At 46.0% G+C, this 116,644-nt stretch overlaps 1 protein-coding gene across 2 annotated transcripts; it reads left to right on the plus strand.

The window, feature by feature from the left end:
• Positions 1-8,723: 8,723 nt before the first annotated feature.
• On the plus strand, positions 8,724-115,452 carry FBXO42 (F-box protein 42). 2 transcript variants are annotated; one of them, XM_029064589.2, is made up of 10 exons: positions 8,724-8,842; positions 47,135-47,401; positions 50,913-51,029; positions 62,600-62,734; positions 104,708-104,861; positions 105,802-105,912; positions 107,383-107,479; positions 108,594-108,650; positions 109,934-110,050; positions 110,299-115,452. In XM_029064589.2, exons 2-10 carry the CDS (start codon positions 47,152-47,154, stop codon positions 111,412-111,414), a joined length of 2,154 nt encoding a protein of 717 aa, XP_028920422.1. In that variant the 5' UTR covers positions 8,724-8,842; positions 47,135-47,151; the 3' UTR covers positions 111,415-115,452. The 2 variants fall into 2 exon arrangements, with proteins under 2 accessions (XP_028920422.1, XP_028920423.1); XM_029064590.2 differs by lacking the exon at positions 8,724-8,842 and adding an exon at positions 38,902-39,005.
• Positions 115,453-116,644: the final 1,192 nt, after the last annotated feature.

Below are 116,644 nucleotides of genomic sequence, written 5' to 3' on the forward strand. Positions count from 1 at the left end.
TCCAACCTGATAATCCCAGATTTACCCCAGTGTTGACACAGAGTAAGTGCTTAATAATAATAATAATAATGATAATATTGGTATTTGTTAAGTGTGCAGAGCACTGTTCTAAATGCTGGGGTAGATACAGGGTCACCAGGTTGTCCCACGTGAGGCGCACGGTTTTCATCCCCATTTTACAGATGAGGTAACTGAGGCCCAGAGAAGTGAAGTGACTTGTCCACAGTCATACAGCTGATAAGTGGCAGAGTCAGGATTCGAACCCATGACCTCTGACTTCTAGCCTGGCCTCTTCGAATTCTACCGTTATTATCACCATTATTATAGGCAGTCTGATATTGAACATAATAATAACAATAATGAATTTTGTTAAGCACTCACAATGTGCCAAGCACTGTTCTAAGCTCTGGGGAAGATACACGTAATCAGGTTGTCCCACGTGGGGCTCACAGTCTTAACCCCCTTTTACAGATGAGGGAAATGAGGCCCAGAGAAGTGAAGTGACTTGCCCCAAGTCACACAGCTGACAAGTGGTGTAGCCGGCATTAGAACCCACGACCTCTGACTCCCAAGCCGGGGCTCTTTCCCCTAAGCCATGCTGCTTCTCATGTCCTGCCTACTAGGTATAGTCGTAAAAGCAAAAAAAAATAATATTGTACTGGATGTGGGATGTGAGCTCTCCTCTTGAGGTAGGAGTATATACAGTACCCAGCAGATAGAGAAGCAGCGTGGCTCAGTGGGAAGAGCACGGGCTTGGGAGTCAGAGATCATGGGTTCGAATTCCCACTCTGCCACTTGTCAGGTGTGTGACTGTGGGCAAGTGACTTTGCTTCTCGGTGCCTCAGTTCCCTCATCTGTAAAATGGGGATTAAGACTGTGAGCCTCACATGGGACAACCTTCATTCATTCATTCATTCATTCAATAGTATTTATTGAGCGCTTACTATGTGCAGAGCACTGTACTAAGCACTTGGAATGAACAAGTCGGCAACAGATAGAGACAGTCCCTGCCCTTTGACGGGCTTACGGTCTAATCGGGGGAGACGGACAGACAAAAACGATGGCAATAAATAGAGTCGAGGGGAAGAACATCTCGTAAAAACAATGGCAACTAAATAGAATCGAGGCGATGTATATTTCATTGACAAAATAAATAGGGTGATGAAAATATATACAGTTGAGCGGACGAGTACAGTGCTGAGGGATGGGAAGGGAGAGGGGGAGGAGCAGAGGGAGATGGGGGGAAAAGAGGGTTTAGCTGCGGAGAGGTGAAGGGGGGGGGTGGTAGAGGGAGTAGAGGGAGAAGAGGAGCTCAGTCTAGGAAGGCCTCTTGGAGGAGGTGAGTTTTGAGTAGGGTTTTGAAGAGGGGAAGAGAATCAGTTTGGCGGAGGTGAGGAGGGAGGGCGTTCCGGGACCGCGGGAGGACGTGGCCCGGGGGTCGACGGCGGGATATATGACCCTGTATCTACCCCAGCGCTTAGAACAATGCTTGGCACATAGTGAGCGCTTAACAAATAGCAACAACATTATTATTATTATTAGTTTGGTGTGAAATTGTCAGAAATGATCAAAAAACCCAAAGCTTCTGGGCTTGCAAAGCAAGATGTCACCAGAAGAGGGAGGCTGTGGGCCGCTGATCCCATTTAATTGGGGGCAACTGCCCTGGAAAACCTTTTCCGTGAAGCCACTGGATGGAAATTCTCCCCCCAAAACTTCCGTTTTCAAGGTGATTAGAGAGGCAGAGATTTACTTAGAGGTTATCCTGAGATGGATCAGAGGAGATAGAATCCGTCTGATACATCTCCCAAGGGCTTAGCACAGTGGTCAGAGCTTAGGACAGTGCTTGGCACATAGCAAGTGATTAACGAATACCATCTTTTATAATAATAATAATAATGTTGGTATTTGTTAAGCGCTTACTATGTGCAGAGCTGTTCTAAGCGCTGGAGAAGCAGCGTGGCTCAGTGGAAAGAGCCCGGGCTTGGGAGTCAGAGGTCATGAGTTTGAATGCCGGCTCTGCCACTTGTCAGCTGTGTGACTGTGGGCAAGTCACTTCACTTCTCTGTGCCTCAGTTACCTCATCTGTAAAATGGGGATGAAGACTGTGAGCCTCATGTGGGACAACCTGATTACCCTGTATACCCCAGCGCTTAGAACAGTGCTCTGCACATAGTAAGCACTTAACAAATACCAACATTATTGTTATTATTATTAGATACAGGGTAATCAGGTTGTCCCATGTGAGGCTCACAGTCTTCATCCCCATTTTACAGATGAGATAACTGAGGCCCAGAGAAGTAAAGTGACTTGCCCAAGGTCACACAGCTAAGTGGCAGAGTCAGGATTCGAACCCATGACCTCTGACTCCCAAGCCTGGGCTCTTTCCACTGAGCCATGCTGCATCTCCCAAGGGCTTAGTACAGTTGTCAGGGCTTAGAAAAGTGCTTGGCACATAGTAAATGCTTAACAAATACCATCTTTAATAATAATAATGATAATGATGGTACTTGTTAAGCGCTTACTATGTGCCAAGCACTGTTCTAAACGCTGGGGTAGATACAAGGGAATTAGGTTGTCCCACATGGGACTCACAGTCTTCATCCCCTTTTTACAGATGAGGTCACTGAGGCAAAGAGAAGTTAAGTGACTTGCCCACAGTCATACAGCTGACAAGTGGCGGTGCCAAGTTTCGAACCCATGATCTCGGACTCCCAAGCCTGTGCTCTTTCCACTGAGCCGCCCTGCTTCTCTACTCCTCATCAGAGCAGTAACTGGGTTCAAGTCAAGTAACTGTTAGGATCAGGCTTCCCACATCAGCACTGCTCCCTAAAAACAAGCCAACCTTGCCTGCGTAAGACCTGTTCTGAGGTTCCTGCTGTTTTCCATTTCTGGCCTGTCTCGCTGCGTGGTAGAAAAATGTGCAATTTATTGTCGCTACTGTTGTTCCTTGTTTTATTGGTTGCTTCTTACTTTATGCTTTTCCCCAGACTTTTGCAAGAAAATGGAAAAGCTCCTCTCTCCCCCTAACCCCCTCTAGCCCCCTGACACTTTCTAAGCCACTCTGGTTATCCTACTCATCAGTGGCTTCCTGGGTGATGGCACAGAGTTGTTTGCTGTTGTTTAGGTTTCAGAGATTTTGTGACGTGATCCCAGACGGTATCCATTCTCCCCACCAGCGATCTGACCACGCGTCCTGGTCGACACAGTGGGGCTGGGAGAGGGAATGGGGGAGGATGTGGATGACACTGCAAAGCATCACCACTACTGCGAAAAACAACTTCGATTAATATCCTACTGGAGATAGGGCAGTATCTCTTTCCCCTCCTACCCGAATGATAATCAATCAATCAATCAGTCATATTTATTGAGTTCTTACTGTGTGCAAAGCACTGTACTAAACGCTTGAGAAAGTACAGTATAACAGGTGGAAGACACATTCCCTGCCCACAACGAGCTCGGAAACCAAAAGTTACTTTACTGCTTTTCAAGTGTGCAAAAGATGATCTCTGAAAGACACTCACACTATCAGATGCAATCTCATCTCAGCAACATTTACAGCTCCGTATTACTTTATTTTGGTCTGGAGCTATTTGTTTAACGCCAAACATAGTCAAAGTTTTCTTCTTCAAGTGCTTGGAATGTGTTCTTGGATTGGTGATCCTTAGCCAAAAACAGTGTCAACTCAGCCAGGAAGGAATTCTCAGGAAGAGCAGTTTCATGGAGGTAATGCGCATTGGATTTCGAAAGCTGCTCCAATTCATATGCAACCTTCGATTTCCTTGGCAACCTGCAAAACCAGTTTCTGATATGACAAGGTGTGAACTTATTCTTAGAAAAAGGAGGATTCTAGGTATTTTGAAAAGTGAGGCCATTTTGATTTGAAACTAGGATGGGGCTTAGATCCACACCGAGGTGGCCCCAAAGTGCTGCTTATTATTCATGCATTTATTCAATCATATTCATTGAGCACTTACCATGTGTGGAGCACTGTACTAAGCACTTGGGAGAGTACAGTACAACAATAGACACTTCCCTGCTCACAGCGAGCTTACGGTCTAGTTTGTTTATTAAAGGTCTAGTTTATAGGTGTGGTTTTTTTCAGTTGGCTTGCTCTCTGTCTGGTACAGATAAGGCAACAGATACTCTTATATCTAGTATTTTTAAGCACTCGGCTCTTGCTCCTGGGGCTTGGAAGTAGTGCCCATGTTTAGGGGCAGCAGGAAGGGGGAACATCATGGCTTCGAAGCTCGTGGGGTGGTTTGGGGTAGGGTGGCCAGGATGGCACTCAAAAAGCCCCAAGATCCATGTGGCATCACATGTCATATCAGCATATAGAGTAACGTGACGGTGTCACCGGGACACCATTCTGTGGGAGTTTACTCGCACCAGCTCCAACTTAGATCGTTTCTCTGAGGTACCTCATCTTCCCCAACTGCTCCAGAGACGTTGCATTCCCCTCTCGCGTCCCCCTGAACGTGACGGCTGCTTCTGGACTGTGAAACTCAGTTTCAGGAGGCAGAGCAGAGGAAGTCTCATCACTGAAAATCATAATAATACCGGAACTAAAGAGGTGAGGTGCCAAATCCACATCACACAGGAAGCAGACTGTTCAATATAAAACGGGGTAACTGGCCACCTCTGAAGAAACCCTCTAGATTGGGGTGCACATCCAGGAAGCATTTCACAGGATGTCATTATGTTATGCTGCTGGCCCAGCTTAACCCACGTGATATCCTGTAGGTCTCTGATGTATGCCAAGGGCCATCAATAGCCAACCTTTTGATGTGGTGGCCCCAGACGCTATTCAGGGTATCTACCTTATTCTGGAGGACCTGCTCACGTAAATCTTGGAGCACTGACTCAGAGCAAGGAATCGGGGTGCCCAGTGCCAAATTCACAGCCCCCTGAAGTAAGCCTGCATGGCCTGTTTCCCAGATGGATCTGGTTTAGGTTGAGAAATATTTTTTGTGGGGTGGTATTTGTTAAGTGCTAATTATCAACCAATCACTGGTGTCTTCTAGCCTGGTATAGGCAGGGATTAGACTGTAAACCCATCACTGGGCGGGGATTGTCTCTATCTGTTGCCGAATTGTACATTCCAAGCACTTAGTACAGTGCTCTGCACATAGTAAGAGCTCAATATATACTATTGAATGATTATCTCTCTTTATTGCTGAAATTTACTTTCCAAGCGCTTTGTACAGTGCTCTGTAAACAGTAAGTGCTTTATAAATACGATTGAATGAATGAATTTATTGAGTGCTTACTATGTGCACAGCACTGTACTAAGTGCTTGGGACAGTACAACAGAATTAGTAGACACATTTCCTAACCATAATGAGTTCACAATCTAGAGGGAGAGACAGATATTAATAAAAGTAATTCATACTACACAATTTAAAGATATATACATAACAGAGAGGTAGCATGGCCTAGTAGAGAGAGCACAGGCCTGGGAGTCAGAAGAACCTGGTTTCTAATCCTGACCCCGCCACTTATCTTCTGTGTGACCTTGGTCAAGTTCATTCATTCATTCAATCGTATTTATTGAGCGCTCACGGTGTGCAAAGCGCTATACTAAGCACTTGGAAGAGTACAATGTAACAACAAACAGACCAAGGCACTTCCCTTCTCTGCGCCTCAGTTACCTCATCTGCAAAACGAGGACCCTCTCAGCCCCATGCGGGACATGGACTGTGTCCAACCCCATTAGCTTGACTCTCCCCCAGCGCATAATACAGTGCCTGGCGCATAGTAAGCGCTTAAACAAATAATATAAAAAAGTGTTGTGGGGGTTGGGACGAATATCAAAGGTCCAAAGGTGACACCTCCAAGAGATTGCTATGGGCTTGGCACTGTGTTAAGCGCTGTTAACTTGGCAGGTGGGTATTCAGTTGCCGCTGAGGAAAAATGGTGGTTTCTCCTCAGGTCCCACTCTGCCCTCTCGCCGTCTCCATTCTTGCTCCTTCTCTCCTCCTATAGCCCATCCCGTACACTCTGCTCCTCTTCCGCTCACCTCTTCACTGGGCCTCGTTCACCCCCGTCCCGTCGTCGAAACCTGGCCCACATCTTCCCGCAGACCTGGAACGCCCTCCCTCCTTATCTCCGCCAAACTAAATCTCTTCCCCTCTTCAAAGCCCTACTGAGAGCTCACCTCCTCCAAGAGGTCTTCCCAGACTGAGCCCTCCCTTTCCCTCTTCCTCTCCACCCCTCTCCATTCCCCCATTCCCCCTTCCCCTCCCTATGGCACTTGTGCCTATTTGTGTATATTATTTATTACTCTATTTATTTTATTAATGATGTGCATTTATCTATTTATCTATTTTGACGGTAGTGTTGCCTGTCTACTTGTACCTGTCTACTTGTTTTGTTTCGTTGTCTGTCTCACCGCTTTTAGACTGGGAGCCCATTGTTGGGTAGGGATTGTCTCTTTTTCTGTTGCTGCACTGTACATTCCAAGTGCTTAGTAGAGTGCTCTGCACATAGAAAGCGCTCAAAAAATAGGTTATGAATGAATAAACATGATTGAATGAAAGAATGTTTTGTTTTGTTTTGTTGTCTGTCTCCTCCCTTCTAGACTGTGAGTCTGTAGTTGGGCAGGGATGGTCTCTATGTTGCCACATTGTCCATTCCAAGCGCTTAGTACAGTGCTCCATAAATATGATTGCATGAATGAATGTTTGCTTTTGTTGTCTGTCCCCCCACCACCTTCTAGACTGTCAGCCCGTTGTTGGGCAGGGATGGTCTCTCTCTGTTGCCGCATTGTCCATTCCAAGCGATTAGTCCAATGTGCTGCATGTAGTAAGTGCTCAATAAATACAATTGAATGAATTAATACAGTGCTCTGCACATAGTAAGCGCTCAATAAATACGATTGAATGAATTAATGTTTCGTTGTCTGCCTCCCCCCTTCTAGAGTGTGAGCCCATTGTTGGACAGGGATTGTCTCTACCTGTTGCCACACTGTCCATTCCAAGCACTTAGTTCAGTGCTCTGCACATAGTAAGCGCTCAATAAATACGATTGATTGAATACAGTGCTCTGCACATAGTAAGTGCTCAATTAATGCGATTGAATGAATAAATGTTTGGTTTTGTTGTCTGCCTCCCCCCTTCTGGACTGTTAGTCTGTCGTTGGGCGGGATGGTCTCTGTGTTGCCACATTGTCCATTCCAAGCGCTTAGTCCAGTGCTCTGCACATAGTAAGTGCTCAATAAATACGATTGAATAAAGTGCTCTGCACATAGGAAGCGCTCAATAAATCCAATTGAACGAATGAATATTTGGTTTAGTTGTCTGCCTCTCCCCTTCTAGACTGGGAGCCCATCGTTGGGTCGGGATGGTCTCTCTGTTGCTCCATTATCCATTCCAAGTGCTTAGTCCAGTGCTCTGCATATAGTAAGTGCTCAATAAATACGATTGAATGAATACAGTGCTCTGCACATAGTAAGCGCTCAATAATCCGATTGAATGAATGAATGTTTGGTTTAGTTGTCTGCCTCCCCCCTTCTTAGAGTGGGAGCCCATTGTTGGGCAGGGATGATCTCTCTGTTGCCCCATTATCCATTCCAAGCCCTTAGTCCAGTGCTCTGCAAGTAGTAAGCGCTCAATAAATCCGATTGAATAAATGTTTGGTTTAGTTGTCTGCTTCTCCCCTTCTAGACTGGAAGTCCATCGTTGAACAGGGATGGTCACTCTGTTGCCCTATTACCCATTCCAAGCGCTTAGTCCAGTTCTCGGCGCCCAGTAAGCGCTCAATCAATACGACTGCACGAAGAACGTTAAGCTTTACTAGGCACCGAGCCCTGTGCTAAGCACTGGAAGGGTCCACAGATCCTCTATTGATTCTATTTATTGCTATTGTTTTAATGAGATGTTCATCCCCTTGATTCTATTTATTGCTACTGTTTTTGTCCGTCTCCCCCGATTAGACTGGAAGCCAGGTCAAAGGGCAGGGACTGTCTCTGTTGCCGATTTGTCATTCATTCATTCAATAGTATTTATTTAGCGCTTACTATGTGCAGAGCACTGTACTAAGCGCTTGGAATGAACAACTCGGCAACAGATAGAGACAGTCCCTGTCGTTTGACGGGCTTACGGTCTAATCGGGGGAGACGGACAGACAAGAACAATGGCAATAAATAGAGTCGAGGGGAAGAACATCTCGTAAAAACAATGGCAACTAAATAGAATCAAGGCGATGTATATTTCATTGACAAAATAAATAGGGTAATGAAAATTTATACAGTTGAGCAGACGAGTACAGTGCTGAGGGGATGGGAAAGGAGAGGGGGAGGAGCGGAGGGAAATGGGGGGAAAAGAGGGTTAAGCTGCGGAGAGGTGAAGGGGGGCGGGAGAGGGAGTAGAGGAGCTCAGTCTGGGAAGGCCTCATGGAGGAGGTGAGTTTTAAGTAGGGTTTTGAAGAGGGGAAGAGAATCTGTCCATTCCAAGCGCTTAGTCCAGTGCTCTGCACAGAGTAAACGCTCAATAAATATGACTGGCTGAATCCAGTGCTCTGCACAGAGTAAGCGCGCAATAAATAGGATTGAATGAACGAAGGCAAGCGGGCTGAGGGAAGGACAGGTCCCTTCCCAACATGGCGGCGTAGGCCTTTGGGAGGCCGCCGAGGGGAGGGGAGGGGAGGGGAGGGGAGGACGACGTGCGCGCTCCCGGCGGCAGGCACGCACAGGCGCGCGCCCGCCGCGGGCCTCCCTCAGCCCGAGCGGCGGCGACGAGGAAGATGGCGGCGCCGGGCGGGTGGTTTCCCAGCCGGTCCTGAGGAGCCGCCGCCGGGGCCCACGGGCCGGCCCGGGGTCCGCACGCCGGCCCCGAACAACCGGCAGGTGAGGAAGGTGGCGACGGCGGCGATGACGATGATGATGGCGGTGGTGATGGTGGTGGCGGCGGTGGTGGTGGTGGCGGCAAGGACCGGCTCCCCCTGCCCTTTCTGGGCGGCCAACCTCCCCTTCTTCCCCTCCTCTTCCTCCCCTCCCTCTCCTCTTCCTCCCCTCCCTCCTCCCATCCAGGATGCGAAACGTTGGGGCGACTTGGGTGCCCCCCTTGGGCCTCCCTCCGAGCCTCCCGAGCGCTTAGGCCAGGGCTCAGCACCCAGCAGGCGCCGAAGAGACACGACTGAGCGAATGGAATGAATTTGGGAAGGAGAAGGAGGGGCGACCTCCCCCTCCCCGCAGCTGAGCCCCCTTTCCCTCTGCTCCTCCTCCTCTCTGCACGGTGCTCATTTGGATCGGTTATTTATTACCCTGTTTAGGTTGTTAATGAGGTGTCCAGCCCCTTGATTCTGTTTATCGTGATTATGTGGTCTCGTTTCGTTCTGCTCTCCCCCGATTAGACTGGGAGCCCGTCGTTGGGGCAGGGAGGGTCTCCATCTGTTGCCCAGTTGTCCATTCCAAGCGCTTAGTCCAGTGCTTTAAACAGAGTCAGTGCTCAAAAAATACGATTGAATGAGTGAATGTTTTGTTTTCTTGTCCGTCTCCCCCGATTAGACTGGGAGCCCGTCGTGGGGCAGGGATGATCTCCATCTGTTGTCCAGTTGTTCATTTCAAGCGCTTAGTCCAGTGCTCTGCACAGAGTCAGTGCTCAAAAAATACGATTGAATGAGTGAATGTTTTGTTTTCTTGTCTGTCTCCCCCGATTAGACTGGGAGCCCGTCGTGGGGCAGGGATGATCGCCATCTGTTGTCCAATTGTCCATTCCAAGCGCTTAGTCCAGTGCTCTGCACATAGCACTCAGTAAGTATGATTGAATGAGTGAATGTTTTGTTTTCTTGTCTGTCTCCCCCGATTAGACTGTAAGCCCGTCGTGGGACAGGGATGATCTCCATCTCTTGTCCAATTGTCCATTCCAAGCGCTTAGTCCAGTGCTCTGCACATAGTAAGCGCTCAGTAAGTATGATTGAATGAGTGAATGTTTTGTTTTCTTGTCTGTCTCCCCCGATTAGACTGGGAGCCCGTCGTGGGGCAGGGATGATCTCCATCTGTTGCCCAGTTGTCTTTTCCAAGTGCTTAGTCCAGTGCTCTGCACATAGTAAGCGCTCAGTAAGTATGATTGAATGAGTGAATGTTTTGTTTTCTTGTCTGTCTCCCACGATTAGACTGGGAGCCCGTCGTGGGGCAGAGATGATCTCCATCTGTTGCCCAGTTGTCCATTCCAAGCGCTTAGTCCAGGGCTCTGCACGTAGTAAGCGCTCAATAAATACGATTGAATGAATGAATGAATTTTACCCCACCCGGACCCTCTGAGCTGGGAAGGGAGAGCAAGCCCAAGGCAGCCTTCCCACGCCCCTTCAGCTCGTCCAGGGGGCTTGGGATGTGAGGATCGGGTCAGAAAAGGAAGGGCAAAGGTTTGGGAAGCAGTGGGATCCCTCCTTCCCGACCCTATTCCTGGGAAGAAAGCGGGACCGCATCCTCATCCACTTAAGAAGGAAGTCCAGTATGGAACTGGAAGCCTTCTCTGGGGAAGATCGGTTGGCCTGAAGAAGACCTGGGGGTGGAGAAATAAGGACGTGGCAAACATCTGTCGGGTCCCCATCGGATTTCAGCGCTCAGAGCAGTGTCTGACCCATCGGAAGGGCTTAACGAATATCCCAGTGTTGGTGATTGCAGATGCGGGGTTAAGGAAGCCCAGCTGTAGGATGACCTTTGCTACCAAAGGATTAGCCCCTTGATGGTTTTTATCCCCTGCTGTTGATTAATAATAATAATGATGGCATTTGATATGCGCTTACTAAGTGCCAAGCACTGATCTAAGCGCTGGGGGGATACAAGGTGATCAGGTTGTCCCACGTGGGGCTTACAGTCTTCATCCCCGTTTTACAGATGAGGTCACTGAGATGCAGAGAAGTGAAGTGACTTGCCCAAAGTCACACAGCTGACAAGTGGTGGAGCCAGGATTAGAACCCATGACCTCTGACTCCCAAGCCCATGCTCTTTCCATTGAGCCACGCACTCAGCGCAGAGCTCCACCAGAAATGAAGCTTTCCTTCCCTTTCGTTAAGATGGTTTGGCTTTTCTCCTGTCAATTAAAGGTGAACTCTTAAGTGTTGCAGGATCAAAATCATTCTCACTTATTGGTGGTGCATGTGCTTTTGGGGAACGTCTTGTTTGTTTAAGTGCTTTTTCAAACAGTGATTCAATGACATTTGTGAAACTGGAATGGCTTTAGAGTTCTCCCCTCTGAGAGAGACTCTCAATCAGTCAGTGGTATTTGTTGAACGCTTACTGTGTGCGGAACACTCCTCTCAGTTGGGCTTGTGTCCTGTTGACACCTACATATTGGATACCTTCTGAGGTTTACTTGTGGTGTTAGTTTGTACCATTTCGGAGATCAGACCAAGTATAATAAGGGTAGAGATCTTTGGATAAAAAATGCCCAATTCTGATAGTCCGTAGTGAAATTTACTACTTAGCAAAATTTTTACTTTAAGGGGCAGGCCATTAATGTTGATGAGATTTTCCAATTCTGTTTGAACTTCAGAATTTTATTGCATGCTTTACCAGATCTATAACTTACGACTGCCCCTTTAGTGATGATAATAATAATGGTATTTAAGTGTTTACTATGTGCCAAGCACTGTTCTAAGCCCTGGGGTAGATACAAGGGAGTGAGGTTGTCCCATTGGGGGTGCTCAGTCTTAATCCCTAATTTCCAGATGAAGGAACTGAGGCACAGAAAAGCAAAGTGACTTGTCCAAGGTCACACAGCAGACAAGTGGCGGAGCTGGGATTAGAACTCACGTCCTCAGACTCCCGAGTCCGTGCTCATGCCACTAAGCCACACTGCTTCACACTGCTTCAAGACCTTCCAACTTTAAGGGATGGCTGTTCAGGAGGTTTCATAATCCTTATTTATTGATAAGCTTTTCCTTTCTTTTAAAATATTTTTCATAGTCAAAATAAGAAATTTTGGAAATCAAGGCTAGAGAACATCAGGCCGTTTGGTCCCGAAAGTGGGCCGAGCCACGCCTCCTGGTATTGCTGGAGATATCAGAAGCCTTTTCTTGGAGGTTTGTGGCTCTGTATATATCGTCTGCTGATTGCCATTGCTACAGGGATACTTAAACTGGGAATTAAGGGTTCTCTGCTAGAGTTATTTGAAAAAATCACTTTGTTAGGCATTTGAGTTGTGGAGAGGTGTGTAGGAAGACCCAGTTTGACGGTTTCGTCAAATGATTGTTCTGTGCTGAAACATTACCAGGGATTGATGCAACATCATGACACCGATGACATCATTCCCTCCTTTTTCACCCTGGTTGCCCAGAGAAGGTGAAAATGTTTAGATTTCTGTCCTTTTTTTTTGTCTCCAGACAGAGGTAGCTTTCAGAAAAGGTAGTTTGGGGTGCATCTGTAATTGTCAAGCTTTCTTTCACTCGTTTGACTAGTTTATGAAATCCTGTATTTGCCGGTGTTATGTTCTGTCTCTTCCCTAGAGAAGCTTCCCTCACTGTTGTTTTGAAGCTATTAATCAACCCAGCTCTGATGTAGGTTAAAAAAACCAAACAAACCCAAACTCTTTTTGACTGTTTATTAGTGAAAAAATATTTTCATTGTGCTTTTTCTTTGATTCATTCACTGTCATGTTGCTTCCCACACTGTATGCCCTAGTTAGGGCTTTCAGCATTCTCAGAAGTCCAAGAGAGCAGAGAAGAATATTTTTCAGAGTGAGTCACAGGCAGAGTTAGCTAACGCAGTTGAAATATCTTGGATTGCCGAGTCCTGACAACCCGAGGCTGACAAGGATAATTTCTTCAGACTTTTTAAACATCCCACAGCAGTTTTATTTTTGAAGGCACAGATAGCCATTTAGGAGAGGAATAACGTAAGTGATCTAATATGCCCTGTTGTATTCATTGTACATGTATTATCTGTAACTTTGAGCAAACACCTTGGAGTTTGGAGCCATGTTTCTGACCTATAATTGAAAAATGTGAAATTTTTCCCTTTTGTTGCAGCTTGCTACAGGTAGAAGGATGTGTTGAAATGTACTATAGATGATTAGGCTGTATTTTAAAAATTACCCTTTGTTAGCTCACATTTCAACCTATTTTTAAAATTCTCTCCTGTGACATCCCTCCCTCAAGTCTTGTAAAATTCATGAGTTAAGGCCCTTGTGGCCTTATTTGGATTTCCTGACTCATGCATTTAATGGAAAGCTCTCAAATTTACCTCGAATTTAGATTCTCCTCATCTTAAATTTCCACTGCAGTTTCATTTGGAGAAGTTATTTCTCTCCTACGTTTCTCAAAGCCCTGCAGAGATGCTGCTGTGTTTCTGTTCCAGAGGTGAGTAAATACCTCTTTGTCATACAGCTTTTAAAGCAGTTTAAGATTTTTTGGAATGAGATACATTTTATGCAAAATTACTGCAGGGGAGCATAGGTAGATCCTTTATAAGCCTCTTTACTATACTGGGGAAGGCACTTGTGCATCATCTGTACTTGTACTTTTCTAGTTACGTAGTTTTAAAAAGCTATTCAAGTCCTTAAATTCTGACAGCTATATTTTCTGTAGCTAGACAATATGTAGCATGCCTTTAAGCGGGGTTTGTGAAGAAATTGATTAGAATGACAGGCAATTTGACCCCAGAATTTTCTTCAGACTTTTTGAACCTGGACCTCCCTGCAGTGGGAGAAAATGGGAATAAAGTTCCCTTCCCGTTAGTAATTGAGTTCCTTTTGCAGGAGCATTTTAACACTTTCCGTCCATGTGGGAACTTTTCTGTGAATTGCTACAGGGTCTAGACGTTTGGTGAGGGTAGCAACTGGCCTCCCCAGAGATTGGAAAGAGCTCACGCTCCCCGAAAAGGAGCTGATTGAGAACCAGGTAGTAACTGCAAGTAACGGGAGAATTGGGCTCCAGGTTTTGACCACCGCTCCGCTCTCATCCTCTTTAGATGTTTGGTCTCCGGTACTCGGCTAAATTATCCCCAAGCAAAGTGCCCCGAACATTGTCCCGCGATAGATTGATGTTCTCGTTAGCAGTATTCTGTTTAAGGCTTTTCTCCTCTGCAAGATTCCCAGGCTTGGGGGGAGGGGAGAATGTCATTTGTTCTTCATTTCAGCATCACTTTCTTTTTAAGTTGTTACCTGGTAATCTGTCAGTCTCCAGAAACATCTTTTCTCCTGGACAGTGCTATCTGCTGGACTGCCTCCCTGGCTTTTTCTTAAAATTACTTAGTATTTTTCCCCAAACAGTAGAATTTTCTATAGCCCTGCTCAAGGAGGTGGGCGTCTTGCCTATTCCTGACCCATCCACTTTCAATAATTCATTCTTTTCTTCTTCCTTCTAATTATTTTACCTGGTTTCCCTTTGCGTTTCAATTTTATTCCTTCAGTATTCCTTCACCTATGCATGTTTTGATCTTCAGAATTTGGTCTGGAAACTTTTTCCATCACTGTCATTTTTCTTCAGATTTTACTTACCATAATAATGATGGTATTTGTTAAGGACTTACTGTGTGCCAAGCACTGTTCTAAACGCTGGAGTGTTGATCAGGGTAGGTCAGCTTTGTATTTTGGCAAGTTTTGCTGTAAGATTTCATTCCAGGAAGTTCATTTTCACAGCCTGAACAATTTTTTGTTTTAATCAGTTCCAACTTTCACCAAATCTGAGGACAGTCAGCACTCCTTCCCACGCTCATTTTAGTGCTGGGCTAGTCCCCTTTGGAGACCTTACAGTCATCTTCTTTAAAGCAAATGTGATATTTTAATACTTTGAGGACTAGATCCTTTTAAAGATTTTGCGACTGGTTTAATACCTTAAATGCCATGTTATTCTTTTCAGAAAATTCACATTTTCCCACCTACTTAGACCGTGAGCCCCGTACGGGATAGTGACTCTGCCAACCTGATTGTCTTGTTTCTACCCCAGCGCTTACAGTGCATGGCATATAGTAAGCACTTAAAAATACCACTGTTGTTCTTATTGTTTAGTCTTTGGACGGCCCTACAGTGGATATGTATACATGGGATTATGTTGCTAGACAAAGAAAAGGAATTTAAAAGCTTTTCCTGGGCAGGGAATGTGTCCGCCTATTGTATTGTACTCTCCCAAGCGCTTAGTAGAGTGCTCTGCACACAATAAGCGCTCAACAAATGAGTGAATGAATGAAATCTTAAGTGGTCATTCTTCACTATTATGGATCCTTTGTCCCGAGGTCATTCTCATCATCATCAATGGTATTTATTGATAGCTTACTGTGTGCAGAACACTGTCCTAAGTGCTTGGGAGAGTACAGTAAAACAGAGTTGGTAGATACATTCCTTGTCCACAGTGAGCTTACGGTCTAGAGGAGCTGGGCTTCCCCGCAGCGATCTGGAATCAAGGCACAGAAGTGGACCTCTGCGAGCCCCTACCCATGTCCTACCATGTGTGTGGGGGGGATTATAATGTTTTGATTTGAATTATTTGTGATTAATATGACCTTCCATGGGGTAGATAGAAGGATTTATGGATTTTTTTTAAGATTTCACCAAATCACTAGTTGATTTTTAGTTTTCTTTTTAATGGTATTTGTTAAAGCACTTACTGTGTTCCAAATATTATACTAAGCCAATGAGGTTGGACCCAGTCTGTGCCCCACAGGGGGCTCACAGTCCTAATCCCCATTTTGCAGATGAGGTAACTGAGGGAGAGGGAGTTGAAGTGACTTACCCAAGGTCACAAAGCAGACATATGTCGGACAATCGATGTGAGCTTGCCGATAGCACAGCTGTCATTCAGTTGTATTGAGCGCTTACTGCGTGCAGAGCACCGGTAATACAAGGCACTTGGGAGAGTACAATAGAACAAGGAGCTTTCACTCTAGAGCTGTCTTCAAAATTGGTACTAGTCGGTTCTTTAGCCTGTGTTTGTGCTACTTACAGCCGTTAGACCACTCCTGCAGGATTAGAGAACGGTCTTTAAATGGCGCATGTCCATCCGCCAGGGCACAGTGCGTTGCGGTATTGGAAGGCATGGTTTTGCACCAGCCCATGGTGGTGATGTGAGTACTACAACGTGAGTTTTCTGTAATGCGAGCTTCTTCAGGAGCAAAACACCCACGTTCTAGATGAACCGCCTGTGTTTGTACATTTGGCGAGCTGTTTAGCTGGTGACTTTCCAAACAGTAGCTTCCTATTTTCTGTTTTCGTGTCTGGGAAAAGCAGTTATCTAGACTCTTCTGATGTGGTACTAATCTGCACTCTTGCTAATTATGGTTCTCCAAATGTGTAGCAGCATGGCTTAGTGGATAGAGCGTCGACCTGGGAGTCAGAAGGACCTGGGTTCTAGGCCCGGCTTTGCCACTTGTCTGCTGTGTGTCCTGGGGCAAGTCACCTCACTTCTCTGTGCCTCAATTCCCTCATCTGTAAAATGGGGATTAAGACTGAACCCCATGCGGGACATGGAGTGGGTCCAACCTGATTAGCTTGTATCTTACCCCAGCGCTTAGAACAGTGCCCGGCAGATAGTAAGCACTTAACAAATGCCATTAAAAAAGTGTAGCTACTAATATAAAAAACACACAATTGAAGTTACTCTGAAATGGAAATGACACTGAAGGGTAAAAATGGTAAGATGGAGTAGGATGCTATGGCTTCTCTCCGGCCTGGAAATCTATCCCTCCTTCATATCCAACAGACTACTTCTCTCGCCACCTTCAAAGCCCGACTAAAGTTAAATCTCCGTTAAAAGACCTTCTCTAAGCCCTCATTTCCCCTCTTCAGCTATGCCCTTTGATCTGTACCCTTTAAGCACATGTTGTTCACCCTACCCCCAGCCTCACAATACTTGGGTACTTTTAGTCCAGTTCCCCAATCTAATTAATTGAATGTCTGTCTCCCCCTCTAGACTGGAAGAGCCTTATGGACAGGGATCATGTCTTCCAACTCTGTTGTACTCTCCAAAACTTTTAGTACAATACTCTACACACAGGAATCACTCAGATAACGTGAAGCGGCATGGCCTTGTGGAAAGAGCACAGGTTTGGAAGTCAGAGGATCTGAGTTCTAATCCCAGCTTTGCCACTTGTCTGCTGTGTGACCATAGGCAAGCCACTTTACTTCTCTGTGCCTTACTTACTCCATCTGTAAAATAGGGATTAAATCCTTCTCCCTTCAGTTTAGATGGTGAGCCCATGTGGGACAGGGACTGTGTCCAACCTGAATTCCTTGTATCTACCCCAGTGCTTAGAACAGTGCTTGACACCTAGTTAAGTGCTTAACAAATACCATAAAAAAATTAATTGGATACCGGATGACCAAAAAGGCCATATAGAACATAATAATAATAATATCTGTTAAGCATTTACTATGTGCCAGGCACTGTTCTAAGTGCTTGGATAGCTTCATTCATTCATTCATATTTATTGAGTGCTTAGTATGTGCAGAGCACAGTACTAAGTGCTTGGGATGAAACTAATCAGGTTGGACAGTCCCTTTCCCACATGGAAAAGACTATCCCACAGTCGTAATCCCCATTTTACAGATGAGGTAACTGAGGCACAGAGAAGTGAAATGACTTGCCCAAGGTCACACAGTAGGTAAGTGGCAGAGCTGGAATTAGAACCCAGACCCTTTTGACTCCCAGCCCTGAGTTCTACCCACTAAGCCATACTGCAGCTTTGGTTTCCCCAAAAAATGAAGAAAGTACAATGTGACTATTTTTGTCTTTTAACTTCAGGATGTTTTCTAATTAGCAGCCATTACTATAAGCACAACCTCAATATGTATTTATTTTTTTTAAATGCAAACCCAGTAGTGCGAAAGTAAAGGATCCAGACTGGTCTTTGCTCTCTGCACTTCAGATATGTGTTTTTATGACAGTGCCTTCCTGAAAATTTCTTCTGTTATTACAATAAAGCATTTGATTACAGTGAACTACGTAATGGGCCTATTGCTATAAAAGTAGCATTTCGATCTATTACTGGCCCAGGAAACATCACCAAGCCATTAGTACTAACTAGAACCAATTTAGGTAGCGGCCAAAATAAGACCGTCAGAACCTGTTTGGGTTAAGAAGAACAGTGGAAAGTAGTGATTTGAGTGAAATCCCTTTCTTGGGAATTTCACTGCAGTGTGAGATTACTGAAAGGAGCACGGGCTTGGAAATCAGAGGTTGTGGGTTCTAATCCCGCCTTTGCCACTTGTCAGCAGTGTGACTTTGGGCGAGTCACTTAACGTCTCTGTGCCTAAGTGACCTCATCTGTAAAATGGGGATTAAGGCTGTGAGCCCACGTGGGACAACTCGATAACCTTGTATCTACCCCAGCGCTTCGAAAAGTGCTTGGTACGTAGTAAGTGCTTAAATGCCATTATTATTATTATAATATGTGTGGATACACACATATTACCCAAATACCTGGGGTTTGGTTCTGTTTGTTGAGAGAAGACAAGCCTGCTAACTGCAAAATAAAAGTGCATGCATATTTTCTTATGTGAAATTTCTGTGTTTTATCTGAATGTAGGAGGGCAGACAGGAGGAGGCAGAGAGGCAGACCAAAGCCAGGAAGGCCCAAAACTAGCAGGGGAATACAGCTGAACAGAGACAGATAAGACAGAGATCCCCTTAGATAGAGAGGGGGAAAAACTGGGATCACTAATGGGCTACAAATTATTTTCCTGTTTTCCATTAAAACTGTCACCAAGCTGCCATATTAAAGATGCGTTGGCACATTGTGAGTTCTGCTTGTGGTTTAATCATAGCTAGATGATAATTTATCCTTTTTGATAGCATACTGTGCTCTTTGTATTTTGATCTCATTTACTTTTTTTGCTTTATAAACTTTGTCTTTAGTAGCAAGATCTTTTTTGGGAAAATTTGATTGTCCACCTCAAAGTCAATGCCATGATGAATCATCAAGAAGTGCTTGCTTTCCAAGTCCTTATCAATTCAGTACCGGCTGGCCTTGACCTTGTGGGTTTGACCCTAATTGTTCTTGAGTTTTGGATCATGTCTTCATGAAATTATACGATAGTTTGAATTCTATGTATTTTTTTAAGGGTCCAAATGTAAGCACCCTTACATTTTTTAACCTGTTGAAAGGGACCATAAGAAACAGTATTTTCAAAGGAAAGTACCAGCTCCCCAAAACACCCTTGCATACATAGAAAAGTCTGGTCTCCAGCTCTCCCTCAAATGTGTAACCAAAATAGTCATAATTTTAAAGAAATCTGATCATTTTTAGGACCGGGATTTGGGTCCTCCAGGTTTCTCATTGTCAGTAGATTTTTTTTTCCAGCAGCGAAAAGTTAATGATAGTGAGAGGATACGATTTTGATTAAGTAGATAAAGGTCAATCAAGCAGTGGTGTTTGAGTGTTTACCAGGTGCAGAGCACTGTACTAAGCATTTGGGAGAGAACAGTATAACAGAATTGGTAAACATGTTCCCTACCCACAACTATGCTTTGTAATAGGTCAGTCCCCTGATTTGACATCTGAACTCTTAGGAGAAATATAAAATGATCTCAGACTAAGCTGTATTATCTTTAGTTTTTCACAGAATAGCTTTTTTAAAATTTCTGTCCTTGTTGGAATAGTAGAGTAGGAAAGTGACCTTTGCAAACGTGATCAATTCATGCCTAATAGGACTAAAAATTAACTGGTATATAGTTTTTTCCATTCCGTAGTCTAATTTCCTCTTTGAGTTTTATACCCAGTGGTGATCGTTTAAAATATAGCAATCAGTTTTAAGAAATATTTAACTCTGTTCAATCAAGTATCAAAGCAAAATAGTGGAACTCTTGCTGGTAAGAGTTTCTGCCAGATAAAAAGGCAAAATTGAGAATAAATCGAGGCTAACTTGAAAATATTGTACAGACAAAATTTATTCATTTTCGTTTGTGTTTATTGAGCACTTACTGTGTGCAGAGCACTGTAGTAAGCGCTTGGAAAGTACAATTCGGCAACAAAGGGAGACAATACCTACCCAACAACGGGCAAAATGTTATTGCATTTTATAAAAATTATGGTATTTGCGAAGTGCTTTCTGTATCAAGCACTTGTCCAAGCTCTGCCATAGATACAAGTCAGTCAGGTTGGAAGCAATCCCTGTCCCACGTGGGGCTCACAGTCTTAATCCCCCCTTTTACAGATGAGGTAACTGAGGCACAGGGAAGTAAGTGACTTAGAGTAATGTTTTGGATTTCAAATGAAAAGTGAAATTTTTCAAAGATAATATTTCTATTCTAGCAGTATGGTTTTGCAGCAAGTTTGCTTTTGTGATGACCAATTTCTTTCGCTTTGGGTTGAGCCGCTCTTGAAATGTGTCAATATCCTTGGCATCTAGAACTCTGTTTTTACAGTGGTTTGAGTGTCCCATGGAGAGATTTACTACTTAGATGATCCCTGCGTTGTGATTTTTTTTCTTTCCCCTTCTGACCAAGCAGGAGTCCCATAAGAAGTAGTTTTAGTGGTTACCTTGTGTTTTGTTACAATTATGTAACTGAATAATATGAACATGGGATCTGTATGACTAAGAGCAGAATTAAGGGCAGAAATGATCGCAGCAATTCACGCGAGTCAGTCGTATTTATTGAGTACTTACTGTATACAGAGCAGTGTACTAAGCACTTGGGCCGACTGCAGCCCACTGCAGCCGAGTTGATAGAAACGTGGACTCACTATGAACAAGTATTTGAGATCCCCACGGGGTGGGGTTGGGGGTGGGTCTCCAGAAGTTTTTAGGCATAATGAATGCTTTCAGAGCTAGCATCAGCTAGATTTACAGTCCCGTCCCTCTCCCCGCACCAATGGATGAGCAAGGAAAGCTCTGCAATGGCCAGGACTTCATTTGACCATTTGGCAATGTTAGGTACTGTCGTATTTAAGAGCTCACCTTGTAATAATAATAATAGTAATGTTGGTATTTGTTAAGCGCTTACTATGTGCCAGGCACTGTTCTAAGCACTGGGGTAGATAATCAGGTTGTTCCATGTAGGGCTCACAGTCTTGTACTAAACGCTTGGGGAGATATGGTGTACAGTACGATCAGACACAGTCTCCACCTTCCCATGGGGTTCCCAGTTGAAGAGGGCAGGAGAACAGGTGAGCTAATCTCTATTTTACAGATGGAAACAGGGGAACAGAGAAATGAAGTGACTTGCCCGTGGTCCCACAGCAGAGAAGTGGTGGAGCCAGGAATAGAATCCAGTTCCTCTCACTGCCAGGCTCGTGCTCTTTCCACTAGGCCACACTGCTTCTCACGATTAAATAAAATACTGACTATTAAATTCTGGATGCAGAATTCCCCAATTCTTGGAGGGTCCTTACTTGTACATTGTGTCCTGTTTTAGGAGATCAAGTCTGTGGCCTGGAATCCATACAGCACTCAGGGCTATTATTGTTTGAGCTCTGGGTCACAAGATGTTCTAATTTGATTGTACATTTCACCATCAGCATTTCAATTCTCAGGATTCTTTAACTGAAAAAAAATCTCAGGCCATCAAACCTTTTAGCCTTTACAAATGTTTTTTGTGTGTGTTGAATTAAGAAAATGCCGAAGTTGGGTTTGGTGTGACGAGTTGCCTTGCCAACAACTCCGGACCTTGACGTGAAGTCGTGGAATTTGACTTAAATATGTCTTCCTGTTTAAGAGTCTCAACCTCGTTTTGAGGACAGGAAACATCCGTGCTAAATGAGATAGGGAATTCTCTGTTAAATAATTGTTCTCATTGAAATTTGGTGCTTATTTCTCATGAGATATTATGGCAACATCACCACAGACTTGTCTGATTTTTTTTCTCTCCTTTCATCAATAACACGTCTTTTGAGTCAGATTAGTTGGTGCAGAATCTTGGCTTTTAGTCTTCTGTTGCAGCTGTCATTAACAGAAGTAATTTATATTAGAGCCCACATTCTTTATCCTTGTATGCAAATATCACTTTCTTTAGGTTTGTGATGCCCTGCCTGCCTTATTATGCATTTTTTGGTTATTTCTCATCTTCCTCAAGTTGACCTCATTACTGGCATTTGCTGCAGCCCTTGCTTTCTTTCCTTACATCTTTCCCACATGCAAAAACTCTTCTGTTTGTCCAGTCCCTTTGTAGGACAAAGCTATTCTCCCTTCCTTCTGTGAACTACCTAATAATGATTCAAATTAGTGGTACACTGGCTAATATATTTCTCAGTTCACTTGGTTATTTCACCCTGTACTCTGAAAATACCTGAATTTTAAGACTCCTTGAAGGAAGACTCATCATGGAATGGCCTCTCAAGCAGACCTTTTTACTGTGATTCATTCTTTTTTTTAATGGCTTCCCCATTTTATAGTTGAGGAAACTGAGGCACGGAGAAGTTAAGTGACTTGGCAGAGCTGGACTTAGATGTCAGGTCCTACTGACTCCCGGGAGTGCACTCTACCTCTGGCCTGGAATGCCCTCCCTCCTCAAATCCGCCCGACAATGACTCTCCCCACCTTCAAAGCCTTACTTTAGGCACATCTCCTCCAGATTCAAATGGAATCCCAGACTAAGCTCCACTTTTCCGCCTCTCCCATACCCTTCCTGGTCACCCTGACTTGCTCCTTTTGCTCTTCCCCCACAGCCCCACAGCACCTCTGTATATATATGTAATTATATTGATGTCTGTTTATTTGTATTGATGTCTGTCCATCCCCCCTTTGAGCCTATTTTGGGCAGGGATTGTCTCTTTATTGCCGCATTGTACTCTCCCAAGTGCTTAGTACAGTGCTCTTCACACAGTAAACTCTCAATAAATACAAATGAATGAATGACTAGGCCACGCTGCTTTTCCATGCTTTTGCTTCTGCTTGTCTTCCCCTCCACCAATGTCTTAATTTACAATCTCCTACTTAGACTGTGAGCCCCATGCGGCACAGGGACTGTGTGTAATGTAATTAATTTGTAAATACCCAGCACTTAGAACACTGTTTGACACATAGTAAGCACTTAATGAATACCACAATTATTATTATAGTGTAAGTACCTCATGTGTAGAAAATGTCTCTTTTTACTGTTGTATTTTGCCAAGTGCCTAGTAGGACATGGTTTCATTTTTGTGTGTTAGCCTGTTGGAAGTCTATTTTGTATATTAGGACTGACTTCCCTAATTTCTGGAAGTTTGTATGTGGTAGGGGTGAGGCGGCAATGTGCTAAAGGGTTGGAATAATTCAATGTTTTTATCTGCAGTCAGTTAAGAATTTCTGTTGGCATTAATAGCTTTTTGAACTATGCACTTAAAAATAAAACTCAGACTTCTTCAGTTACATTCATTCTAAGGAAGAAGAAAACTCCCTGATTTATATACAACTATCTTTGGTGTTCTTAGGGACATATTTGTTCCCTGTGGCAGATGTTTTATCTTAGAAATTCGATAGGCAGATTTGGAAAAAATGGGAACTATGGAGAAGTTTCTTTTTATGAAATACTGCAAAACATGAGCTAATGAACTATATCTGAGTTTGTAAAAGTTGAAAAATTTGCAGTTGCCTGCATTTACTTTTATATCTGTAATTACAATTTCCAGACCAAATCTTTGAGAAGCGAGACCTTGTCTAGAAAAGTCCTGTAAGGAAAATTTTATCGAAAAGAAATGATGTAGAAAATTTTTTAATTCAGTCGGAAAAGATGAGAAAATCATTTTCAGAAAGCAGTGGAGCAGCATCCACGTGCAGAAGCAGCATACCTAGAGTGTAGAGCACAGACCTGGGAGTCAGAGGACCTGGGTTCTCATCACCCCGGCTTTGCCACCTGCCTTCGGGTGACCTTGGGCAAGTCATTTGATTTATCTGTGTTACCTCATCTGCCAAATGGGGATTAAGACTGTGAGCCCCTTGTGGGACGGGAACTGTGTCCAACCTGATTAGCTTGTACCTACCCCAATGCTTAGACCAGTGTTGGACACATAGTAAGTGCTTAACAAATGCCAACGTCATTATTGTTATGCCAGTTCCCGCATCTGCCGAGGTGGACAGCTCAGGACAGTATCAGCCTTGTCAGTCAGTTGTATTTATTGAGCACTTACTATGTGCAGAGCACTGTACTAAGCACTTGAGAGAGTACAGTATAACAGACACATTCCCTCCCCACAATGAGCTTACAGTCTAGCAGCTGGGCTAAGCAATTCTAAGCATTTCATGGGGAAATAATGCCTCAGGTCGCAGTGTCCCCCGCAACCCCCCAAATAAGTTCAGGGACACTTCCATTTTGGTAGTGCCACGTCTTGGATTTAAAACAGAACTAAAACTATTTAAATCGGACCTGAGCCCAACTTTGGCTTTGTGCCCAAGAGGCCCTGGAAGCTTGAGCTTGAATTTCCTGAGATCTGTGAGCAGAACTCGGGTAGGATTCTAATGCACTGGGTTTCTTCTCAATGTTGAAACCAGTATGAGAAGCAGCATGGCTTAGTGGAAAGACCAGGGGCCTAGGAATCAGAGGACCTGGGTTCTAATCCCGGCCCTGCCACTCGTCTGCTGCACAACCTTTTGTGCCTCAGTCTCCTTGTCTGTAAAATGGGGATTAAGACCATGAGGCCTTTGTGGGACAGGGACTGTGTCCAACCCGATTATCTTATAACTGCCCCATTGCTCAGTATAGTGCTTGGCACATAGTAAATGCTTAACAAATACCACAATTATTATTATTATTGCCATTTCCAGCTTCCTCATGCCTACCGTTGCCACATTGCTGGGTGCTTCCCTGGCATCCCTGGAATATGAGTATTGATGGGGGTGCTGGGACCAAAGAACAGTGGTGTTGGTTGATTGGAGTAGCTGGGGGTGACCCGGAAGCCCAGGCACAGGGGGTGGGGCTCAAAAGGCAGCTCATCATTCAGTCGGCTGTTTTTACTGAGTGCTCACTGTATATGAAGCACTGTACTAAGCGCTTAGGAGAGTAAAGTATAACAATAAACAGACACATTCCCTGCCCACAATGAGCTTGCAGTCTACAGGGGGAGACAAATGTTAATATAAATAAATTACAGATATGTTCATAAGTGCTGTGGGGCTGAGATAATAATAATAATGGCATTTGTTTAGCACTTACTATGTGTAAAACACTGGGATACAAGGTGATCAGGTTGTCCCTACATCTTAACCCCATTTTACAGATGAGGTACCTGAGGCCCAGAGAAGTGAAGTCACTTGCTCAAAGTCACATAGCTGACATGTGGCAGAGCTGGGATTCGAACCCATGACCTCTGACACCCAAGCCTGGGCTCTTTCCACTGAGCCACGAGATGGGCGGTGAATAAAGGGAGCAAGTCAGGTTGACGCAGAAGGGAATGGGAGAGGAAGAAAGGAGGGTTTAGTCAGGGAAGGCCTCTTGGAGGAGATGTACCTTCAGTAAAGCTTTAAACCGGGGACCTGGAGGGGAATTGTCTGTCGGATATGAGGAGGGAGGATGTTCCAGGCCAGAGGCAGATATGGGAGAGAAAGATCGGCAGTGAGAGAGACGGGACCAAGGTACAGTGAGAAGGTTGGCATTAGAGGAACGAAGTGTGCAGGCTGGGCCTTAGGAGTAGAGTAGTGAGGTGAGGTAGGAGGGGGCAACGGGTTTGAGTGCTTTAAAGCCAAGTGAGGAGTTTTTAGCTGATGCATGAGGGTTGCTGACCCGTAATCTACATTTTGCTTCCTATCCTTTGTGTATATTTTACAGACTATTTTAGCAGGCGCATGTGCTTCCTACATCTTAGGTAAGGGATCTGTGCATTTATAAAAAGAAGAGGGAGACTGCTGGATTGCCTATATGCCTTTGCCTCTGGAAGTCTGGAAGCAGTAGCTGGAAGACTTTAAAATGACACAGGAGGATTTGGACTTTGCAATATATTGTGATTTGAAACCTTGGTAGATGTGGAATATTTTAGTAGATTGATCTGGAATAGCTAATTTGCAGTCTAGGCAGCTTTTTTTTTTTTTTACTTACAGGAAAAGATGGGAAATTTTAAATGTGACTATTTAAGGCATTTGCAAATGGTTCTGAAGATCTCCAGCAATTTTCTGTGGCATTTCTTACAGAGCTGTACTCAAGGCCCCTTTTTACATGTAACTCAGGTTACTTGCATTTTTTGGAAATGGTATTTAAGTGCTAACTATGTACTGGGAACTGTACAAAGTGCTGGGGTAGATAGAAGTTAATCAGGTTGGACTCGGTCCATGTCCCACATGGGGCTTACCGTCTTAATCCCCATTTTACAGAAGAATTTGCCCTTTGAAATTTCCTGTTGAAATCCATGCATCTTTCTGCCATTCTTTTTTTCAGGAATGACTACTGTAGTTATGGTACCATTGAATAAGCCTGAATCCTTTTCTTTTTCCACATCTTCATATATTTCTGTTTTTGACTTGCCGGGGCCCTGAGAAATTTGTTTTGTCGAAAGAATTACGTTATTTAGAAGAAAATGGAGAGGGGATGTGCACAACAGCCTTTAGGCAAGTAGCCTACTTGGCTGAGTTCTAAGTATCCCACTGTTATACTTAGTTGCTTAGAAATTTTGTGTTTTACCACTTTTCCCTGTAGCTTGATAGAAATAACAGAGGTAGTTTGCTCCCAGAGACTTACATATGATCTTTTTTATGCATTGCTATTAAGCTTCACTGATGAGGAGTTTGCTGAGTATAAATATCAGTTTTGTGGCAGGGTAGCAATCCAAATTTAATTGGAGTTTATAAGCCATCAGCTCTTAGAACAATTGATAATTTGTAGCAGTACATTTTCAGGGTGTTTATGCTCTTTTCTTACTTGTGAGTTGGTATACGTTATAAAATTAGAAACGTAATTTATAAAATTACGTTTGCTCAGAATGGATCTAGAAGGAGGGGAGTGGTCCGTCTCCGATTCTGGGGGGCAGAGTTTCTGGATCGGGCTAACCTAGGCCAGTATGGACAAGTAACGTTGCTTAGTGGATAGAACCTGGACCTGGGAGTTAAAAGGACCTGGGTTCTAATTTTGACTCTGCCTCTAGTCTGCTGTGTGACCTTGGACGAGTCACTTCCCGCATCTGTAGAAAGGGGATTAAGATTGTGAGACCTGTGCGGGATAGGGACTGTGTCTAACCTGGTTACTTTGTATCTACCCCAGTGCATAAAGCAGTGCTAGACACACAATACGCGCTTAACAAATGCCATTATTATTATTAATAGGCCTCACCAGTGGGCCCTCATTTACTCTACCAACAAAATATTTTAAAATGCCATTGATAACTAAAGAATAATTTGGGATTTATAGGGATTTTATTTGTCTCCCAGGTTTGTGTATCTCTGCTGTAAAGAGTTAATTTGCCCTTCTTTCTCCTAGAGTAATTTCAGCTAAACTGATTAATTTTCATCTTTGCGCCAGAATTCTTGGTAATCCTTCTTTTAGTAGAGTAGAAAATCTTAAAATAAATGGATTCCGAGCAGTTAATTTGCAGGTTTAGCTTACTCCTCCTGGAATTTCTACTCTCTTGTTAGACAGTTAATATAGTCTTTTCCATTATTCCACTAGGTGACTAGGTATCATCTCTTAATAAATCTCAATCTTTTTATGGTCTCGGTCTCTTTGGTCTCAGGATTGTTTTAGTACTGGCATTTTGTTCTTAATTTAGGTACATTTTAAGGGTTTTTTTGTGCCCCAAAGAGTAGCCTTTATATAACAATAATAATATAATAATTGTGGTATTGAAGCACTTACTATGTGCCAAGCACTGAACTAAGCCCTGATACAAGAGAAGCAGCGTGGCTCAGTGGAAAGAGCACGGGCTTTGGAGTCAGAGGTCATGAGTTCGAATCCCAGCTCTGCCACTTGTCAGCTGTGTGACTGTGGGCAAGTCACTTAACTTCTCTGTGCCTCAGTTCCCTCATCTGTAAAATGGGGATTAAGACTGTGAGCCCCACGTGGGACAACCTGATTCCCCTGTGTCTACCCCAGCGCTTAGAACTGTGCTCTGCACATAGTAAGTGCTTAACAAATACCAACATTATTATCATTATTATTATTACAAGATAATCAGGTTCCACTTGGGGCTCACAGTTTACCTAGGAAGTAGAATAGGTGTTGAATCCCTATTTTGCTGATGCGGGAACCGAGGCACAGAGAACTTAATATTGACAATGATGATAGTATTTGTTAAGTGCTTACTGTGTGCCAGGCACCATACTAAGCGCTGGGGTGGATACAAGCTAATTAGTTTGGACGCAGTCCCTGTCCCACATGGGGCTCAAAGTCTTAAATGCCAAATTTCCAGATGAGGTAACGGAGGCACAGAGAAGTGAAGCAGCTTGCCCAAGGCCACCCAGCAGACAAGTAGCAGAGCCGGGATTAGAAGCCCCCCGGCCCGTGCTCTTTCCATTAGGCCATGCTGCTAAGCTTAATTTATTAAACTTTCGATGTATGAAAATTTAATTTACTTACTCCACTTCTGTAAATAAATGTATTTTGTTGCTCCTTCTTGCTGTAATTCAAACAGAGTACATTTTTGTTGGGTTGGAGATCTTTTAAAATAATTTCATATTAAATGTCATTTTGGAGCACTCAATAATGGTGGCAAAGTATGGATATTCAGATTTGTTGGAAAAAGCAAAAGGGCAGTAATATTTTACTTTCATATGTGGTTTAGTTCCCTTGTGGATGTTTTATTGTAATGCAACAAGATAGCCACTTTTGTAAAATTCCAAAACAAATCAATTCCTTGGAAACAGTTTTTGGGAAAAGAAGAAAAACTAAAAGTTAATGGATTTTCTCAAATGTGGAAATAGGCTAAATAAGTGATGGCTGAGTTTTTTAGGCCTGGAGATTTGTCATCAATATGGCACCTCTCTACAAAGTGATGTTTTCTATAAAAGCCAATTGTACTTTATGCAGACGTTTCTTGTGAATCTGTGGGAGTGATTTGGAGGAAGGTATGAACCGTGCTCAATAGGAAGGACTGAGGGTAAATGAAGGAAGAGGAAGGACGTTAGTCCCCGGCTTCTTGTCGGATGGTGCATATGTAACTTGAAATGTTTGCCCAAAAAGTCATCAGCAGGGGTGTCTCATAAATAAGGCGAAAAAAGTCAAGGCGAGCCTTAGCTTCTGCCCGTTGGTGTGATCGTGAGTTACAAGCAGAAAACCCAGGCTCCAGAATGTCTCCTTGTGGGGGTTAATTGAAGCCTTGCTTGTATGTTTTTGATGTGGCTCTGTCACATAACTCTTTACCAACACTGTCTTGATCTTTCAAGAGAGTCGAAGCTGCATAAATATTAATAAATATTTATGACTGATCTCACCAGATGGAAGTATAGTTTTCTAAGCAGGGCAATTATGGCACCAGACTCAGCAAGCAGGAAGTCTGGTAGCTAAACCTGTCAGCCCAAGTAGCCCGGTTCGCTGTGTACGGAAAGAAGGAACGCTTAAGACCCACCTACCTAGGGACCTTGTGGCCGATTGAGGGAAAATTTTGGATGCCACTCTGAGGCTTTTGACTGGACTGCTTCTGTCAGTTTTTAGTCGGTCTTGTATTTTTAACTTTGCTCCCCTCCCCTCAGTTCTAAATCTCCTGGAGCAAGATCACACAGGCGTTCTGTTTGCCCAAGGTGGGAGAAGTGGCCTTTGTCCAACAGTCCCATGGTTGATATGATTTGTTGTCCATTGTAAAAGTTTACCAGGATCTAGCTCTATTGTGTAGAACAAGGAGAACTTTTTCTAGGCTGCATCAAGTTATGGCCGCTTTTTGGTGTTGGAGCTCAGTAAATTAATAACTTGGGGGCATTTCCCATTTTGAAGAACAAATTGCGTGGGAGGCAGAGCTGGGAAGAATATTATCTTTGAAATGAGGGAATTAAAGTTATGATCCAGCAAAGTGGAATGATTCCAAGTCACTTTGTACTATTAAACCGTCAAATGCTGCAGGCTGTAATCCAGCATTGGCTGGGGTTGGTTGGGAGCCTTGGACGCGTCGGTCTCACACAATCCCTTTGGATTTCTGGCAGTGGGAATTGAAAGTTATGGCTGAGTGACTTTGCTATACCTGCTAATTAACATTCTGACAGAGTGTCTTAACAGTATGCATACCAAGCTTGGCTTCATCAACCCAACTGCCTAAGACTCTGCATTACTGAACCCTGCTTTGTTCATTTTGATGATTTTTTTTTTTTTGTAAGATTGTATGGCCGGTCCAGTACAGCTTCCTGCAATGGAATTATTGGAACTTTTATTGGAGTTGGAAACTGTTAACGATTAACTTGAGGACATTGCCTTTTTGCACCTCAGTTGTAATCTCCCAAGCGTGTAGTATAGTGCTCTGCACATAGTATGTGCTCAATAAATACCATTGACTATGTTGAAGAGTAACACCGAGTTGCAGCGCTAGGGTGACTCTTGAAGCTTGGGCGTTGAAATGTTTTATATGTATGATAAATATGGTATTCGTTAAGTGCTTACTGTGTGCTAGGCATAGTGAAGTGACTTGCCCAAGGTCATACAGCAGACGAGTGGTAGAGCTGGCATTTGTATTTAGACACACACAGACCTGACTCTTATTTATCTGCGTGTGGTTGACATATGCAGTTTCCTTCTGTTTCTGGGAAGCAGATATAATTAATAATCATAATTGTGGTATTTAAGTGCTTACTAGGTGTCAGGCACTGTACTAAGTGCGGGGGTGGATACATGCAAATCGGGTTAGACACAGTCCCTGTCCCATTTTACTGATGAGGTAACTGAGGTTCAGAGAAGTAGAGTGACTTGCCCAAGGCCACACAGCAGACAAGGTAGCAGAGCCGGGATTAGAACCCATGACCTTCTGACTCCCAGGCCTTGGCTCTATCCTCTATGCCGTGATGGATCCTGGGTTCCCTTTCTCCTGTTTGTCTGACACCTTCCAATGCCCTGGGCCGGCTGCAGGGCAGCTGAAGCATTCCCTCTACCTCATACTCCTCACCCCTTCCCCGCCTGGCAACAGCTGTGGGAAAAACAGGGGTTTGGGAGGAGGAGGAGCGGAACAGCTCTGGGATTCAGCTGTGTGGCAGCCGTGACAGCCCAGCAAGGCAGTGAGGAAGGGAGCAGGTTTCAAGATCTTTTTTTTAAAAAAAAAAAAAAAAATCATGCTAATGGATCCCTCCATTAGCAGGGATAATTGAGAGCTCATTATATATACTTAAAAAGATTAGTAGAGCTTTCATTAATCCCCTTTCAACTGATGTCTCAAGAAGATGCATGAAGACCAAAAATAAGCATTATGCTTCAGAAGTAAATATACATTGAGTAATTTTATGCATAATGGAAACATCAAGCAGTGAAACGCGTTGTTTCCCAGCCTTCTGTATTTAGTATCGTGAACTTTAGTGGAGTAAGGGGATTTATTCGTATGTTGTAGATGCAGCTGAAAACTGGGACAAGAGAACTGGGATGTAGTGTGGGTCCACCAGGGTCCTGTTATATGGCTTGAGCAAATTCCTTAATATCGATATTATGGAAATAGTATTGACAGTGATGTTTATTAAGCATGCATGAGCCAGGCCCTGTGCTGAGCGTTAGGGTAAATACAGGAGAATCAGATTGCTCAGTCTCTGCCCCACAGGAGAACAGGCATTTTATCCCCATTTTTACAGGTGAGGAAACCTAGGCCCAGGGAAGTTAAGCAACTTGCCTAAGGTCACACACAGCAGGCCGAGCCCAGGGTAATAATAATGATAGTATTTGCTAAGCGCTTACTGTGTGTCAAGCACTGTTCTAAATGCTGGGGGAGATGGAAGGTAATCAGGTTGTCTCACAGTCTTAATCCCCATTTTACAGATGAAGGTAGTTGAGACTCAGAGAAGTTAAGTGGCTTGCTCAGAGTCACACAGCTGATGAGTAGAACCTGGATCTCCCTGTCTCCCAGTCCCGTGTTCTGTAGGATTACCCGCGAGATACACGCAACTCTTTAGGGGAGAGATGGAACAGCTAATAGCAGATAATCCATAAAACTAAAGCCAATCCGAGTCACCCCGTCATGCACACTTACCCATTCCGAATTTATCGTACACTGGGCTAACACTTCCTCCCTTCCCACCTTATTAGTGGTAGGAGTGACCTCTGTGACCAGCCTGATTCTCAGCAGGCTGACAGTGGGGGGAAGTAAGCCCGTGAGAATGGTAAATTGGAACGATGGCTATTCATTCATTCATTTATTCATTTAATTGTATTTGTTGAGTGTTTACTGTGTGCTGAGCACTGTACTAAGCGCTTGGAAAGTACAGTTCAGCAATAAAGAGAGACAGTCCCCGCCCACACTGGGCTTACAGTCTAAAAGGGGAGAGATGGACATCATAACGAGAAAACAGGCATCAATATAAATTAAATAGAATTATAGATATCTACACATCAAAACAAGAGGCTTTGCATCTCACCTCAGGGGATGAGGGGCTGAGGAGGAAGACACTAGTGAGGAGTGGAAGATGGAGGCGGCATCTATGTGACTCGATAAAAATAATTGTGGGATTTGTTAAGCGCTTATTATGTGCCAAACACTGTACAAAGCGCTGGGGTAGAGACAAGATGAAAGATAATCAGGTTGGACACAGTCCCCGTCCCACCTGGGGCTCACAGTCTTAATCCCGTTTTACAGATGAGGTAACCAAGGCTCAGAGAAGTGAAGTGACTTGCCCAAGGTCACACGGCAGGCGAGTGGCAGAGCCAAGACTAGAACCCAGGTCCTTCTGACTCCCGGACCCGTGCTCTATCCAGCAGGCCACCCAGCTCCTACCTGGTCTGAGTGGATCAGCCCTGTGCTCCAGATCTGCAGCTGTGGATTTCTCTTCCTCGACCCGACACCCTGAGGTCAACTCTTCTCATTCTTTCCTGTCACAGCCTGGCAGAGTGGCACCCCAGCCAGTGGAAGAACGGCAATTTTGTTGCCCGGAAGTGAGGACGAGGTGCAGGACGGCCTCAGAGGACTCAGCCAGGGCCGTCGCCACCCCTGACACCGAGGCAAAGCTCAGAGATAGACCAGCCCCCTCCCACTCTTGGCACCAAAAGCCATCCCCCCAACCAGGGGCCAGAACCAGTTCTCGGAAAAAGAAACAAAGGGAGGCCCCCAGTCATTCATTTATTCATTCAGTCATATTTATTGAATGCTTACCGTGCGCAAAGCACTGTACTAAGCACTTGGGAGAGGACACTATAACAATAAACAGACACATTTCCTGCCCACAGAGAGTTTTCAGTTCGCAATAATCCCCCACCAACCTGGTCAGTCCCAGTTGCTTTTCCAGTCCCCCAAGAGCCGTTTGCTTTTTTGGAAGATAGTTGCCCGCTGCTCAGCGGTGACCTCGATCGTGGGTCGAAGCTTTGGTCGGGAGCTAAAGGATCCTCCCAAGACCGTGCCTCAAGTTTTGAGGCCAGGTAGACTGTATTGGGAGGGCCTGGCTCTACTTGGTGGAGTGGGGAAAATCTGCAAGAAGGATAATGAATGCAGGACCAATCAAGAGGCACTGGAGAGAGCTTTCTCCTTTTTAAGTTTCCTTGGCAGTCTTTGGAAGAAATCCGAAATAGATAGGAAGTGAAAACTCGATCATCTCAGCAGTGCAAATTCTCACATGCTGGGGACTCCCAGCCTTTACACGGTTGGGGTAGTTACTTATTTTCGTCCCTTCTTCTGGCACGGGTAAAATTAATTTGTCATTTTGCCTGTGCAGCTTGAGGCTTAAAATGGATTCTGCGGGAAGGGTCCCTTCAGACAATGCACATTCTTTACATTTCTCTTTGTCTTGGTGTCGTCTTTGTCTTCTTCTCCTTGAAGAAGGAACTGGAGGTGGGACCTACAAGACACTGACCTGTGCAGCAGAGTTACAACTCTTAATGCATCCCTTCACATTTTATTTTTATCTAATGTGGATTTTCCTCCTCTTGACTGTAAGCTCATTGTGAGCAGGGAATGTATCTACCAACTCAGTGTGGTGTACCCTCCCAAGGGCTTAGTACAGTGCTCTGCATAGTAAGCGCTCAATAAATGCCATTGATTTTGCTTATGCACTTTGAGCTGTACCCTTTAAGCTCTTGATATTCACCCCACCCTTAGCCCTACAGTACTTACGTACATATCTGTAATGTCCTTCCATATCCGTCTCCCCCTCTAGACTGTAAACTCCAGGTAGGTAGAAAACACGACTACCAACTCTATTGTGTTATACTCTCCCAAGCACTTAGTATAGTGTCCTGCATGCAGCAAGTGCTCGTTAAATATTCTTGATGATCAATTTTGGACTCAAAGCTGATGATTGAAAGTGTGCACCGTAGTTAGGAGTTGGGATTTCCTTTTCGATTGGAAGGTAGCCGCCAAGTCATAGTGACAGACGAGCCTTGATCCAGTGACAGAAAGTTCATGACAGAGAACTGGCATTGAAGGAATTGACGTTGGCCGTAGTAGTTTGGGCAACGCTGCTTTCATCTCCTCACCCTTTTCTGGCCTCGGAGGCCCAGAGACGTGGCAGGAGAGAAGGCAGGTGTCGGGGTGAAAGTGGTGGGAAGCAGTCTGAGGATCCCTTTTCACGAGACCAAATGCAAGGCATCGGGGAGGAGGTGGCCTTTGATTTTTTGATTCCAAAGACATTTCTTCTCCCTAAAACTTAGCTGCAGCCAAAGCTGTTACTATTTGAGCCCAGAGTGAATAAATCCTGTTTTCCCAAGGGTTTCCGATGGGAGCAAGTACTTAATAGGCCTTTCTCACTTTCTTCATTACCTTTCGGTAGGCAGTGTTGTGAAGTGATTTTTTTTTTAAGTGATTTAAAAATAACCCCTAGATTCGAGAACCCACAGTGTCCTGGGTGATAGCTTCGATGTAACGAAATGAAGTCTGCATAGTTCGATTGCAGTGTGCCAGTCCTCTCTCAAAAATGAATTCTACATTGGAATGTCTTTAAGAAGACAGAAAAGCAGCGTGGCTCAGTGGAAAAAGCCCCGGCTTGGGAGTCAGAGGTCATGGGTTCTAATCCTGCTCCACCACTTGTCAGCTATGTGACTCTGGGCAAGTCACTTCACTTCTCTGAGCCTCAGTTCCCTCATCTGTAATAATAATGTTGGTATTTGTTAAGCGCTTACTATGTGCAGAGCACTGTTCTAAGCGCTGGGGGAGATACAGGGTAATCGGGTTGTCCCACATGAGGCTCACAGTTAATCCCCATTTTACAGATGAGGTAACGGAGGCACAGAGAAGTGAAGTGACTTGCCCACAGTCACACAGCTGCCAAGTGGCAGAGTCGGGATTCAAACTCTGTGAAATGGGGATGAAGACTATGAGCCCCACGTGGGACAACCTGATCACCTTGTATCCCCCAGCGCTTAGAACAGTGCTTTGCACATAGTAAGCGCTTAACAAATGCCATCTTTATTATTATTTAAGTCACTGATGTAGGTGGCAACTTTAAATAACCACAGAGGCAGACTTAAGCAGGATGAATGATACCATCTCATGCCGTTTCAGCGATAATGTAAGAAAGCAAGAGGAGAATGTACGTATCCTGATGTCAGGTATTCTTCATCCTCAATCCCCCTCTAGACTGTAAGCCCCTGGTAGGCAGGAAACACAATTGCCAACTCTGTTTTATTATACTCTCCCAAGCGCTTAGTACAGTGTCCTGCACACAGCGAGCCCTAAATAAATATTCTTGATTGATTATTGATTTTGGACTCAAAACTGGAGATTCAAAGTGTGCACCGTAGTCATCTTATATATCTTGCTTCTGTTTGTACCGGGTCCTAAGAAATGAATGCAGAGCTTTCCGAAATATTGTCGCATGGTACTTGATCATTTTGGAATCCCGAATTAAGTGGTATTTATTGGGCATTTACCATGTGCAGAGCACTGTTCCGTGCACTTGGGAGAGTACAGTGCAACAGAGTTGGCAGACATGTTCCCTGCCCACAATGAGCTTTCAGTCTAGTTTTCACTAATGCTTCCTCACCTTTAGGAACCTTCAGTTCTCCAGAGGTGAGTAGCTGAGCAGATCTTGAATCCTCATCGCAGTCTCCATAATCTGGCATATGCTGAGCTCCTTTTGAGACCACTCTCTCCTACACCACTTCATCCTGGACCAGAGAAGCCTTTGAAGCCCTGCCATTTACACGGCAGTAGGAGAATGGCAAGGAGAGGGTTCCAGAATAGTGTGACAAAATTTAGGGTGCTTTGCAGCTGGAAGAGGGGAAACTGCTGGAAACTTCAAAAGCAAGTAGTCATTTGAATGTCCATCTCCGTATCTAGACTGTAAACTCGCGGTGGGCAGGGATCGTGTCCGCCAAGTCTGTCGTATTACACTCTCCCAAGTGCTTAATACAGTGCTCTGCACAAAGTAAGTGCTTAATACCATTGACTCTTGTTTCACTGTCACTGTGGTGACACATTTTGGGGGCAGTAAACATGGATTGCCTGTTCTTCACAATTGCAGATTTCAAGTTGTGCACACCGTATCTCTATTCCTGTGAAAATGCTTAGTTGCCTTGCTCCCTGGTTTGAGCTACCCCTCTCCCTTAATTCCTTTCAACCCTTAGGCCAGGAGTATTCTTTAACTTGTGTTTTTGATTTGGGATTCCTGATCTATTAGGTAATCTGGTCTCCAGAGGGATTTTCACCTTAGATCCCGCTAGCTGAGTCAGGTCAAAGGCAAATAATTGGATTTAGTGTAATAGGTCTTATAATGTAAATGCTTTTATTGAATATTCCTCTAACACTTTGCAAAAGTGCTTTATAGTCAATTTGATGAGTTACGTTCATGCTTTATTAGCGTGCTAGGTTGGGGTTGGGTGCCACCTTGTATTCCCCTGGCTGCCTTGGAACCATTTTGGTGGGAAAAAAATTGCACTCTCTCTCATCCTTGAAAGCCCCACCCTCACAATCAAAGTATTTTTTTCCCCTTGGTTTTTTCCCCTTCCTTTATTCTTGTTTGCCAAAATGTTTTTAAAATTGAGACTAGCCTAAGTTACTGTCCATTGGGAAAATAGTTACTGCTGCCATAATGACTGTAGGTCGAATGTTGTCACATTCTCAAGAAACACGAAAGCTTAAAAATGACGTATAATTGAAAATTCTACGGCTATATGACTCTAGGTCTTTCTCGCTCATCTACATGCTGCTGTCCCCCAAGAGGAAAGTTCAACTCAGATCGAGATGTCTGTGGTTCCTGATTTAGATTCTCAAAACCGATGATTTGAATAAAATAGAAGAGACGGCATAAAAGTTCAGTGGTTTTTGTCCTTTTCACTGCACCCTTCCCTGGCCGTATGTGAGGGGTGATTCAGTCTGATTCCTTGCAGATGCCACTGGCCACAAGGGGCTTTTCTGCCTCTGCAGTAATAATTTCGTTGCAGCGGCTTTCACCAGCATTTGTCCAACAGTCGGATTAAGAACAGTGTTATACAGTAATTTGAAATTGAGTAACGTCACGCAGCGTGGGGCAATATCCCGTTTTGTCATTGCCATGAATGAGACTCCTCAGTGGGCCACAAGCTGGGATTTTATCGCTCAGCTGCGACTGAGGTCTGTTAAAGCTGACGGATCTAGGAATTTAAGCAGCTAACAGTTTGCAGATAGTAACAGCAGTGACGCCGCGTTGTTCTATTTTCAGGCTTCCTTTTGTCAAAACATAGACTGTTGTAGACTAAGGCACCTCCGAGTTTTAAAGCCTGTGTGAACGTAATTGAAGCTTTAAGCAGTCTGGGCTTGAACGGAAATAGTGCTTTAGGCAAAAATGAGGTATTTTACCCCTTCCCTCCACAGAGAAGCGGCAGCCATCTCATAGTACCCCAGATAGGTGCTTTCAAATCCAGTGTCTTTGAAGTCGAAGCTTCATATAGCTTTTTTGAGTTGAACTTTCCTCTTGGGGAACTACAGCCTGTAGAGGAGTGAGAGAAACCTAGAGTCGTATAGCCATAGAATTTTCAATTATACGTCGTCATTTTTAAGCTTTCGTGTTTCTTGAGAATGTGATGACATTCGACCTACAGGCATTAAGGCAGCCATAATTATTTTCTCAGTGGACGTTAACTTAGCCTAGTCTCAATTTTAAAAACACTTTTGTAAAATTTCACTCTGAGAGACTACTGACGATAAGGGAATTAGAGCAGGGAGTGAGTTCCCAGAGCAAAGCTGCCACCAGGGTACCAAGGTGGCCGTGACTTCACCAGGTGGTGGTTCTCATTTTCCGTACTGGTCCGTTGGTTGGCCGGTGACTGCCTTTGGAGTACTTACTGTCGGAGGCAGTCGTCGTTCAGCTCTACGCTGGGATCGCCGAGACTTGTTAAATTTGGAAAAGAGCAACACCAGAAGTTTATAGCCGTTCCAAGGCCCCGCCTGAAGGCATTTATGTTCCAGACAGCACAGTAACTACCGAACCTGTACGATGGAGACAAGATTCGCTACATTATGGCAGTTGGAACCAACCAGCTCTCCCTCTTCTCTCCTCTGTCCGGGTGTTTAGCTTAATCATTTCAAAAACTACCATCAGTTATGATGAGACACAAACTTGGCATTGGCGAGATGGAGCAGCTTTCCACTTTGAAATCTTGGCCCCTCTCTGTGTCTATTTAGTTTTTTGTTTGGTTTTTTTTTTTTATTCGATCAGGGCTGTGAGCTCCTCTTTAGCATTTCTTTGAAAAACTACCATGTGCTAAGCACTATAGCTTTAAGGAATACCAGAAACAGTCTCTGTCTTCAAGGCACATTTATTCTGACAGGAGTGAGTGGTACTGATTTCCGCTGTAGCCATTTGACCCTCTTCAACGGTAAGGTCGTCTTCCTTCTAGGCAATTTTTGGTTAAGTGAGGTGCAGTGTTCTGGTTTTGGTTAGCGATCGAGCCTCAGTGACACACAATCCTCTTCAGCGGGTTGTGTGTTTTTTCCAAAGATCTGTAGAAAGCTCATTGAGTCAGCTCTCAGCGTTTCCTCTTAGCAAGCCACCAAGTCCTGTCTTGCATCTGTGGCCAGGTAGCCAGGAGTTAGATTGGCATGAAAGGAAGAAGCCTTGCTGACCGGGCAGAGAATCAAGCGACTCCATCCACAACTCTATGATAACGTTCATCGAGACTCAACAACTAAGTGCCTTTCTGAGAAGGCAGCAAACGAGCAGGTAAGCAGAGAACACAAATGGTCATGTGGTGAGACTCGTGAACTTAACCCCAATTTTATCGAGCCCCTGCCTTTCCTAAGAGGAGCGCTCACCTCCCTTATCCTCTTATCTCTATGTAAGTACAGAGGGGATGAGGGAGTACAGCTGGAAAAAATGGAAGAAATTCACAAGCATCTATTAGTGGCAGAGAACAGACTAGAACCCATGTCTGCTCAATCCCTAGCCTGCCCTGGAGAAGGATTTAATACACAGGGAACTGAAAGAAGCACCTTGGGTTGGGCTTTGCTAGTTAGAGCTCTCGGAACAGTGGTGTGTCTTGTGTGGCACATGCAAAAAACAGAAAAATGTGGGAAATACGTAGCTTAAAGCTGTAAAAATGCTTGCCTCTCCCCTGGGAAGAGAAGCTATAATTTCATTACTGAATCGTTGGCGTGAAAACGGAGAGAAGTGTGGGTTTGTGCTGAGCATGTGATGACAGGGGAACTGTCTGGACCCATCCCTATGTTCTCACACGGGCAGCCGGGCGCACGGCCAAATTACCAAAACATTTCCACTCAGGTGGAAAAAATAGCCCCTCGAGGGCATGGGGTCTGTTGGTTTTAAGATCATAGGAACTATTGATTAGTCTTTGAACCACTGGTGGGATTACTGGTGGAATTGCCTTAATTAAGCACTGGGCCCTGCAAGATTGTGAGAACCTTTATTATCCTGATATTTATATAGTTTATAGCTCGAGGGGATCAGTTGGCAATCAAGTTCCACTTTTCTCTGCTGCTCTTTTTCCCCCCGCTTCTTCCCCGCTGTGAGCAGTGTTGTGAGACACCCCATTTACCTCCCAAAGATTCTTTTTTGTTGAATAAACAAATATCCATGTGTAATTTAGCAAAAAACCTCTCCTCTTCCTATCTGATAACTGGATCAATACTCCAGCTAGATGGTGGAGCTCCATCGTCTTAGCAGAGAATAGATTCACTGTAGCAAACGAGCCGCTGGAAAAAGTAAAATCACTGCCAGAAATGCGTTAGTCATGACACAAAGGAACTGGTTTGGAGTATCTGATTAGCTTCCCTAGAGTAGAATTGTTATTGTGGGTTAAAATCAAGTTCTAAGCATTGGACAGTGGCAGGTCTTCCATTTGGATGCTTAAAGGAGGGTGGAATCATACCACAGGCTTCTGTTTGTACTGAGTCCTAAGAAATGAACGCAGAGCTTTCCGAAATATTACGTCACATGGTACTTGTTCATTTTGGGATTCCGTATTAAGTCTTGGGAGAGGTCAGAAGAAGTAAAAATGCTGTTTTCGGTAAGAAGAAGGTGATTTCAGAAACCTTTCGGCTTTGATTCATCCCACCCCAACCCCAGGGCACTCGAGCTTGTTGTTGGGCAGCGATTGTCTCTATCTGTCGCCGAATTGCACATTCCAAGTGCTTAGTACAGTGCTCTGCACATAGTAAGCACTCAATAAATACGATTGAATGAATTAATACATATCTTTAAATTATTATAAATTATTTATTCATGTTGTCTGTCTCCCCCTCTAGACCTTAACCCCCTATGGGCAGGAAAGGTTTCTGCTAATTCTGTTGTACTCTTGCAAGCGCTTAGTACGGTGCTCTGCACATAGTGAGCACTCAGTAACTACCATTGATTGATTTAGACAAGATAAATAAGTTGACTGCGCGTGGCACTGTGTGGGGAAAGTCAGCACGGTCCCTTCCCATCTGCACAAACCTTTGCTCTCTTAATCTGAACAGACAGGCATTAAAGCTCATAGTCAATCAATTCATGTGCATTTCTATACTCGGTAACGTTCATGGCAGCCCGTTAATGCTATTTATTTATTTATATTTAATTGTTAAGCGCTTACTATATGCCAGGCACTGTACTAAGTGCTGGGATAAATCAGGTTGGACATGGTCCATGTCCCAAATGGAGCTCACAGTCTTCATCTCCATTTTAGAGCTGAGGGAACTGAGACACAGAGAAGCCAAAAGATTTGCTCAGTGCCACACAGTTGGTATTTGGCAGATCCAGAATTAGAACCCAGGTCCGTAGTCATTAGGTGGTTCCTGTATGCAGAGCACTGTACTCAGGGCTTGAGGGAATGTTATACAACATGCTGAAAAGTAGTGTGCCTTAGTGGAAAGAGCGTGGGCCTGGGAGTCAGAGGATCTGGGATTTAATCCCAGCTCTGCCAGTTGTCTGCTCTGAGACTTTGGGTAAATCACTTAACTTCTCTGTGCTTCAGTTTCCTCAACTGTAAAATGGGGATTAAATCCTACTCCTTACTTAGAATGTGAACCTCATTCATTCAATCATATTTATTGAGTGCTTACGGTGTGCGGAGCACTGTACTAAGCACTTGGATGTGTGGTAGCAACTGTGTCCATCCTAATAACTTGTATCTACCCCCTGCACTTAGAACAGTGCTTGACACAGAGTAAGTGCTTAATGAATACCACAAAAAAACACACACAAGCACACACACAATACACTTGCTGGGCATATTCTCTACCCACTAAGAGCTTACAGTCAAAAGGGAGACAGATGGTAGAGAAGCAGGATGGCTCAGGGGAAGGAGCACGGGCTTGGGAGTCAGAGATCATGGGTTCTAATCCCGGCTCCGCCACTTGTCAGCTGTGTGACTTTGGGCAAGTCACTTCACTTCTCTCTGCCTCAGTTACCTCATCTGGAAAATGGGGATTAAGACTGAGCCCCACGTGGAACAACCTGATCACTTTGTATCCGCCCCAGCGCTTAGGACAATGCTTTGCACATAGTAAGCACTTAACAAATACCATCATCATCATTATTATTAAAATGAATGACAGTTTTCAGTCAATCAGTATTTATTGAGCACTTACTGTGTGTAGAACCACCGATCGAAGTGCTTGGGAGAGTGCAGTGCAGTAGAGTTGGTGGACACATTAACTGCCCACAGTGAGTCAAGAGGAGAGGTCTGAACGTACATAAGTACGTGTGTACGTAAGTGCTGTGGGGCTGGGGGGGAGTATCACGTGCTTAAAGGGTACAGACCCAGTATGTAGGTGGCACAGAGGAGAGAGGGTTCGTTGGAAATGAGGCCTTAGTCAAAGAAAGCCTCTTGGAAACGATGTGATTTTAGTAAGGCTCTGAAGGTCAGGAGTGTGGCGATCTGTCCCATATGGAGGGGGAGGAAATTCCGGGCATGAGGGAGGAAGTGGGCAAGGGGCGGTGGTGAGATATATGCGATCGAGGTAGAGTGAGTAGGCTGGCATTAAGGGGGCGAAGTGATTGGGCTGGATGGCAGTGGGAAGTCATCGAGGGGCTAGGAGGGGGTGAGCTGATTAAGCATTTTAAAGCTGATAGTAAGAAGTTTCTGTTCGATGAGGTGGATTGGCAACCGGTAGATAGATGCTTCCTCAGCAGTGGGGTGACGTGTTTTTTTGGTTTTGTTTTTGGTTTTGTTTTTAATGATCCTGGCAGCGGAGTGAAGTGAGGACTGAACCCGGGTGGTCCCGAGGAAGCTGATGCAGTAATTAAGGAAGGCCGTGATAAGTGCTTAGATCAGCATAGCAGCATTTTGGATGGAGAGGAAAGGGCGGATTTTGAGCGATGTGAAGGTAGAGCCTAGCTCTAGAAGGAAGATTAGGTGACAATAATGTGGGTTGGAAGCAGCAGAATCTAGTGGATAGAGCACAGGCCCGGGAGCCAGAAGGACCTGAGTTCTAATTCTGACTCTGCCGCTTGTTTGCCGTGTGACCTTCGGCAAGTCACTTAACTTCTCTGTGCCTCGGTTACCTCATCTGGAAAGTGGGGATTGAGACCGTGAGTCCTCTGTGTCCTCTGTGTATCTACCCTAGCACTTAGAACAGCGCTGCTTGGGAGAAACAGCGTGGCTCGGTGGAAAGAGCACGGGCTTTGAAGTCAGAGGTCATGGGTTCGAATCCCAGCTCTGCCATTTGTCAGCTGTGTGACTGTGGGCAAGTCACTTCACTTCTCTGGGCCTCAGTTACCTCATCTGTAAAATGGGGATTAAGACTGTGAGCCTCACGTGGGACAATCTGATTCCCCTGTGTCTACCCCAGCGCTTAGAACAGTGCTCTGCACATAGTAAGTGCTTAACAAATACCAAAATTATTATTATTATTAGAACAGTGCCTGGCATAAGTGCTTAAGAAATGTTTAAAAAAAAATGAGAGCGATGAGTTGAGGACAATGCCAAAGTTATGGGCTTGTGAAATAGGGAGGATAGGTGTATTGTCTACCCTTATATTCTATTCCTTTTGTTGTATTGTCACTCTTCCCGCAGTAGACTGGGAACTCCTTGTGGGAAAGGATTGAGTTTACCTACTATGTACTTTCCCAAGCACTTATTGAGTGCTCTGCACACAGTAAGCACTCAATAAATACCACTAATTTATTGGTTCGTTCATTCATTCAGTCATATTTATTGAGCGCTTACTTTGTGCAGAGCACTGTACGAAGCGCTTGGAAAGTACAATACAGCAATAGAGACAGTCTCTGCCCACAACGGGCCGGTTAGGTAGACTCCAACCACTCAGGGGTGTATGTTCTCGAAATCGATGACATAGATATTCCTGGACATAATTAGGTTTTTTCTAGCCCAAGGAAAATTACGTTTTACTGATCTTGGTAGTTTGTATCTTCCCTGTTTTCTGATGGCTTTTGGGTGGTTGGAAAAAAGTCAAGACTGTGGTCCTAGAAGAAGAAGGAAGTCAACAAAGAAGAATGAAAACGTAGCAGATCGAGCAAAGCGATCAGTTTGGGCTGTGCACTGTACTAAGCACTCGGGAGAGTACGGTACCGTGGAGTTGGTTTACATGATTCCTGCCTGTGATGCGAAGCAGAGGGTTGGAGGTAGGATGGGAGCAATTATACCATCCAACAGAAAAAGACCCCTTGTTCCCCCTGCATCCTGATGGTTACCGGCTCTCTGCTCTTGTATTTTGAAGTGGGAGCTGGAGCTAGGAGAAGTGGGTAAGTTGAGGCTCAAGTACCTTTCCCGTCTTGCCCAGGGATCACTCAAGCAAACAGCGTGGCCTAATTGAAAGAGCACGGACTTGGGAGTCAGAGGACCTGGGTTCTAATTCTGACAGTGCCAATTACTTGTTGGGTGACTTTGGGCGAGTCACTTAACTTCTCTGTGGCTCATTTTCCCTTCTGTAAAATGGGGATTCAGTTCCTGTTCTCCGTCGTAGGAAGAGACTGAGCCTCGTGTGGGACAGGGAGTACGTCCAACCTGATTACTTTGTATCTATTCCAGTGCTTAGAACAGTGCTGGACACAAGTGCTTAGAGAAGCAGCGTGGCTTAGTGGAAAGAGCATGGGCTTGGGAGTCAGAGGTCGTGGGTTCTAATTCCGCCTCCGCCGCCTGTCTGCTGTGTGACCTTGGGCAGGTCGCTTAACTTCTCTGAGCCTCAGTTACCTCATCTGTAAAATGGGGATGAAGATTGTGAGCCCTACGTGGGACAACCTGATTACCTTGTATCTACCCCAGTGCTTAGAACAGTGCTTGGCACATAGCGCTCAACAAATACCATCATTATTATTATTACTAACAAATACCATAATAATAGTATCTTTTGAGCACTTGCTGTGTGCAGAGCACTGAACTTAGTTTCTAGGAGGGTACAATTCAGTTCAGAGGAGATGATCGGGGTCCGTTGGGATTTTCTGTCAATCGTTCAAGTATCCAGTTCTTCTATATGTAAAATGGGGATGAAGACTGTGAGCCTCATGTGGGACAACCTGATGACCCTGTATCTCCCCCAGCGCTTAGAACAGTGCTCTGCACATAGTAAGCGCTTAACAAATACCAACATTATTAGTATTATTCTATAATAAGTGGAGCAGTAGGGCGGGACCCCCTCTCGGTGGGATGGGTTGGGGTGAAGTGAAGAAGGACTCTCCCTCTCCCCCCTTTGGACTGTGAGCCCCCTGTGATTATCACATATCTACCCCAGCACTTAGTGCAGTGCTTGGCACAGATTTAAGCGCTTAACAAATACTACAGTCATTCTTATTGGAAGGAGCCACTGAACCCATGGGTTGCTGCTTACTGAATTGAAGACACCCCCCCCCCCCCCCGACCTTTCCACCCCGTCAACCACCACTACCTGCCCAGGGCTCAGGGCAAGGTGCCCTTCTCAGCAAACTCTGTCTCCCTCCACCTCCCCCAAGAGGGCTTAGAATTGCCCTTTCCCAAAGGGAATGAGGAAAGATTAGGGGACCCGAGACTACCCCTCCCGCTGCTCAGCGGGTTTTGTGGTTGTAATAGCTTGTAGTTCCTCTGATGAAGATGACATCAAGCCTGTAACACACCACAGCAGCCAGATTTAGGGGGTAGAGCACAGCTGCTGCCTCTTAGGACTTGTGTGACTGTGTTTCTGTGCTCTTTAATGGGAAAGCGCTACTCACCGTGTCTCACACCACGTAAGACCACTGATACACCTTAAGGTGGAAAGCGATTCCAACTGCCAACCTTTCGAAGTGTTTGGATCTGGTTTCATTAAATAATCTTGATGGCTCTGTCTCTTGGGGACATCGGGTGTAAAGTTTTGGTATTAAAAGCAATCAAGCTTACCATGGCCGTGGCCCATTTATTCATCCGTTAAAGTGTTAATATTTGAACCTGCTTTGGAAGTGAGGCAGAAGGACTCTTCTCATCCCACCTCTTCAGGCTGTCATCCATTCATTCATTCAATTGTATTTACTGAGCGCTTACTGTGCACAGAGCACCGTACTAAGCGCTTGGAATGTACACTTCTGCAACAGAGAGAGAATCCCTGCCCAACGACAGGCTCACAGTCTGAAACAGGGAGACAGCAAAACAAAACAAGTAGTCAGGCATCAATACCATCAAAATAGGTAAATAAAATCATAGATATACACATCATTATACACAAGTGCTGTGGGGAGGGGAAGGGGGGTAGAACGGAGGGAGTAGGGGGAATGGGGAAGGGAGGAGGGGCAGAGGGAAAGGGAGGGCTCAGGCTGGGAAGGCCTCCTGGAGGAGGTGAGCTCTCAGTGGGGCTTTGAAGAGGGGAAGAGAGTTTGGCGGTTATGAGGAGGGAGGGCATTCCAGGTCAGTGGTAGGACGTGGGCCAGGACGTGGGCCAGGAGTTGACGGCGGGACAGGCGAGAACGAACTGTACATTTCAAGCGCTTAGTACAGTGCTCTGCACATAGTAAGCGCTCCATAAAAACAATTGAACGAATGAATGAAACGAGGCACCTGAGGAAGTTAGCGGCAGAGGAACGCCTTGGGGCTCCTTATATAAGGCTCCACAGCTTTTCTTCAACTTCCAAGTTTGAAGTTGTAGCTCTCAGCCAAGAAAAACCCAAGAGCCCCTCACAGCCTCGCCTACCAATAAACCCCTTAGTCTGAGAAAGTGCTGAAGGCGGGCTCTGGGCGTCTTTCTCCCACTGGGATGGATTGGTTGGCTTCAGTCAACAGAGGAAGATATTGCATGGGAATCTGTCAGAATATTTCATATAAAGCATTCATATTTATTGAGCTCTTACCATGTGCAGAGCTCTGTACTAAGCGCTTGGAAGGGTACAGTGTAACAGAGTCGGTAGGCCCGTTCCCTGCCCACATTAAGCTTACAGTCTAGAGGGAGATCCAGACATTACTGTAAATAAGTTGTGGATACGTACGTAAGTGCTGTGGGTGGAAGGAGAGGTGAATAAAGGGTGCCATTCCCAGTGTAAAAGTGATACAGAAGGGAGTGGGAGAAGAGGAAATGAGGGCTTAGTCCAGGAAGGCCTTTTGGAGGAGAGATGCTTTTCATAAGGCTTTGAAGGTAGGGAGAGCGATCGTCTGTCGGATATGAAGAGGGAGGGAATTCCAGGCCAGAGGCAGGATGTGGGTGCCGGGTCGGTGGCGAGACAGACGAGATCGACGTACAGTGGGTAGGTTGGCGGTAGAGGAGCAAAGGAGGCTGAGAGTTTGAGTTGCACAAGACGAATCAGGTCTTCGCAGATAGTGTGGGAAAGAGCTGACAAGCAGGTTTCAAAACATCGGGCAGAAAGGAAAACACTGGCAGGTTGAGGTCATGTTTCAGAGCCTATTCAAAACCCTCTGGGTGCATTTGCCTGACATTTCTCTCTCTCTCCTCTCGAAGCCGCCAAGTGGAATGCCATGGCCAGCTCTTCGGACAGCGAAGATGACAGTTTCATGGCCGTGGACCAAGAAGAGACGGTGGCAGAAGGAACCATGGAACAAGATGAGGAAGCCCACACCGAATTGGAGGTCGAGGAGGCCGTGTATAACAGGTCCATGTCGGAGCTGCCCGAAGAAGTGTTGGAGTATATCCTGTCCTTTCTGTCACCCTACCAGGAACACAAAACCGCAGCCCTTGTGTGCAAACAGTGGTATCGGCTTATTAAAGGTATACCTTGCTCTAGTAAGAGCTTTCGGTCCCTTAATTGGAACGATCGCCGGCTCCCGTTTTTCCGGGTCCCGGGTCCTGCCTTTTCCTCACCCTGCTGATATTAGAGAAGGTTCTCAGGCTCGACATGCTTGCAGAATTTGCCAGGAGAACGAGCCAAGTTGCCTCTAGTCCTCAAGCCCCTTTCCTAGTTCCTCCCGAGCACGGCCTAAACATTAAAGGGTTAATGTCACTTCTGCGGAATAAAGATCAGGTTTCCTTTTTCTGGGTGGTCCCCAGGACGAGCCGATTAATGGCAGGAATCCAGTAGAGGCGGTGTGAAACTGATAACGGTATTGAAACTGATACGGTATTGATCGACTGTGGACTCAGTATGGAGCACTGTACTAAGCGCTTGGGACAGTTGAGTGGGGTTGGTAAAAATGGCCTCAAGTAGCTTACAGTCTAGCCGGGGAGAGAGGCGCTAGAATCATTTCAGGTAGGAGAGAGGTGATTTCAGAAGGGCCTTGAAGAAGGGGAAAGCAGTGGTCTCCCAGATACCGAAGGGGAAGGGAATCATAGACGGGAGAGGTCGGCAGCAAGAGAGACGAGAGTGAGGGCCAGACAGCGGGTTGGCTTGAGGATATCCAAGCGTGAGAGCTGCGAGGGTGTGTGGAGGTGAAGGGAGCAGGCTGAGTGCCTTGCAGCTACGGTTCGGGAGTTCCTACTTGATGCGGTGAGGGACGGGCAGTGGGTTTGGAGGTTTTGGAGGAGTGGGGAGATGTATGCAAAATGTTGTTTTGGCCCTGGGCAGCAGAGTGAAGTATAGACTGGAACGGGGGAGAGACCGGAAGCAGAGAATATAGTATTAAACAGGATATACTGTCGCAACTCGAGAATGGGAGAGGCATGTGCTTTCTGACCCCATCAGCATTCAGCATGGCACTGTCTTCTTTTTTTTTTATGGTACTTGTTAGGAAGCGGCGTGGCTCAGTGGAAAGAGCACGGGCTTGGGAGTCAGAGGTCATGGGTTCTGATCCCGGCTCTGCCGCTTATAACTATGTGACTTTGGGCGTCAATTAAATTCTCTGGGCGTCAGTTACCTCATCTGTAAAATGGGGATTAAGACTGTGAGCCCCACGTGGGACAGCCTGATTACCTTACATCTCCCCCACCCCCAGCGCTAAAAACAGTGCTTTGCAAATAGTAAGCACTTAACTAATACCAGCATTATTATTATTATAAGTCAATCAGTGGTATTTATTGAGCACTTACAATGTGTAGAGCGCTATACTAAGTGTTTGGAAAAGTATAGTAAAAGAGAGTTGGCAGACATGTTTCCTGTCCCCAGTGAGTTAAGCACTTATGTGCCAGGCACAGGAGAGGGAAGTTCTAATAATAATAATAGTAACTATGGTACTTGTTCAGCACTTATGAAGTGCCAAGCACTGTTCTAAGTACTGGGGTAGATACAAGTGGGTTGGACCCAGTCCCTCTCCCTCAAGGGACTCACAGTCTAAGTCGGAGGAAACTCAAGTTCAATCATCAAAAAACCCAAGTCTAGTCTAGTGGTTATTCATTAATTTTTTTTCCTCATTCCTTCCTGATCAAGATATTGGCTTGTTTCATTTTCCAGTAGTTTCATTTTATAGACAAGTGGAAGATAATTGCTTTCCTCCTTGATATCACCTTAAATTGCGATAGTTTGTGGAAATATCCAGTTTGATCTTTCAGGGATTGGAGCATGCCAAATGAATTAACCTTGGTTCGAGGTTAACCTTCGATCAGTCGGTGGTACTTATTGAGCACTCCTGTGCAGAGCACTGTTCTAAGCGCTTGGGAGAGTACAGTACCATAAAGTTGATAGAAATAATCCCTGCCCTCAAGGAGTGTACAGTCCAATGGTGATCTAGAAGATTGTCACATACGAAGCTGGTGCTTTGTTTTCAAGAACAGTGCAGCAAATATCATAAAAGTTGTTACTGTAGGCAAGTGGTCAGAATTGAACAATACAAAAAAAAGTATTACAATAAGATTATAATAATTATGTGGCAACTGATAAGCACTGACTTGGTGCCAAGCACTGTCCAAAACACTGGGATAGATACAAGGTGATGAGGCCGGATACACTCCACATCCCCTTTGGGGTTTGCAATCTAAGTAGGAGGGAGAACAGGTATTTAATCCCTATTTTTGTAGATGAGGAAACTGAGGGATAGAGAAGTCAAGCGACTTGCCCTAGGTCTTACCGCAGGAGAGAGGCAGAACCAGGATTAACACCCTAGACCTCTGACTCCCCAGCCTGTGCTCATTCCACTGTGCCACACTGTTTTTCTCAACTGTGAGTCAGATATATTCTCCAGGTCAAACCTAGCCAGCCAGGGCTTCCAGTGTTATTCTGAAGAACTGAAGGTGGGCTGGGTTGAAACTTCATGGGTGGCCCCCTGTGTCTGGCAACTTCCAGAAGTTGAGGCTGGCGTGCACTTACCTGCTCCGGGTGATTTAGGTCACTGAGTTAATAGGTACAGGAGGAGGGGGTTGTCTCAGAAAGGCTTTGAAACACCATTTCTCCCCCAGAAGGAATTTGGGAAATGGTGGGACAGGAGCCATGGGATAGCAGCCACTGGCTCAGGGGAAACCTGCAAATTCACTTGTTTTTTATTTAGTATCCCTGCCATTTCAGTATTTTTTTCACAGAAGAGGGGAATTTTAATAATATTAATAACTATAGTACTTGTTCAGCATTTATGAAGTGCCAAGCCCTGTTCTAAGTACTGGAGTAGATACAAGTTAATGGGGTTGGACACAATCCCTGTCCCCCATGGGGCTCACAGTGTAAGTAGGAGGCAGTAGGATTTTTAATCCCCATTTTACAGATGGGATAACTGAGGCACAGAAAAGTTACGTGACTTGCCCAAGGGCACATGACAGGTGGCAGAGCTGGGATTAGAACCCAGACCTTCTGATTCCTAGGCCCAGACTCTCCTCACCAGGCCACAGCTAAAATTCCCCAAAGGTTCTTGGGTTGTGACGGGTTTTTCCTCCCAGTCAGTGTTTTGAGTCTGCAGAGTGGGATTCTGGATAGCGCTCCTTGTTGCTTCTCTGCAGCTCACTGTATGTTCTGCAGTTTCAGTGTTAACCCGTTGACTATTCCACCAGACTGTTGCACGGCAAAGGATCATAGAAACTTGGACTGGAAGCCATCTCCAAAATCCATCTGACCTGCCCTGTTGCCATAGACCAGGCTTCTCCCAAGTCAGTCCAGAGAAATCGTTGTCACGAATCGTAGTGGGGGTCAGGGACTTCCCAGCCTCCCTTTACGTTTGACGTTCTCGACACCAAATTAAAAACGCTTTTGCGGCCCTCGAGTTGGAGTTAGAGAACTGCAGCCCCTCCGTCCCCTCCGTCATTCAGCGTCCTCCTGTCAGGGTTAGAAAACCCAGGTTTCTCCAACGTTTTTTAACGGCCCCTTTGGTGTGCTTTCTTAGTGATGCTGTGGACATGCTAAAGTACTGTGCTGCTCTTTCTTTAGGCGTGGCCCATCAGTGTTACCATGGCTTTATTAAGGCCGTCCAGGAAGGAAACATACAGTGGGAGAGTCGCACCTACCCCTATCCTGGAACCCCAATCACCCAGCGGTTCTCACACAGTAAGTACCTGCCCAGTAAGCTAAGCCCAACCCTGCCTGGGGGATCATTCGGGGCTCCCACATTCTCATATAAGCCTCTTGGGAATCATCTGTTTTGCCTGGCTTGATGGTGAGCGTTACTTGAAGCCGAACTATATCGTGGTATTTATATTGACAGTCAGAGGAGTAGACGCCCAATTACTTTTCTGGAACGTTACTCCAATTTTATTTAGATGAATTTAGGAGGGAGGTTTTTGTGTCTGTAGATACACTTGTGAGATAGCCATACAGATGTAATGTATAATAAATACCAGTGTAATTATGTGACTGTAAGTGTTTCTGGTTATTTTTCAAGATCAATCAATCAGTCTTATTTATTGAGCACTTACTTTGTGCAGAGCAATGTACTAAGTGCTTGCCATCATTCACCCCAGGGTACAGATGCCCACGGGAGTTTTCGGCCAGAATGGGGACTCTGATGGGGCTCCATGCTAGTGCACCCCAAGAATGTCCCCTCAGCTTGCCACCCTCCATTTGCTGTTAGATTTGGAGCCCCCTTTAAAAGCACGGGAAGGATTAAGGCAGTGCTGGGCACAGAGTTAGTGCTTAGCAAATATAATAATAATAATTATTTTTAAGGATTAATCCTTCCGCTGTCTAGTCCTGCCTTCCAAGGACTGGCTGCTGAGGTTTGCAGGAATGGCAAATCCCCCTCCCCCATTGAGAGAGCAGCCACCTTTCTGAACCAAGGGAGTGAAGCACATTCAGATCGCTCAGGCACTCACTTTAGTTATATGCAAAGACAACTAGAATTTACTTGGTTAAAGGTTTCAACGATCACAGTGGATAATAATAAAAAGATGATTGACTAGGGCTTACTATGTGCCGAGCACCAAACCTAGCACTCGAGAAGCTATGCGATAATCAGGTCAGACACAGTCCCTGTCCCACATGGGGCTCACAGTCTAAGTAGGTGGGAGAGCAGGTACCTAATCCACGTTTTGTGATGAAAAACTGAGGCACAGAGAAGTTAAGTGGCTTGCCCGACAGAGAGGTTAAGTGGCTTGCCCGTGGTCACACAGCAGACAAATGGGTGAGCCAAGATTAGAATCTAAGTCTCCTGATTTCTAGGCCCGAGCTCTTCCCACCAAGCTATACTTCTCAACAGAATCTTAAAGTAGGTTTGGGAATAACCTCCCCCCCGGCTGGCTCCAATCTGGTACTGGTTCCTGATTTAAATCCAGGGTTACCGCCTCCAGCCCCCCACCGAAACACTGCTGTACTTCCCTTAGCGGTTCTTCTGTGGGCTCGCCATGCCCACGTCCCCTTCCTGATGGTTCTCCCCGCAGAACATCTGCCTTCTGCCGTCACCCGCCTCCGGGCACTTGGCAGGGGCTGATTCTCCTCCTGCCTCCGGACCCCCTGGACACCTCCTCCCCACCGCAGTCCACTTTCCTAGCCCCCTCCTCCTTGCCAGTTCCTCCCCTTGCAATTGTAAAGCAGCTTTCCTCGGACTGTCCCTGTAGCCTGTCCATATTCATGATTTTTCTTCATTTCCTTTGTGTAATACTGTTGAAAGCACAGTTGTGTGAGCTGAATTTACTGTTTTTCCTGTACCTGATGAACTTGGAATTGGTACTTGAAATTTGATTATATAGAAACTTTAAGTTTATGTCTTTCGCAGAAAGTAGAGCTGTCTATTTCTAGTGACGATTTTACCAAAATAACTCCTTAAAACTTCGATATGGTGGGAAAAGGCTAAATCAATACTGTTTTCCTTTTTTGCAGTCTGGAAAGTTGGTGGCTGGGGTGGGTAGGTGTGAAGCATTGACTTTCTGTATGACTTTCAAATCATAAACCTTTTAGGGCCTGTGTAATCAGCCTCATATTGGTACTCATCTACATAGGGGAATCAGGAGCTTAATTATTATGAGCTTAATTATTACACTATTTTAAAGAATTTATATTGAGTGCTTGTAGGGCTGCTGGGCAAATGGGTTGTTGAAGTCACACAAATGGCCTCTTTTTTGTTTTGTTCTGTTTTAATGGTAGTTGTTAAGCACTTATGATGTGCCAGGCATTGTTCTAAGTGCTGGAGTAGATACAGGCTAATCAGGTTGGACACAGTCCATGTCTCACCCAGGTCCTTAAGCTGTCAGACCCGTGCTCTCAAACTGCTTCTCAAGTTACAGCATCTGTAGCTTTCATAACCCAGTGAACCTGAAGTTGGCACCCTTCGATAAGTTGGTGTATTGAACTCATCGCTACTTTTCTTGCCAACTGTCATTTTTGAAACAAAGCTGAAAACTGAGAACCTGAGAGAGAGTGAGAGAGTTTAAAAACGCACTAGTTTGTTTCCCAGCCCCTTCCTAGCCAGTTGGTGACTGATTTCCTCTGGGAACAGAGTTCCAGTTTAAATATGTAAATAAACTCTGAGCGTTAGGATATGGAACTCTTGGAATCGCAAATGATGCCTTGCCTTGAGTAATGATTTATGAGGTGGGTGAAGGACAGAACGTGGAAATCTTGTCCAAGATAAGTATGGGTGACGCAGCAGGGCTTTGGAGTGTAAATCCAGGTTTCTTCCAAGGTTCATACATCCTTTCCTGGAGGATTTATTCATTCAGTCATATTTATCGAGTGCTTACTGTGTCTAGAGCACTGTACTAAGCGCTTGGAAAGTACAGTTTGGCAACAGATAGAGACAGTCCCTACCCAACAACGGGTTCATAGTCTAGAAGGAGGATGAACGCCACAGGTTTACTTCAGAACTGACTTGCAGATTTTGTCCTTTTACAGATATTTTGCCAACTGCCATCATTCTTCCTAAGCCACTTTGCAATTTGCGATTTCAGTGACTTGCCTAGTTGTTTTTTTGCCCAGGCATTTCTAGGATTGTTTAAAAACCCAAGCTCTCTCCAAGGAGAGGGAAACTGGTTTGTAAATATTCAGTCTGAACAATTCATCAAACCAGTGCCTCTTTGTCCATTCTTTAAAACAATGTTCCCTCTTTGGGTGCTGGGTAGAGTTCACACACATTTTAGAAGCCATAGAACCACTATTAGGGCTGGTCTAGGCTTGCATGGGAACATTAGGCCCTGCAAAACCAGTGTGAACTAGGTCAAGGGTGGAATTTTTTTGTTGTCATTGTTCTGTTTATGATGCTCGTTAAGTGCTTACTATGTGCCAGGCACTGTACTAAAGTGCTGGGGTAGATACAACCTAATCAAGTTGGATACAGTCCATGCCATACATGGGGTTCACAATCTTAATTCCCATTTTACAAATGAGGTAGCTGAGGCTCAGAGAAGTTAAACGATCAGCCCAAGGCCATACAGCAGACAAATGACAGAGGGGTGACTAGAACCCAGGTCCTTCTGATTCCCAGGCCCGTGCTCTATCCACAAGGCCACACTGCTCAATTTTGTGGTGTGATGGGCTTCCGTGTATCCCCAGGATGCTTCTTTTCCAAAGATCCAGGATGTGAGTGGCTTAAGAGGACCATGTAGCACACCTTAGAGACACTGCAGGCAGAGAGAGCTCTTGGGGCTTCGACTTGTCTCCAAACTGGAGGTTGGGAAGATATGTGTGGGGAAAATACGATTCTAGGCCAGATAGGGTGAACTAGGTGGTACCTCGTATAATGGAGCATTACTGTTTGAAGGGTTTTGCTGCCAGTTTAGCACAGGTCTCACCAAAGAAGCCCTCATTAATCTGGGAAAGTTACTGCCCGATGGACACGGTTGGAATATGAATATAGTCTCTAAATTGCCCGGGCTTCATATGTGGGCAAGTGGACTTTTCAAATGGATAATTTTGTTTGTGCAAGAGTCTACAGGCCCAAACTAGATGACCCACTCTGTTCTTTTCCTGAGTTATGCAATTTCAAATCTGTGTTGTCTATGTTCCTGCTTATAGGTTAAGTGGGTGGTGGTTGAGTGTTGGATACATTAACACTTTCTACTTGTATTTGGGATAGATGCTGGGGGAGATTTTTTTTCCCGTAGGCACTTGGGGAAAACTCAAGTTATGGAGCATCCTAAATGGTAAAAAGTAGGTCCATGTTCTGGACCTATCGGTGACTGTAAATCAAACTTGAGAGCTGATGGGCTACCTCGATATTTCACCTGGAACAAGGGATACTGTCCTTGCACTTAATGTGATTGCTGTCCTTGGGTGCTTGGAGTCATTTAAGGGAGAACTCTTTAAGTCAGGAGTAGGCTTGCAGTAAAGCTCCTGGGAAATGGATCATTTATTTAACCAAGCCAAAAAGGCACATTGGATCCAACTTAATATTTACCTTTCTAGTAGACCCTTGAGTATTGATGCTCAGGCCTTGTGTGGTTGAGGGTGTGTTTTCATATATACCTCGTCTGTAAGATGGGGATTAAGACTCTGAGCCCTATGTGGGACAGGGACTGTGTTCAACCCAATTATCTTGTATAATAATAATTAATTATAATTTTGGTATTTGTTAAGCACTTACTATGTGCTGAGCACTGTTCTAAGCACCAGGGCAGAGTATAGAGTAATCGGGTTGTCCCACGTGGGGCTCACGTTTTTTAATCCTCATTTTTACAGATGAGGTAACTGAGGTACAGAGAAGTGAAGCGACTTGCCCAGGGTCACACAGTAGACAAGTGGTGGAGCCAGAACTAGAACCCAGGTCCTTCTGACTCCAGGCCTGTGCTCTATCCATTAGGCCGCACCACTTCACTTCCTTATGAGTTGGCCCCTAAAGGATGCTGATGAAACTGCCCAAGAAGCCAGATGAGGTTCCTGTGAAGGGTCCGGGTCTCAAATGTGTAGAGAAAGTTGGATGTCGCTCTAGCTCTGTAGACCTTGAGTTCAGTCTGGAAATACAGTCATTCTGCTGCCACATTCCGTTGACACTTTCCCACAGGATGTGTGGCCTCCTTGATTCAGTTTTCCACTTCCTTGTCTGTCACTGCATCATCGGTCACTGTGCCGTCCAGTTTACAGTAGAATTCCGTGATGGCATTTAGCCCTGTGTTGCCAAGGAGACACTTTCGGTGCCGGCTCACACCGTCACCTCCGTTTTCCTTAGATTTACTGTCGGCCCTTCACATTTGGCCGATTTGGTGAAACGGTTTATAGTCACGTGCAGGTCTTGTCGAGGTAGCTTTTAGGGCTCAGTCGCCTCCCCGAGGTAATTCTTAAATGACCGTTTCTTGGACTTTGGTGCCTGAAGATTATTCGTTGGAAGAGTCTCCCGGGCTGGCGGCAGCGTGTTCTGACACCTGCGTCTAGCTCCCCCGTTGCATCTTCTGACTCGGCTGCATCGGGATAGAACAGAACCGGGGCCCTACTCTTCCCTGTTTTACTCCATTGGCAGTGATGGATCAGACAAGAGTAGCGTAGCCTAATGAATAGAACACGAGCCCCGGAGTCAAAAGGTCCTGGGTTCTAATCCCAGCTCTGCCATTTGTCTGCTGGGTGACTTTGGGCAATTCACTCCACTTCTCTGTACCTCAGTGACCTCGTCTGCAAAATAGAGATTGAGACTGTGAGCCCTATGGGGGACAGGGACTGGGTCCAGCCCAATTAGCATGCATTTACCCTCGCTTAATACAGTGCCTGGCACGCAGTATGCACTTAACAGATACCATGAAAAAAAGAAAAAAGCACCACTGGCTTTGACCCACCAGTCAGGCCACTATCGCGTTGTCCCAGAATCGTCATGAACTTTTTAGGGCAGCCAAATTTGCTGACTAATTTCCAGAGCCCAGATCTAGTGATGAGATCAAAGGCTTTTGTGCGGTCTGTGAAAGTTCTGTAGAGAGAGCTCTTGGTGCCGTTTCCCACACTCTTCCCATATCTGAAGCACAGCAAAGGTCATATCCGTTGGGCCACTTTGTGGTCTGAAGCCACACTGCAATTCTGGGAGGGTTTGGTTGATGCTATTCTTCAGCGTTCAGTCCTCTGGCTAGGATCTTGCCCACAACGGAAAGTCATGAGGTACCTCAGTAATTTCCACAATCTGATCTTTCGCCTTTCTTTTTTGAAGAGACAGACGATGGGGGCATCATCGTTTCCTGTGCCTCACAGGGCCACTCAAGTCTTACCCCTTGGTCACCCCTGCGCACCGTAAGCCCTTCTGAGCTTATTTCCACTCTCAGTTTTGAACGGAAACCCTCTATTCAGATAGGGGATTTGGTGATGAAGTTTCATCCTGTAGTGATTGTTTGGTAACGGCTCGGTGACTACAACAATAATGGGAAAGGATTTCTCTGGTTTTCTTGAAAGCCTATACAGACTTTCTAGAGCTCAGTTTCAGGACCACGGTGTAAAGAATTTTCTAAATAGTAATGTCAATGTATCTTTGATTTAACTTCTCTGCAAATCATTCAGATTTTTACAGTTATTAAAATTTCTTCTCTGTTATACTTAGATCTCATAAAACAGCCACCTCTCCCAGTATCAGTTTGGGATAATTGCCGGCCATTAAAAAATGTCAAATTTGCACTAGGTTTGCCAGCACCTGCAGCTTCCAGAAACTTGTGGCCGGTTAGAGAGAGGCAGGAAGATGCCAATTACTTTATTTTGCTGGAGGATTAAAATACACGTTGTAGAACCTCAGTGCCCTCCTGATTGGGAGGGTTTTCAATCCAAATACAGAAGAAGAAGGCTTGCCACCTCTCTTGAAAAAACAAATGCTGTGCAGTCTTTTGCTGCATGAAGGAAGCAGACACCAAGAGTTAATCTTTTGGCGGAAGGGGAGTTAAAACAAACGCTTGGCTTGTCATTACGTGGCAAATTATGACTCTGATTTAGTAGAAGCGTTGATATCCAGTGTGAGTCATTTTGAAGGAGCTTGCAAATTACAAGAGTTCAGCTTTTACATCACCAAATGCTCTTATCCTGGCCCGGGGCTGACTATAAACCGTGAGGTCACCTAAGCTACAGCGCCTGTGGGTCAAGTGTCCGGCTTGCTGCCGCAAGCCGTGGCAGGTGTGGGATGTAAATGGTCGCCCAAGTGACGTTGAAGCAGAGTCACGAGGCATTACCGATCCGAGAGGCCAGTTGCCAGCTGCAGGAGTGTTTTGGAACCTCAGCCCCAGGATTCGGCAGGGAACCAGTGGGAAAAGGAATGTGGCCACCAGTCAGTCCATCAGTCAGTCATATTTTTTGAGCACTTACTGTGTGCAGAGCACTGTGCTGAGCGCTTTGGGAGAGTACAGAATAGCAATATAACACACCCATTCCCTGCCCAAAAAGAGCTTGCAGTGTAGAAGGGGAGAAGGACATTAATATAAATAAATTACAGATATGTACACAAGTGCATAAAGGGAAAGGGGATGCATAAAAGGAGCAAGTCAGTCAGTTGTGTTTATTGAGTGCTTACTGTTTATTGTGTTTATTGAGTGCTTGTGTTTACTGAGTGCAGAGCACAGTACTAAGCGCTTGGGAGAGTACAATATGACAGGCACATTCTCTACCCACGACAAGCTTATAGTCTAGAGGGGGAGACAGACACTAATAAAAATAGATAAATACAGATATATACATAAGGGCTGTGGGGCTGGGAGCGGGGAATGCATAAAGAAAGCAAGTCAGGGAGTTGAAGAGGAGGAAAAGAGGACTTAGCGAAGGCCTTTTGGAGACGATGTCCCTTCAGTAAGGCTTTGAAGGCAGGGAGAGTAATTGTCTTTGGGGTGGAGTGGGAGGGGAGTGGGAGCCAGATGCCCGGGAGTCAGCTAGGGACAGGTTGGTTGGCAAGTGGAGGGAAGCAAGGAGCCCAACCCCATTTAAACTCTGTCTGCTTCCTCGTCTGCCCACCCTCTCCCCTGCCTTGTTCCTTGTGCCAAGATCCCACCGGCTGCCCCGCAGACTTCTGGCTCTCACTTCCTTCTGGCTTCCCCCGGATTCCTGCCTCTTGGCATCTGCTTCCGTCAGCTTTTCGGCCGGCTCCCGTCCTTGCTTCCCACTACCCAGTTGGATGGAAACTGGGCAACTGCACATTGAATTCTCTGACGCCTTCAGGCTCCGATGCCTGAATACCGAATTAAGGTTTTTCATATTATGGGAAGCTGGATGCTTTGGGTTTCTGGCGACCTGGAGTCAAGTCCATTTTCAACCAGCGAGTAGACCTGAAACCTCTGCCTTTTCTCCTTCCCGAAACATAATAGGGCCACATCTCAAAAACCATTGCCTCGGTTTGACCGGCTCCACTATGAAGTCCGTTTCTGGAGGCCGTGTGTGGATTCAAGGAGCCATTCTCTTAATCTCTGTGGTGTCTTCCAAATTCAGCCTCACCCCATTATTCCATTTTTGCTTTTAGGAGAGTTATGCCGAGATCAGAATTTGGCCTCTCTCATGGAATTTTTTCTATTCGCATTAGTCATTTTCGGTAGGTGAAGGCCCGTTTCAAGCTATAGTGTATATCTTCCGGCGTCCGCGTCAAGGCGAACACCACGGAGTTCAAAAATGACTTGTCTAAAAACTAGAGGGAGACGAGTTTGTGGAGATCGAACCCGTGGTCAGAACACATTTGTGATGGGTTTGGCACCGGTGATGTCTGAAAGCTGTGTCAAGATGGACCGGTTTCAAATCTGCAGTGGGTAAGTTCGAGTTGTGTGGTCAGCTAGTGTGCCCTGAACATTCACTTGCAAGCCAGGGGGCCATTGAAGCTGTTGGCTTTTCTGTGGACTTTGAATAGAGGAAGCAGGTGATCTGCATGACAAGCCACAGGTCAGATAATAGGGCACTCCTCAAAGGAGAGGGGTTTCATTACTTCCCCCCTGCTGAGTGAGGAGATTGTGCATAAATGACCCAGTGTACTGCTTTTATTGCTTCTAATTCACACTGCTTAGTGACACTTTCCCCATTGGGGCATTGGGTGGGCTCCCTCACAAAAAAGTCATTCACATAACCAGCATTTCTTGGAGGTAAAAAATTGGGCCACTGGTGTTTGATCTGTGAAAATCAAGTCTCTCCCTGCTCCCTTCCTGAAGTGGAATAAAGGATGCTAGAGATCAGAATAAATTTGGAAGCAATGACATATACTCAAGTCAGCAGCTTAAAAATGGTTTCTCTCTGGTGATCGAATCTGTGGTACTAGTTCTCAAGTGTCTCTGGTACCCTCCTCTACCTATTTTTCCTCCTTTTCTGATTTGACCCCTGAGTGGTTGCTTTAGCCTACTTATACATGAATGGTGATGTCTGTATTATCTCTACTGGTGCCTGTGTGTCTGAGCAATAGACGTAGGCCCTGCACTCTTATTATTGAAACCCAGGAATTCACATCTAATTCCGATGGGCTGCAGTTACCAATCCAGAGGAGTGCTTAGCTATGAGAAGTACTCCACTGAAGGTGGAGGAAGACTTTAAATCCCATATCGCCCCAGGTTTGTTGAATCCCGACTGTTATATATTTACATTTTTCCAGCCGTACCTGCTCCTGAATGCTGGTGTTCTCATGATGCTCCCCATCATATGCTTCCTTTTTCTTTTTGTCAGGTGCTTACCATGTGCCAGGCACTGTACTAAATTCTGGGGTAGGTACAAGCTAAGCAGATGGGACACAGTCCCAACCCCTGTTTTACAGATGAGGTAACCAAGACACAGAAGTGAAGTGACTTGCCCAAGCTTACAGAGCAGACTTGGTGGAGCCAAATTGGAACCCCGGTCCCGTGACTCTCGGGCCCCGGCTCTTTCCATCAATTTTCCCTGTCCTTCTGCCACTGCTCTTTTAGGAGCACCTGCATCAAGGCTTCTTCCAAGGTCCATAATGTGCTCTCTAGATCTTACCGAAAGGTCATCGCTGTAGGTAGTGAGTACTGTATAGGTTTGGCACCTAAATGAAAAGCTTTCAATTATATGTTGATCCCTTAGGCAGGAAGTGCAAGTGGGGTGTTTTTAAGGGAAAAAGAAAAAGGCATCTCCTCATTTGACCTTCCGTCTCCTACAGCAGTGGTTCCCAAGGCAGCATCCTTAGCATCCAAAGCCATCAGTGAGTACCACAGGCCCCAAGGCTGGAACCCCCATTCTTCCTGTGATAGAAAAGGGGCTTCAAGCTGGGGACAGAGGGATCTGCCAACTGGAGAAAGAGGGCCCAGCAGTGGGAAAATTGGGGCAGTTACTGCCAAGTAACACAGAGAAACTGTGCCAAGTAACTTGTCCGAACATTTGTGCATTTCCACTGAAAGTTGATCAATTCAGGTTGTTTTTTTCCCCTAGAATACCCCAGTCCTAAATTTCACTTCTGTAGCTCCTTTTGCCTTTAACTCATATTGTACTTGACAAGTAGCGTGCCTGATAAGAAGAAGAATGGTGGTATTTAAGCATTTGCTATGTACCAGCCACTCTATTAAGCTCTGGAGTAGATACAAGATAATCAGGTTGGACACAGTCCCCCTCCGTGGGGAAGCCAGAAGTGTTGAACTGTTTTACAGATGAGGGAACTGAACCCCAGAGAAGTTAAGCAACTTGCCCAAAGTCACACAGCAAGCAAATGGCAGACCTGAGATTAGAACCCAGATCCAAGTTCTTCCCACTAGGGCATGCTGCCTCTCTTTCCTTCTTTGGAGGAGCAGAATCAGAATCCTAGGAGTAAATGAGCAGGAATAGAAATATCCCGGGGCCCCGTTGACCCTAGCAACCTCAGGCTGAGGAAGCTACAACCTCAAGCCCAGGAAGAGGAAACTGAGAAGTGACAGGGGAGGATAGGGTCAGAGGAAAATGGGAGAGGAAGAGACTATGAATCTTTTGAAATAGAACAAAGATCTGGTGGTGTGCTAGTATTTTCTTAGGGTAAAAGCTGTAATGTATTACATACGGAAGAGGAAAGTTCACTGTGTATGGCACACATAGTTTTTTCATGCTGTGGGTGGACAGTGGGAAGGTCTATGAGGATTACCAAATGAGGCCCAGGTTCCTACTTCTGGTTCTGCTTGGATTCGATTCATTTGCCGTGTTCCCAGAGCTCCATTTGGGTCAAGCAGGGGCAAGCTCCGACCCAGATCGGGTGGAAGGGGAATGCAGGATTCTGGGCCAGGCCCGGCCAGGGAGGCCCGGAACCTCGTGTCATTCTGGAGCAGGTTGGGTTCAGGAGTTGGGATTTTTGGCCCCAGTCAAGCCTCAGGATGATCGGCAGGCCCCTGTGATTTTTCACATTTTTCCAGTTGAAGGGGAAGTGTCGGCTGAGGTCTGAGAAGGTGAAATAATTGCCTCATTCATCAAACTAGTGATATAACCGAAGCTAGCGTCCAGTCTAGAAAATAAGAAGATAGTTTGAGGGTCTTGGTGCTTGGTTCTGTGGCTGCTTAGATGCAGGTGGGTGACTTCATTGTGTGTGACCCACTTGAATTTAAATGAGATGAAGCCATGAAACATTCATAGCTAATTTGAGAGAGTAGTTCTTTCTGGGTTTTGGTCCAGTTCCCTAGGTAATCAGTCTGTAGGAACAACAACAACAAAAAAGCTGTCTTCTCCCTGCTTTTGATATTTTCTTTGTGAGGCCATTCGATTTTCCGAATAGCAGCAGCTTCGCCACACACACAGTTGAGTCGCCCCGTTTAAGGGGCGAGCGGAGAAGCTGCTGTCGCTCATTTTGTTTTCTTGTGTTCTAGGTGCGTGTTACTATGATGCCAATCAGTCCATGTATGTGTTTGGAGGCTGCACCCAGAGCAGCTGCAATGCAGCCTTCAATGACCTCTGGAGACTTGATCTAAACAGCAAAGAATGGATCCGCCCTCTGGCTTCAGGTGAGAGAAGACACACATTGGCACCTTCTTACTGTAATCTGCTCCTGGGGGAGGCTGGGTTCCTCGCTTCTGGCCTTTCTCTAGGGGAGGCTGCGTGCCCAGGGACGCTGAAGGCAAGGGAGTGCCAGAGATACCCCTCACGGTCTCGGGACCCGGCACCCCCTGGAGCCAACCGTCGGTCCTCCTACCTTTTCCTCACCAAGCGACCGTGTAACGCGGAGTGGGTAAAACCAGGCTCTTTGCCTTCTGCCCCTTTCCCTCCCGCATCCCAATCATTGCAAACCTTCCACAGTGGCAAAATTGTGACTTGATTAAAGGTTCTCCTCCCCACCCTCCCCCCGACAAAACCCGGTAGACTTGGGCCTGGCAAAACTCTGTCAACTCCTTAGGTTGGCATCCCCGGTAGCTGTGGAGTTTTCTCACTGAAAGAATGCTCCCTCCATTGTCTGGACCCAGGGGCCATAAATGAGAGAGTGTGGATGGCTCAGGGCGAATCATCGCTGGGGCAAAAGTTCATGTCTGGCCGGCAGAGAGAGAGTCCTTTTCACAGCCACTGGGGTCTGAGCAGAGCTCACCCTGAATGGCAAGAAGCTGAAAAGGTGCATGACTGCATTTCTACTGGCCCAGTGTGCCACGATTCTCTCTCGCTGGTACCTCCCTCTTAGGGGAGCGGTCTCACTGCCAGCAACCTCATCTTCGAACCAACGGACAACTCCGTGCTTCTCGGACAGATCATATGCCCGGCTGCTCCCGGGCCAGGCCCTGCTTGCTTTCTCGCATCGATGGATTAATTCGATAGAGCAACGGTAGCGACGTCCCGCCCGATATGTCCGACGCCGGGCCGAGACGTTCGTTTCCCCCTCTCGAGCTCCGAAGCGGGTTTGCGACGCAGCTCTGTGCCGGGCGAAACGAGGGCACTGACGCAGAGTCGTGAGAACCCGACTTGATTGATAGAAGCTATTGTCCCAGGGCGGAGATCTCTGAATATCTTTGGTTGTTGCCAGCTCAGATATTTGGGGAGTGGATGGGACGTGCCTTTACTAGTTTCTCTCAACGAGCCAGAGTGTGGGAAGGTTCTCCAGCAGGTACATTCCCGCACAGCCCCTCTGTGTCAGTTCCGTGAGAAAGAGACTCGGGTTACTTCCCCCCCGCCCCCCCATCTGGCTTAGCATTGCTTGGAAATGACTGGTTTTAAGTCGTGCTTTTCAAGACCAGGAGCCAGGGTCTAGCTCCCACAGTATTTTCAGGCACCTCGAAACTTCCCAGTACTCACTCTAACTTTACACCAGGGTTTGCAGATAGGGTAGAAAATTAAGGGTGAGCAGGAATTACAAAAGGAGTTAGGAGCTGAAAAGGTAGACTTCACTATGGTACTGATCCAGGGGTCTTCCCACTCCCCCACGCCCGTTTTGATAGCAACCCCTGTCTGGTAGCTTTCTTTGGTCTGGGAATGTGTGATAAGGCTGGCTCAAGTTCTGAAGCCCCAGGCGATCCGACATTTCCCAGCCAAAGATAAGGTTGGGGGAGGGCAGGGAGAAAAGGGGCTCGGTTGAGTGAGCAGAACCCCGGCTGTAGCCCCACTCGTTAAACCAACTTCCCTCTCCCCAGGTTGAACAGGAGCCCAACCCTGCCCAAACTTTCTCACCCGCCCTCTGGGGCTGCAAGAGGTCAGCTGTCCAGCGACAGAGACGTCGCCTCTGAATCTCGGCCCTTGGGGTCGGGGTGGGTAGAGAGATCTCTACAGCTCACAGGGATGGGCAGGACCCAAAGCGATGGCTCCTTCTAATGTTCAGCCCCCGAAATTAGCTCTGACTCTCTGCGGCTCACAGGGATAGGCAGGACCCAAAGCGACGGCTCCTTCTAATGTTCAGCCCCCGAAACTAGCTCTGACCCCAACCTTTGAAAGCTGCGTGGACTGGCAAGAGAGCAGAGCGGCGTAGGTTGCCTCAGTAAGACGACCCTGATGAACAGCTGCTTCACTGTCAATTCACTTTTTGATATACCATTTAATCTGGCTCTGCTGAAAGTGAGAGTTCTTCGTTCAGCTACTTAATTTTACCCCAGCCCCTCTCACCCAACATTTCTCTACGAAAAATTCCTTGCCAGGGTATTCGGGACAGGTCATACAGTACGTGGCTCTAAGATCTGTTAGCAAGGCACCCTGAGTTCAATTGACTGTCTCTGTCTCTTGATGAGTCTTTAATACTTTCAGCTCTTCCCAGCGGTACGTGGCTCTAAGATCTGGCAGCAAGGCACTCTGAGTTCAATTGACTATCTCTGTCTCTTGATGAGTCTTTAATACTTTCAGCTCTTCCCAGCGCTTAGTACGGTGCTCTGCACATAATAAGCACTCAATAAATACAATTGAATGAATGTTTTGTTTTCTTGACTGTCTCCCCCTTCTAGACTGAGCCCGTCGTTTGGGTATGGACTATCTCTCTCTGTTGCCGCATTGTACATTCCAAGCGCTTAGTACAGTGATCTGTACATAGTAAGCGCTCAATAAATACGATTGAGTGAGCTCTTTCAGATGGATGTAAGACGAAGCCAGTCGCAGAACTCTGGTGAGGATGAGGCCTGTGTGCACCTGATGCGATGTTCTGAGATCCATGGGCCAAAATGTTTTAGGAACAGATCATTCCTCGCTTTTATCATCTGTGATAGGCTGCCATGTTATTCTTCATTTGCTCCCTTTCTTCTGGCTCCCATATTTTCACTGCCTCTCCCCCGGCGCCGAGCCTCTGCCCTCTGTTGCAGCTGCCCAGGTGGTGATCCCCTGTTTCTGCCCTCCCATTTTCTGTGCTTCCCCATAAGGGATGGGGGCTCTCCAATCCCCAACTCTCCTCCTCGTTATCCTAATTAATGGGGCACCAACCTGTCTACTATAAGCGGGCCTACAGGCTTTTCCACCAGGGATCCCAGAGAATAATCAATCAATAAATGGTGTTTATTTGAGTGCTTATTATGTGCACTGTGCTAAGCACATGGGAGAGTTCAGTACAACAGAATTAGCAAACACATTTCCTGTCCATAATGACCTGACAGTCTGAAGGGATTAAGGCTAGAGTTTTTGAGAGAGGCTATTAAGAGTGGGAAATGAGCAGATTGCTCTCATTCCTTTCTCTACATTTAGACCATCCTACCTAGAAAGTGTGATTGTGAAATTCCTGCCGTATCGTAATCAATAGCCCGGCGAGTCCTGTGAGAATATCATTCAGGCAGGAATCTCATGGGAAGATTCCCCCGAGGAAATATTTCTGCGTGCTGTCACGAGCACTCTGACCAGAATCAATTCCTAACCGAAACGTCAGTGACTCCCTGTGAACAAAACGTGGTTGTTCTGCCCGGGAGTAAATGACTCAACCAGGCCGGTGCCCCCAGGGGGTTTTGACTGCAGCGTGGTGTGCCCATCGCAGACCTTTCCTTCCAGGGTTTGCCAGCGGGGCCCGCTTTCGTCAGTCCTCGCTCCTCAAAGCGGCGTTGTTTGGAAAAGCAGGAATGTTACCCAAGGGGTGGAGCTGCTTTGATGGAGAACAGAAAGAGTTTTTCAGTTGATGCCACATCAGAAGGTCTGTTACAGACATGAAATCCAGAGTGGGTTTGATTATGTTTCAAGTAAAAATTTTGCCCTTAGGTTCCCCCACTACTTTTTGAGCTTCTAGGCTAGAGCGGGGAGGTCCCACCCCCCTCCCCCTCAGATACCTATTGTGCGGCACTAACAAAATGATCAAATAATATCGGGTGGACCACAAGAGCAAAACGTACTTTGAACTGGACCTCCACCCTCATCCCAGTTCTCGGAAAAGACCTAGAGATTTTCAGTCAGGGCTGAAAAGGTTCCCAAAGCAGCAGCTAAGACCTTTCCCTCCCACGTGGCTTAGTGGAAAGAGCACGGGCCTGGGAGTCAGACGACGTGGGTTCTAATCCCGGCTCAGTCACTTGTCTGCTGTATGACCTTGGGCAAGTCACTTAACTTCTCTGTGCCTCAGTTACCTCATCTGTAAAATGGGGATCAAAAGTGTGAGCCCCGGGTGGGACAACCTGGTTACCCTGTATCCACCCCAGGGCTTAGAACAGTGCTTGGCACATAGTGCTTAACAGATACCATCATCATCATTATTATTATCATCATTATTATTATTATTATTCTCTCGCCCTATGAAAATCCCTGTCCCCTTTCTGCCCCACACTCAGAGGGAAAAGTTGGCACCCAGGTCTGGAGCTGTTCTTAGAAGGGGAGGCTGCTAGTAGGTTTGGAGGAGTTTGGCTGGGAGCTGAGGGCTGACACGGTAACCCCCTCTGCCCCATCTAATAATAATAATAATAATGATATTGGTATTTGTTAAGCGCTTACAATGTGCAGAGCACTGTTCTAAGTGCTGGGGGAGATACAGGGTAATCAGATTGTCCCACGTGAGGCTCACAGTTAATCCCCATTTTACAGATGAGGGAACTGAGGCACAGAGAAGTTAATGACTTGCCCATAGTCACACAGCTGACAAGTGGCTCTAACTTGCTCCGTAGGGACTCTTGTTCAGCCGAAGCAGCCCTGAGGCTGAATGGCTTGAAGCCCACTGCTCTAGAAGCAGCAGATTTATCAACAGGGCTTTATTTTTCCCTCAGTTCTTGCTCTTAAAGATGTCATCTTCCCCCACCATACCCGATGGTCCCGTTCTGCGGTTTCTGAATCCTACTTGGCATTGTTTCGTTTTAAATACTTCCGTGGTAAGTTTGAAACAGAGATGGAAATGATCCCCAGATCAGCATGGCTAAAGAGATATGCAGATTTTATCTATAGCAGGAATTTAAAGATTCTGGTAAAAGGAAAATAAAAAAAAACTTGCTTGGGAAGTTGATGACTTGTTAAAGACTTGAGAGATCTTGGGCAAGGCACTTAATTTCTCTATGTTTCAGTTTCCTCATTTGTAAAATGGGGATTCATCGCTTCTTGTGCCTGAGGTAGGGACTTTTTTATGTTATTTGTTAAGTGCTTACTATGTGGTGGGCACTGTACTGAGCACTGGGGTAGAGAAGCAGCTTGGCATAGTGGATGTCTTGTTTTTGTTTCGTCTGTTTTGCTCTGCCGCCAGTCTCCCCGGATTGGACTGTGAGCCCGTCATTGGGTAGGGATTGTCTCTCTCTCGCCGTATTGTCCATTCCAAGTGCTTACTACAGTGCTCTGCACATATTAAGCACTCAATAAATACTATCAAATGAATGAATGGATAGAGCCCAGGCCTGGGAGTCAAAAGTCATGCGTTCTAATCCAGGCTCCACCGCTTGTCTGCTGTGTCACCTGTGTCACCACTTCACTTCCTCTGTGACTCAGTTACCTCATCTGTGAAATGGGACTTGAGAGAATGAGCCCCACATGGGTCAGGGACTGGGTCCAACCTGATTTGCGTGTATCCACCTCAGCACAGTCCCTGGCACAGAGTAAGCGCTTAACAGATACCATAATTATTACAAGAGAATTGGATTGGACACGGTCTCTGCCCTACATATGGTTCTAGGAGGGAGTAGGATTTAATCCCCATTTACAGATGAGGTAACTGAGGCACAGAGGAAGTGAAGTGATTTGCCCAAGGTCACACAGCAGACGTGGCAGAGCTGGGATTAGAACCCAGGTCCTCAGACGCCCAGGCCTGTGCTGTTTTCACCAGGCCTCACTGCTTCTCAAACTTGGATTTACTCTAGTGCTTAGTACAATGCTTGGCACATAGTAAGTGCTTAACCTGCAACAGTTATTATTATTTTCCTTGTTGAATTTAGACATTTAAGATGGTAGCCCAGGGAAATTGGAGCTAAATGAGGTTGTGGGGAAAGTCTTTTGAAAAGCTTTCACTGAAAGAAAGGAACTGTGTGAAATCAAGGAGGTAGGCATACTGTCTTTGGAGAAGGGTGCAGAGTAAAAATGAGATATTATTTGTGTTTCCTTAAGTTTCCAGCGGTTCTCCTTTATAATGTTATATGAGCTTCCTTAAGACTGACTTGAAATAATAAAAAATTATGGTATTAAAGTGTTTAGTTTGTGCCAGATAATTGAGCTAAGCACTGGGTTAGCTACAAGATCATCAGGTTAGACACCGTCCGTGTCCCACATGGAGCTCACAATCTAAGTAGGAGGGATATGAGCTTCCTTAAGATTGACTTGAAATAATAAAAAAATTATGGTATTAAAGTGTTTAGTTTGTCCCAGACATTGAGCTAGGCACTGGGTTAGATACAAGATCATCAGGTTAGACACAGTCCCTGTCCCACATGGAACTCACAATCTAAGTAGGAGGGAATCCCCATTTTACAATTGAGGTAACTGAGGCACAGTGAAGTGACTTGTCCAAGGTCACCTAGCAGATGAGGCATGGAGCTAGAATTGGAACCCAGGTCCCCCTTACTAACAGGCCCGTGTACTTTCCACTAGGTCACGCTGCTTCCCAGTGCACCGTCCTTGCAAATTTGTATTTTATTGTCTCTTCTGTGTAGTGCCAGTTAAGTAATAGGAATGAAAACAGGCATATTTATAAAGCTTGCCTTATGCTTGAGCTCCAATCATCTACTCTTACCATCCCCAGGAGGCCTGTTGAGGATGCTCTGATGCTCCCTGTAAGACCCTGGCTCTCTGAGCGGGCCACATAATGATAATGATTTTTATTAAGCACTTACTAGGTGCCAAGCACTATACTGAGCGCTAAGGGAAGTTACAAGATCATCAGGCCAGACACAGTCCTTTCCCCTCATGAGTCTTACAGGGAGGGAAAACTAGTAATTCACCCCCATTTTGTAGACGAGGCAACTGAAGCTCAGGGAATTAAGAGATTTGTCCAAGGTCACCCAGCAGGTAGGTGGAACCAGAACTAGACCACCCAACATTTTTGACTCTCAGTTCTGTGAAACATTTCAGATTTGCATCTTGTAATTAATTCAGTAGTATTTATTGAGCGCTTACTATGTGCAGAGCACTGGACTAAGTGCTTGGAATGAACAATTCATCAGCAGGTAGAGACAATCCCTGCCCATTGACGGTCTCACAGTCTAAACCGGGGAGACAGACAGCAAAGCAAGACAGAACAAAACAAAATCATCATTCCAGGGACAGGTCAGGTTGAGACTAGAGAGAGAGAGTCTTCCCTCTTACCCAGCTTCAGAATAAAAGAAATAAGGGAGCTGTAGTTGATTTCAAACACACTTGCGAGAAAAGTACTGTACCAATCTGAAGTCAGTATTCGGGTATTGAGGTAGAACAGGTTCACGTGTGTTTTGAAGATCACGGCTCGTCATTACCGTGAGTAACACCAGTGGTAATGCAAGGATAATCCAGACTCATGCTGTTGGGAGTGATTGCCTGTACCGATCAGGACCGATTGTTTCTCCACAACCACTGTTTTGCAAGGCATTTCTGAAATATGGAAGTTCTTCAGCCAACAGTCAGCTCTTCTCCCTGCTCCGAGTTCCTCTTGAAGAATGACTCCCTGGAGCAGATTGGATCCTTGAGAGGAAAGAGAAGCCATTAGGGATGGGACCATGGACGACATTTCAAGAGGGCTCTTGAATGAAGCCTTTTTTATGGCATTTGTTAAGTGCTTACTGTCTGTCAAGCGCTGTTCTAAGTATTGAGGTAGATGCAAGCTAAGGTTGGATGCAGTCCCTGTCCAACATGGGGCTCACAGTCTTCATCCCCATTTTTCAGTTGAGATAACTGAGACCCAGAGAAGTGAAGTAACTTGCCCAAGGTCAGACAGCAGACAGATGGAGGAGCTAGGATTAGAACCCAGGTCCTTCTGGCTCCCAGACCAATGCAGTGTCCACTAGGTCACACTGGTCCTTTTTGAAAGTGAAATGAGCAGAGAGCACTGGGTCCCAGTCCACGAGAAGCAACTTGGCTTAGTGGAAAGAGCCCGTGCTTGGAAGTCAGAGGTCATGGATTCTAATCCCGGCTCTGCCACTTGTCAGCTGTGTGACTGTGGGCAAGTCACTTAACTTCTCTATACCTCAGGTACCTCATCTGGAAAATGGGGATTAAGACTGTGAGCCTCACCTGGGACAACCTGATTGAGCTCTTAGAACAGTGCTTGATACATAGTAAGTGCTTAACAAATACCGTCGTCATTGTCATCACAAGCACAGGGAGGTATCCGTTCAGCTTTGCATTTGTTTTGGGCATGGTGAACCCAGAGCGTCTGTCCCTTCATCAGGCCAGCCTTTGTAGTGGAGACAATCCAAACTAGCCCGTGCCAAGAGACTAGTTCTGTGAGAAGGTTTGATGTGTTATACTTTCCTTTCAATCAAACAACCTTTTTGGGGTTGGGGCTGGGAGAAAGTTTCCAAATGAAGCCTTTACACCTAGATAGGAGGGTGTACGTGTCATATTTTCCAAAAGCAAGATGCTGTCAAAGCACTTCCCCCTTTTTTTCCAAAGAGAGAACTAATTTTTCAAAGAGGGAACTAATTTTGGTTTTAAAACTTTCCATGATTAGAATAGCCTATAAATGCTGGTATAGTCTATAAATGGTATGTAAAGATTTAGAGTTCAGGCTGACTTCTAAGTTAACTAGCCCTGGGAGATCAGCTTGCTTTCCCACCATATTCTCCCCCAGGAGCCTCCCCAGGGCATATAGACAACCTTTTTTTATTTTCTTTCTCTTTCTCCTCCCCTCTCCCACTTCTCTCCTTCTCCCTTCCCTCTTCATCTCTTCCCCCCCACCACCCTCCACAAAAAAGAAAATTCCCTTCCTCCCCTTGCCAGTAGTCACGTACCACATTTTCCAGCAGCCACTTTCAAACCAACACTTGGTCCTACAAAAATCTAGTTGGAGAGGAACCTCTACCCATCCAGAAACCCTAGGAAGCCATTGCCAAACTAACTCTCTTTCCCTCTTCAAAGCCCTACTGAGAGCTCAACTCCTCCAGGAGGCCTTCCCAGACTGAGCCCTCCTTTCCCTCTGTTCCTCCTCCCTCCCACCCTCTGGCCCCCACTTCCCCTCAGCACTGTGCTAATTTGTATATATTATTACCCTATTTATTTTGTTAATGAGGTGTGTATCTCCTTGATTCTATTTATCTTGATGATGTTGTCTTGTTTTGTTTTGTTCTGTTTTGCTCTGCTGTCTGTCTACTCCGCTTAGACTGTGAGCCCATCATTGGGCAGGGATTGTCTCTATCTGTTGCCAAATGGTACATTCCAAGCGCTTAGTCCAGTGCTCTGCACATAGTAAGTGCTCAGTAAATACTACTGAATGAATGAACTAATAGCATTTCTCAGCAGGTCTGTGCCAGCCCCACGCCAAGCTAAAGTTCTACATTCCCTGTAAAGAGCGAACTGTGGTAGCCTTCAGAATTGGGTCCCAACTGGGATGGTTGGGGTGTATGTGTGTGTTTTGCAGGGGAGGGGGGTTATGTGTTGAGTTCTGGCTGCTCCCGGCCTTCCCCATGGCGTTTGGTTCATTCCAAGCGCTTAGTACAGTGCTCTGCACATAGTAAGTGCTCAATAAATACTATTGAATGAATGAGTTTGGTTACAGAGTTGTGAGAGTGCTGTGCCCCCAAGCAGGAACTCTGCTGCCGGGCTCTCTGTAGGTATGTGGATTCCGGGTTGCACTGTTATAGTAAGCGCTCAATAAATACTACTGAATGAATGAATCTCCTCTAGCCTCCGAAAGGACTTTCTATCGTACAGAGTGAAGTGCAGTGGGATTTTCTTCCTTGCCTTTCCTGTTGATGGGGACTACGAGGCAGAATGCCTTAATGTGCTGGGTCGGGGGTTTGGGATTCCACACCGGCAGTGCCAGCTCTAATTTAGAGCAAGTCCCGGAACGGCCCCGCCTCCGCCACCTTTCCCATCCGTAAAGTGATGGCAGCCGGGGCAGGAGGAGAAAGAGTCTGGTTGTCACTCTGCTCCCCCCACCCTCCTCCTTTTTAGGGAAGCACCTAATGAGATGCTAGATCTGTGTTTTCAGTTCACTAGGTGTAAAGCATGCATTGTTTTCCCAGAGGGTGGCTAGTTCTTTTGAATGATGAAGGACCAAGGGTGGAAACCAAAGTTTCAGTTACATGGGGTGTGACCATCTGTCTGGTTTTCAGCCCGTCTTTCGCCAAGTCTCCAGTGACATGGCAGCAAACGCCTTAATGCCTAATATCTTTGTTTTTAAATGCTCCCCCTGTAGACTGCGAGCCTGCTGTGGGCGGGGAATGTGTTTGATGTTATATTGTATTCTCCCAAGCGGTTAGTACAGAGCTTTGCACATAGTAAGCGCTCAATAAACACGATTAATAAATGCTCAGATTCCCTCCACCCTGGCTGCGGCGACACACTCAGACGCATCTCTGTGGGAACCTTGTTTGCCCCATGTGTCCTTAGTAAACACCGAGCTAAGGTAAACGGCATGTCCTAGCAGGTAGAGCACAGGCCTGGGAGTCAGAGGATGAGGGTTCTAATCCCGCCTCCACCACTGGCTTGCTAAGTGATCTTGGGCAAGCCACTTCACTTCTCTCTGCTTCAGTTACCTCATCTGTAAAAGGGGCATTAAGACTTTGCACCCCATGTGGGACAGGGACTGTGCCCAACCTGATTACCTTGTATCTACCCCAGCGCTTAGAACAATGCTTGACATGTAGAAAGCACTTAACAAATACCACAGTTATTATTGTTCTTATCATTACGAAGGGGTTGGCAAAAGAGCCTCCCAGATTTCTTTAGGGCCATCACCCCCCCCCCCAACATTGTAAGCCCTCACTCCTATCTCTCTATTATTATTATAATTATTATTATTATCAACCCCAGCCACCTAACTTTCTTAGGGAATCATTTCCTCTGCTAGACATCAAACCAGCAATCCTCCTTTGTCTTGTTTTCTGATCCCAGTTCCTGTGGTCTGAATCTTCTTTTTTCCTCTCCCATATCCACAATTGCACATTGGACGGTGTAGCAGGGATTTTGTTGCTTCTTTCAAACAGTCCAACTGTCACTTCATTGTTCTAGTGTGGGGGTTGGCAGTTGTTTTTTTTAATGGTATGTGTTAAGCGCTTACTATGTGCTGTTCTGAGCACTGCGGTAGATACAGCTTAAGTCGGACAAAGTCTCTGACCCACACGGGGCTCACGGTCCAAGTAGGGAGAACAAGTATTGAATCCCCATTTTGCAGTTGACAAAACTGAGGCACAGAGAAGTGAAGTGACTTGCCCAAGGTCACACAGCAGGCAGGTGGCAGAGGTGGGATTAGAATCCAGTCAGTCCTCTGGCTCCCTGGCCCCTGCTTTATCCACTAGGCCACCCTGCTTCTCTGTCTCTTGGAGCGGAAGAGCCAAGCCAGGTGAAACCTTTGAATAATTGGCATTTAAAGAGCCAGACAACTTATGTTTCCCTTCCCGCCTACCCCATCTTGATGTGTGATGTCTTGCGTCATGCTGACCCCGGCCCTGCGTTATGCAATTATTGCACCGTGAGGCTTCTTCCTAGCAAAGGTCGTTGCTGCCGGTGGGAACGGAAAAGGGGCTCGACAGCTCTTGGTTTTTGGGAGAGAAGGAAGAGTGAGGAGCAGGGGTAAGGGGTGGCCTGCCACCTCCAACCTCCCTCCCTTCTTCAAGGGCTTTCAAGAGCTGCGGGGCCCCTGGGAACCTCTAGGGTGGGGGATTCCCGTCCGTGAAGGAGGGGGAACAAATGGGGTGAGGATTCCCCAGTCCCAACAGCCCAGGGGGGCGGGGGGAGACCAGCAGGGGTCCAGCCCTCCTGGACCAGGTGGCCAAGCCTGCAGTCCCTTATTTTAGGATCTCTCTTCCCCTCTAGCCTATCAGCTTTTTGTAGGCAGGAAATGTATCTGTTTATCGTTGGATTGTACTTGCCAAGTTCAAGTTCTGCGCTCAGTAAATATGATTGGTTGATTCTGGCCTCCCCAGCCTCCTGGGGACCTCCTGAGATTGGGGCAGGGGCCAGGGGCCGTGGAGAAGAGGTGCCAGTGAAACATTGGATCTGTGGTCTTCCGGAGGTCCACGCTCATCCTTCCTGTCCGGCAGAGTGCCTGGAGGGACTGCCTGTTGCTGACTCCCCTCGCCCCTTCTTTCGTCATCATCTTTCCCCTTAAACCCTCTCCTCCTTAACTTTCCCTTCTGGCTCATTAACACTCCCGTCTTCCTCATCCCAGAAGCCGGCAACCTTGGTTTAAACTCTCACTGAAGGAACGTGGCTTAGTGGAAAGAGCAGGGTTTGGGAGTCAGAGAATGAGGGTTCTAACCTTGGACAAGTCACTTCATTTCTCTTGGCCTCAGTTTCCTCATCAGTAAAATGGGGATTCAGTATCCGTTCTCCCTCCTACTTAGTAAGCCCCATGTGAAACAGGGATTGATTAAATTGTACCTATCCCAGCACGTAATAGAATGCTTGATGCATAGTAAGCACTTAGCAAATATTAAAAAACATCCGGGCCAAGCCAAATCCTGCTGGCTTTCTGCACATCTCTTGTATCCGTCCCTTCCTCTGCAAATTGCTCCCACCCTGTAGAAGTGCTGGTTACCATGGCTAGGCTATAGAATTATCCTCCTCCTTGGCCTCCAGCCTCCCCCTCCCCCCACACTCCAATTTGTCCTACCCACTGCTGCACGGATCATCCTCCTGAAGCATCGCTTGGCCCACATCTCTCGTCTCTTCAAAACCCCCCTACTGGCTCCTGTGTCTTTTCACCTCAAACAAAACTCAGTCAGCTTCAAGACTCTCCACCACCTATTTGCTCTCTTCACCTGCTATTCCCCAACCAGCTGTCCTCCCTCCTCCCAAGCCAACCTCCTAGCTGTCTCATTCTCAACACTCCCTTCGACCCCTTGGCTCTTGCCGTTTCCCCTTCTCGTGACTCCCTCCTTCCGCATATCAGACAGATCTCAGCTCTTCCCACTCTGAGCCCTCCTAAATTCCCACTTCCTCCAACAAGCCTTCCCCGATTCATTTCCCAGCTCGCCGAGCCCTGTCCTTTCGGCCACTCATTCATTTATCTTCATCTTCTGTGGCACGCATGTCCATCAGTGATATTTATTGAGAGTTTACTGTGTGCAGAGCACTGTACCGAGCACTTGGGAGAATACAGTGCGGCAGAATTAGCAGAAGTGTTCCCCGCCCATAATAAACTTATAATGTAAGTACACTCAGTTTATTTTATTTTGACAATGCTGTAAATATTTTTTATGTTTGTCTTCCCTGATAGAAGCGTAAGCTCTTTATGGGCTTCTTTATTCACTACTTCCCAAGGGATTACTGGGCACCAAGAGAGTGCTCAATAAATGCTCTTACCACCACTAAATCCGCCCCACCCTGGCAGTGATGGGCTGGACCGGTCCCGGGCCCCATGCCATCTGCCGCGGCTTTTAGTTAGGTCATGGCTTTAGCCCCAAAGCCCAAGGTCCTGCTCGAGAGCCACGTTAAACACGAAGAAATCCCAGTGTGGCTAGTGAGCCTTGGGCTACCAGTCCTTCACTAATAACAGTGATATTTGTAATCACTTACTGTGTGCCAGTCACTGTTCTAAGCACTGGGATATATACAAGCTAATCAGGTCTACTGTCCCACATAGGGCTCACAGTCTTGAGGAGAAGCAGTGTGGCTTAGTGGATAGAGCCCGGACCTGGGAGTCAGAAGGATGTGGGTTCTAATGCCGACTCCGCCACATGTGTGCTGTGTGACTTTGGGCAAGTCATTTCACTTCTATGGACCTCACTTCCCTCATCTGTAAAATGGGGATAAAGACTGTGAGCCCCCTGTGGACAGGGACTGGGTCCAACCTGATTAACTTGTATCTCTTCCAGCACTTAGAACAGTGCTTGGCACATAGTGAGCACTTAGGTACCATAATAATAACAATAATAACTATAACATTATTATGATTATTATTAATCCCCATTTTACAGATGAGGGAACTGAGGCACAGAGAAGTGAAGTGACTTCCCCAAGGTCACACAGCAGGCAAGTGGCAGAGCCGGGATTAGAGCCCAGGTCCTTCTGACTCTCAAGCCCGTGCTGTATCCACTAGGCATCACTGCTTCTGACCAGTGGATGACATGAGAAACCAAGGCCCACCAGTCGCTGAGTCCCTTCCCCCTTCTGTGGAGATGAGAATGGTGAGCCAGGCTCTGGCAGAGCCAGGGAGGAGTGTGTACCATGCTCTGGAGGAACAGAAGCCCCGGCGGCATCTTAGGAAGTGTGCTAGACCCTCTGAGGGTACTGCTGGCTCTTAGCACAGCTGACACGTCTCTGCTTCCTGCTTTGTGCCTAGCGGGAAATGCACCCTTGGGCCTGTGGCCCCCCAGAACCCTTTTGGACCCCTGAATCCCTTTCAGGAGCCACTAGAGGAGCCTCCAGGAGTGGCCTTGCCACATCGCGATTTAACATTTAGTGGAGAAGCAGCGAGGCCTAGTGGATAGAGCGTGGTTCTTAGAGTCAGAAGGATCTGGGTTCTGATCCTGGCTTCGCCACTTGTCTGCTGGAGGACTTTCACTTCTCTGGGCCTCAGTTATCTCATCTTTAAAATGGGGGTGAAGACTATAAGCCCCACGTGGGCTGTGTCTAACTTGATTACCTTGTATCTTCCCCGGCGCTTTGAACAGTTCCTGGCAGATAGTAAGCATTTAACAAATACGATTAAAAAGCAAAAACCAAACCATGGAGAACTGGGGTCCCAAGGAGCCACAGTGGCTGACATGAGCCGTCCGCCTGCTCCCAGAAAGGGTCACCTCCATCCGGCCACCGGGGATCCTGCTGGCAGGGAACTAGCTGACTTCGAAACAGTTTTAAAGTAAAGAGTGATCATGGATCTGGGTTCTGCATGAAAATCGTTCACACTAGTAGAAATCGGACTCCAGTGCATTTGCCTTGCATAGTTAGTGCATGTGAATTCCAGAATGGAGCAGGGTTCGTAAATCAAAGTTTGTCGGGAGAGAGAGTTGCCGGGCTAGTCTCAATTAGGCACAATGACACATGCAGGTCTGGGACCGGGCACTTGACCGAGCCCAGTTTTAGTGCCACACTTTGAGTGAGAGCTTGGCAAATCCTCCTGCGTTTCTGATCTCAAGGTCATCTTTATCACTTTTTCTCCAAAGCCTACTTTCTTCTGAATGACTTAAGGCCTTTCTTTATCTTCTCCAAGTGAGACGGTCCATTTAACACTGAACCTTTCTGCTCGGTTGAAAGAAAGCCACCTTGTACAATTTCTCCCCTTTGTTAGTCTATTAATTATCTCCCCTCAGCCTTGTTTAAGCTAAATCCTTTAATCTGCCTTCAGCTCCATTTTTTTCCCTCTCCTAATTCCAAGTTCTTCCCATCCCTCAAGTGCCACACAGGACTTGAAATGAGCTATTTCTCTTCCTGAACCTTCAGGTTTCAAAACAAAAAATGACCGGGGAGATCTCTTTTGGTCGGTTTAGCCAACAGAAGATGAGGGCCACTCTTAGATTTCTTCAGTTCTCTAAAATTAATGCTCTCTAACTCTCTTACTATTTATTCCCTGGTAGTCGTCATTTCTCTCTCCCCCACCCCCCCAGCAACAGCTTCAGGTTTATTTCAATAATAAAAATTCATTTAATATGGTGCCTTATTCTTACGTAGCTCCCAAATGTTGCCGAGTTTTAATAGCTTCATTTTATGTTTTGAAATGTCCATCTTTCAGCTGAGTAAGGATAAACAAATCATTAAATGCAAATCCTAATGATGTGGGTGTACCTGGAAAGGTGTTGGATTCAGGACTGATGACCTCTTGTTTTCTCCATCAATGACCTAATTCACCATATCCTTCCTGCAACAGTCGGCGTGGTGCTCGAACCGGAAGGACGGTCTTGTGGTATTTGTCTCTACCCTGACCCACTCCCTGGCACACGCGCTCTCTATATCCTGGAGAGCCTCATGGTGAGGGTAGTTTCCCCCGGGTCCCTCAACTCTAGCGGTGGAAGTGATATTTATTGAGCACCCACCGGATGTAGTGCATTGTACTAAAGACTCTCTGGAGAAACGCCAGCTGAAAGGCCGTTAGACAAGTGAGTGTATTTTCTAGGACAAGATGTTCAGGGCTGGGAAAGGAGAGGACCAGTGACCAACTTCTGTAGCAGAGATGAACTAGCCTTTCACAAGGGTGGGTTCTTTTAAGCGCCAGCTGTATAATAATAATAATGTTGTTGGATATTTGTTAAGCACTTACTATGTACAGAGCACTGTTCTAAGCGCTGGGGTAGATACAGGGTAATCGGGTTGTCCCACCTGAGGCTCACAGTTAATCCCCGTTTTACAGATGAGGTAACTGAGGCACAGAGAAGTTAAGTGACTTGCCCACAGTCAAACAGCTGATCTCATCTCCATGTCTGCCTGTGATTTCTGCTGCTGGGCTTTTATCGAGCCTTCAGAGGAAACAGTGCCCTTATGAGGGAAGGCTTGTCCTGTGCAGGCTGATGTATCCCCTCCATTTTCCTTAGACCCATCATCAGCCTGAAATGCCTTGTTGACTGAGTGAGGCAGTTTCAAGAATTCTAATTTGATGCTAGCTCATATTTCTCCCATTTGGCTAATTTGGTGGATGGTTTTTAGCTTTCTCTATGTCATCAGAGTGACCGGGCACGTGGAAGTCTCCTGAAGCTGCTTGTTATGCTCAAGTTGAGGGATTTGCAGGATCTTTCTTCTCTAGCTAAAAACATTCTGATCTTTTGAGCTTGCTGCCACATTGGATCAGTGTCTGAATCTCCCAAATTTTATATGGACTAAGCAGACATTAAAGAGCTATATTAAGGCTTAATAAATTTGATCACCCAACTTAGTATTTTATATAATTTCTGTTTTATAACCGTTGCTCATTAGTTCAAAAATCTGTACTAATAACTCTGTGAACGTTCACCGTCTGCTATAGATCATGGCAATAAGGGCAAAGGGAAGAGCATTCATTAGGAAATTAATATTTTAGCAGAGGCAAACTCTGGGAAATTATTTTTTATTTTCGTTACTGCCGTTAGATTGTTTTCCCAGAAATATGGATGTTCTATGCATTTCTTACAGGAGTTAGCTTTATCGTGTTTTTTTCCAGGTTTAAGGTTTGTCCTTCCCACATGATTCTAATAGTTATATTAACTTGAGTTTCCTCAACTTTCAAATGTTAAATACAACTGTAGGCAGCAACCCCCTGAATCCAGCATATCATTTTTGTAGCCCAAATTACCCAAATGAAAAAAGGGAGTTTGTATACAAATTTAAACTCCCTAAAACAGTCATTTTCTAAGATTTTGGAGTCTGTCAAATGCACTGCAGAGTTGATGAAAGCCTGTACCTATTTCCTATCTCCCCAGCTCAGTTCTCTAGCTAGGCTGAACGCACTCATTACATTTCGATAATAGCTATGGGTGGTCTTTTACTATTTTATTTTTACTTTTTGAAGATACCAAAGGCTCATTTAACTGTATTTGTTGATAAGGATTCTTTAAATAGAACCCTTGGAAGACATTAAGTTTTCCTGGGCTGTTGTAAAGATTAAAAAAAAAAGTTTGAGCCATCTGCCCTGAAGTAAAAATTTGAGACTATCGAATATCCCAAGCCTTCCTTTCACTGGGCCCAGGCAAGAGAGGAAGTTCTGAAGCTTCATCCTTTATCATTGGTTATATTTAGAATTGTTTTTTTAATTTTCCTTTGGAACATATACCAAAAAAGCCAAGGCCCCCGATAATGTTATCAGTGGGCATCTCACAGGAGGGCAGGAAAAACAGCTTGTTGCTTTAACCTTGTCATATTTAGAATCTGAGAGAATGTCCCTCTGTGGGGAGTCCTCCAGAGATTAACACAAGAATTTTTCCCACTATGCCCTGGTCCTTTGCATTCGAAAGAGAGAGTTGTGGATGAAAGTGTGTGGGGTTTTTTTTATTGATTTTTTTTTTCATTCCTTCCTCCTCTTCTCTTTCGGCTCTGCAGCCTGAAGGTAACCATAGCCAAGAAAAAGGAGGGTTGTCTTTTGGAGAGAGTGCTTAAGAGTTGGGTTGGGGCGGCGGGAGGAGAGGCGAAAATGAAAGTAGGACCTCTGGTCCCTTGGAGCCTTTTGGCAAACTGTCATGTCAAGTATTCATATCGAAATAGAGATGGCAATTTGTGTTCCAATTAGTAAATTAAAGGCTTCCGCGCTAGACTTATAAAAGCCTCTAAGCTCCCAGCAGGGCCTGTCTGTCAGCATTTGGAGCATATTTTTTATGACTTTAATATGGCTTTTGGGTTCAGAAGATGCCAATGTCTGTTCCTATAAAATGAAATATCAGTACATTGCTCTAAGGCTGCCAAAGACGGAGAAAGCACTCTCTCTTCTCCCCATTCCCTCCTTCCCACAGGGAAGAGGTGTCGTGTTTGTTTTAGCCGTTCAGAGCTTCTTAGGATACTGCCAACCAGGTAAGGAACGGCTATCAGGCTTGGAATCAGTCACCTCTCCAACCTTTCTTGGCTTTGTGTCAGTGGATTGAAGCCAGTGTATTGAAAGACATTATGCGTTTTAAGGTAGCCTCTCAGCTCTCTTCTGCAGGGTTTTTTTTTTTTTTTTAGTTTTTTTGCTGAGAACTGGGACATGGTGAGTGAGCTCCCAAGGGAAAGAGCCTAGATCATTTGGCTTAGACCTCTCTGGTTTATTCCCAGCATAAGACTCAATCCCTATCCTCTGTCTGGAGTCAGAGATGGTGAGTGGAGCTGAAGAGCATCCTGTTCTCAGTGGTTCGTTTTTGGGGGTGCACTCAGGAATTTGACCAAATGGTAAAATGTGTTAATAATAATAATGATGATAATGTATTCTTTCTGAAAGTATGCCAGAGGGAGCCCCAGTTCATTCAGGAAGCAGGAAGGTGGTTTGGTTTTTTGTTGCATTTTTTCTTGGTGGTATTTAAGCGCTTATAATGTGCCAGGCGCTGTTCTAAATGGGTAGAGATGCAAGCTAATCGGGTTGGACACAGTCACTGTCCGACATGGGACTCACGGTCTTAATCTTCATTTTACAGATGGGGTAACTGAGGCACAGAGAAATAAAGTGACTTGTCCAAAGTCACACGGCAGACAAGTGGTGGATCCGGGATTAGAACCCAGGTCCCTCTGGCTCCCAAGCCCATGCTCCGTCCACTAGGCCGTGCTGCTTCAAGGTTGACGAGTAAATCGCTTGGGGCTATTAAGGCATAGTTTTCCCTTCCTTTAAACAAGTTTGCTTATGTGGCCCCAACTGCAAATGAAGGTTGGCAGGCGGCATATTGAAACTGGATTTTGTCTGTGAAATAACAACTGTGTAAAGGATCCCAGACCTACAGTGTCTCAAAGAAGCTGAAAAGGACAGTCAAAGAGCAAAGGTTGGGTTTCCAGCAAGATTATTTGATGGGGTGGGGCGGGGAAGGGGAGGGGGTAATCTATATTTAAAAGCAGTCATGCAATTTAAGACCCTAGACAGGGTGACTTGTACAGATTTCCCCCTCCGCCCTCCGCTCCTCCCCTTCCCCCTTCACCTCCCCTCAGCTAAGCCCCCTTTCCCTCTGCTCCTCCTCCTCCCCTCAGCACTGTGCTCATTTGTATATATTATTTATTACCCTATTTATTTTGTTAATGAGGTGTACAGCCCCTTGATTCTATTTATCGTGATAATGTTATCTTGTTTTTGTTTCGTTCTGTTTTGCTCTGCTGTTTGTCTCCCCCGATTAGACCAAGAGCCCGTCATTGGGCAGGGATTGTCTCTATCTGTTGCTGAATTGTACATTCCAAGAGCTTAGTCCAGTGCTCTGCACATAGTAAGCGCTCAATAAATACAATTGAATAAATGAAAAGATTGGAAGGTGTGAGCGCTTGCGCCTCAGGGGTACTGGACAATATCATCCTCATGGCTCTCTGTGCTGCGCTCCCAGCCAGCCCTGCCAGGCAACCCCTGAGAAGTTTCCAGTCAGGGGTCAAAAGACCCACGTTAGCGGCTTTCTGACACCGTAGCTCTCTGTAGCCTGTCATGTGCCCCAATACTTGTCCCCTGGAAATTCCTATTCCCTTTTTGCTCAAAGTGGGCAATATGGGGCGTGTTCTCTAGAGTATGAATTTAGGGAACTTTAAAATGGGTGATTAAGGGTTGGTTTTTTAATAGAGTATTTGGATCAAAATTTAGGCTTCAGTTTAGAGCACTTCAAAAAGATTGGGTTTTATTTTAGCGTGTATTTTTTTATTCACTTACAGCATTCAAGGCACGGCCGGTTGTTCAGAAATATTCCTGTTTTGGGCATGTACAAATGTGCAAGTGGCCGAACCAGGGCTTGACATCACAGTTCCCTACTTGGCCTCCCTTGCAAGGTTCAAACAGTCTTGTTTAATTTTGAGCCCTGACTCTAGCGACAGTCTAAAACTTATCAGTTTCCAAACCTTAGCTGTGAGGTAAGATCTCTTTTGAAATCAAAAGAGAGATGCTCAAAGGAAAAAAAAAACATAAACTGGCCACTGATCAAGGAAACTCCAAATGATTTACAGACAGGAAAAGATGATCCCCTGTGGAAAATAACGTCACATGTACAAACAAATAACCAAAACCTTCAGATACCACAAAATGCAGATGGGCGGGGGAATGTTAAGAAAACCTTAAGGTTTTTTACAAGTAGTGATTACTAATTAAAAAAAAAATTGGAGAGAGTAGAAATTGGCTTAATCGATGGTATTTACTGAGAGCTTGCTATGTGCCGAGCACTGTACTAAATGCTTGGGAGAGTATAATACATCAGAATTAGCACACACGTCCCCTGCCTAAAAATCTATACCCCATTTGAGTGTAAGCTCCTTGTGGGCAGAGATCCACTATACCCTCTCTTTTGTAATGCACTCTCCCAAGTGCTTAATTCAGTGCTCGTCACATAGTAAGTGCTCAACAAATACTATTGACCGATTACCGGGTCACTTGTTTTGTCTTTCCCATCTGCTTAATGTAGAGGATTTCATCAGGGGGCACTCAATAAATACTGTACCACTGCTGCTACTTCTACTGTACTCATGGCCCTACCCAACTCATTTTTAAGCCTTATTCTGATTTGCTGTACATCAGAGTGGAAGCTGTGCATCGAGAAATAGTTTGTGATCTCTAGGTAAAAATCTTGGCACAAAATTCAGAAGGTAACTGAACAGTGAACAATTGCAAAATTATTTCCAAGATCACAGAGGGCTTCCACTCTTACCAAAGCTTTGATTTAATTATTGTAGACAAAGTTCAAAATATAATTATTGCAATAAGCAATTGAGGATTAAATAGAACGATCTATGTACCGTACAGAGGTGCAAGATACCTTTTTACCTCTCTCACCGAAAAAGAGTGACGGTTTTTAGATTTCATTACAGAAAGTTACTCTTTGCCAAATGAAAATGCATCTTTGAGGTACGAGGTGATGTCTGCCGCATGTATTCATTCATTCATTCACTAGTATTTATTGAGTGCATACTATGTGAAGAGCACTGTACTAAGGGCTTGGAATGTACAATTCGGCAACAGATAGAGACAATCCCGGCCCAGTGACGGGCTCACAGTCTAATCGTATTTATAATCGTATTTAATCTAATTAATAAACTGAGCCGCTGGGTGATTTCCTCACAGGTGATGGACAAGTCTTTACCATGCATTGATTGCGTTCGCTAGCGTCTCGCTCATGAGACCCAGAGGACCTTGGATCCAGGGCTCTAAGTGAGTCCCGGTGGTGATCTGGGAAGTCCTTAGCATTTGTCTTACCCAGTCATGGCCGTCGACCCGTGTTTAAAAGGCAGAGGCTGGTGATCGGGAATGAGGTGCGTTATCAAAATTATAGGCATTTAGGACCAATCTGGAGTATATCCTGTGGGCTTCGGGTTTGACTGAAGGCAGTTGGTAGCAGACTCTTTTTCCCAGTGCCTTATTTTCTGCCTCGCTCCCTCAGTTCCTGGAGTTATTGAGAATGTTTTCTTAGGAATGCAGAGACACCTATTGGTAGGAGTAGAAGAATCAGTCGGAAGCTGTTTGTACAAGAAGGAAGATGTGCCTTTGGTTGCTACTAGTAATAATAATAATGATGGTGATGGCTTTTGTTAAGCTCTTTCTCTGTGCCATGCACTGTTCTAAGCACTGGGGTAAATACAAGGAAATCAGGTCGACCCTCATCCGGCTGACAGTTTAAATATGAGGAAGAACAGGCCATTACTGGGCCAAGTCAGTGGTCCATCCAGTCTAACATTCTTCCTTTTTTAAAAAAATTTGTTAAGTGCTTACTATGTGCAAAGCACTGTTCTAAGCGCTGGGGAGGATACAAGGTGATCAGGTTGTCCCACGTGGGCTCACAAACTTAATCCCCATTTTACAGATGGGGTAACAGGCACAGATAAGTGACTTGCCCAGAGTCACACAGTTAAGTGACTTGCCCAGAGTCACACAGTTAAGTGACTTGCCCAAAGTCACACAGCTGACAAGTGGCTGAGCCGGGATTTGAACCCAAGACCTCTGACTCCCAAGCCCGTGCTCTTTCCTCTGAGCCACGCTGCTTCCTCCATCCAACGTGGCAGTAAGTTAAGATTTGGAAGCCCCGGGTGACAGCTGCTTTCCTTGGCATCCATCTTAATGTCTAGAAAAGTATCAGCTAATAGCCTTAGTTTGTTTTCTCATTATCTCCAACTTTTGCTCGAGTAATCCAATATGGACCTGTCCCTGAATTTATCCGTAGCTCTTCTGAACCTGACAGGTATTTTCAGCCCGAACCAACGTATAACTTGCTGTGGTAGTGAGTTCCGTATGCTTATCCCTTACTGTGTGAGAAAGTGTTTCCCCTTATTTTGAACTAAGAACATGAAAAAAAAGTCATTTTGGGCTTATCTTCATGCAGTGGCTCATTCAGTCCAGTATTTTGTCATCAACCGTGGCAGTGACGCTTCTGGGTTGCCCTCCTTGAGGTGGTCCCTGATATTCAGGGGAGGACCATCTGACATCCCGTACGTTTTCTCTGAGCCCTTTTAACTTTGCTTTTGGTAACCCATTGGGAATTGTTCATCTTAGAATTTATCCCATCCCTCCCACACCCCATCCTTTCTTTGGTATTGAATTTCAATTACTCAAGTCCTACGGGTTCCTCTTCTTTTGTCATCTTAGCATAGGGGATTTGATGAGCACCAGAGTTGGCCATCCCCACACTTTGTGAGGAATTCAACCCTGCTCCTCCCTGTCAGTTGTGTCTTTCCAAACTAAAGAGTCCTGATGCCTTCAATCTCTCTTCATCCAGTCTTTTCTCTGCTCCATCCTCCTGGTCATCTTTGTTGGCCCTTCTTGACACCATCTATAGCCCCATTACATTCTTCCTTTGACTCTTTGACCCGAGTTATTGGCAGTATTCCAGGAGCCGGCCTTGTGGAAAGACCAGGAGCCGAGGCGTCGGAGGACCTGGGTTCTGATTTTGGCTCTGCCGTCTGCCTGCTGTGGGAACTTGGGCAAGTCACTTGGCTTCTCGGCGCCTCAGTTTCCTGATCTGAAAAATGGGGACTAAATATCTGTCTGTCTCCCCCCTCTCCTTCTGAGACTGTGAGCCCAATGAGGGACAAGGACTGCGTCCAACCTGATTATCTTCTAACTACTCCAGTGCTTTAAAACAGTACGTGGCCCGTGGTGAGATGCTTAACAAAGACCAATATATTGGTATTAGCATTATTACGATTATCACCGTGACAGAACTGACTTTTATGCTGTATTTTTGGCTGTCCTTCCTGATGCCGCCTAGAATTCAATTGGCCTTTTTGGCTGCTGCCATATATTGGACAGATGATTGAAAAGAGCAATCAACCATGACTCTAACATGGCTCACTGGAGCCCTGTCAGAACTTAGAATTGTAATTTAGGTCATTTTTCCATCAGGGAACATGTTGTCTACCAACTCTGTTGTATTGTACTCTCCGAAGCCCTTAGTACTCTGCAAACAGTAAGTGCTCAATAAGTTCCGTTGACAATTAGTGCGTTAGTTTGCGCTTGCTCTCCTAAAAGTTCATCTGTGGTTTTTAGGCCCAGGGAAGGTTGGGTAGCATCAAATCTCTAAGTTATGTTGTGCAAGGATAAAACCAAATTACATAGATAGAATTTGTCTGGGGGGGGGGGTTTGCCTGACAAAATTTTAATCATGTAGATTCACCTCTTTTAGCTTTCTATATAAATAGCACTCTTCTTGACTCTTAGGGTAAGCGGTTTTTCCACAGACTTCAGCTGAGGAAAATATTGGCAAACTGGAATGGAAAAAGGAGGACCAGAGAAACAAAGTATCTTGTCTGATAATATTCAGAAAGTAAATGTAGGGCTGGAACTGGGCTTCTGGTATCCCAGCAATCATTTAACCAATACTATTTGTTGAGTGCCTGTGTAGAGCACTGTATTAAGCACTGGGGAGAATATAATAATAATTGTGGTATTTGTTAAGCGCTTACTATGTGCCAAGCACTGTTCTAAGCACTGGGGTAAATACAGGGTAATCATGTTGTCCCACGTGGGGCTCACACTTTTAATCCCTATTTTACAGATGAGGTAACTGAGGCCCAGAGAAGTGAAGTGACTTGCCCAAAGTCACTCAGCAGACAAGTGGTGGAGGCAGGATTAGAGCCCACAACATCTGACTCCCAAGCCTGCACTCTTGCCACTAAACCTTGTGGGCAGGGACTGGGTAAGACACATGGCCCCTGCCCACAAGGAGTTTTTGATATAATGGAAGAGCTAGACAATAATAATATAATAGACATATAATTTATAGATAACAGGAAAAAGTGCTTAAATAGAAGCAGTGTGGCCAACTGGTTAGAGCACAGGCATCGTAGAAGGACCTGGGTTCTAATCCCAGCTCTGACACGTGTCTGCAGTGTGACCTTGGGCGAGTCACTGTCCTCTCCTGTGCCTTAGTTACCTCATCTGAAAATGGGGATTACGACTGTGAGTCCCTTCTGGGACAGGGACTGTGTCCAACCTGAGTATCTTATATCTACCCCAGCACTTAGTACAGTGCCTGGCACCTAGTAAGCACTTAACAAAGACCATAAAAAGCACTCCCCCTTATCCCCTCGATTCTTAGATTGTAAGCCCCTTGAGGCCAGGCATAATGTATAATTCCCCTCCAGTGTATTCTTTCCCAAGGCTCATTACAGTGCCCTGCATATAGTAGGCACTTGATAAATATTGTTACTGCTACTAAAATAGCAGAATACAGAAATTAATAAGTATGAAGAGGCAGTGAGAGGTTGTGTGCACAAAGGTGCTGAACTATAGGGGATGTGGTAACCTGGGGAGAAGAAAAATTAATTGGGGAAAACTGACTGGATGAGGTGGGATTTCAGAATGGAGTGGAGAGCCTGGGAGGGATGGAGAATGTGAAACGAGGATGTAGTTGAGACTGAAGAGGAGTAGTAAAGATACTGTTAATTGTTTACGGTGTGCTAAGCACTGTACTGAGCACTAGGAGAGCATTCCGAGGTGGGAATTAAGCACTGTCCCTGGCCTGCGGGGAAGAGGCTATAAGCCGATGGAGTGCCTATAGGCAATGTTAGGGTTTGTGTTCGCTGCATTGAGGAATGAGTAACCGTGGAAGGTTTTTGAGGAGAGACTTGTGCAGAAGATAGAAATCCCAAACCCAGCTTGAATCCAGCCCAAAGTGAGCCCATCGCGGAGCAGTAGCCGGGCCCGGCCTGACAGGTAACAGATTTTGACCTGGCTCATCGATTCTGGGTTTGCTGTGGTGCGAGACGTGGAAGATGGGGCTGAGGTGGAGCTACTTTGATTCTGCTCCCACATTGGGTTTGTAATCTACAGAACTCGACAGCACTTGGAGACTTATGTTTCCCAGAGCCCTGGTCAGGGTTTCCGTCTAATCCCCCGTAAAACCATTGAGCTCCTGGAGAGTAGGGATCGGGTCAATCAACTCTACCGTAATCTCCCAAGCACTTAGTACAGGGCTGTGCACAAAATCAGTGCTTGATGGTGGCATAGACCACCCTGCTTGAGCCTGGCCTAAACTCAGATGACAATAATAATAATAATAATTGTGGCATTTGTTAAGCCCTTACTATATGCCAGGCACTCTACTAAGCAATGGGGTGAGTACAAGAAAATCAGATTGGATACAGTCCCTATCCCACATGGGGCTCACAGTCTTCACCCCCATTCTATAGAGAAGGGAACTGAGGCTCCAAGAAGCAAAGTGACTTGCCAAGGTGACAGTGCAGAGTGGCGGAGCCAGGATTAGAACCCAGGTTCCTCTGACTCCCAGGCCGGTGCTCTGTCCACTAGGCCATGCTGCTTCTCATAGGCCAACATCATTCCCCTGACAGTTGCCAGATCCGAAGTCTGCAGGGCTTTTGGGCCCCAGGCGCTGTGGTTCTAAAACCCAAACCGAACCTTTGGGCCATTGGCCTTCTCTTGGTATTGTTTCAGGAGTAGCTGATGAGGATTTGTTGTGTTCCTGCAAATGCAGCTGGTATTAATTCATTTAGTCATATTTATTGAGTGTTTACTGTGTGCAGAGTATTGTATTAAACATCTGGGAGAGTACAATACAACAATTAACAGACACTTTCCCTGCCCACAACGAGTTTACAGCCTATCAGGGACACCCCTGCAAGGAGCATATACATGGCTTGACTTTGGGAAATCAGTATAGAGTTGAGAGTTAAGGTTGAAAACTTGAATCTTCTGAGCAGAATGTCCCTTTTACTTACCCCCATATTCGGATCTTTGACTCAATATAGTTGGCTTATTGGAATCACTATAATTGGGCCTCTGACAAATATGCTGCAGGGTTGGAGTTAGGGTTCCTGTGGGAGCCATATCTTTAGATTCCCTGTGCATTAGCCAGGCAAGACCCCCTAATGTGGGATTAACACTTTCTTGGCATCACATTTTTGTCTTCTCCCCTGAGGAAATGTGCTCCTTTGATTCCATGAATAAGCCTCACCCGCAAGTCCCAAATTTCAGGAGCCAGCTCATGGAGGGCGGGTGGGATGCATTAATTCATAGGCGCCACTCTTGCCAACCCAGAACTGCGTTCCCATCAATCAGTTGCTTGTCCCTGTAGACTGTAAGCTTGTGGTGGGCAGGGAATATAACGGCCAACTCTGTGGTTTGGGGTGGTTTTTTTTTAATTGGTTGAATTTTGTTTTGTTTTGATTTTTTTAATGGTATTAGTTAAGTACCTACTATGTTCCAGGCGCTGTACGAGAGGTTGGGGTAGACGCAAGCTAATCCGTTTGCACACTGTCCATATCCCACATAGGGCTCACAGTCTTAATTTCCATTTTACAGATGAGGAAGCAGGCACAGAAAAGTAAAATGACTTGTCCAGGGTCACATGGTAGACAAATGGCAGAGCCAGGACTAGAACCCAGGTCCTTCTGACTTCTAGGCCTGCGCTCTAATCATTAGGCCTTGCTGCCTCTGTCACACTGTATTCTCCCAAGCACTTAGTGCATCCTCTGCCTACAGAAAGAGCTTGATAAATGCCATTGAATGATTTATATCAGCGTGTATTTGGTGGGCTAAAATGACGTAGTTTCCATCTCCTAAACAGAGGAGATGTACATACATCTTTAAGGGGGTAATGAACAGGAGGAACACTCCACTCCTCTGCCGCTCACCTCCTCACTGCCCCCATTCACGCCTATCCTGCCGTCAACCCCTGGCCCACATCCTACCACTGGCCTGGAATGCCCTCCCTCCTCACCTCCGCCAAACTAACTCTCTTCCCCTCTTCAAAGCCCTACTGAGAGCTCACCTCCTCCGGGAGGCCTTCCCAGACTGAGCCTCCCCTTTCCCTCTGCCCCCCCCCCATTCTTTCCCCTTCCCCTTCCCTCAGCACTGTGTTCATTTGTATATATATATTTTTTACCCTATTTATTTAGTTAATGAGGTGTATATCTCCTTGATTCTTTTTATCTTGATCATGTTGCCTTGTTTTGTTCTGTTTTGATTTGCTCTCTGTCTCCCCCATTTAGACTGTGAGCCCGTCATTGGGCAGGGATTGTCTCTATCTGTTGCCGAAATGTCCATTCCAAGCGCTTAGTCCAGTGCTCCACACATAGTAAGCGCTCAATAAATACTATTGAATGAATGAATGAACAGGAGCTGGTACACTCAAGAATTCCCCACTTCCAGTTCAGAGAGCTCCTTAATTATCCCCAGCAGCATCGAGGCATGCAGTAGCCCTTCTGCCATTACTCACAACACTTGAATTCTGCAGGGGCCAAAATCTGGATGGATTTCCATGATTCTGGTTCTCCAAGCCACCTTTGCCGCTAAAGATATGGGAGTAAGAAAATCCCACCCGTTCCCTATCGCAGGTGCTTTATTTCAGCACTGGCTGTCGGTAATCCAGAGTTGCCCAAGTATGCTGAGGTAACCTTTTGTTTCTCGGAGAATCCAATAAGAACAGAAATGAAATCTTTAGGCAAGGGGCTCTGCAGGTCCCTGAAAGTAAGCTGCTCCATCTACAGGCTTTAGTAGCAGCAAGAACTTGTATAAAAAGGGGAAATTCAGGGGGAAGACCTGAGGTGAGAGTGTACTGAGCATTCTCAGAGGACGCTCAGAGAAGCAGCATCGCTTAATGGAAAGACCCCAGACTTGGGAGTCAGAGGTCGTGGGTTCTAATCCCCATTCTGCCACTTTTCAGCCGTATGACTTTGGGCAAGTCAACTTCTCTGTGCCTCAGTTCCCTCATCTGTAAAATGGGGATTAAGACCGTGTGCCCCACGTGGGATAACCTGGTCACTCTGTATCTATTACAGTGCTTGACACATAGTAAGCGCTTAACCATTATTAGCATTCTCATTCACGTTCTGGGATGCTGCTGTTGGATGATTTTTTTCTCTAGGTGTATATTACTGAAAATATTGGTGCAGAACTGCAGTCATTGTGTATTGTAGATGACCAGGAATGCGGGGGAGAGTGAGTTTGTGTTTTGGAGGAGGGGTGTATTTATATATTCCTTTCTGCAAATAAATCTCTCTTACACAAAACACTTCTTGTTCTCATTTGAGTACTTTAGTCTGAAGGGATCACTTTAAAGATGACTAAAAGCCATCGAGACCAAGGCCAGAGCAGAGTTCTGAAATTTTAACCAGTGGTCACTCTTGAGGGTACATTTGTTGACACCCTCTTCCAAATGCAAATCATTCAATATAATTAAAATCAAGTTATTTCTCTTGTTGGAATCCAGGAGGCTCTGAATTGTAAATGAATCAGTAGTTAGTGCCCTAGGAAATGCCAGTGTTCTCCCTGTATGCCCTCTCCTGTGCCTTCCCTTCTGCATTTTGTAATTCTGATGTTAATGTGTGCAACGGAGAATGCTTTCACCGAGATGGTCTGCTTTCTGACCCCTGAACTGTCAGTCTCCGAAGGTCAGGAAATTCACACTGCCTGTCATTGTTACAGCTCTCCACAGCAAAATGCCTTGGAAAAACTTTTCAAGACCCGAACTAGGCTGGGTCGACAAAACAAATTTCCTGTAGTCTCTTCCCTGTTTCTCCAAGCCCCAACATACCTCAAACATTCCGTTTCGCCCCAGGTGTTTTTTAAAGACGGAAGTCATGCAAAAGGGATGAAGCTTTAATGTGCATTTTAACCTGATCTAGAAACCAGTTTCATCTAGTGCTGAGTGCTCTGCTGCTGTACCAGAAATCTTAGAAATTCCTTCATTTCAACCCTTAAAGCAGCTCATCAGGCAGCATGGAATAACGGGATTGAGATGGAGGAATTCGTTGAGCTGTAAAGTATTCGGGAAGTACAAAAAACTGACGTGATATATTTCATGTCCACAAAGAGCTAATAACGATCCGGGGAGGTGGACGTATGGATGTAATTTTTTTTCAAATGCCAAAATCAGAATAAATAATGTACTGCACCCTGGAATGAACATATGCCTACGTGCTGAGGGCGAGGGGATTACTAAGTGTCTAAGTATAGAGATGGTTGATGGAGTTATAATAATAATAATCATGGTATTTATTACACAGTTAACTGTGTGCCAGGCACTGTACTAAATGCTGGGGTGGATACAAGCAGATCAGGTTGGATGAGTTGCTGGAATGAATGGGGGGGAAGCAAAGAGGAGGTGGGATTTCAGGAGGGCCGTGGTCAGGTTTGAGGAGGGGAAGAGGTTCCAAGGCAGCTCATGTGAGAGGGCGGAGGTGGGAGAGTGGAGAGCAAGGCATAGTTTATTTGGGAGGAATGAAGAGAGCGAGTTGGGGAGTGTGTCCAGACTAAGGATGGAATTCCATTGAGACTGAAGGTGGCCCAGAGTGTCAGGCCTCTCCTTTACACTTCAGACATCTGAAGTCCAGTACGTCAGATGCTTCGTCCCCGTGACGTCTGTCAGCGGGGAAGACTTAGGGAAACCATGGCCAGCTGATAAGTTAAACCTTGTAGCTTTTTCTGACAATCATTAACATGTCTTGGGCACGAAGCAGCATGGCTTGGTGGAAAGAACCTGGGCTTGGGAGTCAGAGGTTGTGGGTTCTAATCCCGACTCCACCACTTGTCAGCTGTGTGACTTTGGGCAAGTCACAGCACTTCTCTGTGCCTCAGTTACCTCATCTGTAAAATGGAGGTTAAGACTGAGTCCCACATAGGACAGTGTGATTACCATGTGTCTATCCCAGTGTTTAGAACAGTGCTTGGCACGTAGTAAGCGCTTACCAAATACTATCATTATTATTGTTATTGTTATTCCTTGACACCAGACAGATATGTATGAATGGTCTGATTGAAGAAGTGGCCATGGAGCCCACAATTTTTTTTATTTGCATATTAGTGAGATGGTTGAATTTTGAAATGGTCTCTCTGCTCCCAGAGTGTCCTCTCACCCACTAGAACTCATTGATTTCCAGTCCTCAGTAACTTTTCTGTTGTTCAAGTCCCTCACAAAAAGGCAACTTAGTTTTATGACTTTCATTCGCTAGGGCGGTCAGTGGGAAGGTCAGTTGATGTTAATCTCTTCAGCTCCCTGCAACCTAGTGAGCTTGAAGAGAATTCCTTGGTCAAGTTTTGCAGTGTGGCCTAGTGGATAGAACATGGGCTTGGGAGTCAGAAGGACCTGAGTTCTAATCCCGGCCCTGCCACTTGTCTGCCGTGTGACCTTGGGTAAGTCACTTTGCTGCTCTGTGCCTCTGTTTCCTCTTCTGTAAAATAGGGCTTAAGATTGTGAGCCCCTTGTGGAGGAGGTTCTGAGTCCAACCCGATCAACTTGTGTCCACCCCAGCACTTAGTACAGTGCCTGGCTTATAGTAAGCACTTAACAAATATCACAATTGTTATTATTACTATTTGGCAGGCATAGGAAAGCAAAGGCATTTGAGTAGCCCTTCTCTAGAGACCACTTCCATGCTGTGGGAGGCAGGGGCTCCATCTGGAACCTATATAAACAAGTTGTCCATCCCCCTCCCCCCGCCCCCCAATGATTTTGGGAGACGGTGGGTCCCAGGATGGTGTGTAGCCCTGTGATCCCAGTTGTCAGCTTCTCAAGGGATTAGCTCCCACCTACACACTTCTCTTTGTGCCCAGCTTTCAGGCTAGGGGCGGCTTTTTTCTGTTTTGTTTCTCAAGTAAGAATGTCAGTTGCATGGAAAGACTGAAAGAGCGGCTCCAACCGTGTAAGAAATGCAGCTATCTCCTCCAATAAACTACTGAACTACTTGTTTTATCTTGTTATCAAGAAATCAGTTCCCAGTTGTCTGCTTTCCAGTCCTGGGCTCAGAGTGCTTGTTGGAACACTGATTGTGGGAAAGTGGCACAGAAACTAAACTAGAATCTGGAATTGCCTCACAGTTTTTAGCAGATCCACTGCAAGAGTAAACACAAATGCTGTTTAATTACGTTCCATTTCAATTGTTCACATGTGAAAATCTCCTCTGATTTCATAGAGGAACAAAAATCTTGGGAAACATCTAAACCAATTAACAGTTTTATTTTGCAGGGCTCTGTATCTGATTTTCCAGTTTCCCACATCTGTTTCATTGGCTTCAGCCCTGTTTTTCAGGGGGAATCATATCTGATAGACGATAAGGGGCCTGTTAGTTTAGAGACTGAAACATACAGACAGTTGGATCCACAGCCTGATTGTCTAAAGGATCCCAAAAGGTCATATTTTACCCATCGCGGGCCCACAGACTTCACATAGAAGTGAGTCAGTTCTACTTTATTTTACGTTTGAGATAAATCAGGACTTATTTCCTCGGGGTGTAATGTCCATATTGTCCATAAGACTGACTAGCTTCATTAAAGACCCTGAAAATTCAAGGATAAATGTGTAATCCAACCCTCCAGGCCTTTTCTGGAACTGTGTCCAGCTGAGGCTTATTTGTCACCGTAAATGTGTTTTTTCCTTTCATTTGGAGTTGCATTCAATCAGTCAGTGGAATGTATTGAGTGCCACTTACTGTATGCCGAGCACTGTACTAAGCATCTGGGAGAGTACAATGGAACAGAGGTGGTAGACAGATTCCCTGCCCACAAGGAGCTTGAGTCTGGAGCGAGAGACGGACGTTCAAATAAATAAATACATTACGGATGTGTAGATGCCGCTGCCAATAGACCGAAGCATCTGAAATGATTCCCAAGCTAGTCCAAGCTAGTTTTGGTAAAGTGAACCCATTAAATATGGCTGCTGGTGAAGAATGACCTATTAAAAGGTCAGCAGCTGGGGCAGCATTTATTGAGTAGCTACTAATCTGTCAATAATTTTTATTCTGTACTAAGCCCTCAGGAGAGAATAATGGAATTAGTTGACCTGATCCCTGCCCTTAAAGAGCATACAGTCTACTGTGTTCAGAGCCCCGTACTAGGTACCTTGGAATAATAATAATAATAATGTTGGCATTTGTTAAGCGCTTACTATGTGCAGAGCACTGTTCTAAGAGCTGGGGTAGATAACAGGGTAATCAGGTTGACCCACGTGAGGCTCACAGTTAATCCCCATTTTACAGATGAGGTAACTGAGGCACAGAGAAGTGCAATGACTTGCCCACAGTCACACAGCTGACAAGTGGCAGAGCCGGGAGTCGAACTCATGACCTCTGACTCCGAAGCCCAGGCTCTTTCCACTGAGCCACGTTGCTTCCCATGCAAAATCGAAAATAAAGGACATGGTCTCTGCTCCCGAGGGACTTACACTCTCATGTTCAAGGAACCTGTATTGATTACCAGGCCCACTCGTTTGTGGCTTGGACTTATTTCACCTTTTAAAATGGTTAAAATTTCCAAAAACCTAATAGATCTTTGAACTGTACAACTGTCAACGATAAAGCTGTACAACTGTAAAAATGGAGGTGATCTTAGCTGTGCAAGGTCAAATAAAGGTTTGTGGTATTGTCTAACATGGTCTGTCAGAGAGAATTCCCAGTAGTTCGAAGACACCAGTGGATGAAGGTCTCCCAGAGTAGAAATGGACCGGACTTGACTCAGTCACGAAGGCTTTGGGAAAGGCGAATCCGTGTAGATGCATATATTGCAGTGCTGGCCATTTGCAGCGGTATCTCTTGTACTCCCTGGCCCTAACCAGTCAGGGCTTCCTCTGGGTCAGAGGGTACAAGAAGCGAGGAGATGCTGCCCATTGCGAAGAGCCCACAAAATTTTATGTACAAAGCCCCCGCTCCCGAGGGACTACAAAGTGACAGCTGCGAGGTGCCAGTGTGGTGGCCATAACATTGGGGACCAGCAGGCAGTCGCCAGGGTAGTCACCTTGGTAGCCCCTGTGATCTTTGCCACAGTTGTTTTGTGGATTCCTGCTGAGTCTGCCCACCCCACTAAATGCCCTAGGTCATCTAGGTACAATCATTAGTACAGTCACTCATCCTATCCCGACTGGATTACTGCATCAGCCTCCTTTCTGACCTCCCAACCTCCAGTCTCTCCCCACTTCAGTCCATACTTCTCTCTGCTGCCCGAATTATCTTTCTATGGAAACGCTCTGGGCATGACACCCCCTTCCTCAAAATCTCCAGTGGTTGCCAAACAAAAACTCTTAGCTATTGGCTTCAAAGCTCTCCATTACCTTGCCCCTTCTTACCTCACCTCCCTTCCCTCCTTCTACATCCCAGCCCCCACACTCCACTCCTCTGGTGCTAACCTTCTCGCCGTGCCTCGTTCTTGCCTGTCCCACCGTCGGCCCACATCCTTCCTCTGGCCTGGAACACCCTCCCTCCTCAAATCCTCCAATCACACTTCCCCCCTTCAAAGCCCTGTGGAGTGCTCACCTCCTCCAACAGACCTTCCCAGACTAAGCCCCCTTTGCCTCAGCTCCCCCTCCCTTCCGCATCACCCCAACTCTCTCCCTTTGCTCTATCCCCCTCCCCACCCCAAAACACTTATGTATATATGTACATATCTATAATTCTATTTATTTATATTGATGCCTGTTTCTCCCCCCTTCTAGACCATAAGCCCAGTGTCGGCAGGGATTGTCTCTCTTTATTGCTGAATTGTACTATCCAAGTGCTTAGTACAGTGCTCTGTACACAGTAAGTGCCCAATAAATATGGTAGGATGAATAAGTGAGTTAATTTTTCAGATAGAGACCTTCCCACCAGTGGCAGAGCCCCATAAGCCACTGGCTGGGCCTCCCTGCACCCCCTTTCCAGTGAGGTGTAGGTCAGACTTTGGTGGGAAGCAACATGAACATTCCAAAATATCAACTCTAGCCATAATAACTGTATTTTGCCTTGGTGTTTCTGTTCCTGGCCTAGTTTTAGTGTAGAGTGGATTTATAATAATAATAATGTTGGTATTTGTTAAGCGCTTACTATGTGCCGAGCACTGTTCTAAGCGCTGGGGTAGACACAGGGGAATCAGGTTGTCCCACGTGGGGCTCACAGTCTTCATCCCCATTTTACAGATGAGGGAACTGAGGCACAGAGAAGTTAAGTGACTCGCCCACAGTCACACAGCCGACAGTGGCAGAGCTGGGATTCGATCTCATGAGCCCTGACTCCAAAGCCCGTGTTCTTTCCACTGAGCCACGCTGCTTCTCCAGGATTTATTTCCCTGTTTAATGGTGGTGTTGGTGTGTGGTTAATTTAGTGATTTGAGCTGGAGTACAAAAGCATCCTCCAGGGTTTGGATACTACTGTTTGCAAAATAGGCGACTTGGAAAGGCTACCTATGTGGAAATATTTCTCTTGGAAATAATTGAATTTGGAAATAATCAGCGTTTGCCTTCTGGTCAGCTTCCCCCGCGCCATGAAAAAAACCAAGATGTCTCAGAATAGATTGGTGAAGATTTTATCGGGTAGATCAATGGTATTTATTGAGCGCTTACTGTATGCAGACCACGGTACCAAGTGCTTGGGGAGCACATCATAGCAGTGGGTTACACTTTTTAGAATATTGATGTTTTCCGATTTTGACTGCGGCCCTTGCTTCGATCTTCTCAGAATTTGCTTCCAAGTATCGTTGGTTGTAACTCGCCTCACAATTCCATCTAAGATTCTGCAAAGCTGGGGAATCCTAATCGAACATGCCCTCTGTAGCTTTCAACAGTGAGTTGTAAAAAGAGGTGACGGATGACTTGTCAGATCTTCTCTGGAGCTGGCCACCAGAGGCATTATTTTGTACCCTGTCACCTTCAGAAACACCATGACCTTCGTGAAAACCTTACTGCACAAAATGACTGGCATATCTTTAGGTTAGCTGTCAGAAGACATGTCTAGATCAGAAGGAGTGACTTGTTAAATTTGTTTCTCTGCCTGATGTGGCATCTTCTTTAATAATGAAAAAAATCAACTAAAAACCCTTCAAGTTGAAGCTTCTTGTTTATTTATTTTAAAAAGTCCAAGGCACTGGTGACAGGATGTCACGACAGTGAGGTCGAGTTGACCCTGGCTTGTTTTGTCCCTATCATTTATATCTAGTTTGCCCAGTGTTTTTCCCACTGGGAATTAGATTTGGGCCAAGGGTGATGTGAGTTTTGTAAATGGGCCTCTTTACACTTGTCCTTTCTCTGGCTCGGTCTTGTGTGTCATGATTGTGTGAAATTCTTTTTTAACCCATTTCCGGGGCTTTTCATTCTTGAAAACGGTACGTCATTGTATTTGTTCATTTAATGGTATTGCCAAAACAGGATTCAAATGTTTATGTGCTGTTTGTAGCATTTCTGCTCTTTTTGCAAAAGGCATAGAAAGCATATTTAAATAAGCAAGAATGTCTTGTCTTATGCCGTCGAGTCATTTCCGACCCATAGCAACACGGACACATCTCTCCCAGACGTGCCACTCTCCATCTGCAATCGTTCTGGTAGTGGATTCATAATAATAATGTTGGTATTTGTTAAGCGCTTACTATGTGCCGAGCACTGTTCTAAGCGCTGGGGTAGACACAGGGGAATCAGGTTGTCCCACGTGGGGCTCACAGTCTTAATCCCCATTTTACAGATGAGGTAACGGAGGCACAGAGAAGTTAAGTGACTTGCCCAAAGTCACACAGCTGACAAGTGGCCGAGCCAGGATTCGAACCCATGAACTCTGACTCCAAAACCCGTGCTCTTTCCACTGAGCCATGCTGCTTCTCATTCATAGAGTTTTCTTGGTCAAAATAAAGAAGAGGTTTACCGTTGCCACCTTCCGCGCAGTAAACACGAATATCCGCCCTCAACTCTCTCCCATGCCGCTGCTGCCCAGCACGGGGGAGTCTTGCCTTTAGCCACTGCCCAAGCTAGGAATGGAATGGGCAGGCCTCTGCTTGACTCTCCCTCCCATAGCCGAGACTGGTAGACTACTGGAAACTTTCCAGGTGCGACCCTGAGAGGTGAAAGCAAGAAGAGACTATTACAGATATTTAGTTGCTGCTGTATGGGAACTATGTCCAGATACTTTTACTTATAATTCCGGACCATCACAAAACCTCAAATCCTTAATGCACACACTCTCTTGTGAAAGTTTCATGTACCTTAATTGAATGCTTCTGGGCAATACACTATCAATCAATCCAGCACTCGGTGGTATTTGAGTGCTTACTGAATGCTAGGTACTATGTAGTAACAAGTAACATGCTCCTGGCCCTCAAGGAATTTACAGTTTGAGTGCGAGAGACAGATATCCTCCCAGATAGTGAAAGCCGGAGGAGGAGCTAAGGATAAAGCAGGAAGCGGTATAATTGCCTGACTGCTCAAATACAAACCAGTTTAAAGAAATAGCTGAATGTACCGATAAGTAAAATGCTTAAAAATACGCCTTGGTACACAGTGCTTTGGATGGAAATACTAAATAGTAATAATAATTAGGATTCGGGGAGGGATGCTGGCAGAGTGGTAAAAGTAAGTGATCATGGTTGAGTAAAACAAGACTCAAGAGTTTTGGAAAGCATTTTTTGCCAAAAATAGCTCAGGGGAAGGTTGGTTTCTTTAAAAGGTGGCCTTCCTTTTATTTGGTTCTCACTTTCACATCAGTTATAATAACAACTGTGGTATTTGCGAAGCACTTACTAGGTGCCAAGTGCTAAACTAAGTGCTGGGAAGCAATGTGGCCTAGTGGATAGAGCCCGGGCCTATGAGTCAGAAGGTCTCAGGTTCTAATCCCTACTCTGTCACTTGTCTGCTTTGTGAAAAGTCACTTCACTTCTTTGTGCCTCAGTCACCTCATCTGTAAAATGGGGATCGAGACTGTGAGCCCCATGTGGTATTTGGACTGTGTCTAACCCAATTTGCTTGTATCCATTCCAGCACTTAGTACAGTGCCTGGCACATAGTAAGTGCTTAAATCCCACAATTATTGTTATTACTATTACAAGATAATCAAGTCGGACACAGCCCCTGCCCTCAGGGGCTCACATTCAATGGGGAGGGAGGGCAGGTGTTTAATCCCCATTTTACAGATGAGGAAACAGGCACGACGATATGTCCATGGTCATACAGCAAGCAAGTAGCAGAGGTGGGATCAGAACCCAGGTCTTCTGACTCCCAGGCCTGGGCTCTTTCCAGTAGGTCATGCTGCTTCTCACAGGCCATGCTCAATCCGTCAATCAATCAATAGCATGTCTTGAGTGCTTTCTGTGTGCAGAGTACTGTACTGAATATTTGGGAAAATACCATACAGCAGAGCTGGTAGGTGCCATCCCTTTCCACAGGGAGCTTACAGGCAGAGATGGACATTAAGATAGATTAGGGATAGGGGAAAGAGTAGAGTATAACATTATCTGCATAGGTATTGTGGGGCTGGAGTGAGTATCAAAGTGTTTAAGGGGCACACAGCCAAGTTCATAGTTGAGGCAGAGGGGAGGGCAAAAAGGGGAAATAGAAAGTTTAGTCCGAGAAGGCCTAGATGTGACTCTAGGAGGGGTTTGAAGGTGGGGTGAGTGGTGAACTCTCTGGTATGAACGGGGAAGGAGTTCCAGGCCTGAGGGAAGGCACGAGCAAGACGTCAGTGGTGGGAGAGACGAGATTGAGGTACAGAGAGTAGGTTGGTGTTAGAGGAGCGGAGTGTGCGGGTTGGGTGGTAGTAAGAGAGAAACCGATACTCAAGTGTCATTCTCTTAGCATCACTGTGCTTGTTTCCTCATCTGGAAACTGGGGATTAAGTACCCATTCTCCCTCCCGCTTAGTTTACGAGCCCCGTGTGCAAAAGAGACGGTGCCCGTCCTGATTATCTTGTGTCTACCCCAGCGCAAAGTAGAGGGCTTAGCACGTGGCAAGCACTTAACGAATGCCACACTTATTCATTCTTTTTCAAGAAATGTTTCCCAGCTCTTAGGAATTGGTAGTTAGAATAGCCACGCTTGTTTTTGACATTGTCTTGTCCGGAGGGAACTAGGGCCCTAATCAGATCTGTTCCCTGACTGATTCCTGTTGGCTGATTGGAAGCAACTGGCTTTGGTTGGTTTCTCATCATTGGGCCCGTTTCCCGGGGGAGGCGCTTACCTTCCAGGAACCAGTAATATAATGAATCCTCAACGCAGGATGTCCAGTCGACACAATGTTAGTGAGAACGCCCCTCACGGAAGCCTCACGTCAGTCTTCCAGAGCTGGCGATTGACACGGGAGCACTAGGGAGGGAACGCTGCCGTGACTGGTCCCGTCTAGGGCAGCGGTTGTTTTATTAGGAACTCGTCCAGAATGGCTGACGCCTCCTGGTGTAAGTCGGAAGCTAACAATACAGCCAGAGACCTGCTGCTCTCCCAGCAAGTCAGGTTAGCAACTGTCTTGTCATTGCCAACCTTATCGCTTCGCTTTTGGATCAGCTCAAATAGGATTTCTCGGAATTTTTTTCCTCCGACAAGCCTGCCCGTTTTGGCTCGTCTCCTGTTGTTCGAATGAAGCTTCCTTTTAGAATTAAGGTTTCTGAACAAAACAGATAAGGCAGGAGGTCTAAGATATAGCTAGCACTTGCATCAATGACTGACCGAAGGTTGATTTAGTAAGGGGGAAAAGGTCTACTTTCTTTTTTTTTATTTTGCGGAGAAAACCGATCAACAAACTACTTTGAAAGAGTCGGTCATTGCCGATAACAGTTTCCAGAGCACAAGCCAAATTCCCCTTTTTCGGTCTCGATCAGCCCATCGCCACACCACACTGGATGATGATCAAACCGAAATGGAGGGAGCTTAACTGAGCTCCTTCTCCCAGAGGGCCATGGTGTCATCAGAACCTATTTAGCTTTGGAAATCTGACCCTGGGCAGTTCTGCAACTGGAACAGCCAGGTTTGCAGTTTCTCTAATGGAGCCTTTTAGCTTGCTGCGTGAACACTGACTTATTGGAAAAGAGCAAAATGAAGGCCCAGAGGTTTAAGGAAATGTGCCAAAAGTGTATTCATTGCTCTTCCTCTGGCTGGATTTGACTTGAGTGGTGTCACAAGTGTCCCTGTTGTTTCGGGGCTGCCGGGCACCGATCTGCCCGGATTGGAATGCGCCAGCAATCCGGCTTGAGCTGGATCAGCCGTTTAAAAAAATCCCCGCCCAACATGGATTGACCCTAGACTCCATCCCCAGATCCCCAAAAGGACTTTGATGTTTCTCAGCCTGGAAGGAACAACAAAGCGGCTTTAGACTCTTTACTTGGATGGCCATGGCTTCAGTCTGTGTTGGTTCCTGTTGTCCTAGGTACAGGTTGCTATTGTAGCAGCCAACAATCGAGAAAGGGTAGAACCGGGGTTACCGTAAGAGTCTGTGTACTCTGCGGCCACAGAGAGACTCACGAATGCTGGGGTGAAAGAAGGGGGAGAGAAGCAGCGTGTCCTTATAGATAGAGCACATTCTGGGTGTCAGAATGACCTGGGTTCTAATCCCGTCTCTTCCACTTGCCTGTGGTGTGACCTTTGGCAAGTCACTTCACTTCTCTGGGCCTCAGTTACCCCATCTGTAAAGTGTGATTGAGACTGTGAGCCCCAAGTGGGACTTGGACTGTATCCAACCTGATTAGCTTGTATTTACCCCAGTGCTTAGTACAGTGTCGGGCACATAGTAAGTGCTTATTAGGATCCCATCTTCTCCAAGGGGCCTTCCCCGATGAAGCCCTCTTTTTCCCAGCTTGCTTCTCCCTTCTGAGTCGTCTTTGCATTTGGATCTGTGATCTTTAGACATTGGATATTCTCCCCACCCCAGCGAATATCTACCCTGGCACTTAAAACAGTGCCTGGCACATAATAAGCGCTTAACACACACCATAAAAAAACCCCAACCCCACACCACTTATGTACATATCTTTAAATTATGTATTACATATTGTTTATTCCAGTTAATGTTTGTCCCTCCTGTAGACTGGAAGCTCATTATGGGCAGGGAACTTGTCTGTGATTCTGTTGTATTATACTGTCTCAAGCTTAATACAGTCCTCTGCACATAGTGCTCAAAAAATACCATTTATCGTTTGCTTAACAAATACCATAAAGATGTGTTTGGGGGTGGTGCACTTGCTCTCACCACAGAGAGCGAATTGCCCCAGGGCTCCCCCTTCTCCTTGGGGAATCCCTGGGGGCGAGTGGGAGCTCAAGCTTCAGCAAATGGCACAGAGGTGAACAAACCCTGGGGCCCACTCCCAGAATCTCTGCAGAAAAGGCAAGGAAGAGATTAAAACCTAGGCCTTTTTTTCCTTTTCTTTTTTTTAATGTTCCCCTTTCTAGACTTGGGCAGTCAGTGACAGGAAATTACTAGCTTTCTAACATATCCCTTTAAATTATTACTTTGGTGCTGAGCAAAATTATTGCTTTGGCACACAGTACTTCAAACTGGAAAGATCTAGTCATGGATAGGCTGGTCTTCAGAGCTGAATGCTTTGCTTTATTTTGCTTACCAAATCGTTGAGAGATTGGCATTAAGCTGTCCTGGGTTTGCTTATTGGTTTTCATTCCTGCTGAGTGATTTGAAGGAGATTGCTTGAAAATCCTGAGGCCTGCTACAGGTTAATTTTCCAAAATTTTGAGTCCATGCCCAAAATTGACCCATATTTTCCAATATCCATTTGGCTTCGCCTGGGCCATAAAATTTAGGCCTGTACAGACCTCTCCATCTCCATTACACTTCCCTCTACTCAAGGTGTACTTTTAATTAGTGATTTATGCACAGAGACTGAAAAGATAGCTTAAAGCTTCCCGGATTCTGAAGAAGTTTCCTCTTCTGTGCATCCGATTCATTCGGTGTTGAACAAAGCTAATTGTATTAGCATTCTTTTTCCTGCCTCCCTAGGGAAAAAGTTAGTAGATGTTTCAAGTTTGAAGGACTGAGTGCCAAAGCAATAATTTTTCTCACCGTCAAGGTAGTAATTTAAAGGAATATATTAGAAAGCTAGTAATTTCCTGTCACCGACTGACAGATGTTTTGCCCATATCTAAGATTTGCTTTCAGGCTTTTAGTAATTGCAAAGACACTAAAATGGATGGTGGTTTCCTCTTGGTATTTCAAAACCTAGTCTTGTCTCCCTTCCCAGCTTTATCCTAACAGTTCCATTTCCTTAGGAAAAAGTCGATCCACAGGCAACTGCAGCTTAAGCCCAGCTAACTTGCCGGGTGCCGACATTCCCTAATCCTAACTGCTTTTGACTTCTGACAGGTTCTTATCCGTCGCCGAAAGCTGGGGCTACTCTGGTGGTGTACAAGGACCTGCTTGTGCTGTTTGGTGGCTGGACCCGTCCAAGTCCCTATCCTCTCCACCAGCCAGAAAGGTTCTTTGATGAAATACACACCTACTCACCCTCCAAAAACTGGTAAGCAGTGAAGGGGAGATCTTTTGCTTCCACAGCGGGAACGTCTTTCCTCGGGTATGGGGGCTGTCTCAGGGTGTTGTTGACTATGGCAGAGGAAGAGAGATGTGCCATCGAAGCCCATTGAGGAAGAGAAGGAGGAGGACAACGAGGAAGGAGAGGAGGAGGGAGCCTTTCAGGTGGTTGACTCTGATGGGGTGGTGGAGAGTCCGAGCTTCGTGAAATGAAGTGCCATGCACCACGGCCCAAGGGTGCAGAGCAAAAAAAAGTTCCTAGGCCCAGAACTCTGTTCCTGGAGTGGTGGCCAGCAACAGACAACTGAGGCCACAGCCCACTTCCAGGGAGGTGAAATCACCCATAATGATAAGGCACACCTGTTAGCATTCCCCGGTGAGCCGAACAGCCGCTGAAGAACCACCCACGGCTCAGGAGCTGCACGCTGGACACCGCTGGGCTCGAGGCCAGTGGTTCCCAACCCCTCCACTGTGTGTTACCGAACTGATGGGTCATTAAACTATTCACCGTCCAAATGCAAGCCATTCCCATCCCTTGGCAAGGGCCAACCAGAGCTTGGGATACCTAGATCAGAGAGAGAAAACTGCTGGCAGAGTGGTCGGTGTAATTCACTGTGGAGTTTATTCAGAGAAGCCAGTTTGTAGAAGATGAGAGCTTGTTTTCAATTCCGTATGAACCATCCAAATTAGGGATGCAAGTGTGAATTTCACTTTTAAAGGACAGGCTATCCTAAAGGAGGTCCAGTTGCTAAGAAAAAAGGGGTGCCTGAACCAATTTGTCTAGTCTCAAGTATTTTTGCAAAATAAAAGGTTTTCTCTTTAGTATATAACTGCAAAGGTTTGCTCCCCAGTTTCTGGTTCCTATGTTAAAGCGTTAGACGGAAAAGTGACACTGGATTTCCTAGTTTCTTCCCGTCCTCTTCCCGTAGGTGGAATTGCATCGTGACGACACATGGTCCTCCGCCAATGGCGGGCCACTCTTCCTGTGTGATAGAAGACAAAATGATCGTCTTTGGTGGTTCCTTAGGATCTAGGCAAATGTAAGTCGGTTCAGTTCCTCCCCGGGCCAGTTGGAATACTTGTGGCGGGCATGATAATGATAGATAAACAGTGATGGTCCAATGGGACCAAGGCCTTCCTGCAAACCACAGTGTGTTTGATTAAAGTCTCGTCCTCCTGCAGCTCTCCTGTCATTCTCCTCTTAAATTCCTAATTGGCGGCGGGCCGGGGAGTGGGCTGCTAGTGACCTGGGGGGCTATGGCCCTTGAAACGTCATCCAGATTAGGGGGAGACGGCCAGGGAGCGATCTGTCTAGTCTTTGAGTGGGTCGGAGAGGGGAAAGAGTAGTGGATGAGAGGTCAACTCTTCCCCTTCTCTCCCTAGATTCATCAGCAAACTCAAAACCCCCCTCCCTGACCCATTCTATGGGTGAGGGAATCAGCTGGTGCTATTCCTCTGCTATTTTTGCCAGAGAATAAACTGGCAAACTTGGTTTGGAGACTAAGTAGGCCTGTAGGGAAAGCTACATGTTAACTACTCCATCCTCCTAACTCCAGGCTGACTGACTGTCCTGGTCAGATGGTATTTCTGCAGTGTGGCTCAGTGGAAAGAGCACGGGTTTGGGAATCAGAGGACATGGGTTCTAATCCCAGCTATGCCACTTATCTGCTTTGTGACCTTGGGCAAGTCACTTCTCTGTGCCTCTTACCTCATCTGTAAAATGAGGATTAAGTGTGAGCCCCATGTGGAACAACCTGATTACCCTGTATCTCCCCCAGCGTTTAGAACAGTGCTTGGCACATAGTAAGTGCTTAACATCATTATTATTATTATGTTGTTGTTATCTCCCATGAAAGGGATCGGTCCTACGTCTTCCCTCCACTCGCTCCATTTTATAGCAACCTTCACCGTCAACAAGTGTGTGTCTGTTAACTATGTTCTCTTGGGGTGTTTCAGACAATATCTCCCATCACACTTGCAATTCACAGCCTGGAGTTTACTGTTCTTAAATGGCGACCCGTAGAAGGATATGAACTAAGCTTCTCTTCTTGATGGTGCATGTGATTGATTGATTGATTGTTTGGAGAGAAGAAATATTTTCTGTCTGGGAAAAAGAGTGAGATCGTTGAGTACGGGCTATGCTGGCCTACCTCCGAGTTGTAGGTTTTTCCCAGATTCTCCCCGTTCTGTCGGTCGATGGGGCCCCTGGTGCCCGGCTCCTCCTGTCCAAACGTCCCCTCTGCTGCTTCTTGCTCTCCATTTCTGCTGACCTGTGGAGAGTGTAACGGGATGGATGTTTATTAGCTAGAAATTCCTGATGCTTGGACAGGAGATCCTAACAGCCAAGGAGTATCTGTGCTGCGCGTTAATGTAGAAGACCTGGCAGGGACTAAGCGGGTGTGCCCTAACGTTGCCAAACGTACTAAAAGGAGTGTTGTGATATAATGGTTCCTTTGGGACCTCTGAGTGGATTCATCATCAGCTTCTTGCCTGTGCTCTTGTCCTTGCAGGAGTAACGACGTCTGGGTCCTGGACCTCGAGCAGTGGGCCTGGTCTAAGCCAAACGTCTCCGGCCCCAGCCCTCATCCAAGAGGTGGCCAGTCTCAGGTGCCCTCTGCTTACACTTATTCCATTATTCCGTGAATGCGACCGCATCGTGGGAAGCAGCGTGGCCTAGTGGATAGAGCTCGGGCCTCGGAGTCAGGGGACCTGAGTTCTAATCCCAGCTCCACCACTTGTCTGCTGTGTGACTATGGGCAAGTCACTTCACTTCCCTGTGCCTCAGTTACCTCATCTGTAAAAATGGGGATTAAGACTGTGAGCCCCATTTAGGACAGGGACTGTGTCTAACTTCGTATCTACCCCAGTGCTCAGTACAGTGCCTGGCACATAGTGAGTACTTAGCAAATACCATTAAAAAAGGGGGTGGGGGAGATGGGAATCCCACGAGCCCTCTGCAGCCCGCCACCATGGAAGGGCAATCTAAATTCGGCAGAAAAGAAGTAAGCATCTTTCTCTTCTGATGTGTGTTTTCCAGCATCTGCTGGGTCCTAAGATTCATACCAGTGAGTGGTATTTATAGCGTGCTTACTGTGTGCAGAGCACTGTCTTTAGCGTGGGGGAGAGTATAGTACAACAATATAACAGACACATTCCCTGCCCACAATGAACTTACAGTCTAGAGGACGAGATAGCCTGAAGTCCAACAGTACCAAGCCATTTTCTGGTTTCACTTGTCAGGAGACACTGAGCTGGATGAGGTCTGAACTTTAATTTACGTATTTGACCAATCTAGAGCATATCCATGCAGTTTCATTGGCAACATTTAGTCCACTCTGTGGTTGTGGAGGCATTAAAGACCTGAGACCCTTGAGGTCTATGTGAATCACATGACTTTAGATTATTTGTTTCTAATCAAAGAGGCAGCGTGGCCTAGTAGAAAGAGGACGGGCCTGGGAGTTAGAGGAGCTGGGTTCTAATCCCAGCTCTGCCAGTTGATCTGCTGTGTGACTGTGGTCAAGTCACTTTAACTTCTCTGTGACTCAGATCCCTCATCTGCAAAATGGAGACTCAAAACCTGTTCTCCCTCCTGCTTAGACCATGAGCCCCACGTGAGACCTGATGATATTGTATCTACTCCAGTGCTTGACGGTAGCAAGCACTTAACAAGTACCACAGTTCTTATTATTGATTACTTCCCTCTTTTGCCTGCCTTTTCCAGATCGTCATGGACAACCAGACCATCCTAATCCTTGGAGGCTGTGGAGGTCCAAATGCAGTAAGTTTGTAGATTTTTACCAAAAATAGTTCTTAGGGGCTCCAGGCAGTCAAAGTGCCACCTGAGGGAAGATTTTTTTCTGCCCTGACCTGTTTCATAAGAGTCTTGGAGAAAAGCATTCTAAGATCAGGCATATCACACCCATTCCTCCTGGATGTTTTGCCCCATTCTCTTCAAGGTGCTTGTGCTAGGCATTTTGATAACGAGAAGCAGCGTGGCGCAGTGGAAAGAGCACGGGCTTTGGAGTCAGGGCTCATGAGTTCGAATCACAGCTCTGCCACTTGTCAGCTGTGTGACTGTGGGCAAGTCACTTAACTTCTCTGTGCCTCAGTTCCCTCATCTGTAAAATGGGGATTAAGACTGTGAGCCCCACGTGAGACAACCTGATTCCCCTGTGTTTACCCCTGCGCTTAGAACAGTGCTCTGCACATAGTAAGCGCTTAACAAATACCAACATCATTATTATTATTATTATCAGCGATCCTTGTTCTTGTTCCGGCCTGAAACAGTCACTTCTCCTATTTTTTCATTATCAGTTACAGTATTTCTTGAGGGCTTATTCTATGCAGAGCACTGTACTAAGTGCTTGGGAGAATACAATCCAATGGAATAGGTAGACACGTACCCCTGCCCATAACTAGCTGACAGTCCAGTCCAGAGAGGGAAGGAAAAGAGGAAAAGTTGAAGTCTAGTTTAGGGTTACTGAGAAGCATCATGAGGTAGTGGAAAGAACCCAGGCCCAATGTTCAGGAGTTCTTTCGTAGGGTTCTACTCCTAGTCCCCCATTTGTCTGCTGTCTGACCTTGGACAATTCACTTCACTTCTCTGTGCTTCCATTTCCTCATCTGTAATATGGGGATAAAATGCCTATTCTGTCTCACTTGTAAGCCCATATGGGATAGGGATTGGGTCTGTCCTAATTATCTTTTATCCATCCCAGTGCGTAGTACCATTTTGGGCTTATAGTAAGCACTTGGAAAATAGCGTGACTGTGGTTCTTATTTTTTACTGTTGTTATCCCTGGCTCAGTAATAAACGGTAGTAGTAAAGTCACTTTTCTTCCTTTTTCCCCCTGAGGCGAGATTTGAAATGTAAAGAGCTGTCACAGTCCAAGTGCCTCGGATCTGGGGGTCTTTATTTAAGAAAGATCCCTGCTGGGCGTCCCCCATATGTTCTTTCTGCCGAAGCTCTCCTTTTGCAAACATTCCCTAAGTCCAGCAGAATGGCTATACCAAAGCACAGTACCCCAAGTCAAGTTCAGGCATCTGTTCTTTCCTTTACAGCTCTTCAAGGATGCCTGGTTACTGCACATGCACTCTAGCCCGTGGACCTGGCAGCCCCTGAAAGTGGAGAACGAAGATCACGGGGCGCCCGAACTCTGGTGTCACCCAGCCTGCAGGGTAAGAGTGGGGAACGGCAGCCAGCTGTGAGGACGGATTTCCCGCAGCCCGTTCACCTCTCCCGAGATGGTGAAAGTGGCTCTTAGATCGTCACCAGCCCTGTGACGCCAGGGCAGTGCTCCCTGGGGCGTTTTCTGTCTCGTTTGAGGCTGAGGCACCCTGGAAGTCTCTCAGGCCAGTCGAGAGAGAGAGAGAGAGAGAGTTTCTGGTTGGAACAAGTCGGTAGTAACGTCCCCTCTGTTTTTCAGGTGGGCCAGTGTGTGGTGGTCTTCAGCCAGGCTCCCAGCGGGAGAGCACCTCTCAGCCCCAGTTTGAACTCTCGCCCGTCTCCCATCAGTGCCACCCCACCAGCCCTGGTGCCCGAGCCCCGGGAGTACCGCTCTCAGTCCCCCGTAAGGAACGCGGACGAAGTGCCCTGTGTCAACGGGCGCTGGGGGACCTTGAGGCCCAGGGCCCAGAGGCAGACGCCCTCGGGCTCCCGGGAAGGGAGCCTCTCCCCGGCCAGAGGGGACAGCTCACCCGTCCTGAACGGAGGGAGTCTGTCCCCCGGAGGAGCTGCGGTGGGCGGGGCCTCCCTAGACAGCCCAGTTCAGGCGGTTTCTCCCAGTACCCCATCCGCCGCAGAAGGGTATGACGTGAAAATCGGACTTTCTCTGGCCCCCCGGCGAGGATCCCTTCCGGATCAGAAAGATCTGCGATTAGGCTCGATGGATTTGAACTGGGATCTGAAACCCTCTTCCAGCAGTAGTCAGATGGACTGCACGGACCACCGGACAGTCGGGGGAAGCCTGAGGAACCCCCCAGAACAGACGAACGGAATCCACACCCCGCCTCACGTGGCCAGCGCGCTGACGGGCGCCGTGTCCCCCGGGGCTCTGCGGAGGAGCCTGGAAGCCGTCAAAGCCCTCTCTTCTAAAGGTCCGTCTACTTCTGCAGCGCTAAGCCCTCCTCTGGTGTCTTCCCCAAGTTCCCCTGGGAGTCAGAGCCTGAGCGGCCCGGAAACCGTGCCCATCCCCCGCCCGGGCCCGGCCCAGGGGGACGGGCACGCCTTGCCGCCGATCGCCCGGCGCCTGGGCCACCACCCGCCCCAGTCTCTGAACGTCGGCAAGCCCCTGTACCAGAGCATGAACTGTAAGCCTATGCAGATGTACGTGTTGGACATTAAAGACACCAAGGAGAAAGGGCGGGTCAAGTGGAAGGTGTTCAATAGCAGTTCTGTGGTCGGGCCACCCGAAACCAGCCTGCACACGGTGGTACAGGGAAGGGGCGAACTCATTATATTCGGGGGCCTCATGGACAAGAAGCAGAACGTGAAGTACTATCCCAAAACAAATGCCTTGTACTTTGTGCGAGCGAAAAGATAATATGGCAAAAACCGCGTTCCAAACCCCTCCCCTTTCTGTGGCTTTTTCTTTTGAATTTTACACAGTCATGCAGGCATTTCAAACTGTGAATTGCGGGGGGCGGAGGGGGATAAATAAAAGTAAAATCCAAACAGACTCTACAAAACCAAATCTCCAATTCCCAATCTAACCCTCACTCCAGGGGCGGGGGTCAGAAGTCTCCATTAAAAAGTTATATTAAAAAATATATATATGTATATATATATTATATAGCCAATTCTGTTTACAAAGGGGGAGAGATCTCCGTGCTGGTTCCGATAAAATTGTTGCTGTGTTTTAGCAGAGGCCTTGCTGCCTTTTTCTACTTTGCTTGTAACTAGACCCAGAAGTTAGGGAACATACCAACTAACACCAAATACCTTCTTCAAAGAACCAAGCGTCCGATACAGACTTTTGTCTACTGCCCTCCCCGCGGTTATGAGATGGGGAGCCAGGTAAGGAAGAATGCGCAGAGGGAGAGCTAGAGACTTCAAGCTTGAATGCTCTGAAATAGCAATGCAGATTCAACGCAACTGCCTGTGGAAAAATAGCAGTGTTTTTCTTTCCCCCGCTCCACCCCTTCTGGTGATGCAGAAGGGACTGAAAAGCAACCTACACTAGGAGGGAGACAAAATACCTTTGGTTTCCTCAAGCCTGGGCTTCATTCAGCCCTCTTTGGTCTCTCCCGACCGTGCCTGTCTCACTGGGAGAAGTGTAGGGAAGCAAGATGGGGCTGTTCCTCATTGAAATGCCAGAATCGTCAGGAAATCCACATCTCTACAACCAGCATGTAGCCTAGTCAGTTAGACTGCCCTCGATATTGGAATTCTCTGACAATCACATTTGGTTGTAACTTGCCAAAACCCCAATCCACTCATTGTCTCTCCGATAAAGTCTTCCCTCGGTGGTGCCTGCTTTTCCAATTTCTATGCAAATGTGGATTCCGTTTTTCATACCCTTTAAATCAGTTCTTCTGGGTTGAGTTTGAGAGGAAAAAGAGGTATCTGCCAGGAACGTGTCCGGTTGGGTAGTAGGGGAGGGGCTTTAGCCTATGCCGGTATTCTTGGGGTGCCAGAGGTGAATTTTTAGATGCCAACCCTGTATATTTTCACGATACATACTTGTAGCTACTCAGAAATGCCTCCCTCTTTCTCAATTCCATTTTCTTCCCAAGCATGTTGGACCTATTATCCACGTTTGCAAACGAAAAAGGTCACTGGCTGGGGCTTCTGCCCACGATTAGCAAAGTGTCATTTTCCCCAAGAACTTTTTTCTTAATCAATTTTCCCAAAATCCACGTTTCCGACCTCATAGGTCAGGTGTCAGTGATTTGACTTAAGTCAGCCAGAAAAAGGGTGTGTTTCGGAAAGCAGTGAAGTACGTTCTAGATCTACTTCCTTTCCTCTGGCTCTGTGGAGAGCTCCATTGTCACAAGAAGATCAGAGCTAGAAAAGTTGGGTGATCTGGGAAATGAGAGTCAACCAGGCCCTAGAGTCATAACACGTAAGGGAAAGGCGGAAGTAGACGTGATTCCAGTCGGATACTAGATGTTGGGCATAAATGTGATTCTCGGTGATTTTTGAGCAGGATATGAGAAAAATCCTTATAAATTCCAGTTCTGCCTTTAGAACTCTCCATCCCTCTCTCAGCCTTGTGGGAATTTCCTGGACCCCAGAGATCAGGGAGACTCAGCTTCAACTGGGTCCGGAGCCCCGAATTTCTCCAGTATTGCAGTTTATTTGAACTGCGGGGTGTTAGGTCAGTCCTGGTGGAAATTCTCTCCTGTTTCCAAGCCCAGCAAAGTGCCAGCTCCCAGGAGAGGAGGTGAGTGTGGGTCTGAGGAAGTGAACCACATTCCATCTTCTTAAATGAGCGAGCTACCCACGTGCCTACTTACTCTGCTCTCCGACTAAGCCAAGCTCAGTGTTGGTCCCTGGGCTCTCTTCTCTGGGACCGTTTCCATCCCTTTCTTGGCTAGGACTGTTAGACCGGGCGGGGGTCATCTTTTGCCAGGTTGTGGTGGTCTGAAAGAAGAGCACTGATTTAGTCACTCTTGCCAGAACCTTGGAGCTGAAATGGGGTTCGGGAACCGAAACGGTCTCCAAAGCCCACTTCCCATTTCAGAACAATGACTGGAAGATGAAGTAAGTAGTTGGGAGACTGAAGTGGGTAAAGATCTCCTTAGTAGTAGCCAAAATCACAACTCTAGCCCAGCCCTCCACCGCCCCCATCTCCCAACCTGGCTCTTAATGCTGCATCCCCATTCTGGGAGCGGCAAGCGAAGGAGGTGTTCTTTCAGAAAAGAGCGTGGCTCCCTACTGGAAATCTGCTGCTACACTCTCACTCCCAGGCCCGTCCTGAGCTGGGTTACAGCTCTCCAAGAAAAATCTTCCTCGCCTCCACTCATTTGGTGTTGAAGATTCGGGTGTTGGGTTGGAGTGGGGACCTGCCAACTTAGCTTGCACCTGGGGGCCCCTGAACACCAGAATTGTGTTAGAAGGGGACGAGGGGGTCTGTGTGAATCTTGAGGGATTCCGAGCCCGGTATGGTGGATGAGCCCGGGTAGATCCCCAATCTAACCACGGTGGTGGGCCTTTTCCAGCCTTACCCCTAAGCCACATGTGGCATGGGACTTGAAACGGGCATGAGGCCAGCATCTCCGAGCTGCGTCGGAGAGAGAGTTGATTAAATGCGATTTAACAGGCACGCTATTCCAACACGATCGACACCGCTCTTGTCTTAAATCTGCTGAGAAAACAAAACAAAACTTTGTTCTCTAAACCTCAGGAGCACCGGGAAAAAGAAAGAAAGGAAGATCTATTTATCAGTATTTAACTATTTAAAATGATTTTGTTTCTACTTGAAGCTTTAACCCCTTCCAGTCCTACCGAGTGCCTTCCAGGTTTGCAGCATTGCATGGACATAACGGCTCACTCCATGGAATTTGTAGTAGGAGTTTCCAAATGTTCCCCACCTTCCGTGAAAAGCGCGCCAGTTCTCCTGTCCACTGTGGTCCGTGGCACGGGGGTTTATGTGTTTTGATTCCACGTCTTCCGTAGACACAGAGATGGTAGTTGTGTTTTGCCTTTGTTTTGTGGGAGCACGCGCTAGAGTTCTAGAAACAGGTTTGTTTTTTTTAAGGCACAGCTGGGCAAACCACTCTCTCAGCCTTCAAATGCTGGCAATTTACAACAAAAACTGAAAATCAGAAGTAGGCTAAGAAGAGCTGGGATCTGGTTTCAGCTTAACATTGAGGATAAATAGCTCAAAGTTCAGGCCTCTAGTCAATGAAGAATGAAAGGACCTTACCTTCCTCTCTCTCTGTCTCCCCCTCTCTGTTTCTCTCTTTCTCCCTCCCTTTCCCCCTTCTCTCTCCTCCCTTCCTCTCTCTCTCCCTCTTCCCTTCCTCCCACCCCATTCCATCTCTCCGGATTCTTCTCTGCTTTGCCTCTCTCCTTCCCCCCATCCGAAGTGACATTCCAGGTCGGTTTGCCCCTCTGTCTTGGTCCTTACGGTGATCCTGGCATGGTGATGTTCATTGCTTTTGCTTCATTTGTGGTCCCTTACCAGCTTATAAGTCAGCGTGAAGGATCAGAAGTGAGAGAGAAAGTGAGAGAAAAAGTGACCTCTCCCCTCTCCCGTTCCCCTGCTCGCGTGTTGCAGAAGGCATGTTCTGCCCGGTTCCTACTCAATGGCTCCCTTAGTGGTTCATTGTTGAATGAGAGAGAAAACCGTTGTTGTTGACTTCCTCTCCGCTCACCACCGACCAACGGGAGTCCAGGTCAACACCCAGTGTGCTCCGATGTAACTGGTGCTGTGAGTGAGGTTTCCCGTATGACTCAGGTGTACCGCCATGACGACTTACCCTGTTAATAGGCATTTTAGGCACATACAAGTGTAGGAATGAAAAGTGGATTTCATTGATATTTAAATCTGTGTAAATTTCATTTTTGTTAATGTTCCCTCCCCTCCCCCAATGACTTTTTAGCAATTTAACAAATAAAAAAGTATGGAAACGGTTTAGTTTTGTAGTGAAAGACCTTGCGGCGGCAGGCGGCTTCTGTGATCACGCATTGGTGCCGAAAGGGTAACTGGGGGGACGTTGCCAACCTGGTCCCCAAAACTCACACGTTTTCTTTTCTTCCTTCCATTCTGATTGTTCCTTCGCTGAGTCGGAGTAACCATAGTATGAAGTCCAAGCCCGTATCAAGTCGCAGTTGAGCTGATGTGCGTAGATGAAAAGATCTGAGGATCCCGTTCTCAGTTCTGTCTCTGGTTAGCTGTGGCTCCCTTATGGGGGAGGACGATCATTATCGGCACTAAAACATATCTTGACTTAAATTGTAGGGAGATGTGTTTAGCCCCAAAATATCCGTAATATTCAATTCAAAGTAGATTTTTCAAGAGCAATGACTGCGGTCATTAGTGGGTGAAAGTCAATATGTAGGTAATGTTGGGGCAGCAATGGGTGATGAGCAAATGTGGATGCAGAGATGCAGAATACTGTCCTGTTTAAAATGTTGGAGACCTTGAAGGGCTTGCAAATTAGAATCCGTGGTATTCTTCCCCTCTCTCTTCCCTGACCCCTGCCTTTTTGGGGGGGGGGGGTATCATCTGTCATCCCTCTGAGAAATTCTGCGACTCTTAACCCCTTCAAGAATGGCAAGATGCAGCTGCACCCTCTGATCACCTAAAGCGCATCAGCTGCACCCCCTCCAATTCCCCCCCTCCGGTCCATTTATCATTCCCTGGTTTTGTCGACTGATTGGCATGTCATCCCCTGGCATGTCAAGTCATCTTTGGGCCCGGGTGCAGGTGCCTGCAGCTTCCAATCTGGAACTGGTGGCAACTGCTGGAGACTTAATTGAATCTTAATGCCAGGGTCTGGCCGCCACCTGGGTAAGTGGAAGCCTTCCCAGCTCCACTTGATGATCCCCGCAGGCTACCCTGTGCTAGAGCCAGTTGGCCACCATTGGATGGCTTGATTGATTGGCTACAGTTTGGAGGAAAGAGCAGACACCAAGAGGGAACGAAAGGTGCAGCTCTGGGGCTACTGATCATGCCAGCACCTGCGTTCTAGTCAGGACCGAAGTCCAAGCCTTTCTTGAGCTATGGGAAAAAAATTGCACTGTCACTTCCTGGGATAGTGCCGTGAAGAATATTGTCGCAGTGATGGACGTTGTTATTTTGAACCTGAAGATTGAAGTTTGAG

Source organism: Ornithorhynchus anatinus, chromosome 5 (assembly GCF_004115215.2).
Source record: "Ornithorhynchus anatinus isolate Pmale09 chromosome 5, mOrnAna1.pri.v4, whole genome shotgun sequence".
In the NCBI taxonomy this organism is placed as follows: domain Eukaryota; kingdom Metazoa; phylum Chordata; class Mammalia; order Monotremata; family Ornithorhynchidae; genus Ornithorhynchus; species Ornithorhynchus anatinus.

Coding starts and splice junctions, on each gene's coding strand:
- FBXO42 (XM_029064589.2), top strand. CDS start 47,152: ATGGCCAGCTCTTCGGACAGCGAAGATGACAGTTTCATGGCCGTGGAC. Junction 47,402..50,912: donor GTGGTATCGGCTTATTAAAG/GTATACCTTGCT, acceptor CTCTTTCTTTAG/GCGTGGCCCATCAGTGTTAC. Junction 108,651..109,933: donor GCTGTGGAGGTCCAAATGCA/GTAAGTTTGTAG, acceptor TTTCCTTTACAG/CTCTTCAAGGATGCCTGGTT.